General features: G+C 40.5%; 2 protein-coding genes across 7 annotated transcripts; both read left to right on the forward strand.

The window, feature by feature from the left end:
• Positions 1 to 2251: 2251 nt before the first annotated feature.
• Positions 2252 to 72304, forward strand: SCIN (scinderin). Of its 5 annotated transcripts, XM_077175450.1 has the most exons (24): positions 2252 to 2456; positions 4780 to 4873; positions 5521 to 5600; positions 5748 to 7137; positions 7898 to 8037; positions 9561 to 9625; positions 14116 to 14290; positions 15969 to 16075; positions 22655 to 23948; positions 27647 to 27801; positions 29293 to 29454; positions 41821 to 41970; positions 57057 to 57149; positions 58943 to 59075; positions 60734 to 60822; positions 61022 to 61237; positions 62258 to 62379; positions 62561 to 62651; positions 65112 to 65282; positions 65773 to 65950; positions 66426 to 66547; positions 68219 to 68296; positions 69566 to 69626; positions 70574 to 72304. In XM_077175450.1, exons 9-24 carry the CDS (start codon positions 23750 to 23752, stop codon positions 70705 to 70707), a joined length of 2154 nt encoding a protein of 717 aa, XP_077031565.1. In that variant the 5' UTR covers positions 2252 to 2456; positions 4780 to 4873; positions 5521 to 5600; positions 5748 to 7137; positions 7898 to 8037; positions 9561 to 9625; positions 14116 to 14290; positions 15969 to 16075; positions 22655 to 23749; the 3' UTR covers positions 70708 to 72304. The 5 variants fall into 5 exon arrangements, with proteins under 5 accessions (XP_077031565.1, XP_077031579.1, XP_077031577.1 ...); XM_077175464.1 differs by lacking the exons at positions 14116 to 14290; positions 15969 to 16075; positions 22655 to 23948 and having other exon boundaries at positions 2256 to 2456; XM_077175459.1 differs by lacking the exons at positions 2252 to 2456; positions 4780 to 4873; positions 5521 to 5600; ... (2 more) ...; positions 9561 to 9625; positions 22655 to 23948 and having other exon boundaries at positions 14172 to 14290.
• A 15421-nt stretch (positions 72305 to 87725) lies between these two features.
• Positions 87726 to 90938, forward strand: ARL4A (ARF like GTPase 4A). Of its 2 annotated transcripts, none has more exons than XM_077175480.1 (2): positions 87726 to 87788; positions 88413 to 90938. In XM_077175480.1, exon 2 carries the CDS (start codon positions 88478 to 88480, stop codon positions 89078 to 89080), a length of 603 nt encoding a protein of 200 aa, XP_077031595.1. In that variant the 5' UTR covers positions 87726 to 87788; positions 88413 to 88477; the 3' UTR covers positions 89081 to 90938. The 2 variants fall into 2 exon arrangements, with proteins under 2 accessions (XP_077031595.1, XP_054486338.1); XM_054630363.2 differs by lacking the exon at positions 87726 to 87788 and adding an exon at positions 87803 to 88191.
• Positions 90939 to 144179: the final 53241 nt, after the last annotated feature.

Consider the following 144179-nt stretch of genomic DNA (forward strand, 5'->3'; position numbering starts at 1 on the left):
CTATCCCTAACAAGTGCCCTGAAATCTTTTTTCTTAGCTGACACAGAAATACAGGAAAAAGTAGGTCACTACCCCAAGAAACTGAGAAGCTTTCCAAAAGGAAAGAAAATATTCAATTTCTAACAGAGGCTGGAAAGTGGTGAAAAGAATTATCTGTTTTCAAAATCAAAAGTAAACTTCCTTTTTTCTTTATTTATTTTCTCTTTTTGTTGTGGTTGCTGATTCTTTGGAATCAATACAGCATAGAACAATTTAAGTTTAAAAAACCCTAAAAAATCAAAGAACACAACATGCTCCAAAGGTCATGCTTATAGTCCTGTCAAGGGATGAGTTTTCCTTATAGTCTTGGTTTGACTGATAACATGATTGAAAAAAATATACTTCACCCCTTTTTCTTTCACCACTTAGAAATAATGAATGGGAAGATTTTATTTTCTTTTTTGCTCTTTCTGGATTTTTGATATCTTTTTTTTCCCCTGAAATACCTTCTCTCAAGGTAAAAGGTATAGATACTGCTGGCTACAGCCCCAGTCTTCAAGGTTAAATCTGGGTATGATATTCCATCTGTGCTTGCTTGTCCCTAAGACGATTCTGCAGCTCAGACTGGGATCCTGACTAGCTTTACTGCTTTTTCCAGCTTGAACTCTTAAGATCTCCTAAATCTTATTTAAGTCTACAAACAGCTTATATTTAGCTGAAAAGATGAGGTGGTTTTGTGTAGGAAACTGTCAAGCCCTCCTGCTATTCTAGGGTAGAGCAAAACGGCTTACTCTTGGGCTTTCCTAGGTTTTAAAACGCCTTTATTTTGCAAAGTAAGTAACATGCTGCCATCTGCTGGCAATGAGAAATCATTTTATTTCTTCAAATGACTTATGGACTACAAGTCTTCAAATTCTTAAGGAAGTTTGTTTGATGTTATTTTTTCTTCAGTAAAACTAAGTATCTAAGCAGCATAAATGTGCAAAGGACCATTTAATTATATCTTATAATTTACTTCGGGATCCCTGTGAAATCCTTCTTACTTGAACAGCTACAAAGTCCTATCACAAAGCTCAACTACAACCTCCAAACTCCTTTTCAGCTAAAAGCCTGAAAAAAATGTAAATTTCATTAGACAGAGAAAAAGGTGTGCCCTCTCAAAGGATTTTTAATGTTCTTTAAAACCAACAAAACAAAAAATGTATTTTTCCAGATAGTCTTTTGGTCCTGACTCTGAAAAATTTAAAAATATAAACGTTGAAGGACCTGCATGGAAGTGTTGTAAACTTATAAATATTTAAGGATGAAAGCTTTTGTTCTTTTCTTTGCTTTCAAAGTAGTATATTTTATAAGAAGAAAAACAAGGGAACAAATGTGATAACGGTTGGGTGGCTATAGGTGATTTGTATTTATGAATTTTGCTTCCTTCTTCATCTCCAGTTAAATCCATTATGTACACAGTCATATCATCTGAAGAATTTCTCTTTATAATTTCAAGATGGAACATCAGAAAAAAAAAAACCAAGGGAGCTCTGTTTAATCAGCTGAGAACCATAACTCAGTTCAAACTTGGCCTTCCCTGCTGGAGTGCTGGCCAAAGTTCCAGTGGTGTAGTGACATTCTGCAACCTGAGAGAACAGGTTTTACAATGAAATATCTGGTTGAACCAAAGTAATTTCCAACAGCACATAATGACTATTTGTTAAGGTGAAAGGGTGAATAAAGTATTTTCAATTTATAATTTATACTTGTGTATGTGGCTAAGTAATCACACCCAATTATACAATCCAGGCCATTTCAAATGACCATTTCAAGGTGTGTGTAACAACTATTAAACTGTTCTTTTGGCAGAATGCTTGAAAACTGAAATACAAATAGAAATTAATTCTGCTGCTATGCTGACTCTTGTGTAGTCACTTATACTGAACAAGATGAATATTTAGGAAATACTGGGGTAAATACTGCTGCTCCTTTCTGTTCAGTTGTTTTAGTAAATATGAGCATGCCCAGAGCACAGATCTTACAGGTCATAAAAGTATGTTTAGTAAAACATCGTTTCATCCATTAGGATAATTGGTGATAGAACACCACTGTTTTGCTTTCAAATTACTGTTTCTTTTCCTCAGTCGTATATTTTCCTTCTAATACCTTTGTTTTCTAGCATACAGGAGAAGCATATTGAACTTCTGGCCTTGTTGCTAGGTTTCAAGCTGCATTTATGCAGTCTACTGAGACATTCTTTTCTTTTTTGAATTCTGAATCAAGTCCCAAGGCAACAGTACCCTGTTTCTTAGCAACACAGATGGGTAGACTGTATATTCCATCTCTTTTGTACAATGGAAGAATAAACAATTCCCTGAGTAAGTGTGTGCTGCAAGTCCATTGCTTCACTTAATTTCCTGGAGAAGAGAGGAAAGGGAAGCCTTCTGTGGTACAGCAGATGAAGTTTGTCTGGAAGTCCCTGTCTCTGCAGAGTGGTGAGTCATATCTCTATTTTTTCTGTTCTCTGCATCTCTCTGGGGTCTTTCTTCACCATTGTGCATATGGATCTGTAGGTACTTTGCATCAGTGAATTTCAGTTTCTAAGATACAAATAGAGGCATCAAAATCAATGGTAACAAAGCTGGCAGAGGTGGGATGTGTAAAAGTACACAAATTTCTTTCTCTGGTGAAATTAATGGAGAGTCATAGAATTGCATAGCTTTAGAAACTCTGGGTGCAAACCCTTGATTTTAGGAAGGGAATTGTGGCTGGAGAAAATAGGTGGAGGATTGAGAGGTAAGAAGGAAATGTGTATTCATGCAACTAACATGTTAGAAGTCTGTTACCTGCAAAGTGTTAGGCAGTTTTGAGTATTTTTGGGAACGTGGGACTAACATTACCACGGAGAGGGAGGAGTATAAGGGAGAGGAAAGGGGGCAGAGAAGGACACAGAGCTCTGCAGAGCTGAACATTTCTGCTGCTGATGCCTGTGGAGGGGCAGGTGCATACATCAGCTTTTCATGATGGCAACAGCAGCAATGCAAAGTTTCAGACAGTACAATTTTAGCACAGAGTAGAAGAACGGAAGCACTTGTGCTATTCATTCCACTGACCTTGGCAAGTACCTGTTTTACCTGGACCTAAAGCTGGCCTACTCAGTCTGCCAGTATCTCAGTTTAGTTGCAAAACAAGAAAAGGCTGCCTTACATGTATAAAGAATCAACTGTCAAATTCTTTCCAAAATTTATTCTATTATGAGGTAAACACAGCAGCTGGCTATGGTGGGACAGCTGGTTTGCCTGTAGACTGCTCACACACACTTGATGGGAAGCCTGGGCCACCTTAGAACACAGGAGCAAAGTGCCCAAAGTGCCTACTCACCTCCTCCTAAGCTGCAATGGGGCCAGGTTGTGCTTCAGTGTTTGGATAGACTGAGCATAATCTGTGAAGCAGAGCCTGAGTTTTGGCCCCTTCCCAAAGACTGTCCTGCATCAGGGATCTGCTGCAGCTGGAAGTGTTCCAGCTGTGTGGTCCTGGGCTGGAAGGAACCTGTCTTGGCAGCACAGCACAGCTGAGCATGGCTTGGGAACCAAAATCACCTGAAAAAAAAGAGCACAGAAATGTAACCTTCCAGAAGTAATTTGTGGGTACTTGATTTATCTCCAGTAAGCTGCACTCAAATCCTTGTTCAGAAACACAGCTTTGTTGGTATGCACATATTTCCATGTACCCTTATCCTTCAATGGACCACTATAGTAGAGGAAATGTATTTGAATATCTGTATAGAGGCTTTGCCCCAGAGGTCCCGGTTGTCCTTGATTGGCTGCAGCTGCGATGTCCTTAATTGGGCTGCAGCTGTGACCAATGAAAATGACTGGGATAAAAAGGGGGTGGGTTAGCCAGTCAGGGAGAGCCTTAGAGGAGCCCTGAACTGAGAGAGAGCAGTATGCAGAAGAAGGAGTCTGTGCTGTGAAGATCTGCAGCCATAAGAACATGCTGAGGAAGTATGGACTTTAGAAGTCTGATAACAACAATATGAGACTCTAGAGAAATAGAACAACAACAATTGGTGATCCCGACATGATAGTTAGCAGAAGATGAGGCAGCCAAGAACTGTGGTGGTAGAAGACGAAACAGCCTAGAGCTGTTGCAGCCAAGAGCTGTGGTGGTAGAAGCTGTGAGAGAACGTAGCCTTTGGGTCAAGGAGCTGTGAAAGAGTATGGCCTTTGAGCAAGGAGCTGTGTGTGTTGTACATGGCCTGTGAGTCATGGGGAAATATGTGTGTTGTACTTGAACATCTGTACAACTGTTAACTCAAGTAAAAGAAAAGGGGGAAATATAGTAGAGGAAATGTATTGTATTTGAATATCTGTATAGAGGCTTTGCCCCAGAGGTCCTGGTTGTCCTTGATGGGCTGCAGCTGTGACCAATGAAGATAACTGGGATAAAAGGGGGCGGGTTAGCCAGTCAGGGAGAGCCTTGGAGGAGCCCTGAACTGAGAGTGAATAACATGCAGAAGAAGGAGTCTGTGCTGTGAAGATCTGCAGCCATAAGAACATGCTGAGGAAGTATGGACTTTAGAAGTTTGATAACAACAATATGAGACTCTAGAGAAATAGAACAACAACAGACCATGACCTTCTTTTAGGAAAAAAACCATTCTCTTCTCAGAATGAATAAGTACAAAGAAAAAAATGTTGTAATGTTAGAGCTTTCCTTCAGATTTCCTGAGCATTGAATATTAGAGTAGAAAAAAAAAATGGTTTTATTGTGTTTGGGCCTGCTGCAATACCCTTATGATCCATGTCTTTCTTTCAGATTTTCAGGGCACAAAAGGAGCTCTTGTGTAAGGAAGATAACAGTCTGGGAGTGGCTTTTAGATCATGGAGATAAAAGAGGAAACATGGATAAGGTAGTATCTGTGTCCAGTTTGTGTACAGAGCTAAATACTTGACTGCCTATTTAGGGTGTTAATGCTGCTCCAATGGAGCTTCATCCTGCCTAGAGGCATCCTTGGGAAAGGGCCTTCCTCTGCTTCTGGGCGAAAAGGAAGAAGCTCAGGGCACTGGCTGACCAGAAAGCCCATGGCAGGACGTAACATAGGGGCACATAATGGCAGGACATAACACCTGGGCACACATTAGGGTGGGGTGTGTACCAATGGGGTAGCTCTAATTAACATTGTGTCCTGGCTGTGCCCTGGAATGTAGAGAAAGATGAAAATGCATCAGGATTAATGGAGAGCAGAGCTTCAACATTTCCCTCTCTTGAGGTTCTTTTTGTCACTTCTACTTGTACAAAGTGACACTAGTGTGCTCCCAGCTGTGCCCCAAACCCTGCTGTGCTGCCCTGCATGTGCACAGGTTTAGTCTCCTGTGAGGCATGTGCTGCTTAATGAGACAAGAATTAAAACATGAAAAAGGGGTGTATTTGTGTTCTTACAAAATAGTGATAAGTACTTCAGGTAAACTAAAATTCAGAGCTCCTGTTCCTACTGGCTGGTATGAATGTGTGAATTCCTAACATTGATGCTTTTGACTTCTGATGGGCATCCTCTAGGCTCAGGAGTTTCCTTCATCAAGTTACTTTGCAGAAGTGAAAGAAGAACCAAAAAGCAGTATTTCTTCATCTAAACACAGGTACAAAATAAAGTGCAACCACATATTTATCTTCAGTGAAAGTGCTGGACTGTGCAGACAAGTATAGTCATAGTGAAAGTAGCAAGCAGTAATAAATGTATTGTTGTATATGTGTGTGTGTTGGGTTTTTCTTTTTCTTTTTGCCAGGGACTGCAATATTTGAGAAGAAAAATTTAATCATCAGGCCATTATGTTCATCTTTCATCAAGAAGAGAGAAAATTTTTCTTTGAAACTCAAGAAAAATTTTTTGCATGCCTTGACTGCCCTTTCTCATAGGAACAAACTGCAGTGAAGCAATCCAAAGCCAACAAGATTTATGGCTGAAACAATCTCCTGATTTTAGATACCAGCTCTGTAAGTCATCCAACCTTCCTCAGAAGCCACAAGGAAAGGGGGAACTGAGATTTCAATGAATATCATTTTGGCAAGTTTCAGTATACTTGGAACTGGACCTGATGTCATTCCAGTCCATTTCCTCACACTCACTCCATTTGCAAATTTGCTTTCTTTTCCTTAATTGCATTTGATTTTATCATATCTTCTTTCCAGAAAGCTGTTACACTTTGTTCTGTGATTTCAAGATTTTATTTCCTTTGATGAAATGAAGAATTTCAGTCTTGTGATTTCAAGATTTTATTTCCTTTGATGAAATGAAGAATTTCAGTCTTGTGATTTCAGTGAGGATTAATTTGGCAAGGCTTGGTCCATCTCGCTGCACTCCATGTTATCCCAAACCATTTCATTGTATTCATTCCATTTCCAAATTTCCTTTTTTTAGTTGCATATTATTTTATTGTATCTCCATTTCAGAGTGTTTGTACACTTTGTTCTCTGCTCTGATTTCAAGATTTAATTTCCTTTCATTTCATGAAAGGAAATGAAACCTTGCCATTTCAATGAGTATGAATTTGACAAGGTTTGGTCCATTTCCCTGCACTTCATGTCATCCCTTTCCATTGCATTGTTTTCACTTTGTTTCAAAAATTTTTAATGGTGTTCCATTTCTTTCATTTCTTTTGTCTCCTCACTTCACTTGGGTTCCTGATTTCAAGATTTCATTGTGTATAATTTCAGCAAATTTCAGTCCTTTTCACTCCACCTGATTTCATCCCACCCAACTTGGTTGTAATGACTCCTTTTCCATATTTTTTTTCCCAATTGCATTTGATTTTATCATATATCCTTTCCAGACTGTTTGCTTGTTTGACTTCCTGATCTTATTTTAAGATTTTATTTCCTCTCAAGAATGGAAATTCTCCACAGACCCCCTAACCTAACCCTAAAATGGCATCCTTTGTGGTGGTGCCCAGGTGTGGTTAGGGCTGCTGTATTTTTACCTTACCTAAAAGCAACGTGTAAAGTTTATTCTACAGCTAACTGCAATTGTCTTGGTTCTAGGCATGGTGGCTTTTCTGATGTGAAAATGTATTTTCTTTTCCAAATGCAGTATGAAGCTAATTTACTAAATTCTGTGTCGTGTTATGCCAGAGGTCCTTGCAATCTGAAGTTAAAACCACAGCATTTGACATAGCATGGGTGAGTCTTTCACAACGTGGACATTTATTGTGTTAGAGAATTTAGGAACACTACTTCAACAGTAGGGAGCAGGAATAAGAGCACAGCATCCTCAAACCTGTCTTAAGTGGCCTTAGGTGAAACTTGAAGACCAAAGAGTAATTTCTCCCCTAAGTTTCAGTATGAGAGAAATTTCACTTCCAAGTTGTAAATAACAGACTCAGATCACAGAAAATACAGCAGTTCACTCATGCAAAGACACTTCTGTCCAAGGACACCTGATACAAGCAGCATTACTAGCTGAAAACTGCTTGCTAATGTTGATTTTTCTGATAAGACTGCAATTTCAGACTTGTAATGGGGGTTATTCCCAGGCAACTGAGTCAAGTCCAATGTCTGCTGTACTCACTGTAGATACAATAGTCCATATCTGCATTCCTGCTGTGGTGGATGGTCCAGAATGGGGTGCCTGCCCTCTAGTGTTTCTATAGCTTCACCTCCTGTAAGGACAGCTTTGTAAATAATTAACTACATATAAATTAAAGCAAACACACATACATACCATGTAGCATAAAACACTACTTTCTTTGTAAGCAAAGGCAAGGCTTTGTTCATAGCAAGGCCATGGACACAATATTTTTAGCTTATAATGTTTGTTATATATGTCTGAGTGCTCCTTTTTCTGGATCCTAGCTGGTAACCAATAGCATAGCTTTTCAAATCCTAGAATCCTGACAGTTTTTCCTATAGCTTATGAATGCTGTTTGCCTAATATTTCCAGATCCTGAACTTGAACCCCTGAAAGGAAAGCAAAAGCACTCTGACAGGAGATTTCTTACCTACAAGCCTCATGAAAGCAAGTGGGATCCAAAGCTGCTACTGCCAAGTAGTCCCTGGACACCTAAATCTGCTTCATTGCTGGTTAGTCAAATTAAAAGAAAACTTTTTGCTTTTCTCTGCATCAAAATATTGTGAAATGACAATAATAACAAAATAATACTTATATTAATTTCAGAATATTTTGAATCTTGAGAGGCTATCTGGCATATCCTAAGGGAAATGTCACTGTGCTGGAGATCTAGAGACATGGACTGGAGCAGTGGCCGGTGGAAAGTGAAAGGCCCAGGCTAGATAAGTGTCCAGCCAACCTCCAGCCAGTCAGGCACTTCCCCAACCCGGAGTCAGGGCCTTGTGCCTAAGGCGATGTCAAGCCTTGCGGACGTGTGGCCGCAGTAAAGAGCTCCGAAGTCGCAGGATGAAATGAAGAGGCGACCCTCAGTTTCTTCGGGGGGGTGGTTTTATTGGTAGGGAAACGTGCAGGTTCAGGTGGAAGAAGCTGAGAGCCCCGAGGCAGGGAAAAAGCCTCGGTTTTACAGAGGGTGGGAGGGGTGAAAGATAGCAAATCAGAGAAGGATACATTAAGGATTGGCATGATCGGAGAACCCATCAAACACAGTTGCGGGAGGGACCCTGGCCCCTAACCCAATCACTCGACACCCTGGCCCGAACTCTCTAGAAAAAGAGGCAGGGGTGTCGAGTGACAGGCAGGCTGCCAGGGGTGGGGAACAAGAAAGATACATTTGGTAACCAAGACAACTGGGGAGGGGTTTGGGGATTGACACAAACTGGTAACAGGGCAGGACCTTCTGAGAGAACAATGGAGGGAAAACTGAACAAGCATAAAACACACCACAACAATGGACCATTCACTTCCTCTAGCTTTTTAGGAGTCTGAGTCTTTCTCTAGCTCTTGTTGAGAGCTTTGATGGAGTTGGAAGGATAGTCTGTTGTAGAACACTTTCTTATTTCAGCCTTTAGCAGAAAATTAGATAGTATTGCATGAGGTAATTCATTTTTAGGAATCAAGATGTCCATATTAGACTGTTCAAAGATACTATTTCAGAATATGCAGATGCTGGATGGATGTTTTTATGTTTTATATATACACATCAGACTCTTAAATGTAGAGATCTGCAAACCAGAATATCTTTGCTTATAAAACAGCTCCATTTTGCATCACTGCAGACTAACAAATAGAGCATTGAGGAGAAAATAACATATTTATATAACTGTAAATACCAGCATGGAGCAGAAACACACTAATGCACTTTGTCTGGTATATTAATGAGTATTTGACCTCTTTCCCTTAGGCCCCAGTTTCTGAAATAGCATGGAAATCAATATTATTATATCTTAATAAATTCCCCTCACTATTGCTAAAAATTACTTACCAACACGTCCAAATCACTAATTCTTTTTATAATCAACCCCTCAATTATCTGGAGATAAAAGAAAGGGCCCAGCCCATCAAGCTCCTGGTAACTACAGGTGCTGAGTGCCATCATGAGCTTGCTTTGGAAACTGCCTGTCCTCTGCACCCAGGAGCTGGGGATCAGCAGGCTGTGCCAAAATAAACCCTCATACATTCCCTCTTCCTTCAACAGACACATCTGCTTTTCTCTTGACTCTGATTACTTGGAATGGACTGCTGAAAGCCCCACACAGTCAGGTAGTTTCAATTCCTTTTTTTAAGCAGTGTGTGTGGATGTTGTGTGCAACAGGGGAAAGCACTTTTTAGTCATAGTCTGCCTTGCTGAGGGCTTTGGAGGTGTATCCAGAGCCATACTTGGACACAAATCTCTAGACTTAAACTGTATGTAAGCTGCATGGTAAATGGACTCCAGGAAGTGATTTAGCATAGAAAATTGCATACTGGATCATTTTGCCTTTTCTAAAGACAGTGAGCTATATACCACTGTGGATAGCTAGGGACACTAGTAAGAGTCCTTTATGTGAGGGTCTCCTGGCCCTGTGTGCACTGTTGTGGAGGCTGGCATTTCTCCAGGACTTCCCAGATGCAGCACTTGAAAATAAAAATTATGCAAGATATTGACAATAAAAAAGTGCATATTTTTTGTTCAAGAGAGCTTCCTGTCAATTGCAATAGATCTCCAGACATTGTTTGAAATCTGCAGTTCCCCAATTTTCAGTTTGGAAAGGATGAAGTCCCCAGTCTGCTTGTAAATGACTAATTTCCTGAATGCCACACAAACCCAGCTAGCAAAAGGTGATTTCTCTGTGCATGGCAAATGAAAGGCTCTGGACAAATTAAAATTCAGCAGTTGTTAGGATCTGGAGCTCTTGTTAGAGCTAGACCTAATCATAAGATAGCAGTATTGTATCTATACTAATAATGGATTATGATAAAGTTTTAGCTGCACCTCCCCATAGTGATAGGAGTGAGAGTATAATCTAATGACACACATGGAAGGCCTTCAAAGGAATGATTTTGACTTGGTCTTTTGACAGACGGAGAAAAGGAGGCACAGAGCAGGTAAATTAATTGCCCCAAAAGCCTGAGGGAAGAGTCAATTTCAGACAAACTCCTGCAAGTAATTTTGATCTCTTTATAACACATGTGAAGGCATTTCTAGTGCTCCTGAGAAAAAGAGGAATGAACTTGTCTTTAACCTCTGTGCATGACACCTCATCTTTAAAAGTGTGGGTGTCTTCATTATGACCAACAAGATGGAGGTAGCCTCTTGTGCTAGTCTGCTCTGGAGAGTGAGACACACGGACATGTTACAGACACTCATTTCCTGGCTTAGGCAACTTTACTCTTTCACTTAGAGTAAGGAAAAAACCACAGAGCTGCTCTGCAGTGAGGAGAGTGCAATTGCTGGAAACCCTGGTGAACAAAGGTTCTTAAAGAAACAAAGGTGCCTACTGTAAATCTATGCATGGATAATCCTCTTTACTCCCAAATATACAATAAGAAATATCCTAAAAATATAAACTGAGAGTTTTTTTCAAATGCTGGCTTGTTTTGTTTACCTACTTTGTTTATGCTAAGTACCTTTACCATATCTATATAAGACAAACCCAACTATTCCTGTTAAGAGCACTGTGAAGAAGTATAAAGTTTTGTTTTCTTCCAACAGCACATCCTTGCAACAAAGCAGCTTTAAGAGCATTACTGCTACTGTCAGCACAGATACCTTGCTTCCAAATTCCTGCAGGGGTGTGACAGCTGTAGCTGTTGTGAAAGGCAGTTGCAGTGCTGTTATCCAGCTGTGCAGACAGAAGCCCCCATTACTCACCCAGGCTTACCAATACAGTGCAGTAGCTGGATCTGAAAATGCTGCTGATGATCCATTACAACATGGAGATTGAGAGGCTCTCCAGAGAGCAGTTCTGCTTGCACTGCAGTGTTGTCCTGGTGCATGGCAGCAGCATCCAGCAGAGCCCAGCAGGAGAGCAGTGTCACTGGCATTCTGCTGTGTCTCTGCATCATTGCCCATTGCACTCTTTTATAGGTATGTGTGCAAGAAGTGTAGCACCTGAGCAGAGTGCTCTGAGGCTCTTCATGTTGGCCTCAGATTAGCATCAACCTGTGCCTCTGTTACACACTCAAACTCAGAGTCCAAAGGGGCCTGAGACTGCCCTGCAGAGATCTTTGCTATTCAGGCTGATCTCCATCTCCTCTGAAGCACTTTGCAAAGCTCTTAAACCCCAGAGGAAGCAGAGTGTGGTTTTTGTATCAAGGGCTGGCTAAAGTGATGTTCTCATGCCTCAGCAGTTAGAGATACAGGCAAAAGCTCTTCATTCTTTTTACTTTTGCATGCTCATTGTGGGGGTGAAAATGCACTGTAAGTGCTGCTGACAGCTATGTCAGCCTTTGGGCACACAGTCAACTTCAGTGTGAACACCTCTTAGCCCAGCATATGAGTAATGCACAGTAGCCATTACCAAAAATGTCACTGGTCTAAAATCTGCTCCAGTCAGTCGGTATTCTTCCATTACCTTCAGTGTACTGTGAAACAGGCTTAATGGTGGTGAATTACTTTGTTTTAGGCAGCACTATGAGATTGTTCCTTTAGAAACTGCTTTCTGAAAACCTCTACAGCTCATATAGATGCAGAGAGAATGTGGATACTTTCTGAAATCCTGAAAGGAAGAAGCAGGTTTACAGGTTAACTGTAAATACTGTGATTTCATAAATGACCAGAAGGAGCAAGTGTTACACAAAAGTATGTTTGGATCTGTCACCCATACATACTGACTCTACAGAGACAAAACAGTAGATTCTGTAAGATATTAATGCTAGTATTTTGCATATGTATAGAACTTTTCCTATATATCTTTATCATAAAACAAACTTTATAATAAAACAGATTTCAAGGTGTCTACTCAGGACATCCTCTGCCATCCCCCATATACTTCAAATTCAATGTTATCTCTAAAACTGTTGTACTTTGGGTTAGATTTAGCTGTGTCTGCTGTGATTTCTGGAACTCATGAATGATTACCCTGCAGGTTAAAATCAGTGTTTGAATTACATACAGGACTTTAAGGAAAGATTGGATGAGGCACTTAGGGTCATGGTCTAGTTTCCAAGGTGGTGTTAGGTCATAGGTTGGGCTTGATGATCTCAAAGTTCTTTTCCAGCCTAGTTGATTCTGTGTTCCTGTGACTCCTCGTTCTAATCTAAGATCTTGCAATACTTCTGTAATTTTGATTACATTCTTTGCCATGAATTTATGCCCAAGTTCAACTAAAATGTACTTTTCTACATCCTTCCTCCATGACAAACCCATGCATTTAAAAATGTTAGCATAAACACCCAGAGTATTCAGGTGGTCATCAAATTTTAAGTAGCCTTTGAAATACCAAATTTTATACCTTTCCTGTGGAACAAAATCATAAAAAGACTCTAAATAATCGACTTAATGTACTAAAAATCTTACATTTAAAGAATTATTTATTAAAATCTTTCTGAGACCTGATTTACAAATGATAGTAAAGATAGCAGGTTGGTTTGCAATAAAATAAATCTTGTATTGACTGCAATTAAAATTAATATACTGGAAAAAACAAAAAATAATTTTCTGCTAGATACTTCTCTGCTCCATTGAGTATTGCTTTGAGCAATTATACCTTATCATGTTGTGCTGATAGCAGTGGGGTAATTTTATTACCTTAATAACACAACTGCAGTTAGCTAACACTGCATTATTTAGTTCATGTAAGGAAGAAAGATATTAATTTGTTTTAAATAAGGGACTGTCTTTAATAAGGCACTAACTGCATCCCAAAAGACACATAGAGACCTGTGCAATGCTAAATAAAGGAGTGAAGCCAAATGAAAAATATTATGGGATTCCTCTTTTCACTTAGATGAGAATAATGCCCTCTTTTCCTTTGACACCAACCACTGTAACAGCTCAGGAAGTACTGGGACTCTTCTGTTTTGTGCACACCATGGTGAAGGACAACAAGCAAGGGTGAGACTGGGAAAAGAAGAGGGAGCTGTGGAGTTGTGAGGAGAGGGCTTTGGAGGAGGCAGTGGCATGTGCATAGCTGGAAAGGCAGCTGCAGCTGCAGGCTGCCTGTACATGGTTCTTTTCATAGAAAGTCAGTTTAGTTTCAGTACCCTGGGATTTCCTCAAGTTACAAACCAACAGACAGTGTGTGAAACACAGAAACTCTATTCTATAACTGCTTAAAACATCAAGCTTTATAACATTGGAGTGCTACTTTTCCTCCACAGAGGCCTTTTCTTAGCTGGAAAAAGTAAATCAAGGAAGTGTCTGTCATGCAGGTTGTGCTAAAAATATGCTTTGGAAAATAAACTTATCTGTAATAATGTGTTCTTCAACTGACCCTGCCTGTCATTTTTTACTTCGTAAAGAGAAACAGGTTATTTTCTCTTGCTTCTTATTTGCTTATTTGAAGAAAATGGAAGTCAAGCAGTGATGGTTATTTCTTGAATGTTCATCTCAAGAGAAGGATAGGAAAACAGCAATTGCCTGACAGCCAGTGGAATGTCAAAACAGGGGAGCCATAAAAAGCTGTGTTCCTGTGTGTTTTTCCTGTGAGTATAATTGTTCTTGTTGATGGTTATGTACTTTTGAAAGTAAATAACAAAATGTTACTAGTGAAAATGACTAAAAACAGAGAAAGTCAAACGATAACAAAGGAATTTTCTGTTCCCAACAGAGGAAATTTTCTGACCTTGTGGAAAAGGCAAGGAAGGAAAGGGGATATAATGGCCTGTACTGGAACAAATGTTAAAATATGCACCCGTCCTTCTGATTATGTCCCTCTGATTATGCCTTTAAAAGCTGGCTGGCATGGCCTATGCAAAATGTGAACTCTACCATGCAGGAGCTGGGTAAGTGTGTCATGTTGGCTACCTTGGATTGACCAAGTGAAATCCTTCTCTCGAATTCAGGAAGGGCAAAGCCTTAAGTGCCTTCCATATCTGCAATTTCAAGCACACTGTCCATGTACATAGTTTTCTGTTACAATGTCATTCAAAAAAAAAAAAGAGTCAAAAATTTATAAACTTATTTATTAACTTAATTGTGATGGGGTTTGGGGGGCATTATTTGTTTGTTTGTTTTGATTTCTTGTTTTCCTAGCATCACACAGTATATCACAGTTTTGCAACATTGTAGGTCTTGTAAGCCTGGACATCACCCATTCTTTTGTGGTACTGTTTAGGATTTTATTTTTAGAAGTAGAAATTTGAGAAATACACTCTCAGAAGTTATATAGGAAGGGGTATATGGTCGGGATACAGATAACATTTTTGTTTGGCCTCTGGGAGGTCTAGTAAAGAAGGCTTGGAAACAGGGGACAGGAAAATGTTAGAGACCCCAGAGCATTGCACAGAGGGGGTGGGATGGGATTTAAGTTAGCAGGTTAAACTGAAGACTCAGGGAAAAGACCTAAACTACTGATCTGGAAGAAAAGCTAAAGGCTGCTTGATACCTGTTCAACAGTTTTATTCTGGAAGTAGTGAATGCTGTAGATCTGTATGGGAGCACATGTATATACAGTATTTGTTATAACCTGCTCCAGAAGGGGACAGTAAGCCAGGTACTTGATAATAGATCCCTTGGGGTATGTTAGAGTGAAATGACACTGAATGACCAATGTTTATAAATATATATATCTGTAGGGTTTATTTTAGAACAATTTGATTGCAATGGAAAGCACTATGTAGACATTTTGTTATTATCTATAATAATAAAAAAGCATTAAAATTACACTTAAGAAAATGCATAAGGGAAAAGAAAGAAAGGATAAGAGTAGAAAGGTACATAGTTACCATCTGTGGGTCCAGCAGCAAGACTTGGTTGCAATTTTGATGAGTGATGGTGGTGTTCCTTATCCATTGGGAATGGGGAAAGCCCACAAAACACAAAGTTGAATGGGTTGACATACTCTCCTCTTGGGGTGAGGAGTTTTACCCTGTATGATGTAACATTTTGAGGGTCTTTGATGATTTATTACCCCTTCTAAGACATTACAGCTGCCTCTCATCAGCACAGTTGAGTGAATTATGGCCTGTGGGTGAATGTTCCTGTACTTCCCCAGAGAGGAGTTTTCACATCTGAGCCAATTATCCAAGAGAGAGCACTGAAGTGATAAAAGCACTATCTCACCATGCAGGATCTGCTTGTTATTGGCCTCTTCCTTTAGCTGGCTCATACCCCAGCTTGTAGCCCCTGTGGTGGAGGTGCACCCTCCCTGTATGTGGGTGTTACTTTGCCCCAGGTCAGCAGAGCACTCTGTGGCTTTTGCAAATGGCCAATTCTTTTGAGTCATTGCCATTAACATTCCGGTCTCTCGCGCATTATTAACGTAAAGGAAACAAGAGGATGACAAATATCAGAGACATTAGGTTTTAAGTCTGTTCTTAGTGAGAAAATTAATTTATTCTGGGAGTTATGCCTAATGCTAGCTAGGATTGAGAGTGTGTAAATAAACTGCACGTTTCTCTGTTTCAAATCACTTATGCATTTTACCCTGTTTTATTCTATTTGGTATCTGCCCTTTGTCAGTGGACAATCAAATAGGAAGAAGAATCAGAAGAACGGGGTCTGCAAAGATAATGCAGTGTGTCCCTGAGGACATGACTTCTCTAGGATAATAGGCTCCTTAAAACAAGGTACTGAGAAAGTGTATTGATTCCTATAGGAGTAACTTTGTCATTGGCACTAAGGCTGAGGGAAATGTATGATTTACTGATCAGACTTCAGATGATAGGAAATGTGTGTTCAGACTTTTTCTCTTGTTCCTGATGAGTGGCAAAAAAGCCTAACGATATATTCCTCCATGCCTTTTCTTTCACTTAGACTTATGAAAACAACTTCAAAATAAATGTTGTGTTGGTAGGTCAACATTTAATGTCAAGGCACCTCCATGCTTCCTTGCTATAGTGCTAATCAGAAAACAAAGAGGTTGGGTTTGTTTCCAGTAAGTATGTCTCAGACTCTTGAAACAGGAATTTGATTTAAAATAGATCTCTTTCTGTAGACCTCTTGAGCAATATCAAGATCTCATCTTGAACGTGGGCTACCATGAGATAATTATTTTAGAAGCTGCCTTCAGCAGGATTGCAAATGTCAGCAGCTTTTGGGAAAATTAGGATACTTTCAATACCTCAGAGAAAAGGAAGAAGTTAATTTTATAAAACTGATGCCCCTGATGTAGAAATGGATGTTTGGATGCCTTTGTTCTTCAGAGAACTTTGTTTTCAGATCTGTTAGATTCAATGGGCTGATCCCCAATAAATGTCTGAGAAAGGACTCATTTAATTGGGGAAGGCTGATCAGGGAAGCTTTGCTGCCCCGTTGAAACTGAAGCAGTGCTGAAGCCATTAACTCTAAAATGCTGTGACAGGACTTTTGTTAGTGATCTTGGTGTGGTGTTGGCAGCTTGGCTAATACATAAATGCTGACACACAGTAATAAAGTCCATAATTCTCAAACGTGTTATTCTTGGAGAGTTTAAAACCACTTTCATTAATGAAAGTATAACAGTACACTTGTGCTTAAAAAAATAAATGTGAGGCATAACCACTTTCCTATATGAGCTTGGTAAGAACTGGATGCTTTGAACAGTCCAGAAAATGTTTATCTTTTTCAAGATGGTGTACCAAATCCAAGAAATCTTCGAGCAGACTTTTTTCACAAAGTCAGAAACGAGAAATTCTTCCTCTTTTTCTCTCCTTCTTTTCTGCTTCAGATATTCTAGTGACTTAGGTAAGTTTTCATGGTCTCTGAATTAAAAACTGATGCAAACTTTTAGAAGCTGTTTCAAATTTTATGTGAATGTTAATGAATGTTTTTTAAAAAATTAGTTTCAATACATGGTTTCCAAATCCAGGATAAGTTTGTGTGTGAGATTTGATGAAAATGAGGAGCTACTCTGTATTTAGAAAACAGCCATTTTATTGCAGTGAACTGTGTTATTCTGAAAATTTTTAAAAGCTTAAAGAAGTTAAGCTTTTAAATAAGTTAAGAAGTTAAATAATCTTACAACTCTTTTGCCTGGAATAGAGTATCTGGCCTATTCCATGGATATCTATCACTGAAATCAGCTACCATGAATTCTCCTTCTGTGAGAATTCAGAGGCACTACTTGCTAAATGGGGGTAGAAGATGCACATGCTGTGAGTACTCTGCTTTTCACTCCCAGCACCTCTAAATGCATAAATGCACTGGCATAGTCTTCATGCAAGAGAAAAATCTATCTCAGAATGACTTTATTTCAAAACACACCTACAACTAGAAACTTATAAAAATAGATCCTTTCCTGAGGATCTTAGCTTAACATTGCACAATGGTTGTTCCTTTCTATATTAATTTCAGACAAGTTAATATCAAGGAAATAATGTGGGAAACACTATTTTACTATTTAAGAATGCAATTAAATAAATGAAACTGAAATCTTCCCTCAAATTAGATAACTACCATCAGTTTTGCTTATTACCACTTTTCTATAGATTTGATTGTTACCCCTTCCCTCTTTGTGAGTAGACTTCTAGAAGAGCCACTGGTTTATACAGATGGAGAAGATTGTTTTCCCTGGGTTCTCTGCACTCTCCATAATGCCATATCAAATATTTCAGGCACTCCTTCAACAGATTAAAAAACCTCTTGTTGGAGAGTTTGACTTTAGTGGATTTTGCATATTTAATAAATGGGTCTAGAAGATGACTGTGCTCTCTTGAAATTGTTCTTGAATTCTTGTTTCTGAGTAAAACTCTCTTCCTCTTCTCTCTTCCTCAATTTTACTTAGATGCTTTTAACTTTAATTACTGCACTGATGGTAAATGGCAGTGTGCCTGTTTCCTTGTCCCTCTTTTCCAAGTGTTTAAAAATAACTTAAGTCATCCAAACCTGTGGCTGCAATATAGAAATAAGAACCTTCCATTATCACTTCTTAACATGCAAAATATCATTAGAAAATCATAGTCAGACCAAATTGACAGTATTTTCAAATTCAAAATGGTTAATCATACTCTTTGACACTTACAGAATATCAGTCTATGCAGACAAATTCTGTAACTACCTTCTAGTAGCCCTCTTTAGGCTATGTATTTGAACTTTTGTAAATAATTACATAAATACAGAAATCAGGGTTTGATTCCCATCCTTTGCAATATTTTTTTCACAAAGCAGTGTACACTTGAGTCCCAGCAATACTGTGGAAATTTATAAGAGCCTGTGTAAGAGGCTTTGTATCAATAATCAAAGGTATCACCTGATACAAAATAGTCTTATTTTAATTAAACTTTCTGACTAATACCTTCTGGCCGGTATTTCTGAATATTTCTCAATAAAGAAGGCCTTTCCATTTTTCTAGTTTAAATAAACATACACTGATTCACTAAAATTTGAACTTTTTGAAAAGGGCTGGAACTTTTTTACCATGGAACCTGAGACCACTATATCTAAATACAAGAAAGAAAACTTAATGATCAGTGGGATGGTCTTGGTGAAAGTTACTGGGCCCCATAGAGAACAGCATGATTTATTCCTTTGGTAGCCCAAATGAGCATGTAATGTGGACAGGATGATTAATCATTGATGGGAATCATGGCAACATTATCTAGATAGTCAAAATAAAATTATCAGCCTGAGAATATATTTTTCTATATCTTGTCTAATCTCATGATCATCACATGAAATGTCATGTCACAGGAACATAAAGGAGACCTGTCTTTTGGAAGATAGGTGATTTGTGAAGGAGTGCTTCAATTCCCTCTCTCTGACTTCTTGAAATACAATAAATAATGCCATAATACTGTGGCTTGAGATGAACATAAGATCAGAATTTATTGGTTAAATATTTATACTGTTTATTCAATATTTCAAGGGAGGAACATAAAAATTCAGGGAGCTGTAACATATTTTATAAGTAACACTTCACTTCTCACTATCCCCGTGACAAAAGTGTTTGCCTAGATTCTCTGACTGAAGCCAACACTCAAGATCACTTTCTCTACACGCCCTATTTAGTCCCATTGCTGGAAGATGTATTTGGAGAGTCAGAGCTGCTCAGCTGCTGGGCACGTGGTGTCCTTGCCTGCTCAGGTGAGAGAGGTGGGTACCACTGAAAATCCCTCATGGCCTGTCCCTGACAGGCCACTTCTTTAGTGACAGCTCTCACTAAGCAGGTAGGAGCCAAGTGGGGCACACGGTATAGCTGTGATCCTGCCCTCTCCATGCCTTCAACTCCTGCCTCAAAGCTACACACCAAGGCCCTTTATTTGCTCTGGACTTGAAGGATTAAAACTAGATTCCTGTCTTGAAGGTAAAGGAGGACTTCATTTCTTTATGCCAGGTTTTTCATACCTCTCATCTGGCAGCCTCAGAACTCAAACCTTGCCAATAAGGAGGAAAGTTAGGTTTCAGTCTTTCTTCAGCATGTTCTCTCCAGTTGAAGCTGAGTTACCACACAGGATGGAAGGATGATGAGAGAATGGAGAGGATTAGCAAGTGGTAACATAATTCTACAGTTTGTTTTGATAACATTGCTTTTAAAGGTGTACAAATTCTCCTTCAGCTCTTACGCTATCAATAATCATTGTTTTTTACATGAATATTGTAATAAAAAATTAGCTTAGATTTTTGAACTGACTTACTGTATTTAGGGTAAATCTGAAATAACTATTGATTTGTAATTCAGCAACAGAACAGATGAGAAAAGAGGTTGACTTCTGTGACTGTTTGGACAAGAGTGTGCTTTTGACACATACTCCATGCACAGCAAACTTTGTTACGTGAAACTAGAGGCAAAACCAAACATCTGTAATCCCCTTGTTTAGGTAGGGTTATAGAGGTCGGGAGGTGAAGAAGAAATAAGCTTTGTTGAAGGAAACACATGAGACATTTCAAAATATTGTCTCCCCTTTCATTCCTTTTCATTTCTTCCATTGTTAGCTCCTAGAAGTGTAAGTCAGGCTTTGTAGAAGGACTTAAACCTTTGACTTGGGGTAAACTGAAAGTTATTTCTGCTGGGAAAGATGCTGGGGCTTTACCTCTGGGAACCCTTTTAGGTTCCTTGTGTATGTCACCTGGAAACCCCACCTTGTGTTTCTTTGAATTTTCCCCTGACAGGGGCAAAAACAAGAACTCAGGATTGCATTCTGGTATGCTGGTGTTTGCACACACACTCTGCATATATGCAGTATATGACAACAGTACTTTGAGGGGGAAAGATCCCTTATTCAATATAACAAAATGGAAATAAGTGAGCAAAATTAAATGGCCAAGTTTTTCATAAATCCTTGAATTCCCTGAGTCAAAGCTTTAAATTCAATATATTTGAATCTTCTTTTTCAAGGACTAGATGAGGAGGACAGACATCTTCTAACACTCCTGTGTGATTTATCAGGACTTGGGAAAAGAGAGGCATTTAAAGGTGGCCATACCTCAAACAGTGCAGGTGAGCAGGCAGAAAGCTCCCTCTTTTCCCTGTAACTGTTCCTGGGCTGTGCCTGCAGCCAACTGCTACATCTGGCCTTCCCCCGAGGAAAAGGTGTGACACAAAATTATTTCTCTTTGCTACTACAAAGCTAAAGCAGTGCTAGGCCTTTGCCATCCTTCTCAGAAAGCTATGTTTAGTTTATCAGCAAGATACAATATTTAGTAAATTAGAAAAAAGTTATTTGAAATCTTAAGGTAGTCTTAAATTCCATTACAGTGCAATTTCTAATGAGTGTAGTAATTACTGTTTGACCAAGGACTTCTGAGTCACAAAGACAATGTTATTTTTAGTCCTCTCCACTTCAATTACTATGTCAAAGGACATGTAAAAGCACATAAAAACTAATTATAAATATTCTTTCTGAATGTGCAACTTTTAAGATACTCCAAAATTTCACTAAAATTTCACTTTTGATTAACCATGTTAGAAAGCTCTTGATTATTTAAAAAATTTTTGAAAATCTGTCATGTTAACAATGTTAGTCCTTACTTTTGCTGCCAAAAAAGGATGGATCACAACAGGAGAAAGTACAACTTTTATTAGAAGTGAGATTGCAAAAGCAAGATTTGCAAACAGTCAAAAATTAACACTGAAGAGTACAAACAAGTATCCTGGCACTTAGGATATAAACTTCAATCCAAGTTTTTCTCTGCCAGCACTGAGTAAGTGATTACATAATCCTAGTAAGACTAACTCAGGCATGAGAAAACTCTGCTGTCACTACTAACATCCTTTCTGTCTGAATTGTGCCACAGACACTGAGACAAAGCAATTAAGCTGTTCTTGTGTCTTTAACCTTTGTCCATTGGTGTGTGATACTGGGAATGGTCAATGCTAAGCAAACAGCAGGCATCTCATGCCAGCAAGAGGAATTCTGCTCAGACCAGTATTTAGTCTCTAGATTTAAAATTTAAAGCTGTAATAAGGAGATATAAATTTAACCAACCTATTCTGTGCAATCTGTGCATGAACAATTTTATCTTGGCAAGACAAGTAAAACAGCAGAAGAAGGAGACATGAAACTGTGTAACACAGGGCTGGTTTGAGCTCCTGTGTGGGCAAAACAGCACAATTGCAAAGCGAGTTCACCTGGATGACTTCAGAAGAAACAGTAAACCCATACAATTGTAGAGTATGTGGTAAGTTCTACCCTCGCTGACTGAAGCAAACTAATGCACAACAATGCAAAAAGGCATGCAATTAAAAAAACTGCTTAGTGTAATTAAGTGAGTAAAAGGGAACAGAAGAACAACTGGCATAAATGTGAGGACAAATTTGAGAAATCACTTTTGAATATTTCAGAAAATTTCTGATACCATATTGAAACTAGAACTGCTAGAATTTTTTGGCTACTCTTTTTTTCTTCTTCACATGATGAACATTTTGAGAAAGGTAATTTATTTGGGAATTACACTGTTATCAAGCAGGCTTACTGCAGCCCTGGCAGAATGAGGGATAAAATGCTTGGCTGTGAACTTGTTAAGGTGAGCTGCACCATGTTCAGCTGGACCTTAGACAAAATAGAGCACACAGAGTTTACCTTTTTAAACTGTGAGGATAAAGCTGAGGGTGCCTGTGCACCTCTGTCTGGCAAACTGATGACAGGGTGCCCACCAAAATGGGAGATCATAGTGGGTATACACAATGCAAGGTCCTCTGTTGCCTCAAGACAGTATAAAGAGAAGATGGGAAGATAGTTACACAGATTTCTTAGTTGTGGTGTTCCTTTTTTAACTTTTTTTTTTCCCAGCAAAGATGCTCTCCAGCTCCTTCGTTGCATTGGCAGTGCCTCTCCCACTTGCTGAGGGAGCCCTGATCTGCCTGCAGGTGGATACTTGCACTCTTCTTGTATTAACTTGATAAAGCAACCCAGTGGGGGAATTAGGAGCTTCAAAACTCATCCAGGTGGATAAGATGATGAAGCTAAACAAAACCCTTTCTGAAATGTATCTTTTGATGTACTGACAGCTTGCACTGCATCTGCTTGTATTGTACTCAGACTGATCTGCCTGTCAATACTAGATGGAAAACAGTGATTTGCTATAATTTTCATATTGCAATGAAAACTGCAATTGCCATGTTGATGTACCAAAGATTTATAAAGGAGACAGACAAGTAGGAAGTGGGTTTAAAACCTTTTGGACTGTTGCACAGTTTTGGAAAAACACCAGCAGAACTCTTAATTTTCTGAGAAAGGGAATTGATATAAATTCTGGGCTTCATCTGGAATCCCAGATGAAAGATTCCCCCCGGCCCCCGAAAGATTCCTATCGGTATTGAACAAAAGAAATGAGATTACTGGGTGAATGAGAGCTGTGCTCTGCCATTCCAGCCGGGGGTGGAAAAGCGCTCCGCCGCAAGTGCAAGCTATAGAAACTCTTTGTATTCTGGTATGAGCAGCATACAAGGCAGATGTGATAATTACAGAAGCAAACAGCACATCCGCAGACACTGGATTAGCCCACTTGTACTTTTTTTTTCTTGTCTTTTCTGGGGTTTTCTCCTATTATTTTAGAATAGGAGAACGTTCTCTGTTTGCAGTGAGGGTGGCTGATTTTTTTATAACACCCCTGCTACGGCGCTGGGCACAGACGCAAAAGGGATTCCGGAGAGTTTGTTTAACAGGCGTGTTAAAAACGAGTTACTACAGGACAGCTGAGCCGGCCCGGGTGCCGCTGGAAGGGGTGGGACAGGCGCATCCCCCCGCACCCGCCCAGGCCCTGGGTGCCGCTGGAAGGGGTGGGACAGGCGCATCCCCCCGCACCCGCCCCGGGCCGGCCCCGCCCGCCTGCCCGGCGCTATAAACGGGCGGTGCGGAGCCTCCGCGGCTTCCCCACGTCCAGCCATGGCTCCCGAGCGGTTCCCGCCGGCGTTCGCCGAGGCCGGGCGGCAGAGTGGGCTGCAGGTGTGGCGCGTCGAGCGGCTGGAGCTGGTGCCGGTGCCCCCGAGCCGCCACGGCGACTTCTTCGTTGGGGACGCGTATCTGGTGCTGCGCACGGAGCGCCGCGGGGACAACGTCGCCTACCGCCTGCACTACTGGCTCGGTAGGAGCGAGGGTAGCCCGCAGGGCCCGGCCGGCCGCTGGGGGCTCGCCGGGCTCCAGGGCAGCCGGGACAGGGCTTTCCCCGCCCTTCTCAGTAAGGCTGCGGGTGCGAGGCTGCCCGGAGGAGTACTCGAGGTGGAGGCAGAAGTGGGGCTGCCGCCACGGATCGGGGTTGTGCCGAGCGTCATCGCCTCCGATGCTGAGGGACTGAGGGGTGGGACTGTGGGCCGTGGCAGAAAGGTGAAAGCTTGCTCACTTTGCCGTGGTAGTTTGGGAAAGTACTGAAGTGTTAAAGGCAAATCTTGGCTGCACCCGACAGAAGTTCTGAAGTGAAATCCTGCCTTCACTCACATGAGTAGTTTTCTTGCCTTTATTTCCATCTAGATAAAAATGTCGTCTTGGCCATCTCTCTGTGGTGTTGTTGCCCTGATTAGCGTCTGGGTGTGCCTTTTCCAGCTAGATTAATTTTGTTTGCTGATGGTACAGAGATCAAGTTTTTTGACACCAGGTTTTCTTTAAAACCTCGTTAATATCAGACTGAAGCCTGCGGGGATTGGAACCGGGCTGATGTCTTCCACCTTGACTAGCCCACTTTACATCAAAGTTGTGTTTTAAGTGACTTCCCCATCTCCTGGAGGTTGCGTGTGACTTCCCCATCTGGCGACAGAGTCATCCTGCCACAGTGATTGCTGTTTAGCTGCCTGAAACTTACTACGTTTTTCTTGTTTCACCAACAAGTTTGTGTTTGTAGGCAATAATCTCAATGAATGCACATAAAGATAGGTGTATTAACATTACCGTGCTTGAGCTGCTGCAGTTCGCATTGTACTTTTGCATGCATTGAAAAATAATTGCAGATAAAGCTCGGGTTGTTTCTGCATAAATGTTTGAGCGTTGAATTTTGCATGTCTTCAGAGTTTTCCAGCTGGCAAGCATGTTAGTGTTTGTGTCTGGTAAGAGTATAATCATAGATGGCAGTGTGTATGAATTTCTGGCAGAGACTTTTCTGTCAGCAGTGCTGCTAATTAGTAGCAGGGTTTGGTTTTGTGGATCTTTGTTAATGAAGCTGGAACTGCTCATGTTTTAGTGAAGGTCTAGTAGACACATCACAGGGAGTGATGTAAGGGCTGTTTGCAGCTCTTGGGAAGGGAAGGTAGAACAGTGACTGACATTTGCAGCAATTAAATCTTCATTGCTGGTGGCTGAAGAGCTTTAGTTGTACACATTGATGCACATGTTGTGCTGATGTGGTGCTGTCTAGGTAGTCTAAATGGCTCCAGGTGATCTGGGCACCCACTGTTGCTGTGCAGCTGACAAGGTGGCAGCAGGGAGGCTCAGTGCTGGCAAATCCCTTCCTGCTTGCCAGATACATCAGCAGTGGGGTGGAATAATCTCAAACATCGCTGCACACTTGCTAGCAACAGGAGACCAGGACTTCAAATAAGGTGTATTGGGAGGGCCACTCACACTCAGGGCAAAAACTGTGGAATCATGTTGGTATTTTTAACTGATTCACGCTGCTGTTATGTACACCAAATTTTTCCTTGTAAGCAAAGACTGTAATCTGTGGGGAGGAAGATCACAATAGGGTCTTTCTGAAGACTTTGCCTAAGTGTCTCTGGACAGCTGCAGCAGTCACTATGACCCAGACTTTGGGATGGAAAGAAAGGATTCTTGTGATGGGGGAAACACTGCAGACTTTGGTCATAGGTACTTACAAGGGCTTTGCCATTTGGTGATGCAGTCCTACTCCTGCTTGTCACCTGTGGTATGTTACTGTGGCAGCCATGTACGGTGGCTGAGTGTGCACAGATTCTGACCCGCAAAAAGGACCCCCAACATCAAATTTTCCTATTACATAGTGACAAAGGTCCTCCTAATTCCTTGCTTAGGCACGCTCAATGGGTTAAAAGAAGGTCTAGACCATGGGACTGTGACCTCAGTGTGCTGACAGTCTTCAGCTGTGACTGGCATCAGTGGGGTAAAGTCACCCCACAGTTGTTTTGCCACGCTGAAGCTTCCTATGGGGAGGCCAGTGTTTACCAGGTATCTCACAGGCACTGAGATGTTGTTGAGGTTGGATAATTTCTGAGCAAGCTAACCTGGGTGTATCAACATTGTTGGCATGGCCAAGCAATCAGTGTGGATCTGTTTTGCTGCAGGTTTATCCAGTTTTAACATTGCTCAGACATCCTGACTCAGTTGTCTCTACTGGCACTTGAGGGATGCCTTAGTAGCTGTACGAATCCTAAGGGAGCTGTCTGGTCTTGAAACTATCCTTAATGGAAACAGCATGCACTGTGCCAGTATGAAAATACTTGTGCAAGTGAGATTGGCTATACCCCACTTTGTATCTTTAATAAAATCATGCATGGTGTTTTTTAACTGTTTTGTAACCCTTGTTCCCAGAGATGAAGTCATAAGCTCTGTCCATGTTACCCAGGATCTGTTTGGTAAAAACTTGTTCTTTTTTCTTTTTATGCTCTGGCTTATTTATAGCAGTTTGTGCCTTAGACTGTAAGGTAAATTTGGTTTTCCTACAAGCCTGAGTAACTTATGCTTGGACTGATGTTCACTTGATTTTTTATTTTAATTGGATTTTGCTGAGTATTTTATTGCTTAACAGCTGTGAGACCGGTCTAAGTAGTCTCTGACTAATCTCTGACTCTGTTCAAAAATAATTTTTCTTTAACTCTGAACCCTGTTATGTAATTGCAAGTAGTAATTTAGACAGATCTATCTTAATGCATATGATTACCCCTATCTAGAAAAAGAACAAAAAAACCTCCAAAACCACCCCTAAAACCTCCAAAACTTTACCACCAACTTTAAGGTGGTACCCAGTTCTGAAAAAGCATATGGGAACATAACAAGTTCTATCATGGAGTGACTGAGAAACAAATGGAAGGCCTCACCTTTCCTTTTTTTTCTGTAGTTGCTGAGAAGCCTGGTTTTTTAGACTTTATTCTATTTGTGCTTTTCTTGAAACAATTAAAACTGCTGAAAATATTCATCTAAAATGTATGGGGCTCGCATTAAAATCTTTGGTTTAATATACAGCCTGTTTTCAGCAAGTACAGGCATCAGCACAGCAGGTCAAGAGGCTATTTTGCCACAGTCTTGGGAATAGGCTACTCTCTGTAAGGTACAAAACAAAGTGTGACCTCATCAAGCAAATATCTTAACCCCAAAGCTGCTTTTCTTTCTCCCAGCTGTACCAGGCAAATATCTTGCTTGCATTGTAGTGTCAAGAGGACTGCTATTGAATTATTTTGGCTTTGTGGTTTGGTGAGTTGTTATTAGAATAAATACATGTTTTACCATCCAGACAATCCTTTCACATGACCTTTCTTTCTTTCTTTGAACTTCAGCTGAAAGTCCAAAACTCATTACAGCTCATGTTTGCCATGCTAAACTCAATTAAATTATTCTTTTGTTTGAAGATTCTAAGAGAAGGTGAACTTCACTATTTTTCACCATTTTTTTCCCTTATGAATGCAGTTCTGCAAGTAGTCAAGAAATGGTCTGGAAGATCATGTTACTTGGTGGTGAACAAGGTTGTGATTCAGTGCTTTGTTTCCACATAAACATGGGTTATACAATCTGCTGAAGGCAGTGTCCAGTTGTTGCAGAAATAATTTCTCCAACAGAATTCAAAATTATATTAATGTTTTACTGACATGTTTCCCCTTATTTCAGGGAAAGAATGCACCCAGGATGAAAGCACAGCTGTAGCTATCTTTGCTGTTCAAATGGATGACTATCTAGGAGGAAAGCCTGTGCAGAGTAGAGAAATTCAAGGATATGAATCTACTGAGTTTGTGGGTTACTTCAAAGGAGGAATTAAATACAAGGTAAAGAGTCGGTCAAAATGCATTCTGAAATTTTATGTAACATTTTTCCCTACATAAAAATAAAATGTTTTTCTTTGTAAATGGAGATTTTAAAAATAGTTTATTAATGCTTTGTGGGTTTAGATCTGAACCACCCATCTTAAACTGTAGGAGTCCAGTGTTTGTACAGAGAGCAGCAGCTTGTTTGTCAGCGCCTCTTCTGATATGTGAAAACGTTTCCCATTTTTTTTTTCCCAAAATAAAGCTGTCCTAGAATTTCATACTTACGTGTCTAAGAGAGTTCACAGTAGGGACTCTGGGTGGTGTTAAATCTCACAGAAATAATTTGTCTTGCAGACCAAGTATTTTTGTTCAAATGCAGAACCCAGTTTGCTTAAGTGGTTAGAAACATTAGTAGAATGGAAAAGACCAGAACTTCATTTGAATGTAAAAATGATGCTTTCACAGTCACCTACTGCAGTTTTTTTCTGAAGTAGATAAAAACAATCTCCCAAATTTTTTTTGAAAAATTTTTGCATTTGGAGAGGTATAGTGTCAGTGTCCTTGTGTCACTTCCAGAAGCTGAATAGCTGAAAAGTAACTTTTTTTTTTTTTTTCATCAACATCTGTGGGGCTTTTTTAAGAATAAAGTAATATATCTCCTGAGGATATCTCCATAGTAGATAGAAGCCCTGGGAGCTGTGGCTCATTCAGCCTTTTCCTGCCCATTATGGAGGTTTGTAACTTCTCTGTATCTACACAATCAAGCTTTTAACTCTGTGTAAGTAAGGTTGGCAGTGATGCACCCTAACTTTTACATTTTAATTTTTTTTTTTTTTGTAATATCAAGAGCCATTCTCTGTTCCAACACAAGGTATGGGTCTCCCAGAGGAGTGGAGAATGCTGCCTCACAGAGGCAGACATCCCAGCCAGTTTACAGGATTCTGCTTATGTTTACACTCACAGATTGTAAATCAGCAGTTTGCGCTCACTAGTTTGCTACTCTTTGCCAGGTTGACTCTTAAGTTGCAAATATTCCTTTCATGAAATTGCAAGCTACTGTGGAATTATCCATCCATCTACATGTAACCAGGGACTAAAACCACCTGAACCTCTGAGATTCAAGTTTGAAAAACTTCAAAAGGAGCTGCATATATTACCTGCTTTTCCTCAGTCCTTGACTTTTGTCCTAACAATGGGGTTCAGTATTATCTCATCCTCTGAAGGAGGCTGGAGTCCTGTAAATTCTGTGCTTTTACTTTTGCTATTTATCTGAAAACCCTTTGAAGGACGGTGATATCTGCTCCCTTGGCTAAAGGTTCACACCTGAGAGTTCAGCAGCAGTGATGTCTATCTGGTCTGTGGTCTACATTACTTTAGCTTGCTTCTCACTACATAAGCTATTTTTTCCCCTGCTAGCTCCTCAACTGTAGCAAAAAAAAAAAAAAAAAAAAGTAACTTTGCAGAAATGAAGCTGAAATAAAGCTGACTGCTTTGTTTTGTTTCATTCAGGCAGGTGGTGTTGCCTCTGGATTTAATCATGTTGTTACTAATGATCTGAGTGCCCAGAGGCTGCTGCATATCAAGGGCCGGAGAGTTGTAAGAGCCACAGAAGTCCCCCTGGCTTGGACCAGCTTCAACAAAGGAGATTGTTTCATCATTGACCTGGGAAATGTAAGTATTTTGTAGAGCAAAACACTGAAAAGCCAGAGCTGTATCCCTTCCAAGGTCTGAGTCATCCACTAAAATGAAAAACTGACTTTGGTCACTCATGTGAACTGGCAGAAAGAATCTGCTTTAGAAAATTGTTTTTAGTGTCACACCACTTGAAAGGTTTCAATAAATGTTCAATAAATGCCCTAAATGTTTCCTGAAGTGTGCACAGATTCTGTCAAGAAACAGTTCTTTTTCCCAGAGAGGAAAGGCACTGGGGTTTATTCGCTACTGGTGTTTGAGCAGCTTAAACAGTTCACTCTAAGTCCAGTCTGACTTTGGCACTCTCTACTAGATGAATGGGATCAGTGCTAGTTCAGAGCAGAACACAGATTCAGCCATTCTCTTAAGAGCATTATGAAACTTTGATAGTAACAGTAGAACCTAAAGAAATGGCTGCAAAAGTGATTATAAAACTACTTGAATATTTCCAGAGATCACTTGAGAAGCAATCCTGTGCTTCAAGGCTTTCTGCTGAAAACAAGTAGAGACAGCACAGAAGAATATCGACACATAGGAGCAGATAATTCTGCTTGCTTCAAATGCCTTAAAGTGTGGTGTTGTCACCTCAGAATACATGAGATTTTCTGATTCTAGGAGATTTTCTGATTCTGGGATGTAGTCCACACTAATTGGATGCTAGTTACCAATTTGAAATTATACTCACATGTATAAATGGAAAGCATGTGAAAGGAAATAGTTTATCTGCAGTTGATTTTAACTGTAGTGTTTCACAAGGAAGTGGTCAGCTGCTTCAAGATCTCAGAGTTCCCCTGACCTATTGAAAAATGGGCTCTTCTGAATTCATGGTGTGCATTTTCTCTGAAATAAGAAAATTCATGGTTCCTTTTTTCTCTGAAAGTGTCCCCTAGTGTGAAAGTTGAAGATAATCAATGTAGCTACTTGATACCAATATATCTTTGATTTTTATTATGCTTCACAGCCTTCAGATGGTGATCAGTATCCAAAGTAATCTCTCAATGTCACTTTGCATAGAAGACCCAAATCATCTATTCCCTGTGAGAGTTAACACATGGGAGATGGAAGGTTTGGAACTAAACATTGCTAGATAATGCTGCTTTTGCAGTAAGGCTGTAATTGGGCTTGAGTTTTTTGGAGTCAACCTTCCATGGACATGGTGTAGAACTGGGTGTACTCCATGAATTCAACTTGTTCTGACACTTACTGTGCTGCAGTTACCCAGATGACCTTGAGTAATTACTCAGGCCACACTGCAGGCATGGCAATGACACTGATAAAATGCACTATGGATGTGTTGCAGTGTTACATGTTTAGCTTGGGGCCCATCCCTTTTGGTGAGAGGAGAGTGCTCTCACTAAGCAATTTAAATGAAATATGGCTTTAGAGTCTTTACCTGATATTGAATGTACAGTGGGAGCCTTTTACTTTTTTACCATGTAACATCACTGGTTTCTGATTCACTGTTTGACAAGACAGAGGTCAAGCAGCAATGCAACACTGTGCCTTTGCAGGAAGAAAGATTAGATGTGAACAACACCTAGATCCCTTTTTTTCTTTTTTTGCCATTCTATGGGAAATGTCAGTCAAATCATGTCTAATACAGTTCTTGGTCTTGTCATGTCAGTTGTGAAAGAGAGATGGGTTTTTCTGGATGTACTGATAAGGTAAGGAAAAGAGTGTTTTAGCATCAAGATATTCATAGTCACAGCATAAACCAGACCATGCCTGTGGGAGATGAAAACGGGTGACATAGTTCAGGATGATGATATACAAGTCTAGTGAAGTACCTCTAAATAAAGGAGTGTGGTAGAAAATACCATGTCACAGGAGAAACCTTGCTCAAGTTTCATAAGAACTGTACTTCAAACTGAAATAATTGTACTTCAGATTGACATTTTCCATGACTAAAGGCCCATTGTAAATGAGGGAGGCTTTATGAATCCTTACAGGAGCTCTTAATTGAATTTAAGGTTCCTTTGAAAAAAGTATTTTCACTAAAGTAGATTCCATTACTTAACAATTGAAATAAAATTAATCTTAAATAGGGTTGCTTCTGAGTTTTGGTATTTATTGCAGACCACTTGCAGACTCATTGTCTAAGAGTAATGGGCAGTAATTGCATAAAATAATGAGCTTATGGTCAGTGCTTTTAATATCAAATTATTGTAGTGTGTCAAATGAGAAATTTCCAAGATTTACTTTCCCCAGTCTCTTAGCTAACCAGAAGGATGGTCTCCATGGAACTGAGAAATTGCTTGTGCTCTCCATTTCCTGTTATATTTTATCAAGCTGCTTATCTAATATAATAAAAAATTATGTCAGTTTTCCCATTATTCTCAATTACTGCAGTATTTTAAACTCATGGTTTGAACAGATAAGGGAAAGTTATGAAAGATCATAATGAATAGGAATAAAATCTCCTTTACAGGAATAATGCTTTAAGCAAAAAGTGTGTGTGGGCATTTCAAGCTAGGTTCACATATTTACAGTTCAAGTTCTGATGTTTATCTCATACCTAGATCATAGAATAGTTTTGGTTGGAAGGGACCTTTAAAGGTCATCTAGATCAGCTCCCACTGAAACAGGCAGGGACATCTTCAACAAGCTGAGGTTGCTCTGAGCCCTGTTCAGCCTGACCTTGAATGAAGGTTATCCTATCTTGATCCAGCCTTCAAAGTTATTGGAGTCAAACCTTGGCTGGAAATCAGATCAAAAAATAGTGTTGTAACTGCCTCCTGACAGTCTCTCTCTCTCTCTCTCTTAAAAGTGGTTGGGATCCCTTGGGGCCACGTCCCATGTGCACAACCCACACAGTGCCTTGGCTGATCTGCTACTAAACCACATTTACAGCACTTCAAATGCCCTGCCCAGGTCTCATCTTGCCTCCTTTGAACTCTCTTGGCTGGCAGAGAAAAGAGCTGCAGAAGGCAGAGAAAGCACTGTCTGTGCTAAGAGGGGAATTGTTATCTGTGGGGAATGCATGAAGACCTTTCAGTCAAGCAGGCTTCTGTAACACCATGAGCTGTGACTGTGGTGATCCTCCTTAGAGGGAGTGACCCAGGAGAGTGCTGGGGTGCCAGACCCTGATTTAAGTTGGGGTGTTTTTCCTACATGGGATTTCCATGGCATCTCTTTGGTGACCCTGGGAATCTCTCTGTAGGGGAGCCTTTGGGCAGGCAAGACAAGTGCAGGGCGGTTGCTGAGAGGGCCTCGAGTGGGGCACACCTTCCTTTGTCAGGTGCTGCTTAGAGCATCTTGTCCAGGTGTAGCTCTGCTCAAGGCCTCCCAGGAGCTGCTCTTTTCTGCCACACAATCACAGAATATGCTAGGTTGGAAGGGACCATGCAAGGATCATAAAGCCAAACTCTTAGTCCCACACGTGGCAGCCCCAAGAGTCAAACTGTGTGTCTGGGAGCATTGTCCAAATTCTTCTTGAACTCTGTCAAGCTTGGTGCTGCAACTGTGTCCCTGAGGAGCCCATTCCAGAGCCTAACCATCGTCTGGGTGATGAACCTTTTTCTAATATACAACCTAAACTCCTCTGATACAACTTCAGGCCACTCTCTCAGGTCCTGTCACTGGACACCAAAAAGAAGAGATCAGTGTCTGCCCCTCTTCTTCCTCTCAGGAGGAAGTTGTAGACTGTAGTGGTGTCTTCCCTCCATCTCTTCTTCTCCAGGCTGAACTGATCAAGTGACCTCAGCTGATCCTCATACAGCTTCCCCTCAAGGCCTTTCCAGTCCTGTCCTGGACTATTGCTGGTGTCCCACCTGAGAGGCACCAGGATGGGTTTGACAGTTCTTGGTGGCCTTAAACTGCCTCGCCTTGCTCTGTGCTGCCCTTTACCTCCAGATGCAGCTCTCCCTGTTTCACCCCATCCTCCAGCCACCTCCCCTTAGACACAGTCCTTTTTCTTCCTTCATCACCAGGACAATTCTCAAAACAGCAAGGAGCAGGCAGGCATGGAAAATGGTCACAGAAGGCAAGGGCAAAGATGAATCACTGTGCCATTTAGTTAATAACACACAGTTTTTGAGGCTGTTTTTTAGTATTTATCTAGATGCATATGTAAACGTACTGTATATGTGTATATTTCTGATAAGATGTGCTAAAGACTTTCATATCTTTTATCAATTTTCCTGGTTTAAAGGGGGAAGGAAACTTGTCAGTATTGTGAAATTAACCCTGTGTATATTGACATATGCTGGTTGTTTATGGAACTGGAATGTTGAGATGTGTCAATAATTTGGGTGATTATCAAAACATGGAGCAGAAATAATGGGAGTAACAATAAAATAAAGCAACATTAATTGATCAGCTGATTTTATTGAATGCTTCCCAACTCAGCTGTAGGAAGGCTGTCAGAAGTTGTATCCTTAGTGACCAGCAAGAATATTCTTTCTGTGTGTATTTGGATAAAGCTCTGTGAAATGTAAGACTTGACTCTCTCTGATTAATCTCTTGATGGGGGGGCAGCAGCAGTGCCATGAGCTAGGTGACTGCAAAGGGCAGGCAGAGAGCTGTGCACTGCTCAGCCTTCCCAAAGAAATGAAGAGGCAGTTGTTAAAATAAGGGGGTGAAGGGCAGTGTGTGATAACTACCACTGAGGTTTCAGCTTGGGCCTGATGGCAGCTAGAAAGTTTTGTCAGTACAATAAAAGTTCTCCAGGCAGAACATCATCCTTCTTCCAAAAGAAGAGTGCAGAGGTGATAACTACAGCTCAAGCTAAATGGAGTTTGAAGGTAAATTGTACTCAGTTGTCCATTCTTCCTATTCCTGTAGCGGTCCTGATTTGTAAACAGCCAAGAGGTTGCTGGTTTGAAATCTAAGAGCCCACAATATTCTTAGAAACAGATTGTGCTATATAGCAATCAATGTATGTATTTCTCAAGGGCTTTGTGAATCCAAATGAAAGTTATGAAGTTAGAACTCAAAAGTATGAGACTAGAGTTTTTATCATAATCTATCTGTCAGTATGTTCCTAACAGAACACATAATAAGTATGTCTGAAGAAGAAGATGCTTGAAGAAATACAACAGGCAAAAAGGCTGGCTTTTATGACAGCTGCTTTTCATAACAGCTGTTAATTTGGTGTAGATTAAATTATGTTTACAAAAAGAAATGTAACTTCTGCTTTTTAAAGAGCAAGATAAGAGATGCTTGCTTTATGGTTATGACCATGGGGTGTGTGATTCAGCATCACATTGCAACCTTAAGCACAGTTGTCTTGGTGGTTTCTGTAATCTTCTCTCACTACTTCTTTTAGGTGGCTTTGCTTCTCTTCCATTGGATAAAGCAGCTCACAACAGGCATATTAATTGCTTTCATAAGCAAAGTCACTGTTAAGGTATAAACAGGGCTGGAAGAGCAGGTTCTTGCATTTTTCCATTCATCACTGTACATTTTTAGTTGCTTTCCCTGGCTCTAACAACTGACTCATGTAGGTTTTCCGTTCACATGTTTCCTCCCACAACTAACCTCTTCTCCAGTTTCCCCCAGCTGAGAGTTAAACTATTGCTCATGCTGCAGCAGGGAGCTGCCAAACAAGTAGCTGAGCTTGAAGAACTAAACTGATTAGGTTCTTTATTAACTTATTAACAGCATTAAAATGTTCTTCTGTCTATAAAATGTGTATCTTGGTAAGCACACATCTTAATTATTCTGTAATTTTGTGAACCAGTTAGCTAGCAGTGTAAATGCCAGCATTCTGGAAGTTGCTATAGTCTCAAAGTCATCAGATGGAGGGGAAAAAAAAACAAAATGTCCTTTTGCCCCCTACTTCAGTGTAAGTATTCAGAGTATGGATTTTTCTTCATTTTCTTCATACTCTATGGACTGGAAAGTTCCCCCTCACCCCCACTTGTGCACAGAAAAGTAGCTGAACCAGAGATCATTGTTTAAGCTTCAGGTGGACTGGACACACATGTATCCACAAGGATTCAGTTAAGTTAGTGTTCTTCCTGATGTGGTAGGAAATCCAGATGTTTTGCTTGTTTTGCAGCTCCTGTTGTTTAGAATTGAGATTATTCTGGTATTGACCCCTTAATCCACTGTGGTATAGCAAAAGCTATTCCTAGTGCATACTAGCAAAACAGGTTTGAGAGGAAAAATGAATGTACCAAGTGCATGACTCTGCTATATCTGACTTATTTTCAGTCTGAAAATTTGTTCCATTTGAGTCAAATGGGACACTCCAAAGACTGGTTACAAAGACACTATTGTAATTTTACGAGTAATTTTAACTTTTTTTTAGCTCATGGTGGCCTCAGAGGTGTTCCGGCTGAATGAATTTGGAGTTTGTTTTGGATTATCAAAACTCCACAACTTTCAATGGTTCACTGTATTGCAGATTCAACAAAGTTAGATTTTATGGATAGGTGAAATGAGAAGAATCTTTTCCTTGCCTGTGTCAAGAATTTAACAGTCAAGAAAGGAAAAAGTGAATAATGTAAGGAGAAAAATGCATTTAGCAGCCTATATTAATCTGTTTGAATCCAAACATTCTTAATACATACATATTGTTAGTTCCTTAAAAATCCTGGATGTCAGTCAACTGACAAAAAGCGCTGCATTACAATTGTTTTTATTCAGTTATTTTCCCCACCATGTGGATTTTGTTTTCTTGATTTAGCACTTTTCTGTACTTAAAAAAAAACAAAAACAAACCCATAAACAAAATGCTCCACACTCTTGCTTTAGGGCTCTCTGTTTTATTTCCAAAACCTTGGCGTTTGAAATACAAATACCAACGTAATATGCCACCATTTTACAAATTAAAGGCATTAGAAGTATTTCTGTTGTTTGCAGTTCATATATATACTTTTTCCCCAATTTATTTCTATTTTGTATAGGCATTTCTTCTTTGAACTTAATAAGTTTAATCACAGAACTGGACTTTTAACAAGCGAAAAGGATCTCATGCCTTATCAGAGCAGCTGTTCACTAATGACTGTGGAGAGTCTCAGCTGAGTGCCTGCCCATTATTTTGTTAGTAGCATGATAAGATGTGTACAAAGCTTTGCCAATATTCGTGTGTGTTCCATCTGCCTCTAGCATTGCTGGGCTTTTTTTTCTGCTTCCTTCAGGAGGTGAGTGCAGGCTCTTTTGGGGTTTCCTACATCACAGCTCTCCTCCTCCTGACCCACCTGTCCTGAGAAGCCTCATTAGCCTTTCTTCCTGTGTGGGCAAAGGTGGACAGGTTTAAAGTGTTTCAGGGCCTCCAAACAAAGAATAGAGGCACAACAGCTTGTGATGCTTTGCTTAAGTTCTTTTGTAATGAAAATTTAAAGTTTATTTTGATATTTTAAGGTTAATGAGACTTTAACATTCACTGTTATTTTCTACCTAAATGAAAGTTTCACCACAAATTATTTCTAATTAGAGTTTTGAAACCTGTTTAATTTGTTTAGCTTTTTAATATCTCTTCATGTAAGAGAATGCAAATCAGCAATTACCGTAGAAGCCTGGAAATTAGTAGATATTTCAAGAGACCTACAGGTTTGAAACACTTGCATGTTTAGGGCATGCTTGACTAGAGAAAAACTTTCTGGATTAAAAAAAAAAAATCAAAATTACTAGTAAAATTACAATAGTGTCTTTGTAACCAGTCTTTGGAGTGTCCCATTTGACTCAAATGGAACAAATTTTCAGACTGAAAATAAGTCAGATATAGCAGTCATGCACTTGATACATTCATTTTTCCTCTCAAACCTGTTTTGCTAGTATGCACTAGGAATAGCTTTTGCTATACCACGGTGGATTAAGGGGTTAATACCAGGATAATCTTAATTCTAATAAACAGGAGCTGCAAAACATCTGGATTTCCTACCACATCAGGAAGAAAACTAACTTCACTGAATCCTTGTGGGTACATGTGTGTCCAGTCCACCTGAAGCTTAAACAATGATCTCTGGTGCAGCTACTTTTCTTTTCTAAGTGGGGTGAGGGGGAACTTTCCAGTCCATAGGTATGAAGAACTTTATGAATTTAAGCTTCTTGGCTTTTCCTATCATTGTCCTGGCTAAGATCCCACAGAAATGACCGCAAAAGATCTAGAAAAGAGAGTATATTTTCATGTGCCTCCAGACTAAGGAGGCTGCCAGTTGAATACAGAGGTGGCTATGTGTTGGAAGGGAAAAATTTAGTTTTATGTCACTTCTGAAATGAGTAATTTTTTGTTTGTTTGTTTTTTCTTCTCTTGCTCTGCATGCCGTTTGGGGCTGGAGCAGGAAGCAGGAGGTGTACTTTCACAGTCCCCCTGCATACCGGGAAAAGTGCCAAGGTGTTCTTGCTAGGGGTCCACATGAGCCATGCATAGTCATCCTGACGCACAGCCTGTGTAGAAGCTAAATGTTGGGTCATTTTTAATGTGCTGTAGAAATCTCATGTGACTTGCACAAGGTCACTCTGAAGGCCAGAAGCTATTTGGAGTAAGAGCAGTGAATGCTGACACTCTGTGGGTGGAAGACCAAACTGTTTCCCCAAAATGTGCAGTTGAGGGGAGGGCTCATTCTGACCACAGTGTGCGTGGCATGAACACAGCTTGCCTTCCCAACCTCACTCAGGAGCTCTAGGGTGGTCACTGGTGTTCTTTATAACATTTTTTATTATAAGGTTATATTCATTACAGTGTTACTCATTATTTTATATTTATTCAATATTACTCAATATATTCATTAAAATGTTAGTTTCATTACAACATTATTCGTTACAATGTTTTCTTGCCCTTAGCTGTTAATTGTCCCACCATGATACTATATTGGTATCAACATACATTAATATAGGGTATCTCTCTCAGAATTCTGTTTAAGAGGTTTAAAAAAGTAAATACTACTAGTGCAAACTTCTGAAAATAAACTGGGCTTGGCACAGGAATTACTGATGAATGAAGCTCTTTTATTTTGAGGGGAGTGAACACTTGAAGTCTGTTTTCATTTTAATGGAAACATTTTTTGTCAACCTGCCAATTCCAAATAAAGTTAGCAAAGCAAACCTAAAAATAGTGAAGGTGTAGTACAGCTAGGAAATTCTGAAAGTAGTGAATGAGCTGAAGCAAAGTACCATTTTTGCCCCTAGCTGAGCATTTTATATGTCTAAAAAATAAATACACGAATAACAAAATACAACACAAAAGCTTGATGATTTGTTGGATATGGTTAGATTACTAATTGACTGTATTTCAGGTAAATCCAGATCTAAATATTAGCCTTCTCAAGAAGTGGCTTTAACTTCTAAAACTATTCTCCTGGATTTAAATTGTTGAAAAACTGAATCTGCCTAGAGCTTGACATGGGTAAGTTATATCAGGAAGGCAAACTTGTAGATATTCAGCTTCTCTGCTGAGAGGCCTCAAAATTAGATACATTGAAAAAGAGATTATTTGAGTTCAGAAGAGAAAATTAATTAAATCCAAGCTCCTGGAAGCTTCTAGCACTGAATGCTTAAGATATTTTAGTGATCATAGTAAATACGTTCCATATTATGTATTTTGGGACATTTTCATGGCCTGTGGCTGCTCATGTCCTTCTATTTGATTATATAGTACACGAAGTTTAACTTTCAGGCTTTTAATAAAGAATAGTGTCTTTATTCTCTAGTGCTAAAAAGAAGCAGATGATTATTTCTCTCGCTTTTAAAATCAGTATTTTTCAAATAACCATGTAAAATGAAGCTTGTGAATCTCCAGATCAAGAATGTTTTCAGAAGACACTGCTTGTTGATTCAAGTGGTGGTTTATGCACTAGAAGAAAACATGGAACACTATTTTTAAGGAAAATAATGAAGCCTGCAGTTTTAAAATCTGAAATCCATGACTGTACATTTTTAAAGGTCTTTCTCCTTCCTTAGGTTTATTTGAAGCCTAGAGCCTGTGGACTGTAGGAGAGCTCAGTTTGGTCCTTTGCTGGCTGAAGGCAGACAGGGAGAATAACTGTGATTGTGGAATAACTTGGGTACAGTGGGGCCTTTAGGAGAGGCTAAGAAAAGAAAATGTGAATTTATTGTCCAAGAAGTAAAGATCTTTTTAATTTGCAGTGGCAGTTCAAGTCTCACAATATCCTTTGTGGTCAGTACAGCAAAAATACTCATTTTGTAGATGCAACTACTTGTTTGAGGTTCTATCACCAGTTTTACCAAAAAACCAAGAGAAGGCCGATGGGTACAACTGAAGCTGCACTTCCAACCTCTCTGAATGAGCAATCTCCACCTCAATCTCCACCTCCATCTCCACGTCAACACTTAGATAAGGCAATAGCTGCCCTTACCTCTTTCCCTATTTCCTATGGGAAATAAAGAATACCTGTTTCAAATAAGCTCGATGAGTGGGATGTAGGCCAAGATGAGAATGATGCTGAGGAGTCTGTGTTGTGGAAAGTCTCCATGAATTTGGCAGAAAAGGGCTGAGGCAGTGCCTGGCAATAACAAAGGTATTAAAAAAATCTTCTCAGATTGGAACATTTTACTTTCTTCACATTCAGTTCTTCAGAAAATTGTTTCCCTAAGTTTAAACAGGCATTTTGTTTTCCTGGGGAAACGTAGAAAGTTGGATTTAAGATCAGGTCCAGACCTGGCACCAGCTAGGTCTCCAGATTCTGGATGCTTGGTAAACTGACAGTATTTAAATGAGAACTTAGAAGCAGTTTTTTAATTTAAGCTTACAGTCAGGTTGTTAAAGGCAAGCTGAAAATCTCACAGCTTTCACTGCATAACATCTGCAAGTTGAAAGGGATAGAGTTCTGTGAATCTGTGGTGCAATCCTGACAAAGCTTAAAACTTTGTCTTTGAAGAGATGCTTTTGAAGGGGGGGAAGAGAGGTTGGAAGGGAACAGTGAGATCACTGAGATCTCACTGTGGGGTGTTTTGTGTCCACACTGGTGAGAAGTAGCTGTTGGAAGTTACTGGCTCTGTTTTGTATGCAGATGCTGTGAATGTTAGCTGTCTTCTAAAAATTTGCATCTGCTAGTACTGAGAAGCTGTGCTTCATCCCTCACTTATCTCAATCCACCCTTTCAGGTACTCTTAAAGACCAACAGTGGTAAGCAGAAATAACTTGATTTTTTCTTTTTATGAAGCAGATTTTCATCTGAAATCTTAAGTTTTATACAGTTGTATATGCAACATAAAACTAAGCCCAAGTAATTTATTCAGTGAAGGCTCTGATTAAAATTTGCACTGCAGATGAACACAAACCAGTTGAACCTTATTAAAACTGAGAAAAACTGTGTACCTTTATTGCTGTACTGTTTGACAGAATCATGTGAAGAAGCAAATTACCTTCTTCCAGGAGAAGGTGGGGGAAACAACCAGCCAAAATGAGTAATTTCCTTGGACTTGCTCCTTCCAGCCCAGCCTCTAGCATCCCTGCAGCTTATGTTATGCCTTTCATTAGTAATTTTCATCAAGACCAAAATCTAAATTCTTTGTTCTGAAATGCTTCAAGTTTTGGCAATCCCTATTTTTCATCCAGAACTTGGAGCATTTCAGACTAAAGAATTTAGATTTCTGATTTTAGATTCTGGCTGAATCAGGTGACCTGTCTTAGGCTGGTTCTGGTGTCTCCCGTTCCTGAGAGGTGCCCTGGGAACATCCTGCATTCTGCAAAAGGTCAGCAAATAAAATCTGGATTGAAAGATTTAACTGTTTTTTAGTAATACATACAATCTGGATTTTCCTTGATGTTTTGAAATGAATTTGTTTCTTACACAGGTGAGTACCAGCACTGCTGAAATACCATAGAAGAGGAACTGACATGTATAAAATTTGTAATAACAAATTTAGGAGTTCCTGATTCTTTAATTAGCTAAAGCTCTATATGTAATTGGGATGAAACTCAGTCAAACCAAAACTCTGACTATTCTGAGCTCTAGTGATCTTCTAGTTATGTGGAAGCTGAATTATGTTATGTAAATATCTTGCATATTACAGCATCATGGAATAAAATAGGTTGGAAAAGACCTCTGAGATCACTGAGTCCAGCCTTTGTCTGAGCACCATCTTGTCAAGAAGACCACAACACTAAATGCCCCATCCTTTTTTCTTAAACACCTCCGGGGATGTGACTCCACAACCTCCCTGGGCAGCCCATTCCAATGTTTACTCACCCTTTCCATGAAGAAATTTCTACTAATATCCAACCTAAATCTCTCCTGGTGCACTTTAAGACAATGCCATAGATACTGCAAATATCTACGTGACTGAGCAGCTCTCTTCTAGAAAGTACTTCTGAAAGATGTAGATTGACTATTCTGGCGGTTTAGATCCAGTAGGATAATTATTAATGAAATTAATTCTATAATTTTGCTGTGTTGAATCCTGTTGCTAAAGTGTGTGTTCTTTTCATTATTTCAGGAGATCTATCAGTGGTGTGGCTCATCATGCAATAAGTACGAGAGGCTGAAGGCCACACAGGTTGCTGTTGGCATTCGGGACAACGAACGAAATGGAAGGTCCAAATTAATTACTGTGGAAGAAGGGAGTGAGCCAGAGCACCTCATAGAGGTACTGTAATGTGCAAACTTGTTGCTGACATAGTCGTGAATAAAAAGTTCTTGCAGCTCAGGAACTAAATCAGATTGGGCTGATGTTATGAGTGATGCTGGATAAATGGTATAGTAGGCCAGTCTATACCTTTTCCTTCCTTCCTTACCCAGGCAGTATTAAGTTATTTGGGCATTACAGTCTAAGATAATGAATCATCTGAGAATACTTTTGCAAGAATAAATTTTTGCTCTATTGAGTTAGCTGTACAGTGACTGAATTAACACTATGCCTCACACCAGAGCATGCCATCAGCTCTGTGTGAAGAAGGAGCATCCATCTGGGACAGCAGCAAACAAAGACGCAGAATTACTGTCTGTAGAAAGTAAAAGAATGTGGCAAATTGCATATTGATTTGGGTGGGGGCCAAGCACACTGCTTTGCATACTTCATCTTCTATTTCAAGATCATATGCACCTAGCCTCTAGTAACCCCAGTGAGCCCCTTCCTCATATGTTTAGGAAGTTTAACAATTTACTTTAAATCCCCAGATTTCAGATATCACAACTGAGCTGATCAAAGTAGAGTGGAAGAAAAATTCCCAATTTATGGATTTTTCAGATCTCTAAAAGTTAACAAACACTCATGTGTTGTTACAGGTGGCCTACTAATAAAAGCATTGGCACTTGACATTTGTGTCCTAAATTAAGCTTCTTCCATTCTTTCTCCAAAGAGAAGGAAGAGGGAAGCAGGGTCACAAAGCAGTACTTCAATAAAATGGAATATGTACAGCTAGGATATTGTCTTGTAGTCCATACTAAGTTCAGGAAGTAAAGCTAATGGTGCATGCAGGAGTGCAGTTAGTTTTTGTGCTGCTTTCATTCAGTGTGGTCATATGCAGCATAACTGGTCACTGCCTGAGAGCAAAACAGGTGCTGAGCCACCAGCCCGTGGCCATGCAGGCTGTGGGGACCCCTTTGGGTGGACTGTCCATATTTGCAATGACCTTTTCTCCTGTGGGTGTGAGTACAGATATGGCCACGTTCAGAAGAAGGGAAGGTGGCACACAGTGTACCAGAGATTTTTGAAGAGGGAAGAAACCCAAGCAAACAATGCTCTGGTTTTTTACTTCCTTGTACAGACTTTCCACACTGGCTCTGCTGTGTCGCATATTTTACATGTATAGCTCTTTTGAAAAGAGCACAGATTGACAATTAGAGAGCAACCTCCTGCTCCCGATTTGAATCACAGCATTGGGTTGCATCCTGCTGCAGCTGTGGCTGGGTGGCTCTGGGATCCTGCCCCTGGCCACAGCTGCTGCTGCCAGGCCCATCCTGGGGTTACCTCTGGAGGCTCTGAATGGAGCTTCTGGTACACTCATGTGTGACTTGGGAGCACTGATCAGAGCAGCTCCCTTTGCTCCTTGCATGGTGCAGGTGCAGATAAGTTGGACTTTTGTGCTACCCCAGTGAGGACATGGGCCAGCTGCAGACTGCCTCCCTGCCATCCCCCTCCATAGGCTCTGAGGGGAAGGGATATGCTGCCCTTCCCCCTGCATCTCTTTGCCACGCTTCCATTTATTGTTTTGTAGCAACCTCAACACATGATTAAGAGCAGGAAAACACCAAGGTGGCATTTTGATCCTGTACTGCATTGTTATTGTATTGGGGCATAAATTCTTTCTTCACTTGCACAGCAGTGTATGAAGAAGATTCTGCTTCTTTTTTAGGATTCTGAATATGGAGGTAACAGAAATGGGTCATTCAATGCAATCAGATTAACTGCTTTTATTGCTGCCACTGTGATGAGCCCAGTTTGAGTGAGTGTGTCTGCAGTCAGGATTTATTTTCTATTCTGCATCGTGCTATCCTTGCTTTTGTACGTGCTGCTTCTATAACAGGGTCTGCAGCTCAGCTGTGGCTGTCCCAGTCCACTCTGAAATGTGCTGCTAATAAGTCAGGAGGGTAGTTAACCTCATAAACATCTAAAATTTATTAATCCTTATTCCTGCTCAAACTGTTTCCAGTTTCTGGTACTCTTTGTTTGGATTTCTTCTTCCTTGCACAAAATCGTCTCTTAACTTGCTGTTACACTCTCCCAGGCTAACTGCTGTTGAGCTAACATTGTGTTTGTTTCTTCCCTCTACATCAGGAAGGGTGGATTTTTGGCATCTCCAGCTTTCTTAGAAAAAGCTTGATTTATTTTCTGTGGAAAAGAATTACATACTTTAAGTATTCATTTTGTCATCCAGTATGCCACTGAAATCAAAAAGAGATTTCCTAAAATTATCTCCTCTGACAAATGTCAGGAATGATTCCCCTTCCTGTGAGCTAGAAATCTGCTTTCATATCAGTGGCCAGACTTGCTCATGTAGTGCCAGTAGATGCTTCAGGCAGGGGCTGACATACCCATCATGAGTACCAGCAGAAAGAGCCAACACTGATCTCATTCCTGCTCCATAAGCACAGAGTTGTGACTCCCTACAGAAAAGCAAAACTTCTGTGCCTGCACCCCACCTCAGAGGCAAGACACAGGCTGGCTGAACTAACCCTGCCACACTTCTGCCCTGCTCTAAGATTAGCAGAGGCAGCTGTGCTGTGATGAGGAGGTGTTTCCTGGCCAGCCCACTGTCCTGCTGGGAGCTGTGGTGCTGTGGGTGAGGTGAACTCGTCTGATGAGGGCAGTTACTGCTCCCAGCTACCATTTTTAGCAATGGGAAGAGGCTGCACTGCTCGAATTTTCCCATGGGAGAGAACTGTCTGGAGCTGCTGTAGGACTGGATGAATTGCTGTGGCAGACCAGCAAGACACAGCTCACTCACCCTGGGAAAGGAGCATCACTAGAAGCTGGGTATGTGAGTAGTTTTGACAGCAGCAAGCCCTTTTTCATCTGCCACCACAGGCCACATAGTGACCATCCTGTGCTTGCACTCTGGAAACACAGCATGTCTGGGAAGCTCAGACTTGCAGTGGGTGTGCAGAGCTTCTCAGAAGATGCTTCAGGGATGACTAGAACTCTGACTGTGAAGACAAGGCAGAAGTTTTCTGTGCACATCAGAGATATTTGTTATCTGGCTTCACCTCCATGTTTGGAAGGTGAAGCCAGATACATAAATTTGGCTTTAGGTGCCAGATTTGGGTGAAGTACATTTAGGTGAGGTAGTGACTGGTAGGTTTAAAGAAGCAGTGTTGTATAGGGTTGCTACCTTGGAAAATTAAAAGAGAAACTGACCACCTTGGACAAATTGCTGCTGTTGTTGTGACTGGTCACCAGTCTCAACAGAACATTAAAAAAATCACCAGATGCCAACTCTGCTCTGATTTTCACATGTAAATAGCTGAATAGTTACCCATTCTGCTGAATCTTACACTTGAATGTTTGAATTGTGTTACAGGAAATTTTTGACCTTCATGGGACCAATCCAAACACAGATCTTAGCAATGCTTGACACAGTTTGGTAGCTGCTGCCTATGCTGATGCTGATACTCATCCTTCTCGCTGCTTGCAGTGGTAAGCAGGGATCTCACAGCGCTGCTTTTAGTTTCCCAAGAGATCACTGAGGACTGAGAGCAGCCAAGCTCAGGACAGACAATTTTCTTACTCTAGTTGGAATCTCTGCTCTAATTTTGAAGAGAAGAGAAAATTGGAGAAGCTGTATTTTAAAAAGTTTCCCATAATCTCGTTATTTAATATTGTGGAGTAATGGCAAACTAGAAAAACAAGGAATCAGAAATTAGTGTATTTGTGAAGATTTCTAGTCAGCCAGCAAGCTGAGGGTGCTTGTAGTAATGTGGGAAGCATAGAAGCATTCAGTTCTGAGTCACTCAAGGGAAAGATGGAAAGCATCCAATCTTCCATTTGTTGTGCAGCAATCCCTTGATCTGGTATCGTAACTCTAGAGATGAATAGAGGAGAGGAGAAAGTCTTAGTATATTTTTTTCCTCTATTTGTGTAATTTGAAATATTAGACACCCTAAAATATGTTTATGTTGATGGTACTTTCTGCCTACATAGACTCATCTCCCTGTGGTACATTTCAAGTATGTTGGGCAGCTGAGTCAGTCTGCAGGGTATGAGAGCCAATGAAAAAGTAGGATAGACTGAGTTCTACCTAAACTAAGTGTTAAGCCTGCATCTGCCCCCTCTCCTTAATATGTCATGTTCAGCTAACACTTTTCAAGATGCTTCTGTTTCTCTGAGCCTGTCTGATTCATAGAATTTATTGTTCCCTTACACATGACTCCCTTAAAACTGCAACTCTTGGTACTATATGATTGCTGTGGTTTTTACTGCTGAGACGTTTTGTTGTGGTTTTGTAAAGGTTTTTGATTTTCATGATTGAAAACAATGAAACCTGAGAAATGTGACAGCTGAGGTTCAAAACCACAAGAAAATGAATCATCTTGTTAGTATGCATCTTTGGAATCACTCCTCTGCCTTTAAACATAAAGCTCTGCCACTTTTATTTACTCAGCATTTGCAGTTGTCACGTGCCTGTTTTTCTGAGTATTCTAGAGCCCTTACAGCAGGTGGGTCCAAACCTCTCATAAAATACTTGTATAAAGATTCAGCTGGTGTAAACACCGAGCAACAGGGAGAACCTCTTCCTCCTTGCTGGTAGAGCAGCCTTTCTCCTCTCTGCTCTTTCTTTAAAGCCCCTAAGCAATGATTAATCATGAGAATTGCTGAGTGCCATTGTATCCAGTGATGATTGTTTTTGCCTGTGGTGTGAATAAATACTACAGGTGAATGGTCTGATCGTATTACAGGCAGTCACACCTTCCTACCTTTGTAGCTGGAAAGGGACTGGCAGCACTATGCACTGCTAACTCAGCCCTGTGGATAAAATCCCAAGAGCACAGACAATAAAGAGTGCATTGCAAATGCAAGTTACAGAGGCTCTAGACTCTAAAGACCCAAATAATGCAAACATGTTGAAAACACGAAGCTCCAGTAACCCTTAAATTAATTGGATAGATGTCTGCCCATATGGGTAGAAGAGCAGGATCACTTCTTCCTTTCTTACTAAATTCAAGCCCTTAAAAATTATTTTTTACAAACCAAAGATCATTTCCAAGGACAGCATGGAGCACAGTGAGGTAGCTGGGGAAAAGTGAGGCCTGCCTTGACATGTAGGTGGGTGTGAGAGTGCAAGGACATGTTGCTCTCAGGAGCTGTGCAGGTTCCTGCAGTCCCTGGCTCTGTCACATGGATCCTTACCTAAGGCTGGAAGAGCAGCACGTGCCCCACTGCTGAAGGTACTGGTTTGGTACCTGCTGCTTTCCCAGAGCCAGCAGGAGCTGTTATCACAGCTCTGCAAAAGCAAAAACTGCTCTTGCCACTCTCAACATTTGTGTTCCTTCTTGTTCCCTTGCTTTTTGTTGTATTATGAACTTAGTCATGCTAAGGGGAGGTTTGTTTGTTTTGTATACAGAGGAGTGAAGGAACAGTGGGATGGATGATGCAAGAGGAGGAAGAGGGGTAACTTTTTAGAATAATATTTTATTCTAACTTTTTGTGGACTACAAACTCCAGGCATTTGTTAGGGATTAAACAATTGTTTAATTGTGTAGCTTGTACAGTTTTAATCAAATGCTCATAAGCTCTGAACTGCATGTAACTGTCAGGCCCCAGCCTGAACCTGTTCACAACCAAAAAAAATGCCCAATATGAAAAGTAATGAAGCCCTGTCTATGGCTTTGGAAATATGTAAAGCAAAGTTGCCTGTTGTCATCTAAATTGAGACAGCTGGAAAAAAATAGACATTATTCCAAGGAATTTTGTGAAATTGTGAAATACTAGAAACGAATTTCAGTCCCAGGGTAGAGGCAGTATTGAACAGTCATGTACAAAGGAAAATGAATGCCTTGAGAGAGGGGCATTGAAGGACAGTGAAAGTTGTACCAGACCCCAGTGCCAAGACTCAGTAACACAGGCACACAGAGCAGTCAACTACATTTTCTTGAGAATACAAAGACTTAAGAAAGCTAATGCACAGAAAGTAGCAGAACTACTAGCTGTAGTTTCTATTAGTAGTTGCATTGGCTACTCAAATGAACAGACAGTTTTCTCAGGCTGCTTTGAAACTATGGGTCAAATTTATCCCTCAGGAACATGAATATGCTGCTTCACTGGAGTGATTTTGGGCATAGGTAGGTGTCAGCAAGAATTTGGGTCCTGTCAGTTTGATCAGTTTGTTGGATACAACCCAAAATAGTCCAGGGGAATAAACCTACGGGGTAAAAATCTTACACATGACTGTGCACCTTTCATAGCAACACCTGCTCAGTGTGAGGAGTGGCAGTTTACCAAGCATTCCAGTGTTTGTTTAAGCTTTATGATGGGCTGTGAAAGTGGGTACAAAGTGCAAACCCCTTGCCCTTCAGGGTGCCAGTTTCAAACTGTCAAAACCAGGAGTTCTGTGTTCTTTACAGCATGGAGCCTATCTCCGTCATTAAGGACAGTCCCTTTCCTTGATACAAATTTACATTTAAATGACTAAATTAACACAACTCAGACAAAACTTGCATGGCCTGGATTCCAGTACATCTTAGCTGCTTTGCACCAGTTGAGCATCTGGCCCAGCGTTTTTCCCAGACCCATATAGAAGATCAAGAGGGGTTTGGCCAGAGAATGGTAGAGGCTGGTAAGGAGAATCTTCCTAAACCTTGGGAGTTGCCCATAATATTCTTCAAGCTGCAGTTTTCAGTCGTGGCTGCCTGAAGCCACTTACTTAAATGACAGGGAACTGAATAGGAGCTGCAGGTGGCAAACACATCTGTAAGCCAGGCTTCTAATTAAGTCTCTAGATATGGATTTCAATGCCTGCATTAGAAATTTAATTTCAGAAAGAAAATGTTCAGGTGTATCACACTGCATGGCATGAGCTAAATTCTTTATGAACAGCTCTACTAGCAGGTGGTTGAAAACCTAATTTCTTATGCTAGGAAAGTTGCTTCTAAACTAGGTATTTTAGGGAATTTCTAAGATCCTAATGATTTCCTGGAAGTACTTGTGATCAAATGTGTCTCATTTGCATTCTTGTGGGTGAGAAAACCACTCATCTTTGTTATGTTTCCTTCTTTAGCAGCTGTAGCTCGAAGGGCTACCACATAAATCAATTATAATCTTATAATTACATGTTAGAATATGAATAGAGTTTGTAATGGCTTTTTTCCTTTCTGTGCTATACTATCAAGAAATCTCTTGGTGAAAAAGTACTATAATTTTCACTTATTAAATGAGCATAATTAAGAGAAGGCCAAAGACAAGAGATGTTAGCACTTATCTCCACATGGGATTGTTAGCTCTTATTTCAAGGTACTTCCTTGCAACAGGGGAATTTCATGGAGAGGACCTGAAAGGGTAGATTTTCTTTGCTGTATAAAAAGCTCTGAGATAGTTTCTTCCTGGCATCCTGCATCTCTCTAACAGAAATGCACCTTGGAGGGGTATTTTTTCTTGTTTTTTTCTGCAGGTTTGTCTCCTCCCAGCCCCTTGCAGAGCGACTGGGGTCTGTGTGCAAGGTTGCCTTTGAATTTTCCTTAGTGAAAGTTCTGTAGTGCAGGAAGGGCTTAGGGAGGAAAAACTTTGTAGATTTTGTTGGGTTTTTTTTAAAAGAACTCTGCATGTGCACTGTTGTTTGATTGCTGTTCCCTGTCCACGCCATGTAAAACTGGAATAAGAATCCTCTCTTTGGGCCAAAGTGAAGCACAGCTATATGGAAGAAAGCATCCCATGTGTTGGGGGATCAGTTCAGTATTTTCACCACAGTGATGTGAAGCTGAGGAAATCTGTAAATACAATTATTGCAGGTACTGCAGAACAGGCTATTAGGGCCAGGTCTTCTGCTTACACATCTGCTTATGACTTTGGTACTGTCTGGCTTTACCTTTAAAAATAAAAGGTAGGTAAATTAAGATTTAAATACTGCAGTAATGAGTGCTGCAGCTTCTAACTCTGAAGAACTGTAAATCATAGCTGAACATTTTGGCTCCTTTACACAGAATTTTAGGATGTGTAGGAACTTAAAGATGTAAATCAGTTAGTGGAGGGCACCTGAACCAGCAGGAGGAAATTATTTTCAAAGAGCTAAGCAGGATATATCTCCTAGACAACCAGGTGAAAAGAACATTCCTGCTCTCTCTGTGCTAATAAATATTTAATTTATTTCAAGCATCAGCAGGAGTCATTAGAGAATATCTGTCAAAATACTCTCTGAATTGCTTTCTTAAACATTAGAGTCCAGTCTTTGCTCTGTCTTGGACCAAAGAGTTTAGTGTCATGTCAGGGAGGTTCCCCTGCCAAATCTGGTCTGTTTGCTGCATGGGATTGGAAATGCTGAGCTTGTGAATGCAGCCAGCATTGCACTCCAAAAATATTCCAATGCCCCGAGTGGCTTTTCCCATGGTCTAAGTGCTGAAACACCTTGCTGCAGTTCCTCTGCTCACCCTGATGTGTTACAGCTGCCTGCTGCTGTGCATCCTTTGGGAACACTGATTTCCTAGCAGGGTCTCTGCCTGCCAATCATGGGCTGCTGCCTCCAGCTCAAGCTTCATGGAGTGTTTGCCACACTCCTCTTTTCACTCCCATATTGGTATGGTCCAGCTACAGCCTTGGGACCAGCTGCAAAACCGGAGGCACTTAAAAGAATGAAAAGCTGGGAGTGTTGTGGTTTTGTCAGATAAATATTCTTTATGGCTGAGGCTCCCTGTTGGCATTAGTTACTGATTTATTTCATTATTATACAACACATAAGCATGCACTGTCACGTAGCACATATTTTATCCACAAGGCCTTCAAACAGATCTGCAAAGCTGCAAAGGCTTCAGTATGTACCTCAATTTATGAGGTAAATAAAGCAGAAAAAATGGGCAACTCAAGTACACGTGCAAGTGTCTGCAGGCTTTGGGTCCCATATTTTTAATACTACTTCTGGTATCAGAGGATGATGTTAACAAAGCAGTGAGATTAAAAATTTAGGTAGAAAGAATTAGTATAAATGTAAAAAGATATGGAGGTGATTGACTAGATTATTTTTAATTGTGCTGCAGGTAGGCAAGTGCTGAACAGCTCAATTTCCTGTGTTCATTCAGCAGCAGTGATGATTAGAAAAAGACTGAAGCATTTCATACTTACTGCCTTTCACCCTCCTGGTTTCTTTTGGCATGGGATCATTGTTCATCTTGGAGGCATCCTAAAAGCCAGATATTCGAAGATAACGTAGGCTGGGGATTTCCTCATTTCATGCACACCCAGTCTTCAAGTAAATAACTGGCTTAGGTACTGCCAGCTGTGCAGTGCCAGCAGGACAGAAAGCCGCCTGTTTTACCTTGCAGCCAAACTATCAAAAAAAAAAATCAAATTTTTGCTCTCAAGACTGATCTAGACACCTTTTTGTGAACATGTTATCCATGGCCAGTTTCACAGAACAGCCAAATAATGTTAGAATGTTCTTATCATGTGAATAAAGACTTTATATTCAAATTATCCCGGACAGATATGCAAAGTTGAAAATATCTTATTAAAAGCTGCCAAAGCCTAATGCCCTATTTTTAGGCAGTTAAGCACAGAGCTTTGAAAAATTATGATTTGCATTTGAAATTCCTGAGACAACAAAAACTGGCTAAAAATGTAGGCCATAATTTATGCATCAAAAGTGCCATGAGCAGCTGATGTGTTTTGCTGTTTAATATCAATCTGAAGTCCCACAGAACAGATTTAGACCTTAATGCCAGAAAGTCCTTTTGATAAATTACATGGTAAATGCCCGGAAACTAACAGCATGCCAGAACTATTTGTTAACATAAACCATCCTTTTGCCCACTTCTCAGTGCATTATGGCTGTTTCCATCTTCTTTTCAATCTGTGTTCAGGAGGGTGGGAGGTTGCCTGCTCAAGGTGAGCATGTAATGAGATCTCTTGTTGCTGGAATTGCTAGTGAGAGGCCATTTCAGGCAGAAGCCCTGTGAGCAGTTCAGTGAAGGAGAAGTTTTTCCTATTGGGAGTGTAATTTTTTGTAAGACAATGAATATTTGTTCAAATTGATGGGAAGAGTTCCAGGTTACAATAACCAGTAAAATAAGCCTATTTGGTTATTCATTATCTGGCAAATGTCAAAAGTCATTTTTGTCTGGTTCGGAATATCCTCAGCAGTGGTTGTGCTCTGCCAGAGGGACCAGTAACCCCAAACAATTAGAATTTAAGCTGTGGCTGTTTACTTCAGCAGAGGAGGCCTAAAGCCACCTTTGCCTGATGATCCTCTGTGCTGCGACCCAGGGTCAGTCAGCCAGGTGGTTACTGGCCTGCATCGTGTTCATCCCTTCCTTTCTCTGATGGATTTTTTTCCTGCTCAAGTATATATTTGAGACAATACTTATTTCAGAGAGATGTTTCTTGTGATATTCTTCTCTTCTTTGAAGGTTAATAAAAATCTAAACCATTATTTACCAATGAGTTCATTCTGTGTCTGTTTTTCAGGCCTGTAGTCCTGCACAGTGGCTTTATTCTCTGTCACAACCTACACGTGTACCTTGAATTTGGGGAGCAGGATATACTTGCTTGTGTCAAAGCATACAGGAAAGTAAATTATGAGCTACTACCCTGACTCTTTTCCAAAAGTATTAAGTAATAAAATGTCATTTAGGCAGCTTTAAGCTGTGTCAATTTCTTGCTTTTCTTTCTATTGGTCTAAGCGTATAAAGGTGGGAGTTTGAGAGGTTTTGAGATCTGATCTTCAGGATCACAGCCACAACAAACAGTTCAGTTTCAGTCCCAGAAACCTAACCCAAAGTGTTTATATGAAGAAGAAAATCAAACACAATGCTAGTGTACACAAGTTAAACTGTATAAAACTGGTTTTCTTTCTTAATTGACCTTCACTTGACATGCTGTGCAGGTATTGTTTTCCTAGGTGGATTTTCAGCCTCACTGAGCTCCTTAAACTTCTTGCTCCCATTAAATCAATATCAACTATTTTATGATGCGGAGCTGGCTTCTCCAGTTATGAAGAAAATACTTGCCAAATTTCTTTTAATGACTTTAAATTATTTACCTTGTCACATTCCTTCAGATTAAAAACTTCTTGTCTGTATTTCTTCTGTTCTTTTTTTAAGGGTGGAGTTTCACTTCTAAGTAAAAGCATTGCCTCAGTATTTTGCACTTATCTGAGGGGGTACAGATACTTACAGAGAAGCGCTTATGCACATGCAAATATGAAACAGGTTTTGCAGGCAGGATAAGCTACATTGCATTTACCACAAGTGAACTTGGGCAATTGTAGAGGAACTGATGTTCTGTTGGTTTGCATAATGGGAGTCTTGTACTAACCTAGGAGTGTCAACACAGAAGTCTAACAGAGCTTAAAAACCCCAAAATTTTAAGATTAATGCAGACTGACTTCCTGTTATATGCCTTCAGACAAGATCTAAAGCTATGGAGTTAATGAATACTTCTGCTAAAACAATGCTAAGCCCAAAGAATGAAGGTGGGGCATGGATATGCTTTCAGGGCCCCTGATTACTCTTTATATTGCTGTTGCTGATACTATGATAAACATAATAATAATGATTATTTAAAAAGCGGTTTCAATGTCTTTGTGTCCAACTGTGCATTTATGAAATTTAAGGTGGGCAATTTGCCAGGATTGTTGGGCATCTGGGGAGCAGTATGGCTAGGTTGTCTTGTGTGTACCCAAAAGGGCATTGCTATTTCCAGGTGTGTAGGTTGGATTTTTGGGTCTGAGTTCTTGGCATGTTTGTGAGTCAGGGTCTCACACCTCAGAGCATGCAGGAGAGCCAGCCTGGGACTGTCAGCACACTGGGCCATATGGTGTCAAGACCCAGAGGAGCAGCCTGGCTCCTCTGGGTCTGCAGAAATTATTGTATGAGCACAGTTCTGTGTAAATTGCAGCCATAAGATTTGTATGAAACTAAGAGTGTATGTATATAAGTATCAGAGGACCCAGTGTCCTTCAAATGGCCTGTTGGGGTACCTTGCTGCAAAGCTTTGGGAGCCTATGACTGCAGTCTCAGTTGGAGTGATTTGTTTTCTTTTTGATCCGTCACATGAGAATTATCTGTAAAAAGGGAGGTGCCCCAGAGAGCTACAGCTCAGCCAGGAGGTCCTTATGTAATGATACAACCCAGTTTCAGCATAGCAGTTAGCTGTTGTTTCAGTACTTTTGTAATCTTACTGATAAAACTATTAATTTTCATAACATGCAGACATCATATACATGTGGAGGCATAGCATGGGAGTGTGCCTTAGGAGTAGTAAAGATAACTTCTCTGGAAGGCATTTCTTTGGAAAGAACATTATTTCAACATTTTTTCATGCTTTGTGTTTAAGTATGGAATTTTTCCTTCCACGATCTGTCTCATCCTCCAGCCTGTAAGACAAACTGGCCACAAATACATGTTGGAAGCTGCATAAACTGTTCCTAGCAATACAGATGTGTACTGACTATATATATATTTCATACATTATCACTTTATATAGTAAGTATATCTATATGTGTGTATGCTACCTGTCTTCACAGTTGGTGCCTTCACAGGCCCTAGGTCATTTAACCTTGTATCATCTTCAGGTTTCGATACCAACACATGCAGGTACCACTAGTGATTCAGCTCAAAGCATTTTCTGACAGCTGTATTGGCTGCACAGCCCTCCTCACAAGTCCTGGCTTTTTGTACCTGGTGGGAGGAGAAGCATGTCTTGTCCTTTTTAACAAGCGTCACCACAATGCCAAGATCTACAAGCAACTGTGACTTAAAATGCGGAACAGGACACTCTCAAGGCCCTTCTCCATTTGTTTTTGGGCTCTTCTGAGAAAAAGAATTACAGAAATTAATAATTTGTGTTTTCTGTTTGCCTGTGCTGAAGCACAGGGCTAGAGAAGCTCTCTTTGGCCAGAGAAGCTGCTGTGCAAGCTGCTGTGTAATGGGTTGTGGAGGGGTTTCCCTGGAACTAGAATGTCTCATATCTATGACTGCACCTGCACAAAGGGGGTTCTAACCCCTCTCCCTGTGGTAGTACCATGAATTGAGATTTCCTAAGACCAGCTTTGTGAGTCTGACAATAATTCTCTATCTACTTCAGAAAAACATTTCTGCATTTGGTTTTGAGACAGTAGCAGGTCAGGCCAGCAATCTAACCTGTGCTGGGCCCAAATTTAAAACCCAATTTTTAAATTATAGGGGCTGCTTACCTGAATTGCCACCAGAATGCAGCACCCAGACCTTGCTGTAATTAGAGAGGCTCCTTCTGTCAAGGTGCCTTCACAAACACCAACAGGCACTATTTGCATTGAAATATTCAGAATGACACTTGCACAGTTAAAAGAAAAAAAGGGATTTTGTATCAACATGCATGACTTACAAAGATGCTGCAAAATAATTGTGGGGCCACAGGTATTCTGTAGGCACAGCAAGGCAAAACACTGACTTTAACTGTGTCAGAAGCCAACATTTTTGTGGGGTTTTTTGGAGGTTTTTTGGGGTTTTGGGTTTTTTTTTTTCTTTTGCTGTAAATGCCTAATTAAACAGAGCACTAGTGAGTAGAAACTTCTGGGAGTTTTATTAACAAGAATCTTTTAGTTACTGAAAGTCAGATATTACAGAACCCACAAACTTGTTCAGTGTCTGTTCAGGTAAAGATGTATGCCTGTTATTTGGCAGTTTTGTGACCCTGGCGTTACAAAGACAGGTAGGGAGGGAAACATTTTTAGAAACCTGGTGCCACTAAACTGCATATGCCCTTCTGTTCTAGCTGTTCACCAGTACAGTGGCACTCTGTTGTGGACATGGAGGCCAGCTTGGCCTATAAAGCAGTAAATCTGCAGCCATGTAGTATAAATTCAGGAGATGCTGACTGAGAGGTACTGAAGAGCTATGGGCAACATCTTTCTTAAACAGGACATTGCTTTCTTGTCTTCAATGAGTTGCAGATAAAATTTACTAGCTTAAACTGCAACAATCACATATGAAAAGGCCATTTTCATTTTATTTTATTTTACTATTTTACTGACTGTACCAGGTAAGAAAACTCCACAGATGGCAGATTTATATTAAATATTTATTCTATATTGTTTTTCTTTCCAAATTGTTTGCAGCTGTATTCTTTGTTGGGCTTCCCTGTTATCAAATATTTACAGGCTTTTTCCCATGGCTCCACATTATATTGCACAGCATTTTATACAGATAATGCACAAGTTCACAGGAGGCTGGCACTGCCCTTGTACTTTATGTTAATATTTAGTCTCTCAGACGTATCAATTACTACCTTCACTCTGGGACATAATTTCATAGGAATCCATAATATTCTGTATGTAACCTTTGGATCTGTCCACATATATGAGTCATTAGGGAAAGATCATCAAGAAAGGATAACTAGGACTTGATAATGACTACCTTATCTAACATATTCTTGATGAACCTCTGTAAATTTCTTATAGTGATAGTTGTTATAATATTGCCCATGGTGTAAAACTACCACAGTAGCTAAAATTGATTTTCTACTGGTAGAGCAAGAAAATGTTTTTCTCACACCATAAATTATTTTCAAGATCCTAGCTAAATTTTCCCCTTAAAATGGGATTAAGAATCTGTAACTTCTAAGATTAATGAACTCATCATATGATATTTTATATTACTAATTTAATTACTTTATAATTTCAGCTGATATATTTCATTCCGTCAGTTTTAATTTTAGTATTGTTAAACATTCTAAGAGTAATGTCATTCCAAAAATTACAAGATGTGCTTGAGAACAGTTCAGAAGTTACTGGGAAGAAAAAAGGAAGACAGACAGGTGAACACACACATAGAACAGGATCTCATACACCTTTCTATGTGTATTTTGTAGTGCATAGACAGCCAGCAAATTGTCCTGAGGAACAGACATCATGTAGGCATAAAGTTACTGGAGATCTGACACAGTTTTTAAAAATTATCTGTATGTTTGTGTTACTTATGAGTTTGGTTTTAGATTGTCTTATATATAAAGATGATCCCAATTATTTGATTTCTGCAACAATACATCAGTGTACAGATATTTATGCTCCAGCACCTACTCTCTTTCTTCACTGAATTTCTTATTCTCTTATACAGGTTTTAGGGAACAAGCCAGAGCTCCCTGAGTGTGGTGATGATGAGGATGAGCTGGCTGATGTCACAAACAGGAGAAGTGCTAAACTATATATGGTAAGTTGTTTATTTATCTACTTTTAATTAGGTATGCTCAACAGTAGTCGTGCTTTTATTCATTCCTTCCTCATAAATGGAGTTCTGGCTTCATTTACAGAACTGCTCTTATTTTAGTTTATTTGCAGCCAATGAACAAGTTTCTCAAAGGATGTCAATCAAGGTAGTCCAGGTAATTTGAGGAGAAAAAATGGATTACATTTCTGTATACTCAGGAAACAAGTTAAGCATGGCTTATGAACCATGCACTGCAGGTCAAAGAAGAGTTAACTGCTCTTAAATCATCCTCTCTTCTTAATTTTAACAGGGAGACTTTTAGTAGTCATATATGACTTAGTTATTCTTAGCAGAGTTTAAAAGATGGACTATTCTTAGCAGAGTTTAAAAGTTTAATTATATTTTATATTATCTGTAACCTTATTCCTTTCCCCATCATCACTTAACAAGGAGGATTTGGCTAGCAAGTGGCACACTCTGACAGCAAGGAGTGCTACTGGATCCCCATGTGTGTGACCCTGTAGGTGCCATCTGCACTAACTTTGGGGCTGTTGTGAAGTGTGAGAGGTGACGAGTCACTCCCTCTGCAGCTTGTGCACCACACAGACCACAGGACAGAGCCACCTCTCTCCCTGCCTCTCGCATGATTTTTCCAGAGGTGTATGTGGGGTTTACAGGAAGCCTGTATGATGTGATCATTGTTACAAAGCCACTTGTAGTCATACTTGTCTATGTGTTGCGTTTAGTTCACATTAGTTATTCCTTTCATGCCAAAAATCTGGTGTATATTCCTCTTCATAGCAGGGATTTAAGGGAACAAAAAGGAGAGGAAAGAAGAAAGCCTGCACATTTATATATATATATATATATATATATATACGATCAGGAGCATTGAAATAAAACATAACTAGAGAAGGGAAAGTTAATTTTTGAATCCTAAAAGTCTCTGAAATTTCTGTGGTTATCTGATAAATTAGTGTAAGTACGCAGGTCCTGCTAACAGAGCTCTGTTAGCTAGATTTAAATGTGTTGCAGTATAACAGTGAGTATCAAAGGCAGGAGACAAGTCTGGTGAGCCCTCAAAGTAGGTATAATGATTGATTTTTACTTGTTGTGTGCAGTGGTAATTTCCTCTTTGTACTTCCATAATATAAAATGCAAGATAAAATGATGTGTTTAAAATTAATATTTAATTATGAAAGGAAATAAAGACTGATAGAAAAGTAATTACAATAGTAATAATCTATTTTCACTAGTAATAATTGGTCTTTTCAGCTACACAGGAGTGATTTTTAAAAGGTTTTAAAAGTCTACATGAACTTTCAGTGGTGGTAGAGGTTACAAAGCAGATTCTGGAACAGGTCATACATTAGAGTTTCCAGTTAAAGAACAGCAGGTTATAAATGTAGGCAATTCACCTGTTAGTGTCAGTGTAGGACTATTTTATTATGGTTCCAAATGCTATTGTTCAGCATGTGCATGTGCCTTTGGCTTCAGTGTGAATTGCTTGGCAGTAGGGACTATTCCAGTGGATGAGAAACAAACATTTATTTTAAGAAGCTGCAAGGCAAGGATCCCACAAACTCTCTAAAACTAAGAATACATCTCCCTCTATTGGATGTAAAATGAACTGAAACAAAAAATAATAATCATGAGCTTACTTTACTTCCCAGCAGTACACCAATTTCATATAGCCAGTTATATAGGAATGGCAGCTGATTTTTATACTAATTTCAGAAATTAATTTGTCTATAAAAGCCAGAGTTGATCTAAATTTGAAATTACTGTTTTCTCAGGTGTCAGATGCGAGTGGATCCATGAAGGTGTCCTTGGTAGCAGAGGAAAACCCCTTCTCTATGGCTATGCTTTTGTCTGAGGAGTGCTTCATTTTGGACAACGGTGCTGCTAGGAAGATCTTTGTGTGGAAAGGTGAGAGGTCACTTGTACTGCACATGCAGAAGCTATGCAGAGATCCCTAAGGAGTTGGCACAACACCCTTAGGACACTAACAAGAATTTAATACTGGCTAGGCACTGTACCCTGCACACAGCTCTTCCCTGCTACGGGCTGTGGACAAGGATTACTCACTTGTGTAAGGACCTCAAGACCGAGTCTTGTCTAAGGACCCTATTTTTGAAATATTTGTAAGAGTGGGTGATTAAATGCTTATCTAAATGGCAAGTACAAAGCAAACATAAATAATTCTATGAGTTCTGTATACTGTCATCAAATCCCTATCTTCTGGGACAAAATCTGGACACTGAACATTCCATTTGGGTAGGTAACGCCACAGAGGTGTGAAATTGAAAGGTGCGTGTCTAGAGCATAAACTAAAAGCATAAGCTTGCAAATAATTTATTATCTCTTTTATTTTGCAAATATTTCTCTGAGGTATCATCAGTTGGCAATTGCTTTGTCTGCGTGTTTCCCTGGGGAAGAATACTACTACTGTGGAATTAGGTCTTGACACCTGGATTGCTGTAGTGCTGCCCTTCAATCCAGTGCTCTTTTTTATTTTTTTTTTTTTTTCTTGGTCTGAGGCAGCTTATTAATTATTCTTTGGCATTTTTATTTTGTTTTACCATGTGCAACACTAAATAATTACTTGAGGCATTTGTCAAGTCTCTCAAGTCAGTCCAGGAGGCATTGTAAGCATTTTGTTTGTAAACATTTGGGGAGCACTGTGCTCAGATGGCTTATGTATGTCTGTCCCCCTGATTCCCAGTTGTCAGTCTATATGACAGCTCCTAGAAGAACCAAGCCAACAGAGTCAGGCATAAAATAAATAAAATATTATTTAGGTATCCTCACTTTGCTATTGCTGGTAAAAATAATGTGTGGAAAACCCCTATTAGGCTGTGAGTCTCACCCTTGCACGGGAGGCTGCAGCTATCATCTCTGCAGGAAACCTTCAGGCCGCTAAACTGAGAAGTGTGAATTACTTCGGTAATGGTCTCATTCGAAATGGGATACAAATGAATACCTTATCAGAGCACCTGATTAGACTGTGAGGTCTTTGGAATGCAGCCACTGCAGCCTGCTGGGACGCAGACCCTGTGGACAGTGTCAATGCCACAGAGACTTCATCTAACACTGAGCAAGGCTGAACAGTGCAAGGAGCAGTGGATATGGAAATGGATAAATTGCAAAGCTCGGCTATACAAAACAGGAGTTTCTTTTACTCTTTTGCACTGCCTGAAGAAGTGGAGGCAGTTCAGCTTTATTGACCATATTGCAGCCCAGCAAAGGAAGAGTCAGAAAATAAGACCCAGGGTACTTGGAGCCAGGCAGGTATTATTAACCAGTTTTTGTTCTTGCAGAAACATTAAGTAAAACAAAATGCCCCCTTTTTCTCTCTTTCTGTTTTTTCCCTTTAAATTAACTGTTTCCAAAGCTATCAAATTACTGTTTTGGCCATTCAACTTCACAAGAATCTTCTTGCTCATGCTATGTGCAGCATTTGTGTTTATTCAAGACTGAGGGAAGAGCAATGTCAAAGAGAACCTGGCTTGAGGATTACTTGTTTTTGAAGGTTCTGTGAGCTTATTGCCCTTTTCCATGTACTGTTATCCTTCTGTTTTAATCAGGCAAAAATGCTAACCCTCAAGAGAGAAGAGCTGCCATGAAGAATGCTGAACAATTCATACAGCAGATGAATTATCCTGCCAACACACAGGTGCGATCTATTTGTGGAGGTGATACCAAGAGAGCTTGAGCTCTGTTAAACACATCATTTTTAAGTCAGCAGAAAAAATATTTTTAGTGGCTTATAAAACATAAGGGCAATATTTCACATATGATCTAGAAAAGTTTCTGTTTGGGTAACTGTGTCAGTTCTGTTTTCCTTCTCTTTCATGTGTCTTCCTTCATTTCAGATTCAAGTCCTTCCCGAAGGAGGTGAAACACCAATGTTCAAACAGTTTTTCAAAGACTGGAAGGATAAAGATCAAAGCAATGGCTTTGGCAAAGTCTATGTCACAGAGAGAGTGGCTAAAATTGAGCAGATTGAATTTGATGCTACCAAGTTACATGAGTCTCCACAAATGGCTGCCCAGCATAACATGATAGATGATGGTTCAGGGAAAGTGGAGGTAATTTTCATGTTTTAATAAATTTTATCTTATCTATTCTGCTACTTGTAATGGGAAAATCTGCTACTTTGTGTTTTAATTTTTGTACTGTTGTTTAGATTAGCACTCTATTAGTGGAATGTTCTTTTGATGCTTATGAAAGTCATCAATAGAAATCAAACACCAGAAATATTGCCCCTTACACAATACCTTGTAAATATTTACTTTAAATAGATTCTTAGTCTAAAGGAGAAACTTCAGGCTTATTTCAGCTTGAAATCTGGAATGGGAAGACTTGAGCTTGGAATCAGAAATCCATTCCATGTCTTTATGTAGGTATCCAATCTGGTTTCTAGAGGAGCCTTATTTGTCCCTAGAGTGTCTCTAAGGTAGAGAGAGAAAAAGATGACTGTACAGTCTTTCTAGACCTTTTCGTATCCCACTTCAGGACTATCTTTGGACTACACAGGGCTGCCATGGCATTGTATCAACATGGCCTGTTGTTGCATGCAAATTACATGTTGGGCTTCTGGAAGAAAAAGAAGGGATGAATACCTACACTCTCATCAGTGTATATTCTAGATTTCTAGAAAACACTCACACTTGGGATGGTCCATAGGCTTGAGCAGCCAATTGTTTGCTGAACTGGGCTGTAGTGAATGAAATAGGAAGAAATCTGCCTAACACCACGTTACCTGACTGCAGTGTGCCTCTCCAAAATGATATGTTAGTTTTATGATGGATCATAATGTTGTGCCATGTCATATTGTCACTGTAAGGTATTAAGAAAGTTCATCATGGCATTGTGAAGTGATCATGTGTGAAAAAAGCATCAAGACAAAGAGAAGTGTGTTGCAGCCCCTTGTGGATGGTCCTTATTAATTCAGGATGTATTTACCTACTTCATGAATAATCCTCCCTGTATCTATTCAATAACACTTGGGAACAGAAAGGACACTGAAAGGATAAGATAGTAAAACACTTTGTGAAGAGTCTCAGGATGCAGTTCAGCAATCTGCAGTGATTTCCCTGTTTCCTCAGATCTGGCGTGTGGAAAGCAGTGGCCGAGTTCCTGTGGGACCTGAGACATATGGACAGTTCTATGGGGGTGACTGTTACATTATCCTCTACACTTACCCCAGAGGGAAGATCATCTACACGTGGTATGTTTGGCTGCCTTTGCACAGACCTGCAGTGTGTGGATATTATTTTATGTTGACTTTGTCCTTTTGAGTAGAATACACGTAAATGTAAGATTGTTCACTGTGAGTTTGTCATACAGCACAAGCTCTGGGTTACTTTGAAGCTAAATTTAACCATTGTCTTTCTCCTTGTCTTCCTCAGGCAAGGAGCCCATGCTACAAAAGATGAACTGACTGCTTCTGCATTTTTGACTGTTCAGCTGGATCGGTCATTAAATGATCAGGCTGTGCAGGTTAGTCTCTTGTGGATAAAATCCAGCAGAGCATGTGATACATGCAAATTTTGATGAGAATTGAAAGGAGGAGCTAGCATTTAAAGACTAGAAATGCCAATTGTTCAGGTCTGTATCAAGCCAAGCACCAGGGGATCCTGTTAAATTTGCCAGAGATTGCCCATTTGAATCGTCCTTTCTATGCAGTTGTCCAAAAGAACACAGATATGCCAGAACCTAAAACTGCCTTTACTTTCCTTTGATTTGCACTGTTTTAAAATTAGGTTTCAGTCCTGCCAAGACTCACAGACCCTGTGCATATCCCAGTGTAGACTGAATGATAAGACTGTCCAGGGCAACTCACTCCATGCAGAGTGTCACAAGTCAATAGCCATGGGGGAGCTCTCCTGTCTCCTTCTGATTGTGGAGGAAGTTGTGATATTTAGCTCAGACAAGACACCTGACTTTTAGAAGGCCAAAACTGGGAGAACTGAAAGCCACATGAAAGACAGAAGAGGAAAGCCTACTGGAATTGTGCAACAGGATCTGGCTGTTCCTTGCCTCATTGAGAAACATAACTTGGGTTTTCCTGTCCCATAGTGCTTGCAGCTCCATGAAAGCAGGATACACATCCTCATGTGCAGAAATGGGGTGTGCAAAGCAAGGCACAGGACACTGGCAACTAAAGGGTTTGAGTAGATGAGCTAGTCTTTAGCTTGACTGGGTGTGTTCTCCTTGTATCACTACTGAGAAGGGACAGGTAGGTGAAGAGCTGAGAGGTCTCTTTTCACAGAAAAGCTTGTAAGATGATAAGGGACAAGCAGAGATTTTCTAGGCAGCAGAAGATAATTCTGTGATTCCCATTTCTTAATTACAAAAGCAAAAGGCTTCCCCCACCCACCAAGGTAGAGTTAATTCAGTTGGTAGCCCAAACTTTTAGCCACTAGTCAGTTATGATTCTGATTGGAATTATACTAAGGAAGGATTAGAACATGTTTAGATAATTACAGCTTGAAATATTCCTAACAAGTGCTCTGTATTTGGACTGTGTCCAGCACAATGTGGTCCTGCCTCATACCTAAGGCTAATGTTAATCTTAAAGTAATAACGATATTACTACCATTGTTAACAATATTACTGTTTAAGGTGCTTAGAAAGTGTTTTTATTAAAGCTGAAGGAGTTCCATTTCACTGCAGTAGACATGATACTTAAAAGTACTTTCAGCCTGCAATGAGTTTAGGAATGTATATGTGTACATATCCATATGTGTATATATATGCACATACGTATGTATATGTGTGCATTTTTATGCAAACAGACACAATATATTACCTGTGCCTGACATGTCTATCAGCATTATCTGGAAGCTTTAAGTGTGCTATTTTGTGTTGTCACTAGATGGCACATCAGTACAAGGGACTGTTAAAACGTTGGGCTTGCAAGAATATGTTTTACTGTGCTGTTTGGGTCATTTGGGGTTTTTTAAGTTTGTTTGGATTGTTTTTTGGTTTTTTTGTGGTTTGAGGTTTTTGTTTGGTTTGAGGTTTTTTTGTGGTTTGAGGTTTTTGTTTTCCCTTTTGTAGAATCCTGCTGCAGTTTGTCCCTTACAAGTGTATGTATCCTAGGTTATCCTTACCAGACAACTGCAGCAGTCTATCTACCTGTGAAATAAGTAAAAACACTTGCTTGTGCCCAGCTGCAGCTGTTCCTCTGGGCACCCCGGCTCTCAGCTGCCCCTGGCCTCACTGAGGGCTCTCCATTTCTCCTCCTCTGCTGGCTACACAGCGTGTCTCATTCCCTTTTTTCCCTTTCTTTCTGGGAATGAAGGCAGGGATTTGTAGCCCTCTACCTTGGCCAGTGGTACTGTTATAAAGGAAAATTAAATGGTTGCATACAAATAACTTTAATCATACATTAACTTAAAAATAATCATTCTTCATAGCTCAATGTGTTTGTTTTAGATGGCAGTAGCATCTTTTACATCTGTAATGGAAGTTCATTTTCATCATCCATGTTACGCTCTGGATGAGAAATTCATGATACTTTTTTCATCCCATTGGCAGATAAAATACATATAGAAATGAATAAAATTAATAACCATTCTCTTCTGCTTAAATACAGGGTACCTAAACTTTCAAGACAGTTTTTCAGGAGAATTAAGTCATTCTATAAAACACTATGAAATGACAGTTCTTTTGAAAATGAGTGATTTTTATAGCAGCCATTTTAATCAGCTAAATATTGTGTTGGAAGTTTGAATCTTATCTTTGTGTCATCGTGATTGACAAAAAAAATCTCACAAATGCTTTAACTCTGTATGTCTGGAACTGTATTTTTAGATCTTTTCAGCTTGCCATTTCTCGTTTTTGTTAACATACTTAGCATTGTTGGCTAAGATCCCCATAGCTGTTCGGCAAAGACCAAAAATAACCACGTGTGTCCTTTTGTTTCTTTTATTTCATTTCTTTACATATCTACAGATCCGAGTCAGTCAAGGCAAAGAGCCTGCACATTTACTGAGTTTGTTCAAAAACAAACCACTCATAGTCTACAAGGATGGGACATCCAGGAGGGAAGGTCAGAAACCTGCTCCACCAACACGACTCTTCCAAATCCGCAGGAACCTGGCATCCATTACTAGGATTGCAGAGGTAAGGTCACTTGCTAAGTAAAGCAACCATTCCCAGTAGGAAATGAGAGCTGCCATGAGGTTCTCTGACTAATCTTGTTGGGTAGTCGTATCTGGTAGGAACACAGAACTCCAAATCCCACTCCAGCCCACTGCTCTATTTGATGAACCCATCCAGTAAACCAAAGAGAATATGCTGTAGCTGGCTGGAATCAGTCTGCATCACTCAGAGGAGCTGTAAGAATACACACAGTGAACAGTCAGCTGACAAAGAACAGACAAGAAGTCAGCAATTCCTTTGAGATGGTCTTTGCTACTGCAAACAGTCCTAAGTTCTGCCCTGCAAGTCAGCTCCCTGTCTTAAATCTAATTTGTATCAGTAAAAAACTAGGGAAGAACTGAAGACCAAAAGCATAGCAGATTAACATGTCTACACATTTTATATAAATATGCAAAATAGTAATTACATTATCTGAAGATTTGAAGAATAAAACAATTTCTTTTTTATCTAGGTTGATGTTGACGCAGTGTCACTAAACTCTAATGATGTCTTTGTTCTGAAACTGCCAAACAACTCTGGCTACACGTGGGTAGGAAAAGGAGCAAGTAAAGAAGAAGAACAAGGAGCTCAGTACATTGCCAATGTTCTCAAATGCCAGACTGCAAAGATTAATGAAGGCCAGGAACCAGGTTCGTATGAGGCCACATGGCTGCTAATAGACAGCTGAGAATACACAGCACTGCATGGAGACAGTAGGTTTAGATTAGATATTAGAGAAAAAAATCTTTACTGTGAGGGTTGGGAGGCACTGGAACAAGTTGCCCAGAGAAGTGCTGGACACCTCAACCCTGGAAGTGTTTAAGGAGGGTTTGGATGGAGCTCTGTGCAGCCTGATGTACTGAAAGGTGTCTCTGCTCATGGCAGGGGCATTGCAACTAGATGATTTTTAAGGTGCTTTCCAACTCAGGCCATTCTATAACTCTGTGATTCTTCCTAGGTATGCAACTGATACTAGTATTTTGACAAACTGCAGGAAATACTGTAAGAAAAGTCATTCATCTTTGAGACAGAAAAGAGATTTTTTAGGGATTTCTGAAATACTAACAAGCTAAAATAGCAAATGTTAAATCAGCTGGTGGATAAATTATATATTATGTATTTTAGAGGAATTCTGGAAAGCACTTGGAGGTAAAAAAACTTACCAGACTTCATCACAACTCTTGACAAAGGCTGAAGATCATCCCCCTCGCTTGTATGGTTGTTCTAATAAGACAGGCAGATTTATTGTGAGTATATTGTGGATACTTTCTGTTTAATTATTTTGTTTCTGGTATATTTTGCCTTGGAAATCAGTGGTCATTCATTAAATAAATTTGGGGATCTGGCTTAGTTAGCCAGGCTTAGCAAGAACTAGAGAATGGACATTTGATGCTTTAAGCTATCCAAATGCAATGGATGAACAGAATAATTATTACTGCAGAAGTTTGCATCCAGAGCCTGCTCCAGCCTGGAAATAGAGGCTTGCAGATGCAAAATTTGCCCAGTCAAAAGCAATTTAATTCTTGCAGAGCATCACCAGATTGCTATCAATTTGCTGAGAAAGAGCAGGTCAGTGCCTTGCCCCTTATGTGTTTGACAGTGGTGGCAAGGAAAAGAAATGCTGCTTGCCAAAAATCCCTAGCTATCTGATATTTTCCATAGAGATTTAAGATGTGTAATTATGCCTTTAAGGTATTGGCCTGTGCTCAAGGAGGTAGGAAGACCTACTTCCTTGGCAGAAGTGCCCAGAGCTATGCACTGGGTATTAAGTCTGTGATTCAGGCTTAATTACTTACCCTGTTCTGGAGGGCAGTGCTGTGTCACCAGTTGGCAAGGACACACTCATTTTTAGGTAGGGGACATAGCTGGCAGTCTCCTTAAGGCAGAGCCCAGTCATTTGGAGAGGGATAAAACAAATAGGATCCTTTAATAAGGACTTCAAAATCTTATGAGAATAGGCAAGTGTATTCTTCTAACAAGCTTCTAAAATACTTCTGGGAAATACAGTAATAGGAACCAAACTCTCTGCAGTAGTCTGCTGGGAGCTATGGATTTACTTTTTATTTTAAATTCCCTCCAAATTCTGTGAAATCCCCTCTTTCCTGTAGCCTTTCTCTAGTAACTGAATCACCACCATTAGAGGTCCCAGAAGAGGCAGGTGGGACCACTCTGACCTTCTGGCCACCGTAACACAGGGTGGGGAAAAGGAATGTCTTTTTTACCATCTGGTTATCATCCCTTTAGCACTCCCACATGACCACACATAGCCAAACTCTTGACAATCCTTTAAAAGTAGGAACCATTAGCTCCATTATTATCTCTCCTTCTCGCACAGAATAATATTAAACTGCCTTCTGCCTTCCTGCATGTCCTTGGAAGAAGCAAGCAGTCTGTCTTTGGGGCCTAATCCTCAATGGCTTAGTCAACTGTAATGTCCCATTGTCAAGTGACTGGGAAGCTTGGTTGGGTGTGTATTTAATCTCTGAGCTCACCCACTGCAAACCAAAGCAGTTTCTTTTCCTAATTAATGAATATAAGCTGCATGAATGTATCAGCTTGGTTGGCTCAAGGTTCAAATTTCCCTATCTCCTTCTTCTGGCAGACCTCAGTCCCAGCTTAACAACAGTCAATAGTTATAAAGTAGATCTTTGCCTCTCCTGAGGATATCTTACCAATTCTGAAAATCCGAGAGCTGATTTTATGGGACATGCCATTATGTGATTTGTTTTGTTTCAGAGAAACACCCTTAATGCAGTCATCAAATCAGTTTAGGGTTTGATCCTTTAGGAGACGAAAGAACTGTTCATCAGCCTCTGCTCTTAACATTATAAAAATAGGTTAGGTCTTTGTAAAATTGTATGCCTTGATGAATCATTAAAAGCAAAAAAAACACCCTCAAAACATATCATTCTTTCTAGATTGAAGAGGTCCCAGGAGAATTCACTCAGGATGATTTGGCTGAAGATGATGTCATGTTGCTGGATGTTTGGGATCAGGTGAGTTGTGTATCACTGCCTTTTGTGATAACAAGGATAATTTATTCTTAATCACTTAGTTTGTAAGATGGGAGGAGCAATCATCTTGACAGAATGGAAGCTGTTTTGTTTTCTTTAAATTATACCAAAAGGAGCTATATTTTTTGAGCTGTACGATGTGCTGGTGTTCACACATGCCATTGAATTTCCAAGCATGTGAGACCATGGCAGGCACTTCTTATTTAAACCAATGGAGGCTGCAAGAGTATAAGCCCCAGCAGAGTTTTGGAAAGGTTCTCAATAGTGTTCTTGACATCATCACAAAAATTTATTAATTTAAAATAAAATTTATTTCATTAAATGTATCTAGAATCCACTAAATCCTTGTAGCAGGGGCCACCTACAAAAAGTCCTAGTAGAGAAAGGGACCAGCACTAGATAGACCCTTACAAAAATTTCTTCATACTAGAAAATGAATGGAGGGTGACAGAAATAATCTCATTGTGCAGTTCACTGAAAACTGAAAATGTGGAGACCTTTGTGAATGACAGGAAAACTCACTGCAGATTTAGAGAACACATCTGTTTCTCACAGTATATTCTCTCTACCCTTCCTCTCCTCTTGGAGGGAAAGAGGAAAAGGCCCACACCCTATTTGTCTTCTTCAGCCTAACCCTTAAGGAACAAAAGGCTGAGGTTTTTGGAAATAAGAAGGAATGTCCATGGTTCATGTGAAAAGGAGTGATGGGGGGTGGTGGGGAAGAGCTGGATGGAAAGTAGTTGGGACATAGCTACTGAGATAAGAAGTCTTGGGACATATAGCTCGTTTCCAAGCAAATCCTGGAGAGAAGTAAAAAAGTGTATGGGGGATTGCAGATCAAGGCTCTGGTTGCTGGGTTTTCCAGTTGGCTATCTAGCAGTCACCCAGGGTAGCACATGTCACAGGGCACAAGTGTTTATGTGCACACAGAGCTCAAGCCAGAGAGACAGTATTACTACCTGCACCCAAAGAGAAATTTCCTTTTAAAGGTAATTAGAGATCCTATCATCAGACTGAATAAAGGTCTGGCCTTCCAGTGTCATAGAGAGCAGGGAGATTTCAGAGGGCAAAACTATACTTTCTCACAAGGGAGAAAAAAACATCAGTTGTGGTTTGTGAGAGTTCTGTATCTCTACAGTCTTTTCATAGCATATATTCTTTCTCCTAGAGGAATCAACTATTTTGTACTTTACCAGCTGTACACAACATCCTTATAATGCCTAGGGAGTTATCTCTTTCCTCTGTTTTCAGGTTTTCATCTGGATTGGGAAGGATGCTAATGAAACTGAGCGACAGGAATCTGTGAAATCAGGTAAATCAAATGAATTTGGCAGATTTCTGAGTGAAGTAGCATCAGTATTACTTAATGAAGAGGAAAAGATGATGTAGAAGAAATCTAGTTATGTTTACAGAGTCTCAAAGTGTTGCTGAGCTTATTAGGATTTAATACAGGAGATGACTATTTTCACCTTTAAATGCACATTTAAAACTCTGTAAGTTTATGAAGGATAAAATTAATCAAAATAGCATTATTGGGCTGCAGAGCTTTTTAAATAATATGTAGGAGAGCTCTATGAAAAGTAACTGCACTGAAGAAGGAATTTAAAAGCAGGTCCCTACTGACCTTCACCCTCAACAATGTATCTAGAGAAAGGATTGCCAGCAAGTCCTTACAGTGCCACCCTTCACTCAGTTAAATTTGCAGGAGGAAATTCAAATTACAGAACAAACAGAACAAATCAAGACAATTTACGTGGCAGTACCTCCTTGAAAAATCACATGTCATCCCTGGTGTGACTTAATATAGCTGAGCTTCTGACAAAGTTCATGCTGAAAACCCTTGCATGTGTTTCCCTGGAGCAGCTGGGGTTACCTGGCTGTGTTTCCATATGTATTGATGTCATGTTGAGATGTCATCTAGAGAAACTACATTCACTGGCTTTTACATGGACAAATTGGGAACAAAGCTTGTGCATACTCACAGCACCAGCAAACACTTTCTCCTGTTTGAGCCAAAACCCAGCTGTATGGCAACAAACTGCTCAGAAAAGCAATCCCTCTGTTTTACCTTCATGGAAAATTCCTTCACTGCTGGTTGGGAAAAATCAGCCTTTACCTGATCTTCTCATTGCCTTTGAAATAATCAATTGAATAGTGTATTATAGCAACCCTGTGTTCTTTCACTGTGGCTTTTAATGCATTTTTTATACCAAAGGAATTAACTAATCATTCCATGTTTTATTTCCTCTCTGTTTTTAGCCAAACGCTATATTGAAACAGATCCTTCTGGCAGAGATAAGGGAACCCCCATTGTCATTGTGAAGCAAGGGCATGAACCCCCCACATTCACAGGCTGGTTCCTGGCTTGGGACTCAAACAGATGGAAGAACTGATCTCTCCAAAGAGACTCCAGCTTCAAGCCAAAGAATGACCAGAGCCCAGCTACTTTCTAGTATTTTAAGCATAAGCTTATGCAACAACACGATGCATCTGTTGTTACACTTTCCTGAGCTTTGATGTATTTCTGTGAATAACCTAGAAATCCTTAGCACTGGGAAGGATAAATTATAATTGTAAACTGGCCAAATGGGGTGAGTGGGGCTCTTCTAGTAGTAAATACAGAAAGTGCTACCAATCTTTAATCTTAAAAGAAAGAAATACATTTTCTTTAATCTCCTGATTTTCTTTAAAGAGAAGCTGTGGATCAGTTTATTTTAATGTGCTAAAATGGACTAAATTCTGTCTTCACTTAAAAATCCAAACTAATGCCACAGAAATTCCTTTAGATTAAGGTCAAAATAATAGTGTGCAGAATTTGGCCCGAGAGAGGAATAAAACTATCCATTTCAAGGAAAGGACTGCACCTGATTTAATTATTAGGCCCACATATTGCTACACTCATTGAAAATTTCAGATAATGTCTGATCCACAGTGGGAGTTGTAGCTCACAGGGGGAAAATATGGATGGATATTTGGAGAAAGCTGTGCTTAACAGGTTTATTTACCCTGTTAATCCATATATGTGTGGAGCCTTAGACTGAGTACTGTCAGAATATGAAACTGAGAAAGGTTTTTTTGAGGGACTGTCTAGAGCATTGTAATGAATTCCTTTAGATTTATCTCGGAACCAGCTCCACCTCTACCAGGTCTTTTTAACTAAAGCTCTTAAACACGGTGTAGTGCACTAGTGCTTTGAAGTGGAAGCAGAAGTAACAGCTTTGAAAACATATCCTCTGCCTTAACCAGATAGCTCTTAAGCCATCCTTCACCTCAGTTGCCTTACTCAGCAATGCTCAGTTCTTCTTCAGCATGCAGACTGTTCACCTTGTCAGGTGCAGGATGTCTTTCTAATTTTATCTGCAGGTGTTAGACAAATATCAAGCATGTCAAAAGCAAGGAAACCCCTGGTTTCAGTAGCATTTCTGGGAATTTGGAATGTGAGTATGCACCATGGAATATGGCCTTGTCTTTTCTCTCAGGCACACTTACTTGAGCTTTTTTTTATTCTGGTGAATTTAAAAGTATGTTTTCAAAGTGGCTTTTATTTGTAACTTAGCCAGAAGAAAATCAATTTAAGGGCAGTGGGAAAACTTCTTCAGATCTTTAGTCTGCTTTGATCACTTACCCAGTAATGCTTGTTTTAAACAACAATTTGTACAGCTGTAAATCATATTGATGCTTTTTAATGACAGCATTTCAGCAGTTTTATTATTCTTATTTTTATTTTATTATATAAGTTAGGTTGGAAAGTGAAATTTTAGACATTTTTGTATTTTCTAACATGCTTGGGGTTTTAAATCAGGGTAATGCAAAAGAGTGAATTTAGTCTGAGCTCATAATATCAATGACAAAAGAATCGTGAAGCTAAGAGATTAATTATAGGAGTTAGCTTTAAACATTTGTTTAAATGTCTGCTAATATAGCTGGGCTGTATCTGAATGTCATTTCATTTAAAATAAAGTTACAAAAACCAGTATTCTATATGCCAAACTGATCTTCCTCTCTCTGACATATTGTAGGGCAGTGCTTCCACTGAGTCTAGAAAGATTTCCTGAAAACCTTTTAAATGGACAGTGCAGTAAGAAGTTACTTGTTTTGACTTTGGTGCCATTTTACCCAATGGAAGCTTAACTCTTCTCACCAACTTGACAATTACAAACCTAAGTGAAAATCAAAGAACTGGGTGCTTATTAGGTTATTTTCATCTTTAAGAAAAAACACCATTGTTGTTAATCAAGCTCTCTGGTTTTATAACTTTTTGCTTGCAAAAATAATTGAGTACAGAAATAACTACGTAATAAAATAGGAGGAAATAGGTTTATGTTTGTTTTTAAAGGATGCATCTTGCTTCTTATTTGTGAGAGTAGATAAGATGTCCTCCTGCTGGAAGGAGCACAAAGACCTTTTCAATGCCTCAGCCACTGAGCAGCCTTAAATTATCTGATTGTTGTCTTCAACACATACATATGATTCTTCTCATTTTTAAAAAATAACAGTTATAGTAGCTTCTGAACCAAGGATTAGACAAGATTTGTCCTTCTTGCACATAAACATCTTCCGGGACACTGAGGGCTCTGAACTGGCAGAGTCTGCCAGCATATTCTCCAGCACTGTGAAAGCCTCTTTTCAGTTCCCTCACACAAGACAGAGGAGCTTTTGTGGTCTCCTGGCTTGGGCTTTTGAGTTTGTAATACATTGTTCTGGCATGCTGATTGCTGATGTTGAGAGGAGCATTGAGAGCTCATAAGGGAACAGTGTTCTCCATTGGGCTTTAAGCACAACAGCTGCTTGCAACATTGTTCTTGGGCTTGCTTGCCAGTGAGGAAGTTTATTTTTCATAATATATGTGCAGTACACACAAAGATGTATTTCTTCCCCTCGAGAGAAGAAGAGAATGAGGGAGGACAGACAGGATGGACTATGAGTGCTTGGAAATGTTAAAGATTAAGCTGTTTTCAAGAAAATATTTAAGCACCTAACTTAAGGAATACACATATCAAACCTATCTGCCTTGTTTTCATAATAGAAAAAATTTTGCAGATCTGAATACAGTCAAGTTCAGTCAAGAATAAGCTGTGTCTTGCAGTATTATCACCCAGTAATAGTATGTTCACTCTACTTGCAATGGCCAAATTAGACTCTGATTTAGGAGTTTCATTATGCTACTACCAAACAGAAAGCATTCATGTTCTATTGGTTGTAAACACAGCATCATTTTTCATCTTTATTTCATTGCAGCAGAAAGGTGTTAGGAATCCTTAGAACCATCAGGACATTATAGTCCTATGTAGTATTCATATTACATAAAATACCATGATCTTAGAGTATAACTACAGATTATGCACAGCACAGGAGTCAGCTTCTGGAATCATTGTTCTAAATACCCATTTTGACCATAGCACATAGTGCTATATAGAATTAGATCTGCTGTAAATGACTATGTTAAATGCAGCTAAATTCAATTGAATGGTTTGGTTTCTTGCCAGTGCAGACTCACACAGGCTTCAACTGCAGCAAGAAGATGCTGGTGATGGGAGGTGGTAGACAGTAGGATTATGGTTCTCTCTCACAGGATAACTGAGGAATCATACAGAAAATGTTTCGCTCACTAGACTATAGCAGGAGATGCTCTCAGACATCTTTAGACATCTTCATAGGCTACAGGAACACTTCCTGTTATTAATCTTGTAATCTTCTTGTAGTCTTCATTTTTACTGAATGTGAAAGAATTTAAAAGAAAAAAAATTAGCCCAAACAAAGCTATTCTTTTCCATGGACTGAAATTCTTCTTCAGAATTGACTTCTCTATAGGAAAGTTTCAGAAAAAAACCTTCAAACTTTGCTTTAGGATACAAGTGCTTCAGCAGCATCTCACTGAAGTTCTGCCTTTATGGCTTAATTGAGCCAAATGCAACTATATGCCAACTGCCAAAAAATTATTATCTAATAAAACCAGAGCTAGATAATACTTTGCTGTAATGACTCTACAAATCCTTGCATTTTCTTTTTTAAAGACAATAATGTTGTTGTTCGATAAAGAAACAGTACACTTTTCCCTTCTTACAGCTAGGAGTTCAGATGCTAAAATCAAAGGAACTTCTGAAAACAAAATCAGATCTTTAATCTACTACCTGTCCTTAATGCCTAGTTACATCCTCTCTTGACTGGCCTAAAGCTACTTTGACCTTCTCTTCCTGTTAGCCCATTACCTTATGCTGAAAATGAATATATTACACTCACTTCAATGAAAGCTTCCAAGATGCAGGGAGGAGAAGGGCTGACCAATGGGAACTAGGAGGCCCACCATGGCATAAAATTAACAGATTATTATTTGGGCCTTTCTCCTTCTGCTTGTCATTTTCCTCTTGACATTATAGCATATTTGCATTTCAGGGGAAAGAAATTGTCCCTACAGAACAGCATATTGTGTAAGCTTGTTTTCTTTAATAATAGCAGAGTTATTCCAGGGGAACAAGCAGAAGGTGAAACAGTCTGTATCAGGCTTCTTCTTCAACACATGCACACTTCCACCCTGTGAGTGTTCTCAAAGGGTTGTTAAGGGTGTGCTGAGAACCACAACACTGTACATTTTACCACCACATTTAATCAGCCAGCAGTGAAATTTGGGCCTCCGTGCACATGAAATGAAAGCATCAAGTGAAAGCATTGATTTTTATTGTTTGTTAGACTGCAGATCATTGCCTCAAAAATCAGCTGCATGAAGCAAACAGGGGAGACTGGAGCAGTATCCCACTGAAAGGCCCAGAGGCACACGCAGCAGCCATGCTCTGATTACTTTAAAAAAGCCTCTTAACGGTGCTAGAAGAGCACAGGTCTCCTTGCTGCTCTTCAGCAGATATCACAGAGGTGACTCAGGGTGATTTCCCAGCATTTGGCAATACTAATATCAAGGCTGGATGCAATCAGGTAATTTTAGTGTCACTTGCCCAACAGTTCACCATGCTTTGTGTTGTCTGATACCCTTGCTACAGAACAAGCAGCTACAGAAACAACTGTGATTAATACAGACCGCTGATTGGAAGATTACAGATTTCCCTCGAGGCTTAGATTTTCACAGAGGTGTCTCAGAAAGGTCACAGGTTTCCTGCAGTGGGCCTTGCAGCACATCAGAGTCCCCATGTAACCAGCTGAGTGGGGTGCACTCATCTCTAACAGCACCAAAGATTGCTGTCCTTCCCAACACTAACCAGCTACTCTCCTACTATACTTGGGTAAGAAGTGGCAGTGAATGTCCTACCACCAAGAACAGGTAAGAAGCCCACTAACAATCCCCTCCTTTCCTTCTGGATAGGCCCAGGCAGCCTTCTGCTGCCAGACTCAGTCCCATCCTAGCATCTGCAGATGCACTTCAGCATCCAAATAATCCCATGTGTGAATTCCAGAGGCTGAAAGTGATCTTTTTTTAAGATTGTGTGAGGAAAGGTGATGAAAACTTGTCTGATATTCAAAGCAGCAAACAGGGATTCTGGTACCTGTATTTCCTGTTGTCTGTGTGAAGTGAATCACTGAATTCACTGTCCTATTCTCTACCTATTAAACAAGGATTTCCTCAATCCTTTCCCTGTTTATTTAAGCTGCTCTGTCTTGTACTGTGTGTTTGTACAATGCCTGACCTAGTCAAGTCACTTCTCACACTGTCATCTTGTAGGTGCTGCTCATAATCCAGACAGGGGCCTGGGTTATTGGTGCCAGGCTGCAGAGACTTGCTCAGAGCAGGATTAGATGAGGTGAGTGTGGTGCCTCAGAGACCTGCTGAAGAATGGGTGCAGCTCCACCAGCTGTGGCATTAGGGCAGCAGAGGAAGGGCAGAGGCCAGCTCAACTGAGAAGTAAAGCTTTTATGGTATAACACAATACAAGCTAAAATAGATCTCTCATCCTCGCCTGTTCAGCCTTAACACTCCATTAAAGCTGTAACTATGGGTGTATCTGCATCAGGTCCATAAAAATTCCTCTCCAGGATGGGAGCAACTGCTCTGGGGATTGTAAGTATGAAGCAAAGATAAGGCTCTGCTGTGTTTACAAAGAAATAGCAAAATCCTCAGGTGCTTCTTACTTCAACTTGGAAAAAGAAAAGATTGGCTTTTAAAAGGGATGGCATCTTGTCTGATCTCCCATGTCCTGAAACTTTTCTGCTGCTGTTGTTAAAACATGAGGCCTCTCTGCAGCGCAGCTCATTTTGTTTCTGGCAAGTGGTGTTTTGTGGTTGACTTAAGGACTGTGAGTGTTGATAATGTACTGGATCTTTCTTTCATTATTATTGAATTATACTGGGTAACAGACATGGCTTCAATCCAGAGACTGAGCACGATGAGTCCTGTCCATAGTCAAGGGTATGAACTGAGAGAAACAAAAAGTGCTCACTGACTACAGATGGAGGGATAAAGATTACCAAATTTCTTGTTCATTTTGAAGCTTTGGTTTTGCATTTAAATGTTGTCTCTGTTCTCCAACAAATGTCTGCTGGCTGCTGCTTTTGGTTTCACACAATTTCATCATGCTGGCCCAGTGAAAGCTTGGAGTTAAGCCTCTGTGGTAGCAGCTGATGGCTCTTGTTTTATCTTAACTCTGACTTATCACAGGTCTGAAAACCACAGAAACACATATGTGCTTTACGTGCCAGACTGCTGTGCCTTCAATCAGTCCTCAGCAAGGACTCAAAGATGAATGATTTGCAGGGAGTGCAGTGATGCTAACTTGAAAATCCCTGTATCTACAGTTGTGCTGAGATGAAAGACTGTGCAGATATTGGTGTCCCTAAGCAGAAGGGCAGGGCTCTTTAGGTGACCCTCAGCAGGCAGAATCTCTCAGATTTAGTAACAGCCTTTCACACAATGATCTATGGCTTCAGAGGCCTTCCATCAGTAAGCCAGGAGGAAGGGATATAACCATTTGTCCTCTTTAAAGCTTTCTCATGCTTCCTCTGAAGATTTAGTTTGGGGTTTCATCTACTCATGTGCTGTATGTATCATATATTTATCATATACCATCTGAAATACAAAATGTTCAAAGCATGAAGACTTCCTTGAATAGATTCTTTCTGTTTATGATATGTCCATGCTTATTTTTTCCTTTCATAAGGAGGTATTATTTGTTTGATTTTTCTTTTCCAGCAGTGGAAAGGCCTTGAATAAAATAATTCAATTAGAAAAAAAAAATTGATTATGTTCATAGTATCCCACTGCTGCTTCTGCTCCCTAGAAGTCCTGCTTGGACTCTTAATCTTCTATGATCAGTCCTGGGAGAGGTGAAGAGGAAGGCTTCAGAGAGATGAAAACTGCAGAGCTTACCCTTGCAGCACTTCAACTACTGCCTCTTGCAGTATTGCCTCCATTCACTGGAGTTCAGTTAAAATCTCAGCTAAACAATCTGTTCCTCCACAAGTTTGTTTATTTGCCTTCCTTACTTTGTTTAAATCCTGCTAAGTAGTGTGGTATGGCCATGAGAGCCAGAGAATGGGAAACCTACATTCTGATAAAATGCTGTGATGTTAACAAAAGGCTTTAAAAAGTGTGCATTTTAAAATTAGTATTTTGCCAGGGTTTTATGAGAGTTTACAATTCTAGTGGCAGAAGCTGTGCCGAATTCTCTGAAAGGTTTCTCTTCTTCAATATTATGGAATTGGAATGTATGATGTGGTTTGTTTGAATCATATTCCCTGGGAGAGGAAAGCAAAAACGATTTTGCAGGGACAGGTTTTATAAGGTTTTCAAAGTGAGTTTACTGTTTTTTCCCTCCAAGAATTGAAACCTAGGATGTGAAAGAAAGCTTTCTGCCTAACACCCCCGGGTTTAGCTTTCAAATCAATTTTCAAGTGACTTAGCTTTTAACATTTAGCAAGCAGTAGGCCTAATCTTGCATTCACTGAAGTAATTTTTAGATTTGCTGTTAACTTAAAAAGAAGACACGGTGAGCTGATAAGATTTAAAAAATGTAGACTACAGCTGAGCAAGGAGATGAAATTACTCCTCCCCACCCACACAGTGTTTGTCTTCCCTGAAACCATTCTTTCATCGTCCTCTCTTTAGTTTGTTTCTTCTCCTCTTTTTCATCTAATCATAAATACAAACCTGGAAGCTCCCTAGGATAAGGGTTGGTTTTCTTTTTGCTAAAGCACACTGTAATAGGCTCAGATTTCACATTGAAACTCTTGTAACTGAGAAGAATTATCTTTTTTTTTTTTTTAAATTTGGCTTAAGTTTTAGAAACTGCAACAAATATCCAGTACTTAAGTATAAGGTGCCCATCATTTCTCAATGGAAGAGACTGAAACCTTCATGCCAGAGTTGAGGCTAGCTGGTGAAACTATCCATGTCCCTGGGGGGAAAGAGCTCCTTTGGAGGCACTGAAACTCTGTAGTTCTTATGACTGGCAGCCAAACAACTCTGTTTGGGCTTGAGAAAAATCCAATCTAGAATGCTTAGCTCTCATTCATATTCTGCTGACTGAAGTTTACTTTTCATACTAGAAATCAAAGCAAAGGAGTATTTGCTCTTTCCATTCCCTCCTGGAAAGCTGATTTTTAACACCCTCTTGCTTCAAAACAAAATTTAATATATTAGTCAAAATCCAAACATGCACAGGGACTGGATGCAGTTGCCACGCAGCTGGCAAAGCTGTAGGACCTGCCATATCAGGGTTTGCATGTACTACACTTGGGAGTGCTGTTGTGTTGGAATAGGGGCAAACACAGGTGAGTCTTAGCTCAAAACTCCTAGTGCCTGGGAAGCCTCTGAATGAAAAGCCACTCAGAACTATGACCTTCTTTGCAAGCAAAGAATTGGGTCATACATAATTCTGAGTGCAAATTTATGTTTTATTTTGCTGGGCCATATGAAACATTTCACTGTGCACTTCAGATGCCTGTTGACTAAAAAGACAGGTTAAAGATCCAGCTAGTGACACAGTTTTTGAAAACTCACAGATGCCTCACAACTACAGAGCCAGAATGAAGTGCTTGGGAAAGGCTTCTGGTAGGAAGCAAAGCAAGCACTGCAGAGATTGAGACCAGTGGGCTGCACAGATGCTCAGTAAGCTTCTCCAGTCTTCTGTGGTTTAAAAAGACCAAGTTAATTTATCTGTTAAAACATGTATTTGTTGTTTTTCTTCAGGAACATTGTTAATCAATTAATTACCTCACTAAAGATATTACAACTAATTTGAACTCAGTTATCCTACTAAAATTAATAATAAATTGTTTCTTTCTTTAAAAAATAAAAATAAACCCCTCCTCTCTATCTAGGGAGCCAGCAGGTCTCTCTTTTCACTCATATAAGAAAGATGCTTTCAGAAAGCCAGAGAGTAGTTACATTCCATACTATTTGTTCTATATGCAACCAGGAGTTATAAGCAGCACTCACAAGCTCCTACTATTAGAAGCACTGATAAATTACCAAACAGTGGTTGGAGAACATCAGACAAATTGTTTGTGGTATATTTCACTGTCCCAGTGGGGACTTCTCTTAGCTGTTGCCTCTGAGCACCAGGCTCAAGGAGCTGTGACATTATCACTGTACTACCCACATTATTATACACTAAAGCAGAGACTTTAGATTTTTCACAATCCTCCTGGGAGCTTAGGCATATCTCCCATAAAATTTTATTTCCATGCAGTGCAATCTCTGTAAAATCTGTTTCTATTGCTGCTGTGCCTTTTAGGAGAGATGAGCAACTGAATTTCCTCTTCAAGGTGTGCACTTAACTTGATTTACATAAAGTTATTACAGATGAACAGCCTGCTCATTCTCACAGTGAACCCTGTATATTGGATGGGCATCACCTCTCAGTTGTTGCCAAAAATGGTGGGAACACATCCAAGACCCAGATGTGCACACCACACAGGCACAGGCTCCCTGCTTCAGCCAGCCACAGGAACAGGCCAGTCCCTGCAAATTAGTGGAGCTTCAGTGCTTTATTTTTTGTCACTATCTTTGAAATGCTCTCATGGCAGGTTTCAGTGCACCATATTTGTCATTTAAGCATTTCATTAACCATATGCTAACTCTGACTCTGTGAACTGAGTGCTGTGTGCTTCTTCCTGTCCTGGTACTTCCTCTTGGATATATGCAGCACCTGAAGAACAAAGCATAGCTTTTAAATAAGTAACTGTTGCAAGCAGATGGATTGTTGGGAAAGAACTGGCTTAAATGAATGTTTCATCCCATAAACACTTAGTCAGAAGCTTCAGTCAGAACTTGTAACTTTTTTTTCCACCACAGAAAATCAACTGAGATACAAATTTACCAAAGAAAAGCCTTCTTTGTTGTGATGTCCAAGGTCTGTTTGTTTTTTCCTATCTATTACAATTCCAGCAAATGTCAGCAGCTTTATACATGTTAAATAGTTATACAATATTTATATAGTTCTTTAGAAAAGAAAAGTATTTAATAGCAGTTTTTTCTTTCCTTCATTGTTACTCTGTGCTAACAACATTTCAAACAGTAGTAGTTATACTACCAACATTTCCATTATTATTCTGGAGCTGGGAAAATACCTTCACATATTAAATCCATGTATACAGGGGCAAAATAAAATATGCTGCTCTTATATTTGTAATTGTAGTACTTTTAATATGCTTGCAAACTGCTCCCATCATATTAAAGCATTATATTTAAAAACTCTGCAACCCTTTTCAAAGGAAGCAATGTGAGAAGATTGCAGCTGATAGTGAAATCTCAGCCTGATAGAATTTTAAACTGTTTAGAATGATTCTGGCATAGAAAAAAACCCAAAAACTAAACCAACAACAACAACAAAAACCAACCAAAAAAAAAAAAAAACCACCAAAAAACCAAAAAAACAAACCAACCAAAAAAAACCCCAAAGACAACCCTAAAGTGCCCATAGGTTTTCTGGGGGAAACAATACTGGGGAATAAAAAAGATATTGGAAGCCATTCTCTTAACTGGCAAGATTTTCAATGCAGCATTGAATTACCACTACATTCTAAGCAAAAGAGTGTGATGACTCAAGTCACTAGTTCCAGAGGGGGAAAAATCCCTTTAAAAGCAAAAGTGCTGTCACAAACCTGGGCTAGGAAGTGGGGAACCTGTTGCTGAGGTGAATGTAAGTCTTTGATCAGTATAAAACCATTGAAGAAAACATGCAGACCAAGGCTTGCTCATGTGTAGTATCACACATTGAACACTGGAATTGCTCATGATGAAGTCTTAACTCATGTAATGAAGGATTAAAGTAGAAGGTATTCTGTTTATTTATTTAATAAACATATTTGCTGGGTGTTTTTTAGCACCAGCTTCTTAGTGAAGTAGGAGTGGAAACCAGGGGTTCCTGTAAAAAAAAAAAAAAACCAACTTTTTTCTCTTCTTTAAAACTTCCCCATAACAAATCCTATGTCCAGGTTTGGATTTTGTGACTATAAACTTTGTATCATCTGAAGAGGGGATCTATGTTAAACCCTTATGAATTACACTCTGCTATTAAATGAACACTCAGTGTGGCTGAGAGTTTTGTCACACAAGTCCTTAACACAAAGATGCTGTTGGGCACAACCCTTCTGCTGTCCCACCCTGTCACAGAAGGTGCATTTCTTGTACAACCACATGGACACAAAGTGGTCAGGCTGTTCCCTGTGTTCCACAAACATGGAGTCACCACCATTACAGCCATCCCACCAGAGGATGAAACAACCAAAATTCATGGAGCTTGGAAGGCGGAGGTTAAAACTTCAGTTACCCTGAGCCAACACTTGCTCAGTGTGACTAAGAACATTTATGAGCTAGTACAGCTTTCTTTCAGCTAACACACCTGAATAGAATTGAAGATGCAACAAACTCTTCACTGTCAGTATCAGAAGAGGCTTTTTGTTTGTTAGTCTGCTGTATGGCATTATGTTTATTTATGAAAATGAAAGTAGCAAAATACAGATGTTAGACTTCATGTGAAGGTTAAGTATGAAATGACAGTAAGTTTAATTAACTGGTCTATACACAGCAACTCCATCTCCTACTGCTCTAAGCTTATTTATTGTGAGGAAATAAATTAGATTTTCTACCACCAACTACTTTTGAATAATCAAAGCAAAGTAGTTAATCCACCAGGTAAGTTATCATAAAAGAATTCAGCAGATGTAGCAAAGATGATAAAAGGCTTCTTTGTGCAAAAAATTTTGTACATCAATTTAAGAGATAGTCTTAAGAGCAAAAACTTGTGTTGAAATTTGTCAGCTATTTAATTCTCAGTGCTCATTTTTAAGGGGGTTTCAAAATTCATGGTGAAACTGCTGTAATATTTTATGTACCATGCAACTACTCAAAGCAATACTTTCAGAACCATGTAACAAAGTTCAAAGCAGTACTTTTTTAGCTCTGAGATCTAGAGTATAGTTGAAGAGAAGTAACTTCAGTTTTTGAATGTACAACTGACCTACAGTTGGCTACTGTAATAATAAACATTATTGCTATTACACAAACATTAATACATATTACCCCAGCCTAGGTTTGCCATGTCATTGTACTGAAATGCAATTGATTTTCTCTTTCATACACATTGAGAAATCTGCTTGATTTCCACATGGAGCAGCAATAACTGGTGGTGTGAGGCTGCTAACACACCTCCCCCATGAAGATGGGGGTAGGCATCCCATTGCTGTAGACCAGCTACCTGTAGCTGACAGTGCAGAGTCCTTGCAATAATTCTGTTCTTCCTACGACTTCATTCCTTTGTGTCTGGCAACTAATTCAGCTCTGTGATGCAGCTGGTTCCTTCCTATCCCTCCTTCAGCATTTGTTCATATTTGCTTCTGTCTTTTGCTGTTCTTTAGTTCTGGCCACATCCCTCTGCATCTGCATTACATGGCATCAGGATCATTTGTCTGATGTTTCATTTTTCATTTGATTTGAATCAAATTTGCTGCACATAACATGTGGTGCTATTAAAAAAAATAACTCTAAGGTGATTAGCTATTGGTATAGGATAATAAAAGCCATTAGCCTGTTCTTCAGAATGAAGCTATTTAATGAAAACAAACAGAATATGGTGCATATCTTGCCATGGAAATTCAAGCCCACCATCTTTGCTTTGGAAGGAATTTCTCATCTGCTGCATCATTAGATGTGGTTGTATAACAACAGTCATACCTACTTGACTGGAATTTAACTTTAAAATGACCAGCACTAATGAAATCTCTGATTTAATGTCCTGCTACAGTAAACCTCTCATGAACTGCTAGATTTAATTTCCATGAATTGTTATTTCCATATGAAAGATGATTTCTTATGAAGAATACACACAACCTTGCAAGTAGATGTTTGATGATCCTTTGCATTTTTATTATCTGGGCACTGTGAGACAGCTCCTGCAGTGAAGGAGGTGATATGTATTAAAAGGTAATTTAAGTCTCTGTTGGGTAATAATATTAAAATTTCCAATAATCTTATCTTTCTACTGTACGCCACTTCTTTCTTGGCAACACTTCAACCAATTTCATGGTCCATATCCCTAATAAGGACTATCTAAGTTTCTCAGAAGCAGTTAAAGTTAATAATTGCAGCATTGGAAGCCTGGCCCCCTCAAACCTGCCCTGAACCAAAATTATGCCCAGGCCATTAAGGAATTAAAAAAACAAAAAACCAACAAAACAACAAAAAAAAAACCAAAAAACCAAACTACTTTATCATAGTGAAGAAGCTGCATGTTTTACAGGTACTGCTTCTTTTTCTTGAAACACAATGATTTGTCCCTGGCCCTGGCCTCTTCTAAGTGGAAAATATTTATAGCACATATGTAAGAAACCTATGTAGAAAATAATATATTACTATTTACACTGGTGTACTGCATAAACAGGAAAGGGGAGAAGGTTTTTAGCCCATAGAAGCTGAAGCTGCAGTTGTTTTCATGAACTAAGGAATGCTGAGCCAGAAAGAACTCAGATCTGTAGAGATTAGATAGGAAATGAGAAAAGTATCAGTATGTGAAATTACCTGTACACAGAAATTAGGCACCTCCTTATTCTGCATTGAAAATTCTGCACGTGGCTCGAGCCTTTCACCATTGTTTCCTCTTACATGTATCTTGCAGTTATTTTCTGCTGTCATCTAAGAACAGCCCACTCTCCCCATTTAGCTACACTCTTGGAAAGTGTGAAAGGTGCTCTTTCTGTACAGCTCCTTCATTCAAGACTTCTACAGGATAATCAGAGCCTTGCTTTACCCTTACCTTCAATTATCAGAGGTTGAATGTGTCAACTCTTCTACACTCCCACTAATTTAGATACCATTACTCCACAACACCTGCCCAGTCTGCTCATTTGACTTCTAAAGCAGCATGAAGTGTATGGGAGGAGCTGATCCATTTGGATTGTTATTTAATAGCTGTTTTGCAGAAGTGCCTACAGGCATTAATTAAGATCAAGGTGCAAAGAAGACTTACAGTGAAAAATAGTCTCAGCCCCAGAGAGATCATAATTCACTTCATAGCAAGTTACAACAGGTAAATGTGATAAATTGACTGTAGGGAGTGTCCAGGCATTTTCTGGAGAGCACAGATTATTTCCATGTATATATTTACAAATACAGGAATGCTCAGGTTGTTGAAGATACTAATTTCTGTCTAATCTTAAATGACCTCCCTGATGTCATAAAACTCTTTTTACAAGATTTATGAGATTCCTTCCCCACCTACTGTGTTGGATACGTTATACCTTAGAAAAAAACATCAGTTCTTTATCCCTCCCTTTCCAATAAAATATTATGTATTGACTGCTTTTCAGCAGAACAAGAGATAAAAACAAGCCTCATGCATCTTATGGTCAAAATCAAAATACCTTCCATGAGGGGAGGAGCTAGCCAAGATCCATTCTCATGGAATTAATTGTAAAATGTATTATTAGGAAGCTGTGTTGAAGTTTGAATGGACCTTGGTAACAATCAGACACAAAGGTTTAGGAGACCATAATATCTAATAGGGTTATTTTTCCATTAAAAATAGGGGATAGTTAATTTTGTACCTGGAGATAAAGGTCAATTTGATTTATTTCAGCTTGTCAAACTTTATGAATAAATCTATTATCTGCAGTAATATTCCTTAACAAGGTATTTCTAGCTGATTTCCTCCCAATTTTGAATTACTGAAAACCATCCATTAAATAATTAAGGCCCAATTTTCCTCTCACTATAGATATTTTTCTATTACATTGTATGCTATGCAGTTCTTTATGTTATGCAAAAGTACTGTAAAATACCACCAAATCAAAAATCTTACCAGCTGGCCTTAGGGGTAGTAACCTACCTCTCCTTTCCATAGATGTAAAATCACCTTCCTATACAAACAGGCCACTTCCTCCAAAAAGAATCAGCTGCAAGATCAGGATGTAAATAATGAGCAAAGATAAAAGTACGGAAATATTAATCTCAGATGTAAGCAAATTAGAATTTTGCTATTTTTAGTACAACTAGAATGGGTATCTTAACACTTTAATAACATGAAGCATTGCCTACAGCACACGATGGAATTTTTTTTGCTATTATATGTCCCTTTACTATTCAATTACTTCTCTTTTACATAAAATTACCTGTGATTTAAAATATGGACTACAATGCTTTCAAAGGGAAAAAAAAGAAATATGATCGTCTGAATATTCTTGTAAATGAACCCTTTTCAGCAGCCACATCAAGAAATCTTGAAGTCCTCTAGACAAAAAGGCAAGACTAATATTGAAAATGACCATTCTCTTTTACTGAAGCTCAGCTGGTCTAAGATTTGGATGGTTGCCCAGAGAAGCTGTGGATTCCCCATCCCTGGAACTGTTCAAGGCCAGGTTGGACGGAGCTCTGAGCCACCTGCTCTAATGAAATGTGTCCCTGCCCACAGCAGTGGGGTATCGCAAATCAAAGGCGACTCCGACGAAGGGGAGAGAATGATGCATCTGACTCCACTGATATCAGAAGGCTAATTCATTACTTTATTATACTATAGTATTCTATACATCTAAAACTGAATCTGCCAAGCACTCAACCCTGCACACAACTGCACAGTCCACACACACACACACTCTTGGACCTGGCAGGCCAAGGAAACAAAACATCCTCACTTTGGATAAACCATCTCCATATTCCATTCTACTTTGGCACAACACAGGCACAGCAAGCGATAAGAATTGTGCTTTCCCTTTCTCTGAGGTTCAGAGAATGTGAATCTCAGAAATCCTTGGGAAGAATTGTGCCTTGCCTTTTCTCTGTGAAGAGAAATGTGGCAACACCGGGGCCGTAACTAGATGATCTTTAAAGCTCCTTCCAGTACAAACCACTCTATGATTCTATGATTGTGATACTAACTACGGAAAAAACATACACTTGGACTGGTAGAGTTAGCTAACCGTTAAATATATGCTTTTATGTAAAGATTGATGTATTAATTTTTATCTAAGGACTTTTGCAGCATGCTCTGCTCTGATCCTCCTGTGTGCTGTTGCACACTGGTCCGGGCTACACCCGACACAGGCCCAGTGACCATCTGCATTGGCACAGCCGCACAAACTGCACTGGCAAAGGCCTAAGTGAACCTTAGGGCACTGGGGGGAACAGAACCATGGTACGGCAGCAAGAAGAGCTGAGAGAAAACAATCCTCCTGCAGGCCTCCTCTAACACCTGTATGCTCTGGAAACAGTAAATGTAGTCAATGTGTTATCAGACACTCGTAATTAGTTCTGGGAAACGTTTCACTGCTCCAATCTGCCTGAGATATGAAAATGCAGGATTACTTAACATGTCTCTGTGCTGTGGGAAATCTTTCTTGCAGCCTTTCTTAGCCAGGCACCAGTGCGTGTTCACTCAGACCCGAACACTGCTGCCATCCCTGTGCGCCACGCGTCCATCAGAACCCTGTCACCCACTACGTTATTCCCGGCCCCTCCCGGCCAGTCTCTCCGGTTTCGCGGGGACAGGTCAAAGGCACATACAGCACGTACGATGGGAGCACAGAGCCAGGCTGGCACTTTTATTTCAGAAGCAGCTCCGAGCCCGCCCGTGCCGAGGGCGCTCCCGGGCCCTCAGCTCTCCCGCCCCAGCCGGGCCGCGCGCCCCGGGCAGCGGCGCAGGTGCACGGGGAGGAACCGCCCGGGGCCGGCAGGGGGCGCGCTAGAGTGACAGCACCTACACCCAATGGTGTGGAGAGGGGGCGGGGCACAGCAGAGCCGGCCCCAGGGCGGCCGGGACCGCGGTGGAGTGACGGCACCCGCGCCCAATGAACGCGCGCTCTCCCGAGAGGGGGCGGGGCGCTGGGCCGCCGGAGGGGCGCTGCCGCCCGCCGCGGGGCGGGGGTCTGCCGTAGGCGGAGGGCGCGGCCGCGCCGGCCTGCCCCGAACGGGCCGCGTGAGGCAGCGGCTCCGCCTCGGGGGGGGGGGGGGGGGGGAAGGAGGAGGAGCGGGGGCTGTTCAAGGCAGGGCGTGGGCGGGGAGCGGCCCCTTCCTGCGGCCCGAAGCGCTCGGCTGCGGACGGTACGATACTCAGGTTCTCCATGAGCGGCCGGCGCCGCCGGCCAATGGGCGAGGGGGAGCGCGGCTCGGTCCCCGCCCCACGAGCGCGGCCTGGCCAATGGGAGGGCGCGGGGAGGGGCGCGCGGGGCTAGGCGCGCGCTGGGAGGCGCCCCGCCACCAGATGCAGGGGAGAGTCGAGCAGGCTGCGGCGGCAGCAGCGGGAGACGCGGGAGCTGAGCGGGAGCAGCAGCAGCGACTGTGGGAGCCGGAGCCGGAGCCGGAGCTGGAGCCGCAGCAGTAGCGGCAGCAGCAGCGACTGCGGGAGAAGCAGCGGGAGCCGCAGCGAAGCGGCCGCGGGAGCAGCGGCGGCGCGTGGCCATGGGGTGGCGGGCAGCGCGCCCCTCCCCGCGCTGAGGGAGCCGCGGTAGGCTTGGGGCGCGGCGAGGGGCGGCAGGGGCGCAGGTGCCGGGCGAGCCGCAGTGCCGGGAGCGGCCGCAGCCGCCGGGCGGGGCGGGGGACGTGTGGCGTTCCGCGTCGCGCTGCCCGCGGCCGCCCCCGCAGTCGGGGCGGCGGCGCCGTGGCCGGCGCGTTGCGGGCGCGCAGCGCCGGCGGAGCGGGCTCTAAGGCCGCTTGTGTCGTTGGCAGGATCCGAGCGCAGCCGCGGGAGCCGCCTCTGCTCGTGGCAGCCTGCTGTCACCTTCCCTTTGGCAATGGGGAATGGACTCTCGGACCAGACGCCGATCCTCTCCAGCCTGCCTTCCTTCCAGAGCTTTCACATCGTCATCCTGGGGCTGGACTGCGCTGGGAAGACGACGGTGCTCTACAGACTGCAGTTCAATGAGTTCGTCAACACTGTCCCCACTAAAGGATTTAATACGGAGAAAATCAAAGTGACGCTAGGCAACTCGAAGACGGTCACTTTCCACTTCTGGGATGTGGGCGGCCAGGAGAAGTTGAGGCCGCTGTGGAAGTCGTACACAAGGTGCACCGATGGCATCGTGTTTGTGGTGGACTCCGTCGACGTTGAGAGGATGGAGGAGGCCAAAACAGAACTACATAAGATTACTAGGATATCTGAGAATCAAGGAGTACCTGTCCTTATCATTGCTAACAAGCAGGACCTGAGGAACTCTCTCTCCCTTTCTGAAATAGAGAAAATGTTAGCAATGAGTGAGCTGAGTTCTTCAACGCCCTGGCATTTGCAGCCTACCTGTGCAATCATTGGAGACGGACTTAAAGAGGGACTAGAGAAACTACATGATATGATAATTAAGCGAAGGAAAATGTTGAGGCAGCAGAAAAAGAAGAGATGAGTCCTTTTTTGACCTTTCTATTTTAGAGTAGTTACATGGTCAAAATTTGACGTAAGACAGCTTCCAAAGCCAGGCCTGCCTGTTTGGATGCCGTTAAGCTTAGTTACGTTGAACAATCAGTTGCACAACCTTACTGTGTACAGGAAGGCTGTGCAGTTGTGGATTTTTATTTTTTTTTAACTAGTTTCTTCTGAGTTTTTTGGCTCTGTATTATTTCAGAAGCCCTAATAGATGATGTAATGCTATCAGGAAATGGATGGGTGGGTATATGTGACATGGATGTCTAAATAGCCAAATAAAACGAGGGTTTTCTGCTTAGTGTTGTAGTCATATGTTTGAGGGTGCCCTCTGCAAGCAATTTGCATTGAAGGTGTTCTGTATTTTTAAATTTCTAATGCTCGTAAGTGGAGTGCTTAGGTGAACATTATACAGCTTTAAAAACATGTATGAAGCTAGTAACCCATAATTTTGTTGAGGCTGGTTTTTTACCTTGTTTGAGGATTTTTATGAAAGCTTGGCTACATGTGTAGGTTTTTTTTTTAATTTGGCACTTTTTGAAATTGAATCACGTTCAGTTCAAACACTTGAAATTTTAAGTGCTGTGGATTCTTCAACTGGTAAAAGAAAGACTTTGACAAGTAAAAACTGTAAACAACACGATGGAGCATGAAAAAGTGATTTCTCAACATATAGCATGTTTTTTGGTATATAAGGTTCTTATTTTTTAGAAGTAGCCATTCATCATTATACAGTGCTAATCAGGTTTAAACTGTTACTCAAAATTAGTAATTTATTTCTGAATGGTGAGTTTTATGTCCTCCTAGTATCAAAAGTCAGTGAATTGCAGTAAAGGAGCTATAAAGAACAACTCTGGCTGCTGTGGTTCTAACCAGTGCAGCATTCTTTGCCCTATTGGTGACTTTCCTGGCAATATAACATACTTATAATGAGGTAAAGATGGAGTTATAATTAGCAGAGCACATCTTGTATCTCCCCAAAATATCCCATTTTATTAAAGCAGTATTGCTATGTCACTTTCAACGTATGCTTTTTTTTTGTTGTGACTCTTACAGTATTTTGTGGTTAGGAATGTAATAATGCTTTATACACTCAAACATTAGACACTACCAGGGGTGGGGGCGGGGGGGAGGGAAAGGGGGAAGAAGATTTTCAAGATGGGCCTGTGTTCTGCTTTAATTATGCTTTAAGCTGTTCTTGTTTACAGAGTGTGCAGTGTTAACTGGGCAGGATAGTGCTTGACAGAAAAGGGAGGGTAGTTTTTCTTACTGGTACAGAGCTTCAAGTGACTTTTTAGATACTTGGTTAGCAATTAAAAGGGCTAAAGCAGAGCCTGGATTTTTAAGACTAACTTTAGTGGTGCTGTAGAAATTCATCAGAATGTTAGATTATCTTTAAACTTTTGTTGGAAATACCAGACTAAGAAAAAAAAAAAAGTAGAAACTAGCAAAATCAATTTCCTCCTCTCAACCAGCAAAGTAATACGTTTTTCTTACCTGCTGCCATGTATCAGGAGGATGACAGCTACAAACCGAATGTCAATCAATGTAATTTAGCTATGTTAAAAAAAAAAATCAAGCTTTTTAACCAGCAGCTGTTCGACCAGGAGATAACCAAAAATGCACTTTAGTGTCTTCTATAACTGAAAGTGACAGCTGTTTGTTTTTTTTATGACATCTTGGTCCTTTTTGAATAAACTGAAGTAGCTTCCAGTGGAGCTTTTGTATGTTGGTTATATATGTACCTGCACTGGTGACATTGTAAGTCACTTACTCAAGTAATGTCTATATTTATAGAAATGTGGATGACTTCTTAAACCTCAATAAACAATTGAAAACAAGCCTGCAGAGAGAAGGTGTCTGACTTCTTGTGCTGCAGTGGTACTTTCTTATCAACCTCTGTGCACATAGTTCTACTATTACTCAAATCAGTATGTCTGTTGAATAACCAGTCTTAAAATGTGGTGAGGCTTATAAATGTCACAGTGTTAGAAACTGGAGTTATCTCATTGAAAACTTTGGATCAATGGTATGTCTTTATATTCATGGAAGAAATACCTGCTGCCATGACTCTTCCAAAGTGATGGCTCTTGCACAATTTGAAACATCTTGTATAGAGCTGAGCCTGTTTTGTGATACGTGCAACACTAAATAGGCAATGTTGCATACATCACATGTACTCTCAGGTGGTACTTGATTTAATGTCTTTAGCCTTGTGTATCTGAAGCTGTCTGAGGAATTCATCTGCAGTTAAGCCTTGGGTGAATTTTCTTCTGGGAAGTTACAGCAATGAGTAGAATGTGTTAATATGGCAAGCTTCTAATTAGTTTCAGGACCCAAGCGTAGACAAGAAAAACTTTGTTTAGCCTGCAAATGAAAATGGCTTAAGTTTGAACCAGAACACCCAGATACCAGAATACTCTCTCTCAAAACCCTGATATTTTCATTTTTGTTTGTGTAACTGATGGCACATCAAAATGTTGGTTACTCTTAGTCCTGAGGAAAAAGCTGTATTAGTGATGCTGAGTCCTATGAATTTGGTGTATAACTGGTATAATCTGGCTAATACTTTGCTTCCTATTGGATTCACTGTGCTCCTGGGCTGAGGAAGGTGAGATGGCAGGCTGGCTCTTTGTACCAGGTAAACAAACTGATACCAAATACAAATTGTTCCATTTTCAGTACTCATTAGGCTTCTGTTGGGAATAGTTGAAAAGGCATACTGCTTGAAAAAAAACAACTGTGTTTTGTTTTGCATATTAAACATCCTAGTGTTTTATCTGGTGGCAGTCTCTCTCAACTCTTCTATGCATAAAAACAGCAGTGAATGGTTTTAATTACAAAGACTTGACAGATCTGTACTCTAGCACTCTGGAGGGAAAAGTGAGAGAAGGTGGAGAGTACTGTTTCTAAAATGTCATGGTTCTTACTGTGTTAATATGGACTTGGAAGTAGAGGACTCTAGGGGATGATTTTTAAATTCAAGCTATGCCTTTATCTGTATTACAACTGTTTTGCTGGAATTTTACAGTGACAGTCCTGAGAGCACAGTATACAAATGTGGTAGCTTTACCTCTGAAAGTGTTTTGTGAACTATGAACAAAACAATGATTGCAGGAGAGCATTCAGCATCTGAACTGATTGAGTTCCTGCTGGCACGGTCCTGCCAGGTGTGGATCACGTTTTTCCATATGATGAATTGTTGGTTCTGGCCTAAATACTGGTATGTGTAAGAAAATCTTCAGAGTAGCTGAATAAGCAGGTGTCATGTTGTTAAAATGCTGGAGTTACAAATCTTAAATTGAAAATGCTTTTTGCTCAAAGGGCTACAGATGAACGCTGTGTTCTGCAGGATTTCAGGTGACTATCTTAACCTGCTTCTCTGAGGAGGTAAGGAATTGCATCTGAATCGGTGCTATTGAACAAGCTATAAGGTCTTGTCACCTTGTCACTTGTTTTAGCTCATGAAAGTTTGCATAGCATTGCCTCAGCTATTTATACACAATCACAGTTAACCAGCCTTCAGGTCTCTGATTTCTAGCTGCATAGCTGTGTGTGAGCATCAGACTGTTTCAAGTAGAAAAATGGGATGATGAGGCTCCAGGTTCTCAGATCACTTTTAAGTTGCACTGTACTGAATGTGCATTTATATTTGGGGAAAAAAAAAAAAGTGAAACATTTTGCTCTTCAAATTTTCATGTTTTAGTGAGACATGATTGATCCTTTCTGTGGAAAGCAATACCCAGAGCCAGCCCATGCTTCCCAGCCTGACTTGGGTGCTTCTGTAGCCTTTACAGAGCACTCTGGGCCTGCAGGAGTTCATTACCCAGGACTTTGTGGTCACAGACCATCAAGGAGCTGGAAGCAGTCAGGTGGGGGCTAGCTAAGCCCTTCTGGACCTCAGCCGGTCTGAGCGAAGCAGTTTTTTCTCCTTGGGGGATGTTTTCTGTATCTTGGATCATTTGTTTACTAATAGCAGAGTGTTAATTAGTGTCTGGCTGAAACTTTTTGAGAGGTGAGTGTCATTCTTGACATGGAAGGAGGATTTAGATACTACAAATTGATGCTACAAAGGGCTTGGTAAGGCAGAGTGTGTAAAACACAGTCGACCTGCATCCCCCACATATAGGGCACTAGTCCTAACATGCAGTTGTGAGTCAGTTGTCAGATTGCAGTGCATGAAGGCTGGCAAATGTGTGCTCATAATGCTGCCTAACTTCTGAGAGAAATCTAGGCATGAATCAGTGCTTTTAGGATCAGTGTTTTCACTTTACTGCTGGGTGACTCATCTTTTGAGAGGGTCACAGTTTACAGCCTGCTCTGATAGATTTGTGTCCCCAAGCCAAAACAACCCTTGTTGCTGCTGGGAGGGATGTGTAGGGTGCTGTTTGTTTAGTCTGGGGGTTGAGGAAAGCTCTTTTTTTTTTTTTTTTTTTTTTTTTAAATCCTGACTGACATAGGTATATGTGAAGGCCTGCCCCTCATGCTGCTCTGCAGGCTGTGATTATTTTTAGGAGCACTATGAGACTGCAGAGCTGTGTGAATAAACTGAAGGGGAATACACAGCCTGGCTTCACAGCAGGCTGGTGCTGGGGGTTGTCATGTGGGCTCCCACAGTCATCCTGCCTGTCTGAGAACAAAGTAAAGCACCAATACATAGCTGGTGCCTTGCCCTTCTTCAAACCATTAGTCAGTCTTCTTAAACCATCTGTAAAAAAAAAAAAAAAAAAGAAAAATTGCAGTTTTGTAGATCTAGCTGACCAAAGACCCACACAGCACATGAAGGACTTCAGTTTCCTCCCTGCCAGTGTCCCATTCTGTTGGTGCTGGCTGGGAATGAGCCCAGAGCCTCTGGGTGGGTGGGTGATGCTGCCTGCCTGCTCCCCGTGGGACTGAGTAGTCACATACTGATTTTACTCAAAGGCAAACCCAAAATCTAAGGCGAAAAAGTAGGCAGGGAGGCTAGACAGTACTTCCAGGCTAAATACCTACTTGCAAAAAGCTCAGGAAAGTAAGAGAGAATAATCCCTGAGCTTTGAAGATTATGGTTTCTTAGTTCTGGCTATATTTACACAGCTGCTCCACTAGAATTAAGAGCTAAAGATGACAGAATAGTTAGAAAGGAGAAGGTCAAGTACAGTTGTTGGCTGTGGGGTGTGTGGAGGGAGAGAGGATTTGAAACTGTTGTGATTTCCTAGCTTTTAAAGACACATTGAACCCTAGGGAAATAGATATGATTTTAGACTGCTTAATTGGTTCAAAGTCTTTATTATTTTATACACTGTAGCTTTCCTATTGCTGAAATGAAACAATACCTCATTTAAGAAAGTCACCTAATCACTGCATTAATCTCAATTGACAAAAGAGAAAGTTAGCAGGGCTGTTGAGCCTTGTTAAACGTGCTGAGGGCTCCTGGCTGGCTCACAAGCTGCTGCATTTCAAGGTTCTTTCTAAAAATACCAGAATGGTAGAATTTAGGTCAGACAAAGTAAAGGTGTGAAGCCTGATACCTCAGACCCTACATGTAGTCCAGAGCCAACCCTGTAGCCACTTATCTTCTGTTACCAGTTTATGAATGGTAATTTAGGATGATTTCCTTTGGAGCATAACATCTTCATCCCTTTCCTGTTTCAGTGTCATTTGCCTTGTAAGCTTTAACAGGTTGTTTTGATATTAGAACATGAATGAATTGGGCATCAAAAGGATGAGTTTGTGAATGGAGAGGATCAAGAGTGTTCACCTCTGCTTTAATGACTTGGGTTAGGTAACACCAGTCTTTTTGTAAAGCAGGCTTAAGGGGATGAAGGTGACCTTTAAGAGGGAAATTTTCTAAAAATATCCTCTTGTTTCTAGCATTAGCTGAACTATGCTGATCTTAGAATTATTGTATGCTGTTGAAGCATGGGCTGCTGTTCTCTTGACACCAGTTGCATGATGACCTCTAAGATGCCTTTAACAGTTTGCAGACAAAAGGTGTAAAGTCTCCACAGTATTTCTGAATATATATATATATATATATCTATGATGTATGTTTTCAGCTGTTTTGAGGTGTTTCTGTGGTCAATTTAGTTTCTAATAGAACCTTGATTCTTTGGGAAACATATCCATGTCTCTGCAAACAGTTTATACCTATTTGGTTCCTGTTATAAGGGATACAGTAAAATGGCAATCTATGGATTATTAGTAGCACTGTTCCCCTTGAACTCCAGCCAATGAATTTTTTTTAAAATCAGAGATATATATTGTTCTTGATTATGCTGAATTTTGCTAACCTTAGAAGTACTAGCCTCCCTGATTTTAATTAGCTTAGAAAATTGACTTGTCCATTTAAAGTCACTGTAATTTAGCTGTAATAAGTCATGTTACACAGGAGACAAATGGGATTCATGGACTGTGCCCACACTGATGCTTTCTGACAGCTCTCCTATTGCCACATCAATACACTTCCCTCACTGCTTGCTGTGGTAGCACTGGTACCAGCAAGCTGTGTTTCTACATGGTTCAGCAATTGTGTTTCTGCCACTCTGTCACAGAACTGGCTTATGAACAGAGTTAATTTTTGTCCTGCTATTGCTGTAAACATGGGAGGAGGCAGAAAAAATTCTGTACAAAGACTCAGGTGTGCATTGCAACTTTAAAACAAATACATCAAAGAATTTAAATTAAAGTCACAGAGTTAATGCAGGAAACTGGAAGTTTAAGACTGAAGATTAGTACATCCAGCCCAGCCTCTATCCATTGGTCATTTTATCTCTGAAGTGTCTTCATCTATGTGTAAAGCAAGAATCTCGTAGTTGCTCTTACATTTAAATACATGCTTAAAACTGCTGTGAGATATTAGGATATTTAGAAATACAGTGAAAAGGAAAGTAATAAACTGTGACACTAATTCATATTTTTCAATTGACTTGCAACATATTTGTGTTCATTAGTTATGCATCAGGAAATCATACTGTTTCAAAAGTAATACATTTTAGAGTTTAAAAATACAAGTTCAACATACTTTATTATCTCTGACTGCATGCACTTCAGCTTCACAGAAAACAAAAATATTACCATAGTTGAAAATAATAATGTACTTCATATACATCAATGAATAAATATTCATAAGCAGTATGAATATACTATCAGTATCAGTATATGAGTTCAGTTTATGATTACCTGATTTTTGTTTGAGTTTGACCATAGCTATTAAGCAAAAGTGGTCAAAATTATTTGGTTTTATGTCTAAATTAAATTGGGATGAACATATGGTCTTCCAAATCAGGCATATGAGTTAACAGTGATTTGCAAGGATCTTGAGTTAAAATAACATATTGTCTTAAAATAAGCTTTTATTTGGAATAATTACCAAAATGAGTGGCAATGCCTTTGAAAAAGTAGCTTTATTTCATATAGTGCACTGAGAGAAGTATGATAGTGTGATTTCAGACCTCAGGGTTCAGAGGGTCTCCTGTTCTCTCAGCCTTTCTTGGCTGTAATGAATCAGTCTGCACAGGATGTGGCTGCTAACAGATGATAATGCAAAGTGAAGGGCTGGGCCATGAAAAGCCCCAGGGTGGCTCAGCGTGGTGCTGAGTTCTCACGAAGAGCTGATTGCTTTCCAAAAATAAGAACAGGAACTAGGGCAGATAATCCATGTAAAATGCACTTTCCACCCTTACCCCTTCACAACAATTTATTATTTCCAGTATTACAGAGCTTTACATGTTGATTACATACATAATCCATCCAGTCACCCACATCTACCTACACACACTTCTGCTGTATTCTTGCAAACCCTGTTTGTGAGAATTTCTCTGGGATCCTGTTTTGTGGGTGTAACTTGAGAACATATAAATAGATTCGTGTTTTCCCATCTTTCAAACCCAAATGTGACTGCAAACATGACAGCAGAAATATGATTCTTGGAAATTATTTCCTCTGTTTTAAATCCTTCATTTTATTAGGCTAAGGAGATCTGGGGCTGTTCACATTGCATGGGAACCGTGCTCTTGGTGGTGGCATTACCACTGCTCAGAGTGCAGGTTGTGTCAGCACTTTTTTTATAAATACAAATCCTTACTTCAGAAGCTTAATAACATAATAAGCCTTGAAATTTCATACGTGTCTGAAACTTGGCACAGAGTACTCTTTTATTTTGCCTTTTACCACATTAAATGAAAAAAAAATATATCTATTAGAGGGGAATGTAAATAAACAAAAAAGAAGTTTGTGTTTTGCTACTTCTTCTATCTCAAAGTTAGTTTTGTTTATGAAATGAAATGGTTTGAACTTGCAGCTTCAAATGGAAACCTTTGAAATTTTTTTTTAAGTCACAATAGTTAGCATTTGCAAATCAGGCCTACACACATCATACAGACTTGCAGAGCTCACTCACAGCAAGTGAAATTCTCTCATCAGTGTCAGTAGAGCTATTTCTGTGCAGTAACAGTTGTAAAACTGAACATGTGCAGAGAACAGAAAGATGAACATGCTTTTCCTTTGTTTTTTTTAATTAATAATTTCAAGTCCTCTCCTTTACAAAGTACATTTACAGTGGTGATGTTGAAGTAAATCAAATGCAGGTTTTTCTCCATCTTGTGGAAAAAACCCCCATGATTGTAAAATTTCCAGGCTGTTTTCTAAACATTAATAAAAAAAAAAAAAATGGAGCAGGCTCTAGTCTCAATAGAAGTATTGAATCTTTTGATGTTTGCTCGCTCCTAGAAAACCCTGAAATTATCCTGAGGGTCACTAAGGGCATAGCTTGCCTCGGTATGGTATCTTGCATAGATGTCTATTTTTTCTTAAAGGCAGAACTAGTACAGAAATCCTGTATTAATCATAGCTTTAGTCTGACCTAAATCACTTCTGGCTCTTTCCTTATGGACTCACTTAAGCCTCTGCACAGGGGGTGAAGGATCCAACTGTTTGAATCTGCAATACTTTATTCTTCCTCTGCATCCATTTCATCTGCATGTCCATGCCTGCACAGAGCACTCTTCCTCACCAAGGAGCACTGATCTGCTCAGAAGACTAGACATACTCTTCAGTCTCTCTTTGCCCAGCCAATTTTATAATGGGTACAAAAACTTTAGAGTTAAAAAACAAAAACAAACCACTTTTTTTTTTTTTTCCTCCTTCCATTCAAATCCCATTTTCAGTGGGATGGCCATAATTATCTACTTTGTGTTGGAAAATCCTTGCTCACTTCAAGCACTTAGGGTCAGTTTTAGAGAATTGTTCCACTCAACCTGATTTCTTTCTCTTATTTACCTGTGGGAAGCTTACCACATCTATAATATCCTTGCTGAAGAAATGCTGTGCTTTTAGTATAACACAGGCACAGCAGTCAGGATTCAAGACAATTAATAATACAGCTATAAAAATGAAGTATTCTTTTTCAATTTAGGCATCTCTAGGTCTTTTTAGAATTAATGGAAAGAAACATGTTTGTCTAGGGTGTGATTCATATTAGTTCAGGAGTGCTGAGGGAGGTCAGCTAAATCATCCTGTGCTGTGGCTTGTTTCTCTCTCTGCTCTACAGAGAGCATAAACTGATTAAGTCAAATATAGACACCTGCCTTTTACACCAACTGTCTATATTTATATCTGAAATGATAGCCCCAAATCTGTGCCAGCTCCTCTGCTGGAAAATGCAGGTGTCTGCCATTTGAAATCTGTGTCAATCCACGGCAGCTGAGCTTAGCAAACCCACGCCAGTGCTTCTAGGTGTTGGCCAATGGCAACACTCTTTGTAGAGGAATATACAAAGACCAGGATATGAAATAGTATCTATTTTCCAAAGTGCAGTGAAACGTTTTATTTACCATGAACACTACATTTCACAGTCCAGATATTTTGTTAGAGAAATTATAAACCAAATTACTTCCTCTTACAGTGTCTCAGTAAAGCTACTTGTACATGCAAAGGTAAATTTTCCATCAAATTCAGTGGGTGGGAGATAAGGCTGTATAATTGTGCAAAATAACTGTTGTCTGGAAAATCATCTAGAAAAACTTTTAAGTATTAAACTTTCTTCTTTTTCTTTTTTTTTTTTTTTTTTTTGGGAAATGCAAGTAGATCCCCACCTACTCATTGATACAGTAATTGAGTCTAGCAGCATTTGCACCTGCTTCTGCACGTGTTGGGAGTTGCAATTGCTCTGGTGTGACCACAGAAAGGCTCCTGGCAATCAGCCTGAGATCATTAAAGGGTGAGAGGGAGGTGCTGAAGGAAAGTTTGTAGCTGGTCTTTAGGGCTGACCCGAGCATAGAGACAGTATTGAGCAGAGAGCTCCATAAGCTCCATAACCTGCTGTGGTGCCTCCAGATTCCTTCTGTCTAATAAGGTATGAGTAACTGAAAGCCTTTCTTGTGAGAAACCCCTAACTTTGGAGGGGATATGAAAAGGGGGCTTCCTTGTCCCTGGTTGTGAAAGTTGTCGTAGTTTAATATTTTCTAATGTATCCATAATGGTCAAACTTCTTGTTGTCTGAAAGGTTGAAAATCCACTACAGATGATACTCTGGAATTACATATAACTCATTTCTCATTACATATAACTCAGCTGGAATGCTGGAAGCTGGGGTAGAGGGAGAAGGATACCTTAAAAGTAGAGATTTTAGGGTATGGTGTTATGAGGTTTAGCAAATGACTAAATGGAGCACACTGTGTATTCTTGTAGGCTTGGGGAAAGCGTGAGACTTTGCTTTGTTGAAGTGATTGCTTGATCTTAAAAGAAAGCGGTTGTGCAGGCTTATGGGGATTTCTGCATCCCCTAAATCATCCTATCATCATGTGAAAGCACAGTGAGGGTGTACCTCCTGGGGGCTTATCTCTGATGTGAGACCAGGTGCTATGACACCCTATCAGTTATCTCTAGTGAGAAAATAACTGTACGTAGTCTCCAAAGCAGATATTATCTGCTTCCCTAAACATCCTGTTCCCTCTGTGTATTGTGTGGATTAAACTGGGTTGTGAAGACATCGAAACTGAACTGAGTCTCCTGCTGGAAACCTGCATTGTTCCTGTTAGCTCTCCTTCTCTCTTCCACTGCAGATGTGCTTAGAAAACCTTTATCTATTGCTTCTCAGGCCTGGGGCAGTGAATTAATAATGCATAGCATAGCAAATTCAGCATTAGTAAGTGGTTGCACCGGCATTCAAAGAGTTTTCAGTTCTGAAGAAGAGGAGAGTGGTGCAGGGGTTATATCCCTGCAGAGAACTAGAGGACCAACAAGGCTGCACTTGGATGTTTTGAATAGAGTGCTTAGGAGTTGTTTTTTCCTTACGATTTGAACCCAGCAAGCGTTCATCACATTTCTAAAATAGAGATTGTTGGGCCATTGATTTTTTTTTTTTTTTTTAGCATGTTTTAATTGTTGCAAAATGAAAGTAGAGATGTGGGAGCAAAGACTTAACCCAGTCAAAAAAATACAGTCTGCAAAAAGATGTGACAATTTTTGGGAATTATTGTTTAAAAAAAAGCAACAACAACCGTCCCCTTCCTTCCCCCCACCCTAAAAAAAAGAAAGTGAATTAAAAAGAAAATAAAAAAAAAAAAAACAAAGCCAACCAATTAAAAAAACAAAAACACCAAAAACACCCTAAAAGCCCAAAAAACCCTTCACCTAACAAGTGACTCTAAGTTTTGTTTGGTAATAGTAACATTTCATAGAGTGAGGGCTGTGGGTTTTTTGCTGGGACATTTTTGGTGAGGTGTTTTTTGTTTTGTTTTGTTGGGTTTTTTTTTTTTTTTTTTTTTTGGTTTGTGGTTTGGTTTTGGGGTTTTTTGTGTGTTTGTTGTTTTTTTGTGTTTTTTTTTTTTTTTTTGGTAGGGGTTTGTTCATTGCTCCAAGTGAACTAGAGTTGTACTCTTTCTATCAAGCTGTTTAGTTCAGCAGTAAAGCTCCATGGATGCAGTTTGGAACAGGGCTGGTGGTGAGCTTGGTGGCAAGCACAGGAGAGCTGCTTTTTTCCAGCGTGCTGAGCTGATGGAGGTGTTAGGTTACTTTTGTTGCAAAGCCAGAGCTTGTTACAGGCAGCCAGAAACCCTCCTTTTAACAAACTCTGGCGTGGCTTGAGTTCTGCGAGCCTGCCTTACCCAGCTCCGTGGTGGGACTCCCCCAAACAGTGTGTTCTGAGCAATTAAAAGTTCTTTCAGTGCCAGCAGCAGGTCACCTGTGAGCGAGGATCCAATTTTGTATTCCCCCTTATGTCTCAGAGTCCTGTCCCCTGCAGGGCTGGTGTTGGACTCTAATGCATTTCCATCCATGTACTGTACTGCAACTCTAACTCTTAAACCCTATCCCCATATCCAAGCAGAACGCTGAATTTTCTCCCTCTTTCTTGCCTTTTAAAGCTCAAAGAGAACACTGAGAGTATTTGCAGTGACCTTGCTACTCTTCCATAAGGAATGGAAAACCAGGATAGGATCTCTTGAGAAATATTTTGATGGGGAGTTTAGTGATTAATTTGTTGTTATTATGTTTAAAGAGCCTTTTGCTGTGTTTCTGTGGTCAGCTGTCAGGGTGTCTAGAGGTGGAGACTGTCAGTGTGGGTGTCTCTGGCCTGCAGAGCAATGCTCCCCTCTGGCTGAGCACCCACAGGCTTCATCCAACCTGTGAGCTCCAAAATGTGCCATGCTGCTCACAAGCCTCCTGGGCAAAGGGATTACAGCCACTCTGGCATGAACTATTGGTAGGGTGGCATCACTGCTGGTGATTTGAGCTGATTATGACTTTTTTGGGCACCATGGTGCTCTCTTTCTCTTTGTGCTGGTTTGGTGAAATGATTATTTTTTGCTGAGGTTAATATGGAAAAAAGCAGTGGCTATTCCTTGTGATTCCCTTTTGGATACTTTCACTGGCGACTCTTTGGCTGGTAGGTGTTTGGGCAGTCTCTGGTTACAAACGGATGTGTATGCTTTCCTCCAGGGAAAATGGGGAGAGAAGGGATCCTCAGGAAGTCCCTCTGGGTGATGGGGCTGGCAGTGCTGCCCTTTCCCAGGGTAAATCCCAGGCTGGCAGGGTCTCTGAGGTCGAGATGACCCCGAGGTGCTAGAAAGTCTCTTTTTTCCCAGCCCGGTGACTGAAGAAGAAGCTGAGATGTGCTGATTCTGCTTTTTAAGGTTGTTTATTTTTCCTTATCTATTACACTCTTTTTCTGACCTGCTGAGGTCTGTTCAGCAGGTTTGTGGCACACTGACCGCCCTCAGGGCGGTGTTATCTTTTTATACTAAAAACTATGTGTACTTTATTTACAATAATTTTCCAATACCTATCACCTATGTTAGACAGTTTGTCTCTACTCTAAACCAATCCAAAAGTGCCACCATCACAGCAGAAGATGGAGGCTAAGAAGAATCAGGAGGAAGGACAGGACATGCCCAAATCCCTCCATCTTGCCTCCTGAACCCCCATTCTAAAACCCCAGAATTCTACTTTTTTTCACCCTGTGATAAATTCACTATCATTCTACTCAAACCCTTGTGGCTTGTAACTCCTCACAGGAAGTTGGTAATTGTTTCCATGGGTTAAAATCGAAGGCACAGGTGTCTTTGGTGAAAACCTGCCAGGGTCTCGAGTCCTCCAGGGCAGTCAGAGGAATGTCCTGGGTTCTGACACCAGGTCACACCAGGCTGTCCTGCCTTTCCCCAGCATGGCCTGGGTCTCCTGGCAGTCCCGTGTGTGCCTGGAGCGCAGCGCTCCATGTGCGGCCACAGCCCGTGCTGCAGGAAACCCGGCGGTCCAGAGTCCTCTGCTCCCGTGGAACAGCCACACCTCGGGCGTGGGACTCAGGAGTCTGAGGTGTTCCAGGCACTACCAGGAGCTGGGATGGGGTATTTGGTGTGATGCTTCTGCCCAGCTCCTCAGCAGGCTCCGTGTGGGTCTTACTCTGTTGTTTGGGGTATATTTGCAAATGACAATAAACTGTTCTCGCTTTGGAAGGTGTTCAGCTGGAGATATCTGGCAGGGACACGCCAGCCTTCCCTTCCCCCTCCCTGCCCCTCTGCCCTTCTCATAATCAACTGGAGCAAAGCACTTCCTTTGGAAATGCAGTGCCAAGCCTTGCCCTGAACAGTGGGTCCTATTGCAGCTTCTGGCTGAAACATTTACAGATCTTATCTGTGAGCTCCGCATTCTCTGTAAGAGCAGGAGATGGATCTGTTCTTACTCACTGCTTATCCAAGGCATGTGGAGAGGTCTGGTCTGGGCAGTGTGTACTTGACACCTTTTCCTAGTGCTTCAACACAACACAGTGCCATTTCTGTGGTTTGTCACATGTGAATGGTCTTTTTGTGGCAAGTTACTTCAGTGTCTCTTCTTACAAACTTGTCTGTGGATTCCAAATATTAACAGTCTCTACATTTTTCCCTGTGATAAAGCAAAAGGGATATAATCCAATGGAGTGCTGCTTCTCCCAGGGAATACTGTCTGGGTAAAGACAATCCTGTAACCAAAGTTTGCCATCTTTTAAGGGTGTTATTTCCAGTATTAGCATTTCCTTATCAATGGTTTTAATGGTCTTTAAAAGTAACTTGGGAGGTTTATTCAATCTTTGGATTATGGTGTATTTATTTCTTAAACTCAGTATTAAGGCTAGGTTTTATTTTGTAAATGGAATCCCTGACTTGTGAATATGTGTAGGATGAAGCAGAAGAGTTTAAAAGTTTTTCAGAAATGTAAACAACTGGATTCTTTGGCTCTTTGGTATGAAGCATTCAATAAAAATGTTGATTTGCATGCTGTAGCTGTGCTGGCACCGTTACCTGTGCAGCTGTATTGTGGCCCTCAGTGAGCTGATCTGGCTTCAGTGAAATTCCTGGGTTATCTGCCAGTTTCTCAATTCAGACTGCAGCTGGCTGGACTCCATGCCAGCACAACTGGAGGGAGGGAGTCATGTGGAGAAGATAGGAATGAATAGTGGAAGTACCTTAAACTAGTGCTGCTGCTGAAGAATTCTGGGTCATGAAATCAGGGCCTTGATGTTTGCTGAGTAGTAACAATGTGCACAAAACATAATTCAATGAAATGGTACTTTGTTCTTTTGTAAAAGCTGAAAAAAAATGTTACTGACTTGGAAGCCTTCCTAGACTAGACAGGTTTCATTGGTCTCACTGGCTGTCATCATGGAAGTAATGAGCTGGAATTGTTCTAAGCAGAAGTAATAGATGAACCTTAGTTCTTAACAGTGCCTGCCTTAATCTAAAAAAGTTTCTTATGAATATTGTTTTGATATTTTTCTTCTGTCATATCACTGTGCAGCGTACTGGTGGCATTTTTTTTCATTCTCAAAGTAAAGACTCTAAGTTTCTGAAAAATTAAGTAATATTGCAGTTTAAATTCTGATGTGAAATTATTTTCATTCAGTTTATGAAGTGATATTTGTAAAATCTAGTAGATATTGTCTACTGGCAGCTTCAACTCAGGTCTTGGCTAGAGAATTTTAGATGTGTATGAAAGCTTATGGTGATAACAAAGCAAAAGGTCATTTTTACTTCCAGTTTCCTTAAGTTTTTGAATTGAATGTTTGAAGTGAGACATTATTTGTTTGGCTCAGATGGTGTTTATTTTCCTTTCAGATGAAAGTAAGCTGTAGCTTTTTTGAGATGGATATAAATAACTCTTTCAAAGATGCAGTAATGACAGTGTTGGCTACTGTTCCTCTGCCAAATTCTTTGATTAGTAATTAGATCACTTAGTAATCCAGGAGAGGAGGGTGCAATTGATCTCCCCTGGCACCAGAGCTTTGCCATTCTCTTCCTTCCCTAGCTGGAGGGGCAGCCCATGAGGCAGAGGCAGCAGGGGCTGCTCCTGGAGCTGGAAAAGAGCCGCGTACTGCAAGGCTGCTGCAGCTGGGCCAAACTGCTGCCTGGGAGCTGCTACCTCCAGGTGGTTTGAGCGCCTTGGGTGCTCTCACTCCAGCACCAGGAGGTGCTCTGGCAGACAGAGAGCGTCTGTCTGTCCTGCTGGTCACATCTGACCCATGGGAACTGGTGACTCACTGTTGAGGCCTCTCTATCTCTGGTGACTGCGTAAACTGGGGCTTACGCAGAGGAGCTCCCTCTGTTGCGGTAAACCATCGGCTCACTTCCTGTGTGGGGATTTATTAGGGTTTAAAGATGGGTGGGTGTGTACTTAAGGAAGTTTCAGTCTTTTCATTCCCTTCTAAATTAACAACTTGTTGTGACAGCACTATGAGCTTGGGCTGTCCCTGTTGGATGCTGCATGTTCCTTAGCCTCCCCTGGCTAAGGAATTCCCTGGGGGAATTGTCTGCCACCCATAGCATCCCTCTGTGCCCTGCCCAGTCAGCTTGGGGCTCAGCCACTTGCCTTCTCTGGTGCTGCCTGTCTGGTGCTGCCCATCAGGCCAGACACCTGGGCTAATACAAGAAAATAGTAGTAATGTATTCATTGTCTTATAAATACAATCACAGCTCATATTTGGTCCCTCATAGGCTTCCACCCAGTCTTGTCTTTTCTAAATTTACTTAGACAAAAAAAAAAAATAAAATAGTGATGTTCTGCTGTATTATCTAAAGAGAAAACAGTCTTAGCTGAGGAATGTGGTTTGCCTTTAAATCTGGCTGACTGTGTTGTGATTTCTGTGTCTGTTTGGATAGCAGAATGACAAAAGATCTTGAAATTTCTGAAAACAAGCCTGCTGAGATATATAATAATAAAAAAAAAAGAACTGGTATGATTCTCCTTACCTTAATTGTGTGTTTTGTGATGTACAGGTAAATATCTGTTATGTTCTGCTTAGTCTGTTTTGTATGAGGTAGTTGTTTTTTCTGTCACACTTCAGAAATCAGGAATTTATCCTCAATGGAATTGACTAATAGATGCCATAATCCTGTTAACAAGAGTAGCATGTCCTCAGCACTTCAATAGGAGGCTTCATCATTTTTATCTATAAACCATCTCTATTAGGAATTGAACTTATGGTAGTACAACACCATCTGTTAATGATTTGGTATAAATAGATATTCATATATACTTTGTAGGGCATGATCATTTCCTTAATATGCTCAGCCTCCTAAAGCAGAATTTATTAATGGTAAACCATATATATGTTACACATGGCATTTCTAGGGACATTCTAGTTGTCAACAATTAAATTCAGGTTTATTATGATTAGCTACCCTTGGTTCCTAGTCAGAACACATCTGGGCATTAAAAAGATGCAGTACCTGCTTTAAGGTTTGCAGACTAGTGGGCTAGACTTCAAAATTAGTAGGAGGGCATTGAGGCAAAACCGGGATAGCTGGAGGAAAGAACAAAGGCTGTGCTTGTGTGGTTGTGTGGCTTACGTCACTTTGTTAAGCAAACAGGGTGGTTCTGCTAAGCCCTCCAACTTTGTAGGTGTGAGGATACGTGCCTCTTGTACCATGCCAAACCATCCCACTGATAGAGAAGTTAAATTGTTCCCCATCTACCTGTCCTCTTGCCAAAAACAATGCATAGATTGTGATGTGGGGGATAAGATCAAATGTAAGGGATCAGTAGTGCCTTTGGGAATATCTCCCTCTCTCCTTCTCGTGGGAGACTTGCCTGCTCTCTGTCCCCAGCTGTAGTCTTATCATTGCACTGTTAGTATTTCATACACCTGTTCTTTTTGTAATCTTTTCTCCAGCAATCATTCTCTGATGGGTGTAATGGGTATCAAAAAGGAAGATCCAACAAGGATGTAGTTATATCTCTTACATGCTGGACTTTGTGCTTCCGTCTTTGAAATTTCAGCTGGCAAAGCATTGATGCAGAATGACACTTTGGCGTTGTTTTTATGTGTGCTGGTGTTGTGGATGTGATCACAACAGACAAAAATGCTTGTGCTGGTATAATTTTGCTGGGGAGGTAAGTGAAGTTAAAGCATTATACCACAATAAAAAAACCTTTACTCATAACATGAAGTTGCAGATAAGGAAGGATCTTCCAGTTTTACTAGTCTATCTTGGGGTATGTATGTCTGTGATCTTAGTGGGTCTTTCTCATCCTACATAATCTGAATCTGATCATATAAACTAATGGAGATAATCAGTTAGAAAAGATTAATTTCAAAGGGAAGATTGTCACTTATGCTTGAAACTAGATGTTATCTGGAAGTCTCTTTCCTTCCAAAGTTTGTGAAGGCATATGGGGCCAATGCTGGTGCATTTGTTAGCACTGCTATAGCCACTTGCATGTATGGAGGAGCCTTTGTCAGTGCCTTAAAAGTTATCTCTTTCCTTCCAACATCTTTAGCCTGTCATCTGCCAAGGTGACTACAAAGACTTGCTCCCTTGATGTGTTACTGTCTTGATGTCGCTGCCCTACCTCCACCACATGCCTTCCTGGCTGTGTACAGTGGGCTTGGGGCTTGCCTCCAAGACTCATTTGTTGCCCAAGTCTGTTATCACCCTCTGGATTGTGCTTGGGGTGACTCTGGCACACCTGGGAGGAAATGATGGACACTTTGCCCCCATACTGTGTCTGTTATGGCACATGCCAGGGTACAGCAAAGTCCTTTCATCAGTATCACAGGACTAGGTCAGGCAGCTATAATAGCCCAGGTCTGCTCTATACAGACCAAGCTGACTGCATGTTTCAAAGGCAAATGGGGCCTGTAAGGAGCCTGAACAAAACTAAATAATGAAGCTGGACTTCTAGAAAAAATGTGGGCTTTGCACACTTGCTTGGTCAGTGTAGATGAAATAGTTAATTCTGGTTAGTTTGCTCCAGACAGACAGGTAATAGTGTATAGCCTTTGTTGCTGAAATTAAATTGAATTCTGAGGAAATCTGTCTTTTCTTTATATCTGAACGTGCAGTAGGCTCTGGACTACTTGTAGCAGGAGCCTTGGACTCCTATTTGCTCTGTCTGATGCAAATGACTACGAATGGTGTCCAGCACTGTGTGCTGGGGCAGCTCTAGGTTGAGGAAATGATTCTGGAGCAGCTTAGCTCACTAAACCTGGCAGCTGAATTATGTTAATCAGCATTCCTTGCTTAATGAAAACCAAAGTGAGTTATTGAAATATCAGTCACACTTCTTAGTGCCACCTCAGCTGATATGACCACTTTTTGGATGTGATCCGAGATCTCTGCTTCAGCACTTGCCTGACAGTCATCCATCTCTTATTTTTCCTTAGCTGTGAGGAGGTGCAAGTATGTATGACTGTTACTACAGTAACACTGTGACTGAATGTTCTAGTAGGAATGTGTTTATCTTAAAACCTATATTTATCTTTTTGTGAACAGTCTCAATTTAGCTAAGACCCTTTCAAAGTGAAAGTTTAAATTTATTGCACTGGAAGATGCTTTCTTGTGACAAACTTAAAAATATATTATGAACAAATTGTGTGTGCAGAGGGGGTGTTTTCTAAAAAATGTTCTTTTTAAAAATGAGCTAGATGCCTGAAATATCTACCTACAGCAAGCAAAAAGCTATTTAACTGATTTTCTCAACCAGAGCAATATGATAACAGATTGAACTAAACTGAAGAAGCCAAAACTGAACTTCTGGGTCTGATTTAATGTAAGTGGCCAAAAATATGTATTTTGCTCATTTGCGTATGCTTGCGCTAAGCCTTGAATGAGAAATGGAGACAAGGAGAAAAATGGTGAGCAAAAAAGGATGGGAGCCTTTCCACCACTTTCAGCAAATGTTGACTCAGATTCTTATTCTATGCCCTCTAAGCAGAAAGACTCTCTTGTGTAAGCTAAGGAGAACCACATCCTATCTCCGTCCTTCCATCTGTATTAAGTCTGTGGGCCTGCTACAGCATGAGCAGAAATCAGCAATCCCCTGAAGCCTGTGGGCTATCTCCTCGTTAAGTACATACTGCCTATCACAGATCGAGCTTTAGGCTATTAACCAAACTTGTCGAGCACTGGGAATACTAATGAGCAACCATGGCTGGCACTGATGGAGACAGCACTCTCAGGCTCATGAGAGCTAGGATTAGTTTTCCTTTGGAGGGGTTTTTGAGTGAAATCTCTTGTCCTTAGTTGGCCACTGACTGTATTTGGTTTCACTTCTTGAAGCCAGACTGTTTGCCTTTGTTTGAGAGAGAAGTTCAGGTGCAGAGTGTGGGAATATGATTTTATTGCAATTCATGTAATCACTGGAGTCTTTGTTCTTACAATTGAGACTGCAAGTACATTAGAACTTGAAACAGGACCAGTGTTGTCCCAGTTAGTTGATGTAACTGGTCTAATTTGTATGAACATTGTACTTAAGACCTATTTAGGGATCTGCACATAATTGTGCATGGGCTATGCAAACACAGACCAAAATGTCAATACTCAGCCTTGTAATTTCAATAAAATGACTAGGAATTAGAGGAATACAGGATGATAGAAAATGGGAAGAAGAGAGCAGTGAGCAGATACTGGTGTGCTGTATGGACTCATGTAAGATACCCATCCTTCAGAAGTGGGATGGAACTACGCCATACTGGTAATGAAACAAAACGTGGGGGCTACTCTGCCTTCTGAGGTTTCCTACTGCTAACATCTAAATGAGACCTATCCTAATGGGAATAAAGTGATTTGAATATTATATTGGTTTTTTGGGGTTGTTTTTTTTTGCCACAAAATTAAAATGCCTTAGACAACCATGCTGAAGCCTCTTTATTCTTAGTTTTTTGTCTTGGAGACTGGAGTGGGTAAGGCAATTCCAGAGGATGTACAGGAAGAAAATGAGAGATTTCATTAAGTTCTGTTGATGTTCACTTCTGTGCTAATGCTTTTAACTTTGGAAAGAGGTGTTAGTAGTCTGTGAGAATTCATGCAGGTGCAGTGTCTGCAGTCCCTCCCCTGGGAAATGGTTTATCAGCAGCCTAAAGCAATAACTAAAGCAGCCACCTGCCTTATGCCATTGCAGTTGGCAGTAATGTTATTGTGTGAAGGCTGCTGTGTGTGTAGAGAGGCCATGGTCTCTTTCTGCCCTGACCAGGAAAGAACTGTGCTGAAAGCAGAAAGTCTCTTCCATGCTACTTGAAACTTCAAGTTAATGATTTGTTTGGCTGACTGGCTTGCCTGTAAGTGCATTGTCAGGTGATCTTATTGGAATGACAGGCAGGGGAGCTCTTACGTCTCTACTATTACTGTTTGTTTAGGCATGTAGGTAGTTCCTGCAAAGCCAGCTCAACAGAGCAGCTAGAGCCTGGCTGTGCAATCATCTGTAGTGCAGGAAAGCTAAAAGTTCAAGCTGTTCTGCAGTTTGCATAGTTTACTCTTTTGAACTTGGCAGTATAATCTCTTCTGCATGTTTGTGGATTCTGCTTAAACTCTCCAACACACTGGAGTTTATCTCAAAAAGTAAACGACAAGTAGGGAGAACAGAGTGCCTCTGAAAATCTTATTTCAAGTTATTTCTTCCCTTCTTTAGGTGAAAGAAACTTCATGTGAGGTTGTGCTGGGGTATCTTCTTGATCTTTGGACAAAAAAAGCCAGGATCTTGGCATTCATGATCCTTGAATCAAACTCTTGCAGGATGCACTGTCCAGCTCCCAAAAGCACAGCCAGCTCTGAAGTTGGGTACTGCTGCTCAGAGCCTTGCCCAATCAAGCTGTGACTATCTCTAAAATACAAAACCAATAAAACACAAGAAGTTCCACCATGACATGAGAAAGAGCTACTTTACACTGAGGATGGCAGAGCACTGGAAAAGGCTGCCCAGATAGGTTATGGAGTCTCCCTTTCTGGAGATATTCATACCTCACCTGGATGCATTCCTCTGTAACCTGCTCCAGATGACTCTACCTTGGCAGGGAACTTGGACAAAATGATCTCCAGACATCCCTTCTAATCCCAACTATTCTGTAATCTCAAAGGGTTGAGATAATATGAAGGGCACCCTTGGCTAGTGTTTGGCCATCTTTGCTTTGACCCCTCCCCATGAGACTCAAGGGCTTCTGATGACTCTTTGAGCCCAGTTAATGGTCCTGCAGTTCTCTACTTCCCTGATATGCCAACCATTCATCCCATAGGACTGACCTGGCTGGTATAGATACTGAGGGAGACTGTTGGGAAAGCTTTGGGAGAGCCAAGCTAAAGGATATCTACTACTCTTTGTTCAAAGGCACCTTTTTCCTCATAGAAAGAGATCATATCAGTTGAGCACTATTTCCTTTTGGTAACTCCCCCGTTGCCAGTTCTCCATGACCTTCTCATTTTTATTGTGCTTAGAAATGGCTTTGAAGACTTGCTCCACAGTCTTTCAGGGACTGTGATGAAGTCTGTGATTTCCCAGTATAATCCTTCTTGAAGAGGAATCTGACCTTTTTGCATTTCTAAAGTAATTGGGCCCTCCTAGAAGTGCCATGGCCTTTAAAGGCAATTGAGGATGGCATCTCTGTGGTGCTGGCCAGCAGTCTCACTGGCCTCATGTGCCACATGGGCCCATTGGACCAGACAGATATTCAGTCTGCTCTCCCAGGCACTTGCATTGGGCAGAGGAACCAGAAAGGCCAGAGATCAAACCTCACCTCTTCTGGCCTTTCAAGGCCTTTTCTGCTTCTGTTAGCACCAAGTTCCCCCAGCCCACTCAGCAACAAAACCACATTTTCTATAAAATTTCTTTTTATGACTCTGTGCTAGGAGAAGACCTTGTTGCTTCCTCTTACACTTTTTAATTAATTTTGGCTCTGAGGCAGCTTCAGCTTCTCTAGGACCCTCCATGTACACTGGCATTGTTCACGTTTCCTTAAACCTTCTGCTTTTGGTGTGCTTTTGTGACATTTCACTGACTCATTCACAGATGAGTTTAGTTTTTTTCAAAGCTAACAAAGTAAAATACCTGCTTGGGACTTTGCTTCAGTAAAAGAAATACTGTTAAGGTTAAAACTCAGAAATAATACCTTGACAGCATATATGAATACCCAGGGCTGAGGTAACTTGCAGTGCTTGAGACAGAAGTACTGTGTGGGATTTGTGGGTATGTAAAGGGACTGCTAAAGGTAATCTTATTTTTGATGAGAACTTATGAATATTCACTCACTTCCTTTTCAGTTTTAGTAGCTATTTCCTATTGCAGCCTGTTGTGCATTGAATTGTTGGGGGTGTATTCTACGCCCACTCTTCAGGTGTTGCCAACTCTCACAAGCATTTGTTCTGATTAAAGGAATTGTTGGGCTACATTATCTGAATTCTTTTGGCCTTATTCCTGTTAGCCTGAAGGAGCAGGGAAGAAAAAGCCCAATTTTAAGGGCTTCAGAAGCCACAGCCCAGGCAGCTCCTACTGGTGTGGTACAGGGCAGGAGGAAGGTCGGGTGTTCCAGCCAAGCTCCCCATGACTGGTTCCGAGTCCAGGAAGCAATGACTGCACTGCTGATGCTTCTCTCAGGAGAAGGGGCTTAGCCTGTGCACTCCTTAACCCACTACCTTGGTTTTGGTCTCTGTACAGCCTGCTGAAATGCTTCTGGCTGCAGAACCTCCTGCAAGTAGAGCATAAAGGAAGAAAAATAAAATTTCTCTGAGCTAGAATGAATATCAAACTCAGTTGTGTGTTACTTGACAGATAGCTCTGTTGGAGATGAATGGCTGAATGAGAGCTTGGAGCTGTAATGAGGCTCTTAGTGCTTGAGCATGTTTCACTGGCACTGAGTTTAGCTTTATTTAGCCTGGGAAAACAGACAACACTGTGACGTCCATTTTATAAATCTATTACTAAAACTGACTTTTTTACAGCTTCTGCTGCCTTCAAGGCTGCTAGAAATCCCCAGGATGAAGCCAGAAAGAACATAATCTGTTGAACTGTGATGCTGAAGCAGATTTGCAAACATCAATAGTGAATAAAATATTCTGCTTAAAAACATAAATCTCTACAATCACTGAAATAGCTGACTATGATAAAAAGGCAATGAATTTTTCATGAAGTACAGCAATAGCACCAGATGGCTACTGGGCTTGTGGGAGAATCTTTCCATTTCACATTAATTCTGAAAATCAGTGAACTAAAACCAGCATGCGGTAATGAACTGGTCACACACAATGTTAGTTTGGAGCTAAAATAAGTGGATGGAGTCAGATTTGTTTTCAACTGGCTTCTTGTCCTGGATTGGTACTTGAGATCTGGTTCCATGAGTTCTTGCCTGCACAGGTCTCCCTGCAGTGTGTAGGTGGGTGGTGTTTGGTTTAAATTGCTTTTTGCCCACACAGTTGTCTTCTGTCCTTTTTAAAATCTTGTCAAATCCTGCTATAATTAACCTGCTTTCAAAAAGATGTTGCTTCAACACAGAATGGATGAAACCACTGAAAAAGTTCAGGTGAACTTTACCCATGTCATATGAGCTACAGTGGCAGTGTCTGCAGTGTATGGCTTTGTTATTGGAAAGTCCTGTTAGTTTAGTGTTGTACTTTCCCATGTTGAAGCAATATTTTTATTAAACATTGGTGTGTGCCATTTATGGCAGTTTCTAGCCAGGAGTGTATTATGTCTAGCATCTGCTGCCCTTAGTCATGCCTGCTGACCTGCTTTGTCATCCCTAGTAGGATAACAAACTAGAAATCTTAGAGTAAGAGTACAAATTACTGCTGATGTAATGCTTAGTGAAGGAGTAATTTCAGGCTCAATACTGCGAGCCTTCTGAACACTGTCAAAACCAAAGAAAAATGCTTGATTAAGGATTCCTTGAAAAGAAAATGTATTGTCCAGAGCTTTATTTTTCCCTTCTTTATAATTTTTTTTTTTTTTAAACCTAAGTAATATTCTGGACCTCCATTTGGAAACATAAATTAAATTTTAGCCACCAACTGTGATTTTTGATTATTCTTTTTCCTATCTTTTTATTTTCAGAGTGGCATCTCAGCCAGAGTAACAAAAGCAAAAGATGTTTTTTATCTCTTGTACATCTGACCGCTTTACCTCTGATTTGTGGGAAATGGATTTGAATAAGTGGTGGCATATGTACAAGCAATCACTGCCTTAAAGTGTTCCAGAGTAAGATTTAATGAACACTAATCTTTATGAAGTTAAAGATTTTTTTAGTTATGTGACTTTGTTTTACTGACTTTTGCCAAGTACCCTTGAAGTTTACACCCCCCAGTAGGAGAGCCTTTTTATCTGTATGTACTTTGCCCTCGTCAACCTGCCAACACATGGGTGTGCCCAGTCTTGGAAGTGAAGCTCAGAGTTCCTGTTGAGCTCTGTGGTGGCTGATGTCCACATGGTGCAGCACAGGTCATGTCAGCTCTGAGGAGAAACCGTGTAGCTGCACTAACCCAATGCTACTCCTCAGCTAATGTGCATGTGTTCCTGCAGAGTTAACCACTGAGGTTTCTAACTAGGGCTGCTCTAACTGATCACAGTACACCTTCCTGAATGTACATTTCAAGAGCTGCATGCACTGATGAGTGAGTACACACACACATAGCAGGGCAAGGTATAGCTTATGTTTGTGTATAAAATGGATTAAGAGGATTGAATTGAAATCTTAAGCTGTAACATTGCTTTAGATTAGCCCCCAAATTTTGTTAGTCTGATGCCACTGTACTCTGGTTGTGTAGGAGATTAGGGTGTGTGGCTTGTCAGATGGAAGTGAGGAGGAGATAGATGATGTCCAAGTCTGGATCCACAGTATGTGCCTGGATTGGGCTGGGATGCAGGAGGCTTGCACAGCCCCTCTGGGGCACTGCACCAGAGAGCAGGGGCTGTCTCCCAACAGCAGCAGTTTGGGGGCAAATCACTGAGTGGTATTTCATTATGGGCTGTTTCTGGCAACAGACTTCTGGTGCGGTTGGTGGTGTTTTTCTTGCCTTCTCCAGAGTATTGTACTGCAGTATTATATAATCATTTTTACAGGCCTTAGGCATGCTGCACGCTGCAGAGCTGGCCAGTTTGGATCTCTGGGGAGAGAGAGAGAGCTCGTCAAAGCTGGGACTATGGCAAGAAGTCCTGGAGCTGCAGGGAGAGTACTGTGTGTCCCCTTCCTTTCAGGAAGTGAGCATAGTTTACGTGAAGTGTGCTGTTATCTGAGCTGCAACTCCTTGTTTCTGAGTTCATGAGTCTTACCTAAAAGCAACTGACCTGTAACTCCTGGGTTTTCTTTTGTTTAATTTCAACCACCTCACCTATGACCCTGAAACAAAGTGAAACAGGAAGATTTAGGAGCAGACTTGACAAAGCCTATTAAAAAAGAAAAGGGAGAGGGAGGAGAACTGAAACTGTGCCAAGCATTTATGGAGGGGTGAATGGACTAGAACAAGAGTGGTTTGAAGTAGAGGAAGCTGGGCATTATGCAGAAGCAGACTTACAAGCAGGTAACGTTACTCCAGTGTAAATATGTGCAATGTGCTAATCCAACCGAGCTCTGCAAGATTCTTGCATGAACACAAGGTTCAGAAACTCACCATTCTGTGGTGTGCCCCAGCAGAACCAAGCAAATAAAAGAAGCACCCTGTCAGTGTTAGTCACTGTGGCTCTATCTACGTGTGTTTGTTGATGATTGCATATACAAGCTCTATTTCAGACGTGTTCAAGTTGTTCAAGTCTGTGTTGTAACTCCCTTGAAATGTACTCTGAAGACTTTATTGTCATATTTAACTGTATAAAATTAGTAACAATGCAACTGTTCACTGCCAAAGCCATTCCACCTTAAACAAAACAAACCATTATCTTCCTCTGTCTACATTCTCTGGGTATAAACACAGGCCTGCTTTTGCTGGCTGGAGAACGGCTCTGGCTATTTATAGCATTGCAAAAATCTTTCCAGATTCTTGTTACCTATTAACAGGCCATTCTTTTTTGATATGGGACAAAATAAAAAGTCACAATGATCTCAAGTGGACAGATAGGGAAAGGCTAGAGAATCCTGAGAGATGCAGCATTTCTGTTGTCCTTTGTGCTTTTTGGCAGTCGCTCCCAAATCACACTGCTGATCTACAAGATACTCATGAACAATTCTCTTGTCTTGTGAAAATACTCTCTGAAAAGCTTCACGGTTCAGAGAAGAGGAAGATAAACACCTCTAGGGCTCTCACTGCCCCCTGATATCTTGTTTTACTGATGAATGCTGATTAGCCAGACCTGAGAAGTGGTGCTCTCAGTAAAACACAAGCAGGCAGCAGGAAATGTGTGGTTATGCTCTCATTTAATGTTTCCATTTTGTTTTGGATTTTTTTTTCTTGCTTTCAAAGTCATGTCTCTGTGTCTGCTTGCATAACATATGTAAAAAAATACTGTACTTTAGTGGGAAGAGAACATAGCTGAATATCTGAAAACCTGTCTAAAAGTGAAATGAGACTTTCTGAAATCACACGGGAGAACTTCATATTTCAACTTCATATTCCTGACCTCTGGCATCTGTTTAAAGCACACTGAAGGAATGAACTTGTGGTGTTGGTGGCTCAGAGGTCTTCGAAGGTAGTTTACAAACAATGGTGCGTACACGTGCATATGCAAACACACACACACACACACACACACACACACACTCACACACACACACACACACACACACACACACACTCACACGCGTGTATCGGGGGAACGCGCGGGGTCCTGGGGCTGCCCCTCCCGTCGGGCCCTGCCGGCTGCAGCTGCCCAGGGCTCAGGGCGGGTCCCGGGGCTGGCTGGGTTCCCATGGCCCTGCCGAGCTCCCTGCAGGGGGAGGGACCGTGTGTGCCTCCGCTCGCTCCTCTGAATTGTGCAAGACGAGCGTCAGCATGAGGTCAAAGAAAGAGTCAAGTGCATTGATGCTATATAATGTTTTTCTTCCAAGTGGTTTGGGTTGTTTTTTTTCCTTCCTCCTCCCTGACCTTGTCTAATTTTTTATTTTTTTTTCTTCATCCTGGCAGTGCCCCTTTCCTCCTCTGCTGTGACAGCGTGGAGCAGGGCAAGCGTGGCCTTGGTGGGGTTCGGAGGTGGGAGCGCGTTTCCTTTCCCAGCGCGCTGCGCTGAGTCAGAGCGGCCCCGCACGGATAAACAGAACAACAGAACACTCTGTCTGTCTGTCTGCTCATGGCTCTGAACCTTGGCCAGCTCGGGCATTCCTTCAAAGCTGCGCTATTGTCGCTTTGCCTTTGATGTGCAAAGCTGAGCAGGAGCGGGAGCGCCTGTTCTGCAGCGAGGAGCTGGGGAGATAACAATGTTATCGGAGCATGAGGTGAATATCCGTGTAACGCTGCTAATATTCAGATAGCACCGGCTTCCAGGAGATAATGGAAGACTTTCGGACTTTCAGCCTGTAACAAGTAGGTTGGACTAACGTACTGAGAAAAAGGGATGTATGTGAAATTTCTGACCTTGGTTTAGTGTAGTCCTTAAGACAACCAGAACCAACCCAAACTCAGCTGTGTATTGGCTTCCGTACGTAATTAGGCAGGTCATTAGAGGAAGTTCCACATCAAACAGATGCGTATCACTGTCCTCAGCTAAGCAAAGCACACTGAGGACTGCTTCCCTGCTCCTCCTCATGAACAGGGAAGCTGAGGAAAAGGTGGTGGGCTAGAAGAGCCTTAGAAGAGTCAACAGCAGTACTGTTGATTTTCTTACAGGGAAGAGGTTATTTTCAAGCTTTTTTCATCAGTAGAATTAGGGTGAGGTGTGTGGGCACAACGTCACGTGGGACCAAAATTTTAGGATAAACTACACAGTCCTTCTGCTCTTTGTGTGGATACAGCCCTTGAGAAGGACATCTTTTAGGTCAGTGGAAAGATCAGAGGATATGTTCAGAGCTTGCTGTTCATGCAAAGAAAATGAAGCTCCAGCACAGTTTGCTGACTTTGCAAACCACCAGTGACTCTGGTGGCAATCTTCAGACAGGGTATTTTTTATTTTGATTTTGTTTTGTTTTTTTTTTTTAACCAAGCTAAGCTTCCTTATTGTCTATTAATATTACTTTTCCATTCTGTGTACAATTTGAGAGATGAGCAAACATATTGTTCTAGAAGTTGAATAGGTACATTGCCTAGATTATTTCTGCAACTGCAGGGCTAACTGAAGCAACAAACCCATCCAAGATCTGTATTAGATGATATAGTCCTGGTGCCTTTGTGTTAGTTCCCTTGTCCTTTGGTTCCTAGAGCAAGGGGAACTGGGAACCTGAGGCACACTTTGCTGTGCAGGCACCAGGTAGTGCTGAGACACTCGAGTCTCTGAAACACCTAATATAAAGCATATAATTGTGTTATGTGTACACAGTACTTTGGTTAGATTTCAGAGAGGGAAGCAAGGCATTAGGACTGTGCAGTCTCTAACAGCCATTATCATTAATAATGTATTAAAAAGCAGGTTTATAGCCCTGAGGCTATCATCTCAATGCATAATCAGAAATGTCAAGGTGACTCAGGATGATGTGATGGGCCGTGGCATCTCTGAACTGCTCTGAAATGTGTCATTCCAAATAGCACACGTGGCAAAATGCACAGGGTGCCCAGACAAAAAGCCTTTGTTGCCCTTGGAATCACAAACACTCTTCTCCCTGGCAGGGATACATAGCAGCAGTGGTGTGTTTTGTCTTTGCCTTCTGAAAATGTGGGCTTGTTTTTATGGGTCTGCAGCTAGTTTGGGATATGAAAGATTCTGTAAGCAAATAATAATCTAATCCCACCCTTTATTGGGATAGAAATACTTTTTGCTCTTGTTCATAGTGGGGGAAGTTTAGTATGGCTCAAAAATATTTGGGCCAATAGGGAAATATTTTCCAGATTGTTGCAGTCTAGCAGAAAGTTGATACAATTAACAATGTCTGTCTGTGTTAGTTTTTGGCTGTGTCGCCATACCTCTCTCAGATAACATTATTCTTTTGAGGACAGCAGCCTCTTTTCACACAGTGGGTTAACCACAACGGAGTTCTTGTTTGTAAATTGCATTAGAGCAGCTTTGAACTCTTTCCTGGTGTCAGTGCAAATCAAGGTTAAGCACTGATGCCAAGATCTCACATCTATTCTCTGACCAGTGGTGGTGCATTTTTTAAAATTAGATATTTTGGTGACACAATTCAATGTAACCAAAAAAAAAAAAAAAAAAGTTGTTGATGTGAAGGGAATTGTAGGAAAAAATAAATTGGAATTATCCAGACTATAACAGAAGGTTATCTGAAAAGGATAGTTCATCTGAGTGTCTTCATTTTGAGTATATAGTTGCAAATTCTTAGGAAATAGCATTCCTAGTAGGGACCAGGTGCTTGAGCCACTCCTCCTACCCTGTGACCTGATGCTTTCATTTTGTTTTTACACAGCGACTTTTAACAATAGCCTTTTATTATGTTTAGTGGACTTCTTTTCCTTTATAATGGGCTCAGCTTCCTGAGCAGCAGAACATCTACCTCCCTTGATAATTACCCAGGAGTTTCTCTCAGAAAGCTCTAGAAAGCTTTTTTTTCTTACAGCACATTCTTACTCAATAAACTTGATCTGCCTTTTGCATTCTAAGTGGGTCAGTCCATTTGAGCACCAGTTGACTTTCTAAATTAAAATAACCTTGCTGGTATAACAGTGCAGGTGCATATTTGTTGAGTCTGGAACAAAACTGAGAAGGACCCTTGCCACTGGCAATTTTTTATGCTAGAGGACTAACACCTAAGCTGTTCTTGGGCTCTGGTGTGGCTGAGGTTGTGCAATGGGAAATTTGTCTCTGCCTATTGCATGTTACAGCACAAAGTGACTTTGGGTACTGTTAATGTGAGTCACAGCTCTGTGGTGAACATCTGGCTTTTACTGACTTAGTAGTCAAGCTCTCATTAATTTCTAATTTCTATAGAGTCAGGCTTGTAAATCTCTTTTTCCCTTCCTCCTCCAGCATCTGACACAAAGGCACACATGAGCACAAACCTGCCTGTACTTTCTGGTTTAAAGCCAGGTGACCATGTTAGGTGAGGTAGGGCCATGCCTGAGGCTACAAAGTCATGGTGAAAGGCTTTCTCTGCTGGGCTGGGCTTGGTGCTGTCCTGACATGCTCATGCAGGCACTTCTTCTCCAGCATGGCACACGAACTGAAAAAACTCTCATCCCCTTGGCAGAAGCCTGCAGTATGCAGTGCAAACAGATCCTGTCTGCCATCCAAGTGAGAGTGAGTTATACACCAAGTCTTCATTCCTCACTTCTCCTCAGTTCTTCTCTGTAAAATGATGGTAATTCTTTCATCCTTTTGTAAGATGGTTTGGATGAAAGGTGTTTAATTGATGTAAAATGTAACTGTTAGGGATGTACCTCATAGTTTCCAGCTGCTCATGCTACTGACATACAACCCAATTCTTTTCCTCTCAGGGATTACTCCAGTGGGGAAGAATGAGTTTTGACTGCTCTTCAAGCAGTCATATCCCACATTCATGATATTGCTGCTGTTTTACCACCCTAACGAATGACCTTGATTTTACTAATGCTTTTCCTAATCCTGACAAGAAAAGTAACTTTTGCTTCTGACAGTTGATTCTGAATGTGTTTGATTATCTACCAGTAAAACTGAGCCTTTGTCTTTAGTTAGGTTTTCTTAGGAAGGAGCAGAGCTGTTTGTGTCTGAAACAATCGGATTTCTTTTTCTGCTGGCTTTGTCTCATTGAGACTCTGCTCACTGAGTGTGGGGATAGCAACTTGTTCTAGAGGCAATTGATCCATCAGTAGTGTCTTGCTGTAACCAAATTGCCTCTGATGCTCCTTTTAATGATGTCTTTGATTTCTTTTTTGGCCAGGAAAGTTTGCTGTAAGTGCAATAAGTAAAATCCTATCAGATAGTGTGTTTAGAGCAGTTCTAAGTGTCTATAAGGTTTAATTAGCTGGTCTAGTCCACAGCACAGATAGCTCTAGGACTTCTTATTTCCTATGCATTCCCTCCTCAGAAAGGCATGGATGGTAAAGTCACAGGAGTGGTAGGGAGATGTTACTTCTTCCAAAAAAACCCCAAACCAATACCACCACCACCACCCCGTCACCAAACAAAAAAAAAAAAAAAAAAAAAAAAACAAAAAAAAAAATCCAAGCCCAAACCAAACACACAAACAAAAGAACTTCATATATAGTTCTTTCTAGCTCTTTTTTCTTTTCTCTCATGGGCCTGTTCTGCCCTTGTGAGAGACCTGTTTGGATTGCAAAGCAGCAGTTTGCTCTTGGCAGGTCCAACAAGAGCTAGATGAGAGAGAGGAGTCATTATCTAGTATCTGCCAGCAGCTCCTGGAAGAGAGAAATGGAATTTGGGTCTCCCTGAAGGTGTCTGAATTAAGAGAAATGAAACCTTCAGGTTCTTGTTATGTATAATCATATAACCAAGGGTTAATTAGGAAAGTCCCTGTGGTATTTCAAATGTTTGAGGGATCTCCTAAGGCTGAACAAACCAGGATTTGGGATGGAGACTGAAGACTTAAGAGGTAGTCCCGTGGGACTTTTGCAGCCCCACGTGACTCTCACTTTCTCTGGCTCAGCTCGCTCTTTTCTAAGCTGTGACGCAGGTGTTGAAGCAAGAATAGGGAAGTATTAATGCCTGATAAGCAGCATTTTGCAAAGTCTCTAAGTAATTGAATTTGAAACAGATTAGGGTTATTCACAGTCTGAGTGCTAGCACATACAGCAGCACAAATACAGCCTTGTATAAACAGTGACAATATTAACTAATTTAGTACGTGTTCGTCAGAGAGTGTGTATTGTTTTCTCACCAATGCCAAACTGCAGGCCAGCCCTAGCAACACAGGATGTATTTAAAAAATGGCTGAGGCTATGGGAATCAGTGAGGTAAAACCTTTAGGTATCAATAATTCACCACGAGGAGTCCATATGTGCTGTAATGTATCCTCTGCACCTGGTACCCATCAGGTTTTTGAGCATTGGCTTGATAAACCTAGGAATCCTGACTACATCCTTGAAAGCAGCTGTGTAAGAATAGTCTGTATAAAAGGAAATAGTCCCTTTTGTAGGAATATACTTCAGACAGCTGTGGAGCTCCTACAGGAATAAGGCTCTGTTGTGGATTTTTTTGCCTCATCAGATAATCTTGACAGAAAGTCCTCAATTCATTTGCCTAATGACATAAGATAATTCAAACACTATAAGGCACTCCAGTAATTTCTGCTTTGTCTCTAGCTGCTGTTCTAGGAGGGTGCAGGTCTCATAATGTCTGATTAAATACACAACCTTAGGCCTTGGATATGCCAACAAAAATAGAAAGCATAAGGGAATTAATTTCCTCTTTTAGTCCAGTACTGTGAAAAACTGTGGAGTAAAAATTTTTCAATTTCCTAAAATATAAGTTTATCTAGCATCTTATCTGCTTGAGCAGCTGAAAAGTCTCTTCACTAATGGTATAAGGGCTTTGAAGGTGGAAAATGCTTTGTTTGTTTGTTTTCTCAATGCTGGATACTTTTCAGTGTCTCCAGCTAAGAGTTTCCAACTGTCTAGGATGTAATATTAGGTTTAGTGGGGTTTTATTTTTTAATAATTTACTGTGATCTCATAATTTGTTTCCTAAGTTTTAATCAGTAACGAGTTAGCCCTGTGTCACTCAATTCTCTGTTGAGACCTGTGTGTTAATAAAAATCAAGCTGCAGCAGTATTCCCTCCCAGCAGTGTATTATGCAAGACAGCAGCAGTGAGCTGTGCTCAGGAAAGCTGTCTGAGAGCAGCATGAGCTGCAAGCACAGGGCCATGGACCATGGGGCTGCACAGAGCAGAGCAGGGCTCCAGCAGCACAGAACTGCAAATCCAGGCAGATGTTCTTTAGCAAAGGGTTTGATGGGTGATGTTTATGACAAGTAAACTCGTTTAAACTTGTGTTCAAAATCAGTTGACCTTAGATCCTACACTTGAACACTCCCTCACTGTACTCTGCTTAGTCTCTTTACTGTCTTCACAGTAGGATCTATTTCTAAAATTACTGATGTGAGCAGGGGACTTTCCCTGACTTTAACAGAGGTTGGACTGGATATCTACTCTTATTTTATGCTGGGATTTTATAAACAATTTTAGCCTGACAGAGCTTGTGCAGTATCTTCAGAACTATATCAATTGCAACCAACAGAGGATCTTACTGTTATCTCTTAATGTTGAATAAAATAAGAGCACACCCAACTTGCAATGATAGCAAGATGTGTCTGTGGAAGGTGTAGGCACAGAAAATTATGTATTTCTCTCTGTTTTGGTTCTTTGGTCAAAAACATACCCTGCTCTTGAACCCAGCCCTGCTAGCTATTATTCAGGGAAGTTGTAAAGACAGATTCTCAAACCTATCGCTGCTGGGGGAGATGTGGAGGGTGGACGTGGGGAGGAAAGACTGTGAGTTCAAGCTTGACAAAGTCCTGGGTCTTTGAAAGCTGAAAATGTGAAGATTTACTCGATGGATTAGCAGCTGTCATTTTTTCATTAAAACCAGTATCAAGAGGCAGCTAATTGCATTCAATGCAACACTCAATTTTCTCTGAGCAGGATTTAGTTTGAGCAGGATGGTTCCTAGTCAGGGTAGCTCTGCTGTTCTGCAGCTGTTATGATGTTTATTAGATTACTTATCCTCACAAGGCTGAAGCTGCAGCTAATTAGACTGTTACAAATTCAACATTAGCTTCTTGTAGACTGTACTAATCCTTATCATACTATTCTATACTTTGAGTGAGCCAAGCCTAGAGTGTGTTATCCATCTTTGTTTTTTTAATCATTCCAGTAAGTGGATAAGAAGGATAGGTCAAAGTGGTTATTTGTCTGTTGTGATAATGTACTCTTCAATAGCCCTGGGTTATAGGTGTTCAGTGGTGAGGCATCTGGCTAAAAAAGAGGTTAGAGTATTGCAAAAGAGGTTTTCTATAGAGTTATGGATAACCTAAAAGTGACCTCAGTTGTGTCGGAGTGAAGAGGTCAGGATAGAACCCGAGGAAATGGTTGCTCCTATCAGATAGTGTGTTTAGAATAGTGTCTCCACGAAGCGGGCAGTGGGTGTTTCTAAGGGAAGGGATCCGTGCTTCCCTCCCACAGACTCCCTCCAGCCCGAAGCCACGGGCTGGGGGTGGCAGTCAGGCACAGCATCCCAGATGCAGGCTTTTGCCAGAGCGCCTTTTTGCTTTGTTGATTGCTTGCAGGCAGGGAGGGGGCTCCCGGCTTCTGCAGCAGCGCACAAGTCCCCGGTCAGCTCTCGAGTCCATTGCCCTGGGGCAGCACTGCTCTCTGCCAGAGGCGCCTCCAGAAGCTGTTAGCTGCTCTTTAGTGCTGCTCAATGACGATCAGCTATTTGCTTCTTTCTTTTATTTTCTTTTTTTTCTTCTGAAATTACTTCCTTTGTGACCTTCAGCCTTTCCGCCCCACACACAATCTGTTGTTCTCTGTGTCTGTAACTTTTTCCCAAGGTCTCTCTCTGGTTTTGGTGAGGACTTCTTAGGATATATCTTTTTGCTTCTCTCCTACTTATTTTTGAGATGGACAGTAGCCAATGCCAGATATCACAGGGAAAATATAAAGACTCTTCTAATACTTCTTGTAGCTCTGGAAGAAAAAAAAAATTGCTTTAATGTAAACCTCTGCTCATGAGTTAATTTTTCACTTTCCCCTGTTGCCCTATTTGCTTTCCTAAGGGCACTGCCTCCCACCTAATGCAGGTGTGAGGCAGATGTTCCTTATGACTGAAGATGGACTATTTGGGGCATGTGTCAGCCAAAGTTCCCACCTGTTCTTCAGTGTCAAATTCAAAGGATGGCTTGAAGGTCAGAGGGGATTTTGTGGCTGTTTGTTTTTGGTTACGTGTCAGCATCCTTGTTATAGTTATCAGAAAAGTCAAACTGAGGGAAGTACAGATAGCTGAATTCTTGACAGATGATATAGTTTGAATGTGTTTATATATGTGTAGAGGGAGGCAGTTTCATGAAAAGTGCAAAAATGAGGCAAGATAGGTGCAGTTGTTAATATTGGATAGCTGGGGCTGGTTCTGGCTGGGGTCAGTTTCCCCCATAGTGGTCAGTATGGAGCTATTTGTATGTAGTAGGTCAGTATGGAGTGATTATTCTGGGATCTTTCAGTTCCTACACTGAGCAAAGGCTGCTTCTGCTTCCCATCCCAGCACTGAGCAGCTGGAGGTGCACAAGGATTTGGGAGGGGGCACGGCCAGGACAGCTGACCCCAAATGACCACAGGAGTATCCCATACTGCATGGCATCATGCTTGGCAATAAAACTGGGGGAAGGTTGACTGGGGAGCCACTGCTGAGGGACTGGCTGGGTATTGGTGTGTTGGTGCTGAGTGATTGTTTTCATTTGCATCTCTCATTTTATTTCTTGGGCTTTGTTTGTCTCTCTTTGTTGTCTTCATTTTGTTATAATTAGTTGTTTACATTTTATTTCAGTTATTAATCTGTTCCTATACAAACCCATGAGTTTTCTCACTTTTACCCTTCTAGTTCTCTTTCCTCCATCCCACTGATGGTATTGAGTGAGCAGCTGTGGGGTGCTTAGTTGCCAGCTGTGGTTAAACCATGGCATAGCTATACCTGATAGCTTTCACTTTCTCTTATACTAGAAATCTTTTATTTAACTGCTCTGGATTTTCCTAGAGAAGGAGTTTGGCTTTTCTTTCCTTTTTTATTTTTTATTTTTTCCCTTTCTAGTTTTTTTGTGGTGTGGAGACTGTTCCCTCATTTTTCTCTTTTTTAATGGGTGTCAATGACAGTGCTTGCACCCTCTGAAAGATCAAATTTAGGGGATGTTTTGATGAGCAAAATGAACAAACACACCAATTCAATGCATATGGAAAGTTGTAGTGTAGCAAATTTTTTAGCTTTCATTCTAAGTCTGTCTCAAATGGATTGTAACACAGACACGTGCTCATTTCCAAACTCGCTGGTTTCTTTTATTTTGCAGGATCTTGGTATGCCTAATCTCACATATGCGAACATGCTACCAGGAGTCTGAATACATATTACATTTTGATTAATTTTCTATGGAAAATTAAAGTCTCTGAAGAGAATTTATTATTAGAGCAGAATGGAATTAGCAGTGCTGCATTGAGGACTAATGTATATCAAGGGCGGCTCCAAAATGATTTGCATAGCTTCAGTTGTTTTCTGCTACCTGGAAACCTCAGGAGGCTGAATATATTCTTACATACTTGCAATTTATAAGGGCTATAGGTATCTCTAATCCTCTAATGCACAGTTTTCTCTTCATAGAATTATGTTTTCTACTCCTGAGTCTGGCCTCCTGCTATATTTGTGTAGATAAGTAAGAGGTTTTTTTCTCCAATATCTCGGGCGTGCCTGGAAAATGTTTTCTTTTGATAAAGAATTAATGGAGTTTTTTTTTTTTTAAGAGCAGCCCTCGCCATAGAAACATGTTTTCAATTTAATACTTGTAGAAAGATGTTTATTTTTTTTAAAATTACCAAAAAAATCCCTTTTTTCTTTTGTAGTCACCTGAAGAAGGTAATTTGCTAACTCACCTGAGTAGGACCATAGGGTCTGAATGACAGTACTATAAGTTTGGAGGTCAGTGTGCTCCCTTGAGAGGCCACTGCTGATAGTGCCACTCCAGCAGGGTTCTGCTGAAAGCCTTTCCCAGTGTTCAGCCAGACATGGTGCTGGTGAAATCCTGGATGTCAGAAGAGCTGCTGTGGCTGAAGAGCTCTGTGTACGGCACTTTTGGACAGTGCACTTGTGTGAACTTGCTGATGGAGCCCAGGAGCTCCTGCCCTTGCTGCCCTGTGCTGGATCTGCCTGGTGCACACTACCTCTTCTAGCCATCCCTGCAGTCAGGAGAGAGCTCACTGCATAATCCTGTCCCTTTCTTACACGGGAAACAAGAGGAGGTGGGAAGGAATACACAGATGAAAATCCTGGCAGGAGCACCTGAGCAGGGCTGTGCTGCAGCACTGGGATTCAGCTTCTGTGTCTCATCTCTCTCTCCTGGCCCTTAAAACTGCTTCAGTTGGTGGTCTGGCCCCACACAACAGTAATCATTGCCATCAGAGTCCTTTTGGTGTCACTGGTTTTGATCTGCTTCTGGCTGCACAGAGCCAGGCTGCAAGCCTCAAAGTATGGGGCTCCTTCTTTGGAATGGTTTCTGAGCAGCTTTCCATGGAAAGATCATTTATTCCCAAAGGTATTTTCTCTGACTTTATAGAAAAGGCCTTGGTCTGCTGCTGCTGCTTTCCTAAGAATGATTTGAAAACCTTTGATATTTGAAAGCTGAGCTGTTATGATCAGACAGATAAATCACATGGGTAGCTGGGCGAGAGTGTTCAGTGTTAGATAATACTCCAGAAAAACACTTGACTTGCTTTCACTGTCCCTTTCAGCAGGGCTGTTCATGTAGTCTGAGGCTTCAGTTTTGGATAAGGTAACTATGGGAAGTCCTATACATATTGCGATTACTGCATCAAAATTTGCTTTTCCTAAATGATCTTCAGTATTTGCCTTTAATTTACTCTGAATGTCCACGTGGACAAACTTACTCTGCCATCTCTTTATAAAATATACATGCAAACAAACCCCTGAGGCTCAAACTGAAAAGTTTTTGCAGACTTCATTGAAGTGTGTTTACTTTTTATTTGCCTTTTATTGGTTTATTCCCTTTTATTAAGGGGCTGAGGCAGTAGCTTGGAGCATTTTTATTTTATTTTTCCCCCTGTTTTCTGCTCTGCATCTCAGAAACACAGGGAAGAATACATAGGAACTGTGGCAGAAGACATCATTTTTCTTTGCTTTGTGACCAGAAAAACTGAGTTAGGAATTTCATGAAAATGTGTAGTCTGAGCTGCACTGTGCTTTCCCCCATTCCAAACACTGATATGGGATCCATGGACTCTGTACCTGACCATACTCCCCAGAGTGCTACCATGAGATAGTTGAGTAAGAATTAATGAATCAACACCTTAGGAACTTTGTTTCGTGAAAAGAATATCAAGACAGGTGTAATGAGAATAACAAACAAATAACCTCACTTCTTAATCTTGAAGCTTGAATAATTCTGTATGCATTAGCAAAATAAATTACAAAGCAAATGTGGTCAGGCACTGCATCCAGAGGGACTTAATTTTGCAGCAAATTTATTACTTGTTTTCATGTCAGTTGGCCTGTCAGAAGATCTACTTATCTCCTGTATGAAGTGTAGTCATTCTTGCTAAATGCTGTTCTCTGCTAACAGGAATCATTTTATTCTGAGTCAAAGAATAAGATCCTGTAAAGCCAGTGAATGAACAGCCTAGCACAAGGCATATACCATTTACCTAGCAAACAAATGTGCCTTTTCAAGTGTATGTGATTGGCTTAGGTTAAATTTTTCCCTGATGGTTCATGAGCTGAACATTTCAGAGTTGAAGGTGAAGGGACAGGACCATTTAAAGCACAGGGTCCTAAGGAAAACCAGCTCTTGTGTGCTGGCAGGAAGCTTGTCCTGCTGAGCCATTGGCTGTTTGGGTTTTGTCCTTAAAGCTGCAACTTCCCGAGTCAGGGAACATGTAATTAGCACAACGTTTGTCTTTTGTCTGGTAATTGTACTGTTGGCAACCCAAGAGCTTTGCACCGTTTCAGTGCATCTCCCTCACCTGGATGATGCAGTAAACCTGAAATACACCGTTAGAGGGTTGCTGGGGTTTTTTTACCCAACACATATAGTAGCTGGGGCTTGAAGGGAAATGTCAAATTGCTGCAGAATGATCAGAGCTGGCATGCTGGGTGTAAACAGCCCTGCACAAAGTGCAGCAGGGTGTGCTGGGGGGCCTCCTGCTCAGCATCACGGCAGCACCCTGCTGAGAGTGAAGGAGAAGCCCAGAGCTTGTACCCCATGCTGGAAATGCAAGAGAGCTTCATTTCTGAAACGGGGTTTGAGTCTTGTTCTTGGTGGAAGCTCTGTTAAAGCATTTTCTTTTAAATGAGCAGGAGCAATAGTGTGGCCATATTAGCTTGTTCAGGCATCTGGGTCACTGCTAGGATGTCAAGCATGAGGGAACACGAAGCTTAAGTCTCCCTAAGACCTCCATGTGAGGTTGAGTTTAGTGTGCATAACAAAACTCTTAAACTCTTCCTAGGTGAAACTGATGATTCATTCTAAATGTAGGATGGCAGCAGTTCAGACTTAGAAGATCTTCCAACTTTATTCTGTTTTGGGGTATTTTTTTTTTTTTGCCTTTATTTGTATTCATTGCTGGCACAGTAGAGGAATGTGAATTCTTTCTTTTGTTTTTACTATGAAGCTTTGCAAGCCTCTTTGCCCAAAGCAGGTTTGTTGATTTCAAGTGAAGCAGCATCATTTAAGTGATAATCTCTTATTTTCTTCCAGAGAGGTGTAGATGTAAATAAATTAGTCCTGAATTACTATTGGCAACCCTCTCTTCAAGTTCAGGCATGCTCCTGGCACTCATGCCTGCATGCCAAAGAGTTCTTGGCTAATACCTGTCAACAGAAACCCTCACTCAATGCAGGCATCATGAGTTACCAGTTCCTAGACTGGCTCAGATGGAAAGGATAGTCTTTCACCTCTTTTCCCTATTAATTACAGGGCCAGGTATTGAATTATCCAGAGCCCTGTTAGGAGAGGTGGCCGCTCCCCTAGGAATGGAATGCTGTTTGCCCATCATTCTGAAAGCATCCATTGCCACCTTAGGCTTATGGTTAAAAATAAAAACCTTATACATCCGGTGTGTTGACAGCAGATATATGCTAGAGACAGGTGTGCAGGAACAAAGCAGTTCTTTCCTATTTCCAAAGGATAAATGTTAATTTATTTTTGAGGATACTCATGAGAAATATGAATGCATCATGCTAAAACTTGCCTATATTGAAGGGGACTTGCAGTTAAGGTGTTGCATGTCCCCCTTCACATGGGAACTGGATAATTTGTGTACTTGACATCCTTCACTCCCCTGCTATAAATTTCTTCATCAATTAATTAATTAGTCATGACATTTGTTTTAGCATTCTTTCTACCAGGTCACTGACCTCTCCACTTTTTAAGGCTGGGACAGATTGATGCCATTTGGATCAGAGTAGAGTTGTTCCTGTCAGAGTACTGACTTTCCTGATGCTTACTGAACTGAAAACAATCCACAGAGTGGATCTGCTGCCTAGCAGGGCCGTGTTTACAGCAGAGTAGAAGCCTAGTTTGGCACAGAAAGTGTTTCACCACATAAACCTATAAAACAAATGTTTTAGTATTATGGTGAGTTTCAGTGATTTAAGTCAAATATAAAAAATCTCCAATGTTAATAAATTTCTAAAACCACAAAGACTGGAATTCAGGAATCTTTGGAAGTAAGTGGATTTTTTTCATGTGTGCTTTTCTTTCTCGTTGCAGAGAAGATTCTTAAAAATATTAATTACTCTGGAACTTTATAAAGTGGGTTGCTGTGATTTGTGTATTGAACATGTTTGGTATGCTTTGTGCCAGTGGTGGGACAGATGTGGGATTGAAATGAAGGTGTAGTAGGACATGGAAGGCAGGAGAAGGAAGGACTTTTTGGAAGGCTGACTCCTAACATAGGGAAACGAGCTGGCACAGAGCTGAAACTCCAAAAGAAATGCACACCAGCTGTGAGTGACAGGGCAGGAGGTCAGTGCAAAGGGAAAACAGCAGGAAAAGGGATGAAATCAACAGGTAACACTTGTTATTCAGGAAAGTTCTGGGAAATCTGCTTGCAGCAACCATGCAAAAAGGGAAAGCAAATGTTCTTGGTGACCCTGATATATGCAGCAAGGAATGTGCAAGTTTTGCTGAATAACTTCAGTCATGTTATATCTTAAGTCCTGTTGGAAGAATAACTTGAAAGGTCTGGTTTGGACGAGACAGAAAATGAATTTTGTAATGAAGAAGTCATTTGGAATGCTATGCACATACAAAGAGGTCTGCAGGATACCACTCTACACAGGCCAAAATGGTGTGGGTAACTTCAAAGTGTATAAAAGAGACAGAAAAGGAATGACTTAGATCCCTTTTTATGCTTACAAATAATGAGCTTAGAATAGAGCTGTTTATCTTCACTGTGGGCCTGAACTTCCCTCCCAAATACAGTTAGTCAAGATAGTATAAACTATTTCTGTTGGTCCTTCCTTGCTGCTTGCAGGACAAACAGTACTATTGTTATTGTTTTTTAATAAACTGTAGGTTTGTGATTAGCTTCATGAAAGAAAGCTAAAACTACTTAATTTTTTTGTGTGTGTGATCCTTCCTCCACTAAGTTTTCATATCCATGTCAGAGATGACACCCCAGTCCCTGGGCCAGCTGCGTGGAGCAAAACTGAAATTTACCGATTCTTTTTTCATGATTTCTTTTGCTGAACTTGCTAAAGAGCTACACCTTATTTAAAACAAACTACTTGAGGGTTTCACAAGGTTTCTCCACAAAGTTTGCAAAAAGGAGTTGAAATTTATGGTATGAGTGTGCACTGAAGCTCTCTGTTGATTAATGAGGAGGAGCGTGTGGTAGAAAATGACTTCAAATTACAGCAGAAATTTCTGTTCCCTTCTTCAGCAGCAACGTTGAAAGTAGCCATAGTTTGCTGACTGCTTTCAAAGATAACCTGATAGCAGAGGTAGGCATATTATGTTCCTTGAAGAAAAAGGAAGAACAGAAACTTGCTTTGTTCTTTAGATAAGACAGTTCCTATTCTGTCTGTTCAACAAAGTCTGGAGCTGTGTGCTGGGGGGAATGCCAGGGACCAATTAATCTGTGCTAGTGCGAGGTCAAGTGTACTCAGCCCTCCTTAGAACACATTCTGCTGGTGTCTGCTCTTGAAAACCTTCAGGAATGATTTTCCAGTCTCCCTAGCTAGTCTTAACTTTGTGTTCCAACCCTTTCTCAGTGCCTTCAGAATTCACTCTAGTATTTAATTTTATTGGAAATTAAGCTAGCATTCTTGTTTTCCTGTTCCTAGTGGCTATGAAAAATAATTGCTTTCTGTCTTATTTTATTTGGAAACTGATATTTTATCTGCCTCTGGCATGATTTTTTTTTTTTTTTCCAAATCAAATATGGCAGTTGTTTGGTGGTTTTTACTGCTTTTGTTTGCCTCTGAATTTTCTATATGAAGTTTTGTTGCAGAAGAAATGGGATCTCATAGATCAGGTCAACTTTGCTGAGGTTTTTTTAAAGCTGTAAACTGAAGATATACACTTGTAGTTATAGTATACTTACAGCTTCCATTTTTGGATTTCCATTCTAGATATCCAAATGCCTTTTCATTTCACTCTGTCCTTTCCAGAGCTCTCTTGGATGCTCTCGCTTGGTTTTCCTATACCTGTCCCAAGGGTGAATTTTACTGTAGTGTTCCTCTGATTTAACATGAACTGCTGCTCGATCAAGAAGGCAGAGGGAGAGCCTGCTGAATGCTAAAGGGAAACAAAATGCCTTAGCAGCCTCTTGACTCCTGCCTTAGCATAAACAAAAAAAGTACACCAGACTTTGCTGTGGGATTCAGGAGGGGCTCAGAAGGTGTGAACACCAGTTAGACCATTATGATCAGCTTTAAAATTTCACCCTGCATTTCCTACAGGCATCTTGGTTCTCATGGCTGAGATAGGCAGGAATATTTAAGTTGATGCCAGATGTCTCTTTCTGAAGGCTTCAAATTATTGATGATATCGTAGTACCCATGTAGATTTCTTGATTAAATGTGGAAAAACAGTGTAAATGTTATTTCCAATTTGGGATTCCCCATTAGTCCCTGCCTTTGTTCAGCTACTTTGCACTCCCTTTCAATCAACGTCCTTTGCTCCTTATTAGCATTTGGCAGCAAACATTTAGTTTTGCCCACCACAGGTATTTATTAAATTAGCCAAAAAGCCAGGAAATCCCCCACTATATCTGTGGTCAAGGTTTATAATAAAGGCTTAACATTTGTAAAGGATACACCTCAAGACATCCCAAGGAATGTCTGTCATAAGGGAAGAAAATTGACTGAACTAATGTTCTTTTAAGTGTGTCTCTCTACAAAACAGGATCCCTTGCTTGTTTATCCTTGTATTCCTGTAGCTGTGAACAGTGGCTGTAGCAAGAGCAGAACAATTTAAAAATGTTGGTTGCACTCCTAAGTGTTGAACAGAAGAAAATATTTCACTTATGCTGTGTGAGTGGAACAGCCAGTTTCTCTCCCAAGGAGAATGAGCACAAAGCTGAACAGAAATTAGTCATTGTTTGTTGCATTTGCATTCAGCAGGAGTGCTGTGCATGCAGGGCCTGTGTTGCTGAATCACTGGCTGTGGTTTGCTTCCCTACAATAGCGAGAGGTGATGGGTATGAATAATGCTAAGGTCTAAATGTGTACAATTCTTATGCTGTCTTTATTCTTATGGATATGTGGGACCTTGCCATGTCAACAGCAATTCCTCTCTTCCCTGCTTCATCCCCATCAGTCGTTTCTAAGGCTATTTGCATGTGAATCCCTATGGACACCTCTGGCACCACTGGGGCTGACCTGCTAAAAGAAGGTCTCCTAGGCTTTCAATCATCTTGCTGCACATAATAATAGCTACATAATCCTGCCTGCCTGCAAGGAAATGACTGTACACTGAAGGAGAGGGCAGAGCAAGGTTCTTACTCTGACTGCTCAGATAATCCATGCTGGTGGTGAGCAACAGATCACACAGAAGCTATGAAGATCAACTTCCTGACCTGCTGATACCATCCACCAAATTGCTGAGGTTATTGACTGTACTCATTAAGTTAAGAAAGGGTCCATATATCCCCTATCTATTCCCTGGGGACTCCTCTGCATTTCCCTGGTTTTGAGCTTGTATCTCTGCTGACAATCACAACTGCTTAACTGAGTCCATTCTTGCCCTTAAGGTGGGTGTGTTGTTAGGTCTTGGACATTAGATAACATCACCTGACAGCTGAGCCAAAGTTTGGCCCCAGAAACTTTGTCTGAGGCTCGGTTGGTAGCACAGCATATTGCAGTGGGGAAGGTGCAGGTTTTCAGAAGGGTAATGTCAGAAAATGTCATGCTAAACACTTGGGGATTTGGGGCTCCTATTTCTGCAGAAGTGCAGCTTCACCCACAGTCTGCTGTAACTATTTCACCATAGACAACAAAGAGAAAGCAGAATTGTGGAATTTGTAAAACTGTTTTCACTTAGAGGAGGGTGCTGTGAGTGCAGCTGTTGCTGGCAACAAGAGCAGCTTGGAATTAGGTTAGGCAAAGTGGCATTCATGTAAGGAGTGTGTGTGTGGGGAAAAGACTTGTGAAAAACAATTGTAGGAAATACTGTTTGGAAAAGTGTCTCCAGATGCATTAACGTGCAACATAATTAATACTCTGCCTGTGCTGAAGCACTTGTGGTTACAGAATAAATACAGGTTTAATGGGACAATGGGTAGTGTTGTATCAGCAGGATAATTCCATATCATGGAGCACAGAAGCTGTCTATGAGCTGGTAGTTTTAGATGCTGCCCTTCTCAACCTTTCTAGACATTGCATGGTGCAACGTGGTGTATACAGTAAGAAGTTAGGAGCAGTATTTTTTTCACTTTTAATTACAGGGCTAATGTGTTCTTGTAAGTTTTGGTGAATGCAATGCCCTCCTGGTAATTTTCCAGTTGAGTAGTAGAAGTCAACAAAGCTTACTTTTCAAAGTGTTCACTTGGTCTTGTTTGAAGGATCATGAGAGGATGCTCCAGAACATTGTTTTCTGAGTGCAAAGGATAATAGGATGAACAGATAAAGAGAGGGGGTAAAATGATCAATTTACTTTTTCTAGAAGCACTTATTCTTGGTTTCCTCTTGGAGGAGTTTACAGAATTGTGGGGATAAAAAAAGCAAACCCATAAACTTTGAGGCTATGGAGCTGCTACCACTACACCTTCTGATACTAAGTTTTTCCATGGTCTGGATGTTGACCACTTTCTTCTGACTCCCTTTTTTCTGATAGGATTTCTATGGATTTTTCTTTTCATGAGACAGTTTTGGTCAGATCTATTTGTGGATATAACTGGGGATTGGTTTTTTCTCCTAGCTCACCTATTTAAAAAAATTTTGAGGGAATTTTAACTTTATTAGGAACCAAACTGACTTTTCTAGAGTTCTTGTGCTGGTTGTAGAGAAGCATTTTGCTTCTGTGATTTGAGAAATGTTTGATAAATTGCTTATTCATGTCAGCTTAGGCTCTGAAAGTAAGAGCTCAACTCATGTCTTTCAGCATGGAAAACCTTGTAATTTTCTTGTAAAAGAATATTCTTTTCCTCAAACAATTTCCTCAGTATTGTTGAGTGGATTTCCTGTGGGATTTTTTTTCATCATCTCTGGGAGGTGAGGTTAGCTGTTCTACTCTTCTAAAAGTAGGACTTTTGAAAAATAAAGTGAAATAATTGGACCATATTAAATTAGAAATAAAGTTATTATTTTTAAGCGCTTTAAAAAAATACGACACACACATGTAAGGGGTTTTTTTTCTATGGTTTAAATAAATAATTTGGACTGTTGATTTTTTGTTTTGCCTGCTCTGGGCATGGCTTGGGAAAATAGAGACAGTTTTCTTAAGGATGCTTCAACTTTTGCATGCAAATATTCTCATTTACTTCAAAGATAGTAGCAACCTGTGAAAGTTATAGTTCTGTTCAGGTCTTTGCAGAAGCATGGTTATTATTTCTGTTCTTTGAATCCTCAGAGGGTACAAGTTCCACATCCTCCTTAAACAAACTCTTCTGAAGCTGTTCTGTACTTGCAGGTAGATGTCAAACCTTATGTTGTTTGCAGTGATGCAAGTCCCTCTTGCTGTTCACCTCAGAAATAACAAACAGACTGCAATAACCACTGTGTATCAAGAACACCACAGTTTTTCAAGGTCACAATTCTCTTCCATGTTTCCTGCTCTCAGCCCCACAGTCTTCTTGAAAATGAAGGAATTGAGTGTCTGTCAGGCTACATGTGCTGTATCCTACTTGGGACAGGAAGGAGTACTGGGTGTTGAGTTGTGTCAATTATCATCCCTTTCCCCAAAAAGGAAATGTCATGTCTCAAATTCTTGTGTGCATTTTGTATGTGTGCTTAGAAACAATTTTTTTAGCCAACAGGGAACAGTGAATTTTATGACTGTTAATTCTAGAAGTAATAATAAATATATATTTATATAATAAATATAATTAAAATATAATAAATATATATAATCTGATCAATATTACAATGAATTTACAATGCATTTCAACAACCAAGACTCAGTCACTAGAATATCTTATTGAAATTCTTCTCAGGACTTATATTTATGGAGAAAAACAATGGGAGAGTAGAAAAAAATCTCTATAATTTTTTAAACAAGGAAACAATTTCTGTATTGTAAAGTTTCTGGCAAAAAGGGGGAAAACCCCTCAAACACCAAACTAGATGAAGAGAGAGAATAAGAATGGTAGAACCTGATATTCTTTAGCAGTCAGCAAATCATCTTCCTTCTGGTAGTCCTTAAAGAAGACAATATTGTTCTAAAAATTCTGGAAGTGTACTATTGTTTGTCTTGTTAAAGGATGATATTGAGAGAGAACAAGTAAAAGAAGTTGTCTGTTTTGTGCATATTCTACTACTTACCACATAATGCCAATTCTGAAGACAATGCCTAGATGGTATAAAAAGACAATTGGAAATCATGCAGGACTTTTAAGCTTTCTGCTTTGAGAATGTTCTTTCCTGAACTTTAACAAAATAAGGTGAAACCTAATTTTTTTTAACTTCCCTATGGGGAAAAAGGGTATTTACAATATCAAATACTTCTACAAAAAAATCTGCTGGTTCAGTCATACAATCCAAAGGATCTAAATTGAGTGTTGGGCATTTTGTGGGCTGTAGGTAGTACCTGGCATCTTTCTTACAGAGGATTTTAATTCCTCAGGTTGTATGATAGAAGTGGTGCATCCATTTTACAGTCCAAGGCCAAAGGTACGTTTTTGCAAATGTGGGATAAATATGCAGGTGTTTCTTTATTACCTAACTTATCACAATCTACCTCAATTACTGAATAAAGTTAATTCTACTCAGAACCTTTCAGGCTTTGTATTTCTCTGGTGAGTAACCATTTTTTTTTCACTGGGAAAACCTGTTTTGCACAAGGATCCTCTTGGGAGTCTGTGCTTTCTCCCAGAAGAGATGGGTCTGACTGTTGCAGGAGACTCAGGAGACAGTGCAATGCAGGATTTCTTCTGGGAGAAAACACAGCCTGCCTTGTGATTGGAGGAAGCAATTCCTGTTTCCATGTTATTTTATGTGCTGTGATGATGGATAAATGCATTAATATGTATACTTTATCCTAGACTAAAGAGAGAGAATAGTGTTAACAACCAGGCTGTGCTTTCTGAAAGTCCAATAAAAAAAAAACTTCTCAACCTTTAAAACAAATTGAAAAATTAAGGGTTGTGTGTCAGAATTTTTGGAATGCTTTCATTCCTCTGTAAAATCTACCTTTGCCAGTAAATGTTTTAATTTATTAAGAATGATCTGACTATTTCTCTTTGAGAACTAGTTGGTTTTTTTCTCTTTGCTGTTGAGCCTCTTAAATTCTCCTTCATTTTTACTGAATATTATGCCCTTTAAAGTAATTTACAGAAATATTTAAACCATTACTCTCTTTCTCAATAAAATGTCATTTACACATACCCTCCTTGAACAAGTATCACAAAATACATATTTTTTCTCTTTACCTATACCTTTGAGCAGTCTTTGATATTCTCAACCTTTTGTTTACAAGCATAAAGTCATAAAGCTAGAACTAATTATTTTCAAGTTGGACTAAATGAAAGCTAAAGTGTTCTTGTAGATACTCTAAAAACAAAATTTTACTCCCCAGCAAACTCAAGTTATAGGATTTGCAATAAAATGTTAGCAAAAAGATATTTAAGGGTGATTCAAGGAGTCTTCATGAGTTGACATCCAAGCTATGAGTTACCCTAAAGAATTCTTCCAATAGATTCCTGAAATAAATACAATAGATAAACCTAATTTATTTTAAGATAATATTTTTTCTATCTATATGGACACATATAGATAGAAATGATGACCTCGTCCTACATTTTAACTTAAGGGTAGCATTGTTTGTTACATTTAATTTTTTTTCCTAAATTTTGCTTGCAGTGGTCTTTCAGTACCTCTTCCAAACCTCTGGTGCCTTGTGTATATAACAGAATTGCAGACTGTGGCTGTCCCCTGAAGGACTGTTTTCTCTCAGTAGTGCTTTGGAACTGTGATGGAGTTGGACTCTTTTAGAAGAGCAAGCTCTGAAAGAGAAATGCATAACATGCATCCTATGGTTAGCATATATTTCCTGTGATAAATAGTCTGAGAAGGTGGTGAATTGTAGTCAAAGCTTGATGCCACAGGACCATGCTGTGCTGGTTTTGGGTGGAGTAATTTTCTTCTCAGTGGCTAGGACAGGGCTATGTTTTGGACTTGTGCTGAACCCAGGGTTGGTAATGTAGAGATGGTTTTGTTATTGCTGAGCAGGGCTTACACAAAGCCAAGGCCCCCTCTGCTTTTTCTACTGCCAGGCTAACAAGGATGCTGGGGGTGCATGAGAGGCTGGAGGAGACACAGCCAGGACAGGTGACCCCAACTGACCAAAGGGATATTCTGGGCCATGTGACATCATGCTCAGTGCAGGGAAGGAGCAAGGGGGGATGTTGGAAATGGTGGCATTTATCTTCCCAAGTACCCATTGCATGAGATGTGGCCCTGCTCTCCTGGAGGCGGCTGAAAACCTGCCTGCCCATGGAGAGCAGCAAATTAATTCCCTGTTTTGCATTGCTTGTGTGTGTGGCTTTTGATTTCCCTATCTTTATCTCAACCCATGAATGAATTCTTCATCTTTTACCTTCCCGACTTTCTGCCCAATTCTCTTTTTGGGAGAGTGAGTGGCCACATGGGGTTTGGTGGCTGGCTGGGGTTAAACCATAACACATTTATAGGTAAAAGTAACTGATCCAGTCCTCAGAAGGAGAATAAGTAGGAGAAGGATCTACTATTGCTGTTGATTTTTTTTTTTCAGTCTGTGATTCTAATAATTCAAAGAAAAAACAGCTGCTTCTTGTGAATATCCTCTGGCATCTAAAGCCTGACTCCAGCTTTGCACATCCTTTCTCAAGCATGCTGAAGGACAAGAATGTTTGTTTTGAAATATAGCAATAATCTTCCCCTGACTTTAAGAATAACTTCTATTCACCTTCAGCTACTGAGGCTATGTGCCTTTTTTATCTGCTTAATACAGTTTCGTTTCATCTGTCTCCTGATGCAGAAAAATCAAAGATCAGGCTAAGTCTCTCTTCCTTGCTGTTCAGTCATCTAGTTGATATGGACTCATTATTAAATTGTTTTATGAAAGAAAGGTGGGGAGCAAATAAATGCAATACAAAGAAATCTATTATCTTAAAGCTGTGGAGTTCGTGTGTGCATTTCCCCTCTCCCCTTGTAGTGCAATGTGGAAGGATGCCTGGAAACTACAGTTGTGGGGCAAACAAAAAACCCAACAACTTGGGGTAATAGAAACTGGTTCTCCTCTGTCAAAGGAACAAAAGCAGGGGAAAGTCTGCTAAAGCAAATATCTTGGATTGTGGCAGCAGAACTTGAAAGACTGGACCTGCCTAATGACAGTCTGCAAGTCCTTGCTGAATGAATTTGTACAAAGCCCTAATGAGGACAAACAGTCTATTTAGGCATGCTCGAAGGCTCCCATTCAGCCAGCAGCTGGCATGAATGTTGTCAGTCAGAAGACACAAGCAGATGACAAATAACTGAATATATGGAAAAAATGAGATGACAATGAGCTGATTTCTCATTAACACTTCTTTTCTTCTTCTTTACATATTATAAACACATTATTCAGGGTTGGTTGTAATGGCCTCCTAAACGCCAATAAGTCATGCTGAAGCAGTGTGCAGATGGGAGGCTGCTGCTGGATGGGAGGACAGCCCCTCTCCACTGGAGCTGCTGGGTGCTTTGCATCCCAACATATCCACGACTCTCTGTGCTCCAAAATAATTTCTGTGGAGTACAAGAAAAGAAAGTCCTATGTAAGCAGGGTTGCTGTGAAGTACTCACCAACTTTTTTTGCTGTGATTGCAAAAGAAGCACCATTTTTAATGAAAATTAGGGGTAGGTTTACTATTAAGAGGAGAGATGGCAGAATACTTTAAAGAGAATTATCAAAGTAGAACAGCCTTCTGTATTTTTTCTTCAGTGTTCACAGACTTTTGCATGTTCTTTTTCTTAGAATAATGGAAACCATCAAATAACTGAGAATTAAAAGGAATTAAAATTGTTGAGGAATTGCCTGGGGAGGCTTTCTGCTGTATACCAGCAGTATAAATGGCCCTGGCCTTCAGTGTTTTGGATTCAGCCTGACATCCAGTGAGACAAACAGGACTATTGGGTACCATGGCTAATTACACCTTCTAGAAAGAGGGGATTTGATGGTTGGTTCCAGTATCTTGGCTTTCTTCTTGCCCTTGACCCCATATCTGTTAGACTTGCCTTGCACAGTCACACTTCCTTTTACAGTTTGGTCCTTGATATATATTCAGTAGGTACCAAGCAGATAAATTCCCCACTGATGTGTTGAGCTGCTTGTGGGTTTCCCAACCTCTTCAATTAAGGCAAGAGATTGTATTGGGCTACACCTGCCCATGATATCCATATCTGATGTTTGACTTCATTGAAAGTTTAAACCCTAGAAGCAGAACTCAAGAGTCTCTGCTTCCTTTACTCAAGCGGTCAGTCCAGTTGAATGTGGCATTTTTTCAATATTTACAGACCAAGTGTTTATTTTCTATGTGGGACTTTTTGTTTGGGACTTTTTGTTTGGTTCTTTTGTTCCTCCTTTATCCCCCATATCACTGGACAACTGCTCTCAAAATATTTTCCTCATTGTATTGTAGGTTCTCTAGTTTAACAGGACTGAGGTGTGTGTGTATATTTCTGTTCATACACATAGATCCCTACATGATCAAAATATTGCTGATGCTTCCCTGCAGAGAGGATTGCAGTGGTCAGCTGGTAGATCCAGTCCTTTCCTGTGGTTCAAGTCTACCACAACTGACACAAATTATTAGTTATCCAGGATTCAGAGTACTATTTTCTCTCCCTTCTCTCTCTGTGTAGTCCTCAGTGGCCTGAAGTACCTACAAGCATTTGAAAATCCCACTTGGTGCTTACTTACTCTTTTGAAATCATGTTGAAAGTATAGCCCTTGGCCTCTTCACACCTGTGAAGGGTGATGACACTTTGTTTAATGGAGAAATTTTTCACAGCTGGGGGAACCTGGTCTCCCCCAGTAATACCCAGCTTGAGGTTAAAAACCAACAAATCAACTAAAAGGTCAATTTACTGGGCCTCCTTTTAGTGCACTCTGCTGTGCTTGAGTGCTGAGTCTCTTTCCCCATGTCGGGGGAGGCAGGTGCCTTGGCTGCACAGTCATGCTGTGGAGGTGTTTCTATTTTTCCAACTTTGAGAAGTCCAAATTTCACAGTGCACTAGAGATGATGTAACTTCAGACTGCTGCCCACAGCTCCTTTTCTGTGTCTCCTTCTCCCTCTCCAAGTAGGTTTTCTGAGTACTGAGCCAGCTCTGTGCAGGCTGGGGCTTGGGGGTTCTGTCTTCAAAAGGGTGCTTTTCTTCTGCCCCTATCTGCACTCATTGCTGCTTATAATATTCCCACATGCCTGCACAGATGCTTTCAAAAGGAGAGAAGGACTCAGGCACACTTATTTGCAGCACTTCATCAGCAGGTTCCTCTGCCAGTCTCTGCTTCCATTTGAATGGATGCTGGTGCAGCCAGACCTGGTCTTTGAAACTTCTCTTTCTCCTTTTCAGGTTGAATTTTTGATGTGTTGTGGTCTTATGAATACCCTGAATGACCAGTGATAAACAAAGCAAAAAACCCCCCAAAAATCCTTAGACCTGTGTTTTCCTCCTAAAAAGCCCAGTGCTCCTGAGAGATGCTAACTGGTGCTCTGTTATGTGCTGGATTATGTGGGGATTTAGATCTCTGCATATTTTAGCAGTATCTGTATCCATGAATGCACATCTGCCCCTTTTCCCTCTGTGTCAAAATACGTGGTGACAGTTTGTGAAAATAACATCTGCCAACAAGAAATATCCCAGGCAGTGAAACAAGAGCTACACTGCAGGCACTGAACTGGGCCTGGTTCAGCCTTTTACAGGATGGCATATTTTTTTTTTGCACAGTGAATGCATAACATATCTTCATAATAAAAAAGGGCTGCTGCAATGTTACCTTTTTTAAAGGTTTTTGGTGTCAGTTCTGTGTAATTTGTAACAAAGCAGATGCAGGCCTTCACTATCTGTGTTGTTAAAACACCTGCCTTTGCCTTCACAACTTTTTATTCATCATAAAAACAGTTTAAATATTGTTCAATATTTTTTACCTTGAAATCCAAGATACATTTCCACTGTAAAAAATAAGCTTAAAGTAATATCCCATCTTCAGATAACTTTTACCCCACCCTGCAAAGACTGTAGTTCATTTTATTTCTCTCTAAGTGATGTTTCTCATTGATTTTAGTAGCACTCTGAGTAGCAATTACATGCTTAAATAAGTATATTGAAATTTTATTAATCAAGAAAATAATCAAATGACAGAAATAATGATAATTAATATAGGGAGGATGCATATAGGGTTAAATTGCTGCCTAGGAAGAGCTTTCTTTGCTTCCTCTTTCTGCCATCAGCTGCCTTTGTGCTCACCTTTTAAGCAAAAGAAATGTAAAAGGGACCTTTTTTTGTTTTTTTTTTGGGTTGATAGAGTTTTTATCAGATTGCATATTCTTCAGCTAGAATATCTTGCTATTGATGTGTATGCCTGGGAGTACATCCTGGGGTCCTAATTTGGTTACATACTCAAAATAGTACAGTAATAATGTTTAATGATGATTGTGATGGGAAGATATAAGTTTAGTACTACACATAGCAGATAAATTTTGGGAATGCTGTTGCTTTTGTGATATGGGTGATGTTGATGGCATTCCATCATTCTGGCTATCCATAGGCACTTTTTCCTCTCATTTGGTTTAGGGCCATGCTTTTTGTGATAATTTTTTTTTCCCCAAAGGAAAATGCTTGTGCAGTCCTAGAGAATTACACTAAGGGGAAATTAGCTGAAGCTGGTCTTATCTAAAACATGCCTACAGCATCATGAATTCTGTGGGCTGTGCCAATGTGTGGTTGGGACTATCAGGAATTTCCCAGGTTAGACTTATAACTTGCAAGCAGTTTGAGTGATAATCTTGTAGATTTAAATATCTCTAGGGTACAAGCACTGGAATAGTATTAAATTATTGCTATGAGAGTGAGGGCAAAGAGCATATATGAAACAAAGAAAAATTCTGTTAAGTGGCTGATTTTGGTGGTAAACAATACACAAACAGGCATGTAAGCCTTTTGCTGGAAATAAAAGAGAAGCAGAAAACTTGAAGTTTTAAGATATAAACTCACTATAGCCTGTCAACAGGAATATTGTCATGAGGAATTGGGAAAAAAAAAATCTCCTATAGGGAGGGCTCTGTCTGTCTGAGTGCATGTGATGTGATAAAGGGTTTTCTTTTCTCTGTGTGGTCCCGTTTGATTACAATGCTAGGAGAGCCTGGCTGCATTCCACAAATAATTAATTGCAGCTTTGGTTTTAGATTGCAGCGGGGCCAGGCTGCCTCTGCCCCTTGCCTTGTTCACATCTTTAGATATCTTTCCACCGTGCCAGCTGGTGGATGAATGGAGCCTTTCACAGCAAGCCTAATAGGCATGAATGGTGGAGTCATTGTCCTTGCTGGCACTCTAGTTAATCTAGTGACAAACAAGGTTGGAGCTGCTGCAGTTGACATTCTCTTTATTGCCTGCGTTTTCAACGTAAACACGGTGTGTAAAGGGATTTCATCTTCTTGCCAGCTCGTTTCTGTTTCTTGCTGGTTTTGGAAGGAAAGTATTCTTTATGAAGAGGTAGCTGTAAAAACCAGGATGTGTTAGGTTCATTTGTTTACTCCTAGTTTCTGGCAAAGCAGACAGTTGAATGCCTCAGGTTGTGTGTTTAGGTTCTAAGTTCTACAATTATTTTTTATTCCTTCTGAGGTTCAATTCTTTCTGCATTGTATGTGAAGTTACACCAAGCTATTTCTTCAGTTCTTGCCTGGTTGTAGGGATGTGTTTCTGAACTCCTATTTTTTTTGCAATATACAAGCTTAAATAAAAATTTAAAAGTAGGTTTATTTTCTTAGAGATAAGTGTTATAGATGTGAAAAAATATTAAT

Source organism: Agelaius phoeniceus, chromosome 1, assembly GCF_051311805.1.
Source record: "Agelaius phoeniceus isolate bAgePho1 chromosome 1, bAgePho1.hap1, whole genome shotgun sequence".
In the NCBI taxonomy this organism is placed as follows: Eukaryota; Metazoa; Chordata; class Aves; order Passeriformes; family Icteridae; genus Agelaius; species Agelaius phoeniceus.

Excerpts from the sequence above, each read along its gene's own strand:
- SCIN (XM_077175450.1), top strand. The coding sequence starts at position 23,750 with ATGGCTCCCGAGCGGTTCCCGCCGGCGTTCGCCGAGGCCGGGCGGCAG. Across the intron at positions 29,455-41,820 it reads TCATCATTGACCTGGGAAAT|GAGATCTATCAGTGGTGTGG; the intron begins GTAAGTATTTTG and ends TCATTATTTCAG. Across the intron at positions 65,951-66,425 it reads TAATGAAGGCCAGGAACCAG|AGGAATTCTGGAAAGCACTT; the intron begins GTTCGTATGAGG and ends TATGTATTTTAG.
- ARL4A (XM_077175480.1), top strand. The coding sequence starts at position 88,478 with ATGGGGAATGGACTCTCGGACCAGACGCCGATCCTCTCCAGCCTGCCT.